The sequence below is a fragment of the Ahaetulla prasina genome, chromosome 7, assembly GCF_028640845.1.
Source record: "Ahaetulla prasina isolate Xishuangbanna chromosome 7, ASM2864084v1, whole genome shotgun sequence".
Classification (NCBI taxonomy): domain Eukaryota; kingdom Metazoa; phylum Chordata; class Lepidosauria; order Squamata; family Colubridae; genus Ahaetulla; species Ahaetulla prasina.
The window spans coordinates 90,643,993-90,788,171 of NC_080545.1; positions in this window are offsets into that span (position 1 = coordinate 90,643,993).

Consider the following 144,179-nt stretch of genomic DNA (forward strand, 5'->3'; position numbering starts at 1 on the left):
GAAGGAAAAGAACAAAAGGAAGGGAGGAGAAAAGGAAGGCCTCTGAGTGCTCCTTCCAAGAGTTCAAATCACAGTTGCTTACCATTTTTTATGAAATCATCCATTAACCTGATGGCTTAGTTCCATGTGTGTGAACACAGCTGCATGTTACTGCTGGAAACGTGGCTGCACTTAGCTCCCAAACTTCTCCACCGTCATGTATTCCTTCACTCAGAAGGCCATACAGATTAAAAAAACAACACATGCTTAAGGAATCAATCCTCCTCTCAACCATGGAGCTGCCTTTTGCCTACCTCGCAGGGACATTGGGGAGATAAAATGAAGAAAGGCAGGCTGGTTTGCATGCCAAACGCAATAAAGTAGGTACAAAAAAACCCCACCAACCACGATAAAAATGAATTCATGATGACTCATAAACGTTTATGGACTAACCCTTGACTGCCATCTGTTGCTCATTCCAATGTTTACAGCCCTGATACTGTTGCATTCGACAGAACACACTCTCTTGTCCTAGGAGAGATTCGCAAAGGGGTTAGACCCATTTGAGTTAATCTCAATCTTGAATTGATCTTGAGTTAACTCTAATCTTGAGTTAAACAGACAACGGCTGTTACGATGTTTCTCATTCATCCGGGAAGGAACTCCTTGGAACTGAACAGGGCTGACTTCTGAGTAAACCTATTTTGTGATTGTGGCTGTGTGATAAGACCACACCTGGAAGGCTGCATCCAGTTTTGGTCACCACATTACAAAAAAGTTGTTGAGACAATGTGCAGAGAAGAGCAACTAAGAGGATTAAAGGCCTAGAGACTAAAACCTATGAAGAACGGCTGCAGGAACCAACAATTCAAGGTGTTGGTTACCATCTTTAAAGCGCTCCATGGCTTAGGACCGGGTTATTTACGGGACCGCCTACTGCCACCAACAGCCTCCCATCGACCTGTGCGCTCTCACAGGGAGGGCCTCCTCGGGGTACCGTCGGTTAGACAATGTCGACTGGCGGTTCCCAGGGGGAGGGCCTTCTCTGTGGGGGCTCCTGCCCTCTGGAATGAGTTGCCTTCGGGGCTTCACCAACTCCCTGACCTCCGGACTTTCCGCCGCGAGCTGAAGACTCTTTTATTCCATCGAGCAGGGCTAGCGTAAAAATGCTGTTTTAATGGGGTTTTAGATTATTGTTTAGTTTTTAGGAAAATTTGGCCATAAGTTATATTAATTTTATCCTGTTTTTAACTTGTATAATAACGTGTTTTTAAATTGGCTGTTAACCGCCCTGAGTCCTTCGGGAGAAGGGCGGGATATAAATATGATTAATAAATAAATAAATAATAAAATGTCTAGTTTAATGAAAAGAAGGACTAGGGGAGACATGATAGCAATGTTCCAATATCTCAGGGGCTGCCACAAAGAAGAGGGAGTCAAACTATTCTCCAAAGCACCTGAGGGCAGGACAAGAAGCAATGTGTGGAAACTAATCAAGGAGAGAAGCAACTTAGAACTAAGGAGAAATTTCCTGACAGTGGGGACAATTAACCAATGGAAAAGCTTGCCTTCAGAAATCGTGGGTGCTCCATCACTAGAGGTTTTTAAGAAGAGACTGGACAGCCACCTGTCTGAAATTGTATAGGGTCTCCCAAAGGTGCTTTTTCAAGAGGCAACTGCAGCCAAGAAGGCTTCACACCCATTTGCACTATTCAAGTGACCCCGAGGACACAATTAAATCTCCAAGTGGCCTCAAGGGCTCTCTAAAAAGAATGCAGATGACCGACTGTCTGCAAGGAGTATAAATCCTTCCATCCCCCACCATCCAGTCAGAGCTGAAGAAACTTCATGGCTGAGAAGCAAAACGTCTTCAAAGAAAAACCAGAAAGTCCAGTTGCCTCTTGAAAAAGCACCTTTGGGACAACCATGATCTGGATGCCTGAGAATCTCCGTAGGCATAGGTATACTATTATTACTTATTATTATACTACTATTAATCTTCTCATCGTTCCCATCACCAATCTCTTTCCACTTATGACTGTATGACTGTAACTCTGTTGCTGGCTATCCTTAGGATTTATATTGATATATTGACCATCAATTGTGTTGTAAATGTTGTACCTTGACGAACGTATCTTTTCTTTTATGTACACTGAGAGCATATGCACCAAGACAAATTCCTTGTGTGTCCAATCACACTTGGCCAATAAAAAAATCTATTCTATTCTATTCTATTCTATTCTATTCTATTCTATTCTATTCTATTCTATTCTATAGGGTCTCCTGCTTGAGCATGGGGCTGAACTAGAAGATCTCCATGGTCCCTTCCAGCTGTACTCTGATTGCTTTGCTAATGTGAAAAGGATAGTGAAGAAGGCTGTATATATGTGTGAATGTCTATCTGAATAGGGACGCCGCCCGCCCCAAGACCCATTTCCCTGAGACGCAGTAGGGGACTGGCAGAAACCGAGAGCTTGGACCGCTAAGGGAGAACGCAGCTGTGCTTTGTTTATGCTGAAGCTACAATAAAAAAAAGGGGGGCAATAAAACTCGAGATGTCAGATCTCCACTTTACTTTATTTATGCTATTTCCTCTGAGCTCTGTCACCCGGCACATTAATCTCCACGGTTCCAACAAGAAGAGGACAGATTAAAATATCGCAGCTCAAAATAGGAGTCAAACGGAAGGAGATTCATCATCGCCCCTATTACCAAAAAAGAAAAAGAGAGAGAAAGAGAGAGAGAGAGAAAGAGAGAGAGAGAGCCAAAAGAAATATGTAAAATAGGAACGCCAAAGTTATCCTGGACTCATAATGTTCCTCCTTTGTGGTTTTGAGGAGGGGAATGGGGAGCGGGGTGAGGGGGTGAGGGGAAAAAATATGTGGCTTTCCTGGAGTCAATGATGAATTATGCAAATCGCAATTCCTTTAAATAACTGATTCATCACTTTTGGGATTTCCCTTTTTTTAAAGCTTCCTCAGAGGGAACGTGGGGATCAAACCACTCCCAACTCTTTTTATTTTAAAAGAAAAGGATAATAATGAAACCCCGTGCTGTATTTCCCTCAGCTGCAGTACTCCTTACTTATATAAGGAGGGGGGGGTCAGTGATACTACTGTGTTTCCCTGAAAATAAGACCTCCCCGGATAATAAGCCCAGTCAGGCTTTTGAGCGCATGCGCTAAAATAAGCCCTCCCTGAAAATAAGCCCTCCCTGAAAATATTTAAATGCATGCGCAGCCAATCCCCGCCATTTTCTCTGGCTAGGGTTAGGGAGAAAGAGCTGGAAATCTGGTAAGACGGCAAGAGGAGCTCCGTGTTGCTCCACACGCCCCAAAATAATAAGACCTCCCCGAAAATAAGGCCAAGCGCTTATTTCGGGGTTCAAAAAATATAAGATAGGGTCTTATTTTCAGGGAAACACGGTATCACTTTCCAACCTGCAGAGACAAAGAAATATTGATAAAACCCCATCATTCAGTACTGCAACATACGTGTTCTTTTTGTACTTTTAAAAGCATTTTTAAAATGCTTTTTTACAACCTATTCGGCTGAATAGATTGTAAAAAGTGCTTTTAAAAGTAAAAAAAAGGCTCTGACGATCACGTGGCTCAGTTGTGATTGTCAGAGCCTTTTGTTAACCTTTTAAAAGCATTTTTTAAAAGAAGCGGCAAGCGGGCAAGCGAGCAAGCGGGCGATTGGGTGGGCATGGGTGGGGGGGCAGGGATTTTTGCTACCGGTTCTTCGAACCACCTGCCGCCATCGCTACCGGATCGGTAGCAATCCGGTCCGAACTAGAAGCATTTCACCCCTGATGTCACCCCTAATCCTTCTCTTTGTTATACCAGGCATATTTAGTTCCCTCATCTCTCGGCATTGGATGAAGAGAGGACATCTTTCTCCTTCTGTCCTGGCCACTTTTTACCGAGGCATGATTGAGAGTGTTTTAACAAACCACATTCCTGCTTGGTTTGGTGGCAGCAGCACCTCAGATAGAAAGTCCCTACAGAGAGTGGTAAGGACAGCTGAGAAGATTCTACGAAGCTTGCATCCTTTTATTCAGGATACTGCTTAGAAGCGCTATGTGCTTAGAGCTCAAAGCATTGTTAGAGATCCCACACGCCCACTTCACGGTCTGTTTTTGTTGCTCCCCTCTGGGAGGAGGTTTCAAAGTATTTCTAGCAGGACTAGAAATACTTTTAGGGTTGTTAACTTCATCTGATTGGCCAGAGACTGAGTTGAATTTGTTTAAACACACCTCCTCTTCCTGTTTAGCTCCAGTTTATTAACGAAGAAGCGGTATTGGAGAAGACGAACTCAATGACTTATAGTCATGGGGGATTTCAACTTGCCATCAGTTGGCTTGTCATCGACGGCAGCTCGGGAGTTCCAGGCTTCCATGACGGCCTTGGACCTGATTCGAGTAAATGATGGCCCTACGCACATGGGGGGAGGCATGCTGGATCTGATTTATATCTCTGGACAGTGGTTAAATGATCTGGTATTAGATGATTTAGTAACAGAACCAATGTCATGGTCGGATCATTTTCTCCTTTGCCTAGACTTCCGAACCGCCATTCACCACCGCAGGGAGACGGAACCTATACGGTGGTTCCGTCCCAGGCGCCTGATGGACCCTGAGAGGTTCCAGACGGAGCTTGGGCCATTCCCTGAGGATCTGGCCCACGGCACGACTGAGGAACTGGTCGTGGCCTGGGAGCAGGCCGCGGCCGGGCCCTGGACCGTGTCGCGCCTTTGCGGCCTCTGACCCGCGAGATCTCGTCCGCCCCTTGGTTCTCCGAGGCTGAGGGAGATGAAACGCCGGAGAAGACGCCTAGAGAGCACCTGGAGGTCCAGTCGCCCGGTTGATCGGACACTAGTTAGGACCTATTCTAGGACCTACCTAGTGGCAATGAGGGAAGCGAGGCGCCCTACGCCCACCCTCATTGCGCCGGCAGATAACCGCCCGGCCGCCCTGTTTGGGTGACCCGCCTCCTACATCAGGAGGTGCGGGATGACCCTTTGCAGGGACGAGCCGAGGAGTTTAGTGGTTATCTATACGATAAAATCGCTCAGCTGAGGGATGGTCTGGACCGAATTTGGGATGATCCAAGCGAGGGAGAGGAGGCACGTCTTGTTGAGCACATTTGGGATGAGTTTGACCCTGTGGCTCCCGAGGACGTGGACAGGTTGTTGGGGAGGCTTCACGCCACTACATGTTTACTGGACCTGGCTGGTACTGGCCACTCAGGCGGTGACACGAGGCTGGCTCCAGAGGATTATCAACGCTTCTTTGTTGGACGGGGTTTTCCCTGCCGCCTTGAAAGAGGCGGTGGTGAGACCCCTCCTTAAGAAGCCCTCTTTGGACCCAGCTATTTTGTCTAATTATCGTCCAGTCTCCAACCTTCGCTTTGTTGCGAAGGTTGTAGAGAGTGCCGTGGCGCAACAGCTGCCCCAACACCTGGATGAAGATGTCTATCTGGACCCGTTTCAGTCCGGCTTCCGACCTGGATACAGCACGGAGACAGCTTTGGTCGCATTGGTGGATGATCTCTGGAGGGCCACGGACAGGGGATATTCCTCTGCCCTGGTCCTATTAGACCTCTCAGCGGCGTTCGATACCATCGATCATGGTATCCTGCTGCGCCGGTTGGGGGGATTGGGAGTGGGAGGCACTGTATATCGGTGGTTCTCCTCCTATCTCTCCGACCGGTCGCAGACGGTGTTGACAGGGGGGCAGAGGTGGGCGCGAGGGGCCTCACTTGTGGGGTCCCACAGGGTCGATTCTCTCGCCTGCTGTTCAACATCTACATGAAGCCGCAGGGTGAGATCAACAGTGGTGTCGGGGTGAGATACCAGCAGTACGCAGACGACACCCAGCTGTACTTTTCCACCCCGGACCACCCCAATGAAGTTGTTGAAGTGCTGTCCCGGTGTTTGGAAGCTGTACGGGTCTGGATGGGGAGAAACAGGCTCAAGCTTAATCCTCCAAGACGGAGTGGCTGTGGATGCCGGCACCCGATTCAGTCAGCTGCAGCCGCTGGCTGTTGGAGGCGAGTTACTGGCCCCAAAGGATAGGGTGCGCAACTTGTCCTCCTGGATGATCGGCTGTCGCTTGAAGACCATTTGACGGCCGCTCCAGGAGGGCCTCCTCAGTACCGTCGGTTAGACAATGTCGACTGGCGGTTCCCAGGGGGAGGGCCTTCTCTGTGGGGGCTCCTGCCCTCTGGAATGAGTTGCCTTCGGGGCTTCACCAACTCCCTGACCTCCGGACTTTCCGCCGCGAGCTGAAGACTCTTTTATTCCATCGAGCAGGGCTAGCGTAAAAATGCTGTTTTAATGGGATTTTAGATTGTTATTTAGTTTTTAGGAAAATTTGGCCATAAGTTATATTAATTTTATCCTGTTTTCAACTTGTATAATAACGTGTTTTAAATTGGCTGTTAACCGCCCTGAGTCCTTCGGGAGAAGGGCGGGATATAAATATGATTAATAAATAAATAAATAATAAAATGTCTAGTTTAATGAAAAGAAGGACTAGGGGAGACATGATAGCAGTGTTCCAATATCTCAGGGGCTGCCACAAAGAAGAGGGAGTCAAACTATTCTCCAAAGCACCTGAGGGCAGGACAAGAAGCAATGGGTGGAAACTAATCAAGGAGAGAAGCAACTTAGAACTAAGGAGAAATTTCCTGACAGTGGGGACAATTAACCAATGGAAAAGCTTGCCTTCAGAAATCGTGGGTGCTCCATCACTAGAGGTTTTTAAGAAGAGACTGGACAGCCACCTGTCTGAAATTGTATAGGGTCTCCCAAAGGTACTTTTTCAAGAGGCAACTGCAGCCAAGAAGGCTTCACACCCATTTGCACTATTCAAGTGACCCCGAGGACACAATTAAATCTCCAAGTGGCCTCAAGGGCTCTCTAAAAAGAATGCAAATGACCGACTGTCTGCAAGGAGTATAAATCCTTCCATCCCCCACCATCCGGTCAGAGCTGAAGAAACTTCCTGGCTGAGAAGCAAAACGTCTTCAAAGAAAAACCAGAAAGTCCAGTTGCCTCTTGAAAAAGCACCTTTGGGACAACCATGATCTGGATGCCTGAGAATCTCCGTAGGCATAGGTATACTATTATTACTTATTATTATACTACTATTAATCTTCTCATCGTTCCCATCACCAATCTCTTTCCACTTATGACTGTATGACTGTAACTTTGTTGCTGGCAATCCTTAGGATTTATATTGATATATTGACCATCAATTGTGTTGTAAATGTTGTACCTTGATGAACGTATCTTTTCTTTTATGTACACTGAGAGCATATGCACCAAGACAAATTCCTTGTGTGTCCAATCACACTTGGCCAATAAAAAATTCCCATTCTATTCTATTCTATTCTATTCTATTCTATTCTATTCTATTCTATTCTATTCTATTCTATTCTATAGGGTCTCCTGCTTGAGCATGGGGCTGAACTAGAAGATCTCCATGGTCCCTTCCAGCTCTACTCTGATTGCTTTGCTAATGTGAAAAGGATAGTGAAGAAGGCTGTATATATGTGTGAATGTCTATCTGAATAGGGACGCCCCCCCCCCCCAAGACCCATTTCCCTGAGACGCAGTAGGGGACTGGCAGAAACCGAGAGCTTGGACCGCTAAGAAGCCCTCTTTGGACCCAGCTATTTTGGGTAATTATCGCCCAGTTCCAACCTTCGCTTTGTTGCGAAGGTTGTAGAGAGTGCCGTGGCGCGACAGCTGCCCCAACACCTGGATGAAGATGTCTATCTAGACCTGCTCCAGTCCGGCTTCCGACCCGGATACAGCACGGAGACAGCTTTGGTCGCATTGGTGGATGATCTCTGGAGGGCCAGGGACAGGGATATTCCTCTGCCCTGGTCCTATTAGACCTCTCAGCGGCTCGATACCATCGATCATGGTATCCTGCTGCGCCGGTTGGGGGATTGGGAGTGGAGGCACCGATATCGGTGGTTCTCCTCCTATCTCTCCGACCGGTCGCAGACGGTGTTGACAGGGGGCAGAGGTCGACCGCGAGGGGCCTCACTTGTGGGGTCCCACAGGGTCGATTCTCTCGCCTGCTGTTCAACATCTACATGAAGCCGCTGGGTGAGATCATCAGTGGTTTCGGGTGAGATACCAGCAGTACGCTGACGACACCCAGCTGTACTTTTCCACCCCGGACCACCCCAATGAAGTTGTTGAAGTGCTGTCCCGGTGTTTGGAAGCTGTACGGGTCTGGATGGGGAGAAACAGGCTCAAGCTTAATCCTCCAAGACGGAGTGGCTGTGGATGCCGGCACCCGATTCAGTCAGCTGCAGCCGCTGGCTGTTGGAGGCGAGTTACTGGCCCCAAAGGATAGGGTGCGCAACTTGGGTGTCCTCCTGGATGATCGGCTGTCGCTTGAAGACCATTTGACGGCCGCTCCAGGAGGGCCTTCCACCAGGTTCGCCTGGTTCGGCAGTTGCGCCTTCCTTGATCGGGATGCCCCCAAGACCCATTTCCCTGAGACGCAGTAGGGGACTGGCAGAAACCGAGAGCTTGGACCGCTAAGGGAGAAAGCAGCTGTGCTTTGTTTATGCTGAAGCTACAATAAAAAAAGGGGGGGCAATAAAACTCGAGATGTCAGATCTCCACTTTACTTTATTTATGCTATTTCCTCTGAGCTCTGTCACCCGGCACATTAATCTCCACGGTTCCAACAAGAAGAGGACAGATTAAAATATCGCAGCTCAAAATAGGAGTCAAACGGAAGGAGATTCATCATCGCCCCTATTACCAAAAAAGAAAAAGAGAGAGAAAGAGAGAGAGAGAGAGCCAAAAGAAATATGTAAAATAGGAACGCCAAAGTTATCCTGGACTCATAATGTTCCTCCTTTGTGGTTTTGAGGAGGGGAATGGGGAACGGGGTGAGGGGGGTGAAGGGAAAAAATATGTGGCTTTCCTGGAGTCAATGATGAATTATGCAAATCGCAATTCCTTTAAATAACTGATTCATCACTTTTGGGATTTCCCTTTTTTTAAAGCTTCCTCAGAGGGACCGTGGGGATCAAACCACTCCCAACTCTTTTTATTTTAAAAGAAAAGGATAATAATGAAACCCCGTGCTGTATTTCCCTCAGCTGCAGTACTCCTTATTTATATAAGGAGGGGGGGGGTCAGTGATACTACTGTGTTTCCCTGAAAATAAGACCTCCCCGGATAATAAGCCCAGTCAGGCTTTTGAGCACATGCGCTAAAATAAGCCCTCCCTGAAAATAAGCCCTCCCTGAAAATATTTAAATGCATGCGCAGCCAATCCCCGCCATTTTCTCTGGCTAGGGTTAGGGAGAAAGAGCTGGAAATCTGGTAAGACGGCAAGAGGAGCTCCGTGTTGCTCTCCACACGCCCCAAAATAATAAGACCTCCCCGAAAATAAGGCCAAGCGCTTATTTCGGGGTTCAAAAAATATAAGACAGGGTCTTATTTTCAGGGAAACATGGTATCACTTTCCAACCTGCAGAGATAAAGAAATATTGATAAAACCCCATCATTCAGTACTGCAACATATTCTATAGGGCAGCTTAACTAAATAAAAAAAAAAATACAGATAATCCTGTACAGGGAGTCCTTGATTTACGAACACAATTGGAACCAGAATTTTCATTGCTAAGTTGTTAATTGAGTTGCATTGGATTTTTGTGACCAGCTGGATATACATCGGCTCAGTATCTGGTGAGTTTCCTTCCATTACTTCTTGTCTTGCCCTCAGGTGCTTGTTCCCCTCTTCTCTGTAACTGTTCCTCAAGTACTGGAAGACTATTATCATGTCACCCAGTGGTGAAATCTGAGCCAGTTTACTACTGTTTCACTGGCTGTACATGTGCGCTGTGCATGCACAGTGTGTACCACACACCAAATGTGAGGTGCGCACACCAAAGGAGGCCCAGGGTAAGTAGAACAGCGTGGGGGCGGGGGGGATCAGCTGTGGCACGTGTTCTTTTTTTTTGTACTTTTAAAAGCATTTTTTAAATGCTTTTTTACAACCTATTCGGCTGAATAGATTGTAAAAAGTGCTTTTAAAAGTAAAAAAAAGGCTCTGACGATCGCGTGGCTCAGTTGTGATTGTCAGAGCCTTTTGTTAACCTTTTAAAAGCATTTTTTAAAAGAAGCGGCAAGCAGGCAAGCGGGCAAGCGGGCGATTGGGTGGGCATGGGGGGGCAGGGATTTTTGCTACCGGTTCTTCAGACCACCCGCCGCCATCGCTACCGGATCGGTAGCAATCCGGTCCGAACTAGGAGCATTTCACCCCTGATGTCACCCCTAATCCTTCTCTTTGTTATACCAGGCATATTTAGTTCCCTCATCTCTCGGCATTGGATGAAGAGAGGACATCTTTCTCCTTCTGTCCTGGCCACTTTTTACTGAGGCATGATTGAGAGTGTTTTAACAAACCGCATCCCTGCTTGGTTTGGTGGCAGCAGCACCTCAGATAGAAAGTCCCTGCAGAGAGTGGTAAGGACAGCTGAGAAGATTCTATGAAGCTTGCATCCTGTTATTCAGGATACTGCTTAGAAGCGCTATGTGCGTAGAGCTCAAAGCATTGTTAGAGACCCCACATGCCCACTTCACGGTCTGTTTTTGTTGCTCCCCTCTGGGAGGAGGTTTCAAAGTATTTCTAGCAAGACTACCAGATTCTGTAGCAGCTTTGTTCCTTATGCCATCCGTCTGGTAAACATCCAAGATTCGTTTTTTACATGTATACATCTGAACTAGTGTCATATAATATATGTGGGTATATGCATAATTTTGTATTTATTTATTTAGTCATATTTATGTAGTGTATATTGGAGGTGGAGACCCTCTGAGAGCTGTATGCAATGAAATTTCATTCTAATGTATGCCGATTAGTGTACATTCAAAGTGACAACAAACTTTTTCTATCGTATGGTTTAGCCTCCAGATCCTTTCCTGAATCCTGATTGAAATCAAATGTTTGATTTCTAAATTGTTCGACCCAGTTATGAATCCAAGACTCTAGAAACATATTTTGAAAGTGGAAATAATTAATGCGAGTTCTGTAGACTTGTTGGTATCTCTTAATAGTTTTGGCAGGCATCGTATCAGAGCTTCTTAACTTTCAGCTGTCATGTACTAGCAATACATTTCATCTGTCAAAATCTGTCAAAAACACATAACAGAACGTAAATAGTTGAGTTTCAGAAAACATTCAATATTTGTACACGTCAGTTGGGTGTACATGTTCATTATCAAACAGGACTGGTGGAAAGAAAATTGATACAGAGGACAAAAATAATGTAATTTGGAACTATTGGAATCTAACTAAGATAATAAGCTGGGCAAGACGTCAGATCCATTCCGCCCATTAATAATAATTTTACGTGCATCTCTTTCAACCTGCTACTTTTGCATTAGAAACTGCATGCTTACAAACCCTGGTTAAAAACTGAATTATAGTTCTCTTCTCTTCCATAAAAGTCTCCTGCATGATGAGTCCCTGGTTGAATGTAATCAGGGAGAACATGGATGATTGAGAATCTCTGTAGAGAATCTATGACTTTTAGCTATACTATTTGGGATGAACAACCTTTGAATGGTGTGGGAGTAGGAATGGATTTCCAGGGGGAAAAAAATTGCAGACTACAGGAACTAGGAGCGCTACTCAGGTGACCCAGAGGATATAAATAAACATCCTGTTGTGTCTTGCCCGCTCCCCCTGCCGCAGCCGGGCCCCTCTTATCTCCTGCCGGACGCTGATAGTTCGGAAGAATGTCCTGACGTGCCTTCAGCCCCCAGTCCTGGCACCATGCCCAGGCAAACGGAGCAACTAAACCCCTCCCCCACAGCATGTGAGCCTGAAGAATGTGAAGCCAGTCATGAGCTCAGATTACCAACAGCTGGAGGCTGGAGAGATCCTCACTTCCGAAGAATTGAGAGGCGACGTCAGCAAAAGGAAGGGAGGGGCAGGCCTGGATAAGTGCTGAGTCATGGAGCCACACCCCATGGCCTATATAAAGGATCTGCTTTCTGGCATTCTCTGAGTCAGGCAAAGTCTAACTTGGATTGCTGAAGTCACTTCCTGATCTCCTGCCTGCCTTGAGAACTCTGATAGGACTTTGGCAGAGCTGCAGAGGCACGCTTGATACGGACTTCCCCGACCCGGCCGTCAGCGGAGGAGTGGGACATGACACCTCGAAGTGCTTCAGGGACCCTCTAAAAGGGTGCAAATGACCAGCTGTCTGCAAGGAGTATAAATCCTTCCATTCCCCACTATCCTGTCAGAGCTGAAGAAGCTTCTTGGATGAGAAGCGAAATGTCTTCAAAGAAAAAAAACCCAAGAAAGTCCATGGGACAACCATGACCTGGATGACTGAGAATCTCTACAGGCTTTTATAATCAGGGAGAGTTACTCATTTTCCATATAGCTAGGACACAATCTGTTCTAGAATTTTCTTCATTTTGCTTTAATTTAGCAAGTAGGAGAAGCCAAGCAATGGAAGACTATCTTGAATTTCCAACCAAAAATATATCTTCTTCCACTTCCCTGTTTTGGAGAAGATTACTTCCATGCACGCTGTATGGTGTGTTTTTCCTCAAAGTCTCTCTTAGTCTAAGTTCAACTTGGTCAACTTAAAGGCTTAAAGTCTAGCTCAGTGGTAGTCAACCTGGTCCCTACTGCCCACTAGTGGGCGGTTCCAGCTTTCATGGTGGCCGGTAAGGGTTTTGTCCGATACTGAAGCACTTTCCTTTTTTTTAATTTAATTGACTTTTTAAAAAATTTCATAGCATTATTTAAAAACATTTTCATTAGGTTTTCATAAATTTCCCCGTGACAATTTAAATTTCTGAAAATATGCTATTTGTATTGCCCGCGCATAAGTTTAGTTCATGTTACATAAGTGAAACTAAACGGCGCTATAGTGCGACCGTAAACAAAAGAGCCTCTTCCCAGGAATAGCTCGCACATCTCTCCCCATGCCACCTTGCTGTAACAGACAAGCAGAGCTGGTAGCTGGTGCCCCGCCCCCAAACCCAATCCACGATGCGCGAGAGGCATGCACAGACAACGATACACAACACATTACTGTGGAACTAGTGAGCGGTTAGAAAATTTTACTACTAACAGAGATACAAAAGTGGGCGGTAGATATAAAAAGGTTGACTACCCCGGTCTAGCTGATGGCCTATTGCTAACGTAAGAACAAAATGCAGCATTGGTAACTATCAGCTCCCTTAGTACAGATAGTCCTCGACTTGCGACAGTTCATTTGGTGACTATTTCAAAGTTACATCGGTGCTGAAAATAGTGACATGACCGTTTTTCACATTTACTACCGTTGCAGCATCTTGTGACCGTATGATCAAAATTCACACTTGGCAATTGACTCATATTTAGCACAGTTGTACTATCCCGGGGTCATGTGATCACCTTTTGTGACTTTCTGACAAGCAGAGTCAATGAGGAAGCCAAATTCACTTAACAACCATATTACTAACTTGTCAGAAGCCAGCTGGAAAGGTCACAAATGACCAGCACATGACCCTGGGAGACATTCCATTTGCCAAGCACCTGAATTACTTTGTGTTTGCCATTTTCAAATGATGGTGTGCGGCATTTAGAAAGGAATAGCTGCAGAGATGGTATTCAGCCGGTTCGGACCAATTTGGCCGAACCGGTAGTGGAAATTGCAGGTGAGTTCGTCCACCCACCCCAGCTCTATACCATCCTATTTAGACATGTTTTTTAGGTCGGGCACATGTGCGGAAGGCAGGCAAGCAAGCTAAGCGCATGTGCGGAAGGCCGTGCGCATGTGTGGACGCGATGTGTGTGCGCGCACATTTGCAAACTGGTAGGGAAAGTTAGTGAATACCATCCCTGGATAACTACTTTGAAATTGTTTATGCACGTGTGATGTATCTATATATAAATTATACGTAATAGTTGCAATTATCTACCCATAATTAAAAGGCTGATGCTAATGGCTTATCAGTGGTGGGATTCAAATAATTGAACAACCGGTTCTCTGCCCAAATGATTTCTTCCAACAACCCGTTCACCAAACTGTTCCGAAAGTTAACAACCGGTTCTCCCGAAGTGGTGCAAACTGGCTGAATCCCACCATTGCTTATGTTGGTTTTTACTCTATATTGCATATAATCTGGGAAAAATTATATATAAATTAAAAGTGGCCTCAAAACTTTTGAAATGAATATAACTGATGCACTTTTCTGTACAAAGGCAAAATACAAACCACTGAAATAGCAAAACAGGAAACAAACAAATAACTATGATCTGACTTTGTATAATAGAGGAATAATACATTTTAAGGATACTCGGAATCTTTTATATTGGGTACCAGAGTGTCCAACTTTGGCAACTTAAGACTTGTGGACTTCAACTCCCCAGAATTCCTATGCTAGCTGGGGAATTCTGGGAGTTGAAATCCATATCTTTTAAAATTGGCAAAGTTGAGAAAAACTATTACAGAACATTGAGCTATTCTATCAGATTTTATAGTGGTTTTTCCCCCCCAGGTTGGTTCCTGAAAATGCCATCATTTGACCTTCATGTGATCCATGAGGATATTTTTTTAAAATTCTTGTTTGAAGTCTTTGTAATATGCTAGCCAACATATTTAAGTAATTAAATAAACTTGATAGTTAAGCAAACCAAAGTGTGGGTTTTAGGATATTTACAGCAGCCCAACAGAGTGCAGTATTATTTTTTTCCCCAACATATTTTGAGATAAAGCGTAGGGGATGATTAAGTTGCTAGAGGTTATTTTGGATACTTCAGAATTCAGAAGGGACTGAATTCAAGATCAGGAAGCCAAATTAAAGGGTTATCAGCAAAAGACTGGCCAATCAATATTCAATGGAGAACCTAATAGATCCACTGAGTCATAGATGTCACTATCAGTCCTTATTGTTAGTGATATTTAGTTGCAATCTCTTTTCTGCAATTTAAATTATTATTCCACATCCTAGAATCAGACTGGCTTGAAGAAATACTGGATAAGACAAGACAATTGTGTTATGTTATTTATGCTAGCCCAAAAAGCCAATGCAGTCCTGGGCTGCATTAACAGAGGGATAGAATCAAGATCATGTGAAGTGTTAGTACCACTTTATAAGGCCTTGGTAAGACCACACTTGGAATACTGTATCCAGTTTTAGTTGCCACGATATAAAAAAAGATGTTGAGACTTTAGAAAGAAGGCAGAGAAGACCAACGAAGATGATTAGGGGCCTGGAGGCTAAAATATATGAAAAATGATTGCAGGAACTGGGTATGTCTAGTTTCATGAAAAGAAAGACTAGAAATGACATGATAGATACTGGTCCAATATCTCAGGGGCTGCCACAAAGAAGAGGGAGCCAAGCTATTTTCCACAGGACCTGAAGGCAGAACAAGAAGCAATGGATGGACACTAATCAAGGAAAGAAGCAACTTAGAACTAAGGAGAAATTTCCTCACAGTTAGAACAATTAATCAGTGGAACAACTTGCCTGCAGAAGTTGTGGGTGCTTCAACACTGGAGGTTTTTAAAAAGAGATTGGGCAGCCACTTGTCTGAAATGGTATGGGCTGGGGTCTCCTGCTTGAGCGGGGGTTGGACTAGAAGATCTCCCCGGTCCCTTCCAACTCTGTTCTTCTGTTCTTCAATGGACGCTGCAGAAATCACCACAATGTAATTTATATTGAAGAAAATAGATATCCCAATTAAAATTAATTGTCTAGTAGTGTAACATATGCAGCATGTTATAAACTCAACTCCTGGTGATTACATGTATTTATTCATGTTTTCTTGGAAACGGTCCTGAACTGGCTCACAATTGCCATTACAGAGAGGTTTTTTTAGATTTAAGATTTTTTTTTTTTGTTGGCACCTCATCCTGATACTAATCCTAATATTAACTAGGTCTAACTAAGCCTGCAGTTTCTCTCCCCGCCCCCCCTCCCCCCCCTCACAAGATCAGCCTTGTGGCTAGACGCTGCCCCCTGCTGGGACATCACAAGTAGAAACAGGTACAACTATCAATGAAATCCTCTTAATTGAGTAATCAGAGACTGAGTTATGCATGGGAAACCCCTCCATGTTGACTGGCTCCTCCCCCCCAAAAAAATCCTAGAGTTGCAGAAAGAATTGTTTAGGAATGTTGTGTGTGTGCATGTGTGTATGTGTGTGTTTGTGTAGTGGGACCTGATGAGAGAAGGTGAGGGTTTGGAAAGGAAATCTTTGATTCGAGGGTAAAGTGCATAGATGGATATATGCTCACAGACTGAAATAAGAAACGTGTTGTGGTCCGTCAGCAGCCTACGGAGCTGGCAACGAAATCGGAGAGCGATGAGGCTGAGGTGGGGCCAGGGCCATCGGGAAGTGAGGTGCGGACTTCAGAGCCTCCAGAGACTGATAGTAGTGAGGCAGAGGAACAGGAGGAGCCTGTTCCTAATGCGCGCATGAGAAGAGCTGCCAGAAGGCAAGAGCAGCTCAAGCAGAGAGGGCAACTAGGGAGTAGGGCCAAGAGATGACTGGCCCCTCCCATAAGGCTTAAAACAGACCAGCAACGGCATTTGAGCTTTGCCAGAAAACAACATTGGTAGCTTCGTCTTCTGCTTCATCTTCTGCTTCGTCTATGTCTTGCCTTTATTTTTTTGACTTCTGAACGTTTGCCAAGAAAGGCCTTTGACAGTTTGCCTAATTGGACCAAGGTTTGCGATAGGACTGAGGAATTTGTGTTGGGAGGAATTTGTTTTAATTTGAATTGAACAACGCTGGGAATGAAGTAATTCCCAGCTGTTCAAATAAAGTTTGTTTTTTCACGGACTAAGTTTATTACTACCTACTTGGGTCTGGGTCACGACAAAATAATGGATGGAAATTTATGAAGAAGAGAAGCATCTTAGAACTAAGGAATTTCTTGACAGTGAGAACAATTAACCAGTGGAACAGCTTGCCTTCAGAACTTGCGCATGCTTATTTCATTGAACCATTTTCTGGAATGGTATGGGGTCTTCTGGTTGAGCAGAGGGGTTGGACTAGAACACCTCCAAGGTCTGTTCTGTATTCTGTATAAAGATGCAGCTGCTTTAAAGAGCTTTTGGCAGATGCTACACTCTTACCACAGTGAGTAGGTTATGAAGTGCTGGTTGCATATTCTAGCTCTGTGATGGCGAAGCTATGGCACGTGTGACACAGGTGGCACACAGAGCCATCTCTGCGGACATGTGAGCCTTTTGCCCTAGGTCACCTCCACCGCGCATGCATGTGCGCAGGCCAGATGATTTTCAGTTGGCTCCGCCCACACTGCCCCTCCAAATGGCCTGTTTTGGATGTCAGGTAAGTACAGCGCTTGTGCGGAGGCTCCAGGAGCCTCCAAATGGCCTGTTTTGGATGTCAGGTAAGTACAGCGCTTGTGCGGAGGCTCTGGGAGAGTGAAAAATGGGCCTCCAGGAAGTCCAGAAATGGCCTGTTTCCGGCATACGGAGGGCCTCCAGTGGTCCTGGGGAGGCCATTTTTGCCCTCCCTAGGCTCCAGGAAAGCCTCCAGAGCCTGGGGAGGGCAAAAAATGGGCCTAATGGACCTACCAAAATTCCGAAAATGGGCCATTTCCAGCCTCTGGGGGGCCAGAGGAAGCCATTTTTGCCCTCCCCAGACTCCAGGAAAGCTTCCAGAGCCTGAGGAGAGCGAAAAACAGGCCTACTGGAAGTCCGGAAATGGGCCATTTCCGGCCTCCAGAGGTTTTAGGGAGGCCTGCTAGGCCCAAAGCAGATCACAGGTGTGTGTGTCATGTGCTCATGAATGGGGGGAACATGCGCAGGGAGTGAGGCAGCGCAGGGGAGTCATTGCATTATGGGTGTGGGCACATGCACACACAACCCCCCCCCGATCCCCGCTTTTGGCACGCGACGGCAAAAAGGTTTGCCATCACTGCTCTAGCTATTCCTGGCTACCAATTTGTAGCTCAAGTGAAATTTTGAGATGTTTCTGGAGGGTTTTGTCAAACTAGAAAGAAGCCTATTCAATCCAGCTGGCCAAATTTTTGAGGTAGAAATCTTTCATATATAAACAGTCCTCAACTTACAACAGTTCACTTAGGGACCGTTCAAAGTTACAACGGCACTAAAAAAAAGTGACTTATGACGGTATTTCACACTCACAACCGTTGCAGCCTCCCCATGGTCACGTGATCAAAATTCAGACACTTGGCAACTGACTCATATTTATGACGGTTGCAGTGTCCCAAGGTCATGTGATCCACTTTTGCAACCTTTGGAAAATTGGACAAGCAAAGTCAATAGGGAAGCCAGATTCACTCAACAACTCTTACTTTTTTTTTGTTTGTTTACATTTATATCCCGCCCTTCTCCGAAGACTCAGGGCGGCTTACAGTGTGTAAGGCAATAGTCTCATTCTATTTGTATATTTACAAAGTCAACTTATTGCCCCCCCAACAATCTGGGTCCTCATTTTACCTACCTTATAAAGGATGGAAGGCTGAGTCAACCTTGGGCCTGGTGGGACTAGAACCTGCAGTAGTTGCAGGCAGCTGTGTTTTAATAACAGGCTTCTTACAGCCTGAGCCACACCGCGGCCCTAACTAACTTGTTACTAACTTAACAACTGCAGTGATTCACTTAAAAATTGTAACAAGAAAGGTCATAAAATGGGGCAAAACTCACTTAACAGATGTTTCACTTAGCAAAAGAAAATTTGGGCTCAATTGGTTGTAAGTTGAGGACTAGCTGCAGTTAAGAACCATCCTCTAAAGATGAAAATTCACTTTATTTAGGAATAAAGTGTAACTCCCTTCTTTTATTGCAGCTAAATATATGCTAATTATGGTCATATGTATGTATTAATTTGAAAAAAATATAGTAGAAACTAATTCCTTCTTTGTAATCATCAGAGAATTCATGTCTTCTTATTTGTGGCCACGAAGTCACATTAGTCTTCAACGTTCCCCTGTATTTATATCTCTAGGTTTCATACAGTATTCAACATTTACCTAATAAGGGCCTGTTGACACAATGAAGATCCTGTGGTAATTAACCCAAAGCTAAGATTACAACTTCTAAAGCTAGAAACAAGAGATTTTAGCTCATTTCGTTATAGTTATTCTTATTTTTGTGAGATTCAGAAATGGAACAGAAAGCTAGGAATAGGCAGAAGTTAATTATTCTGTATTTCACAATTTTCTTTAGTCAAAAGCTAGCCATGTAATACGTAAGTGTGATAAGCAGGGGGTGAAATGTAAAATTTGTTACTATCGGTTCTGTGGGCGTGGCTTGGTGGGGGGGGGTAATGTGACTGGGTGGGCATGGCCAACTCTTTTTTTTTAACTTTTAAAAGCATTTTTTCTACAACCTCTTTGGCTGGAGAGGTTGTAAAAAATGCTTTTAAAAGCCTCTGATGATCAGGCAGCTGGGATCGCCAGAGGAGCCTTTTAAAAGCATTTTTTCTACAACCTCTTTGGCTGAAAGGTGCTTTTAAAAAAATGCTTTTAAAGAGTTCTCACGATCCCAGCTGAGATCATCAGAGACTTTTTTTTTTATTTTTAAAAGCATTTTTTCGGCCAAAGAAAAAATGCTTTTAAAAGTAAAAAAACCTAAACCTCCTATGATCGCGTGGCTCAGCTGGGCATGGTGGGGGGGGCAGGAATTTTTGCTATCGGTCCTCCCAACCACCCACTGCCATCGCTACCGGATCGGGCAATCCGGTCCGAACTGGGAGCATTTCACCCCTGGTGATAAGGGTTCATAAATTCCTTTTTTTAGTGCCATTGTCACTAAATGAACTGTTGCAAATGATCCATCTTATTATGGTGGATTAAATAGAGTTCATTATTACGGTGGGCCAAAGGTGGACTATTAAAGTATCAAAGCACAGAACATATTCTGCATTAAAGTTGAAACAAACCTTCCTCCATGGAGGGCATAAATTAGTCATCAAACTCATATTTGTGAAATGGCTTCTTCTTCTTTTTTTGGATTTGTCAAGCATGTGTAAGATAACAGATATAAGTATAAACATGATTATGAATACATGAAATGGATACAAATAAAAGGAAACATTAGGACGGGGATGGTAGGAATGTTGGTGCGCTTATGCACGCCCCTTACAGACCTCTTAGGAATGGGGTGAGGTCAACAGTAGGCAATCTAAGGTTAAAGTTTTGGGATGAAACCACAGAGTCAGGTAGTGCATTCCAGGCATTGACCACTCTGTTGCTGAAGTCGTATTTTCTGCAGTCGAGTTTGGAGTGTTTTACCTTAAGATTTTATCTATTGTGTGCTCGTGTATTGTTGCGGTTGAAGCTGAAGTAGTCATTGACAGGTAGGATGTCGGCATAATTCTAAATTGTCTAAGCCCAAAATTTCAAGCCTGGTGGCATAAGGTATTCAGCAGAGGAGTGGAGGACTCTTATCATGAAATATCTCTGGACTCACTCAGTTGTATTAATATGTAGTGCGGGTTCCAGACAGATGAGCTGTATTCAAGAATTGGTCTAGCAAAGGTTTTGTATGCTCTAGTTAGCAGTACAAAATTACCAGAGAAGAAGCTACGCAAGATTAGTTTAACAACTCTTAATGCCTTTTTGGCAATGTTGTTACAGTGGGCTCTGGCACTTAGATCATTAGAGATGACTACTCCAAGGTACTTGACAGAATTTTGGGATTGCACGGATTACGGATGAGGTTAATCTCAATCTAGGGCAGGGGTCTCCAACCTTGGTCCCTTTAAGATTTATGGACTTCAACTCCCAGCTGGCTGAGGAACTCTGGGAGTTGAAGTCCACAAGTCTTAAAGGGACCAAGGTTGGAGACCCCTGATCTAGGGAGTGAATCCCAGCTCTGGGGAGAAGATTTCTGAGTAATGCATCCTCTTTCTTTGAGACTGTGAATCTCAAGGATGTTTTCAAGAGAAGTGGGATTTGTTGACGGTTCTTCCTGGGTTGGGTGCAGGAGCATCGTCTCTGCTTCAAAATATGGCACTGAGAACAATCAGACAAGCAACGTTAGATTGGTTGCAAGCTTATACTGAATAGACAAGGGAGAGCGAGGGAAGAAAAAGACAAAGGGACAAGATGAAAGATAATTATTGCTTTCAAGCTTGACTGTGGTGACTCCTTAATTGCTTCTGTAAAGCACAGCTCTACACCACACAACTGATTAAAGCAGCCCCTACATCCATCTTGCGTTGTCAGTGTTCCCCTCCTAAGCTTGTTTGCAGCCAGCGGAGACTGTATCTCTATAGCTTTTTGTAGACCGAAGTTTAACCTAAACGTGAAATATCCCTGCAGATCACTCTGAGGCATCCAGTATTTTATTTGTATTGATAAGTATTGCATGAAGAGTTTAAAGAAGAAAATTAAAAAAAAATAGGTCTAGCAAATGTTGGAAATGTAATTAAAAAAAATGGGCACATTTTTTATCATATGCGGTGGACTTGTGTCAAGCAAAAAAAAAAAAATTGGACAAACAAGTGGTTAGAAAAGATGATAGGGGAAACATGTAGATTTTAAACCTGAGTTGTTTTTATTAGGTATAATATTAGAAAAAATGTAACAAGAAAAGTATGTGTTTAAAATTACATGTCTTAACAGCAGCGAGGATTATTTTCGCACAATACTGGAAAAATGAAGATACATACGTAGAAATAATACTAGATTGTACAGAAATGGATAGATTGACATTGAAAATTAAGCCGAAAGAGGATGCAGAATATTATCAAACATGGAATGTATTTTACCAATTTTTTTGGGGAAAAAAGGTGGAGATTAAGAATGCAATTGGTATTGTTAAGCAAATTAAATACCCAGACAACACGATGTTTATAAAGCACTAAGAATTGTATTTAATAGCAAATCAATTTTAAAAAAGAGTTTAAAGAAGAAAGCAGCGCAACTCAAACTGATTGCCAACTCTGAACCGAACCTGGCTGAAGCCATCTTTTGCTGCTTCATAGTTGCTTCATAGTTGCCACACACACTTTGGGGGAAAGGGGGACTGGATAGACCATCTACAGACACAACAACGAGCCTTTCCATGGGAACCAAGGTCATCCCAACAGGTGGCAGTTGAATGAGGAGCGGACTGACCGAGGAGCCCACTGACTGTTTTAATTGGACGATGTGACTTGGTACAATTGTGGAGGGAAATGGTTACTCTTTTAATTATGCTATTTGCGCGGGAAACTTCAGAGTTGGTTTTCCCTAGCTGTGCCAATACGATGTATCCAATAAACGTGTTCTTTGAGGGATCTGCCTGCCTCGGAGTTCTGATTTCTTTGGATGCATTACTCAGAATGCTAACACGGATCCGAGTTTCAGCAGGATGCCAAATAGGTGTCTCTCTCCCTCACTCTTAGATCTAGGAGAATCTTTTAGAGGTAGTCCTCGACTAGCGGCCATTTTTTACATGACCGTTGCAGCATCCCCATGGTCATGTGATCAAAATTCAGACTCTTGGCAACTGACTCATATTCATGACGGTCGCAGTGTCCTGGGGTCACATGATCACCTCTTGCGACCTTTGTTGACAAGCAAAGTCAACTTACCACCACAATTGAGGCCAAAATTTATATTGCTAAGTGAAGAATTTGTTAAGTGAATTGTGCCCCATCTTACGACTTCCCTTGCCATGTTGGTTAAGTGAATCACTACGGTTGTTAAATTAGTCACACAGTTGTTAAGTGAATCTGGTTTCTTCATTAAAATTGCTCGTCAGAAGGTTGCAAAAAGGGGTTCGCTTGATCCCCCCCCGGGGGCACTGCAACCGTCATAAATGTGTTGTCAAGCCTCCCAATGTAAATCACATGACCATGGGGATGCTGCAATGGTCATAAGTGTGAACAATGGCCATAAGTTGCTTTTTCAGAGGCGTTGCAACTTTGAACGGTCACTAAGGGAACTGTTGTAAGTTGAGGACAACCTATAATAGAGTTTGTCCTGTCGGCAGGAAGAGTAAAGGAGAGAGTCCCACAATAAACAATGCTGAGCATTCTGGGAAATTAAAAGGATTCATACGACAGCTTTGAGTGCAAGACACACACAAGAGAGAGGACAATTCAACACACTGAGACTCTGTAACTGAGATTGTGATAGATTGTTTGCTTTCAGAGCCCAAACAATTCAGTGGGGGAAGACACAAGAGTATTTTCTATTTGGAAGTTAGATGGAGAGATGGTGGAAATCTTAAGGACGAATTAAACAAAGCAGCCCATGAAGACTTGATTGCTGGCATTCAGTTGCTGGCACAGAACAATGGATTTAAATGACAAGATTCTGACAAATGTTTGGGGAACAAATCCAAACCTTAAGAGCGGTTTAAGAGAGAGGAAGTCAGTACCTGAAGTGGTGATGGGCTTCCTTTCATTGCAGGTGTTCATACATAATCGAGGTAACTACCTGGCTGGGAGGTTTTCATTTGGATTTCCGCATCAAGAAGGGGTTGGATTGGCTAGCTTCATAACCTGCTTACTGACTACAGTCTACTGTCTGAAGACAAGAGGCTTATTGAGAGTGCTGTTAGCTTCTTATGAGAAAAATGCTTTAATGACCACACACAAAGAAGAGGGAGTCAAGCTATTCTCCAAAGCCCGTGCGGGCAGGACAAGAAGCAATGGGTGGAAACTAATCAAGGAAAGAAGCAACTTAGAAATAAGGAGAAATTTCCTGACACTTAGAACAATTAGCCAGTCGAACAACTTGCCTCCAGAAGTTGTGAATTCTCAACACTGGAAATTTTTAAGAAGAGATTGGACAACCATTTGTCTGAAATGTATAGAGTTTCCTGCCTAAGCAGGGGGTTGGTCTAGAAGACCTCCAAGGTCCCTTCCAGGTCCTATTCTTTTATTTTCTATTCTATTCTATTCTATGCTGTGCTGTTCTGTGCTGTGCTGTGCTATGCTAGGTTATGCTATGCTATGTTATGCTACGCTACGCTACTCTACTCTATTCTATTCTACTCTTCTCTACTCTACTTTCTACACGAAGCTACTCTACGCTATTCTATTCTATTCTATTCTATTCTACGCTACTCTATTCTATTCTACTCTACTCTATTCTACTCTACACTACGCTATTCTACTCTACTCTACTCTACTCTATTCTACTTGTATACGTGTGTTTATGCACAGGTGTTAATGCTCTTCCTCCTCTAGCAAGTTTTGTGAACCTTTGACCAAATGGACAAATAGAAGTAACTTTGTCTAACTTTAAAAACCCCGAGGCTTTCAAACAGCAGGTCTCCATGAAACAGCTCTCCCCTTGGAAAGATGGATCAGCTGAACATGAGAATGCTGTGTTATTCTGCAGGTTTGGGCTGTAATTTTGTGACGGGAATGAAACAGCTCTCTAGTATCTATATTTGGCAGAAGAGATGAATGGAGACATCAGGACTCCAATGTTTAAGCCTGACAACCTGTCAGCATTATCTCCGCTGAGAAGGAGAAAGAAATACACAGGAAACAGGGAAACAAAAGAGCTAAAGTGTATGAAGAAAATATCTACGAGATATTTCATCTTAATACCTGTTTTCCCGAAAATAAGACCCTGTTTTATATATATTTTTTGAGCCCCGAAATAAGCGCTTGGCCTTATTTTCGGGGAGGTCTTATTATTTTGGGGCACATGGAGCAAAATGGGACTCCTCTTGCCCTCTGTTGTGTCTCGTCCAATCTCACCTTCTTATCTGCTTCCGAACACGGAGGAATGTTCTAGTATGCCTCCCGGCCCCAGCCCTGGCTCCATGCCCAGACAGGCTGAAGAAGAAGAGATGCCTCCAGCCCCCAGCCCTGGCTCCATGCCCAGACAGGCTGAAGAAGAAGAAATACCTCCAGCCCCCAGCCCTGGCTCCACGCCCAGACAGGCTGAAGAAGAAGAAATACCTCCAGCCCCCAGCTCTGGCTCCATGCCCAGGCAAACGGAGCAACTAGACCCCTCCCCCTCCTCCACAGCATGTGAGCCTGAGGGAGGTCAATTACCAACAGCTGCCGACTGGAGTGACCCCCGCGTCAGAAGACTTGATAGGCGGAGGCAACAGAAGGAAGGGAGGGGCAGGCCTGGATAAGTGCTGAGTCATGGAGCCACACCCCATGGCCTATATAAAGGATCTGCTTTCTGGCATTCTCTGAGTCAGGCAAAGTCTAAACATATCTTGCTGAAGTCACTTTCTGGTCTCCTGCCTGCCCTGAGGACTTTGCTAGGACTTTGGCAGAGCTGCAGAGGCACACCTGATTCGGATTTCCCTGACCCGGCCGTCAGCGGAGGAGTGGGACACGATACCCTCTTACCTGATTTCCAGCTCTTTCTCCCTAACCCTAACCAGAGGAAATGGCAGGGACCGGCTGTGCCATTTTTGGGGAGGGCTTATTTTTGGGGTTGGGGGGGGGGGTATTTTAGCGCATGCGCTCAAAAGTCCGATTGGAATTACTATCAGGGGATGTCTTATTTTCAGGAAAACATGGTATCAAAGCAGGAAGTATGAGAACACACTAGAACTTACTTCTGAGCAGACACAGGGTTCCCCAAACTCTCCAGTTTATCAATCCCTTCATGAAATTTCAGATCATTCATTGTCCCCCAAATATTTATATACGAAAATAACTTAATATGTACTACTTTAACTAATAGCATTAAGGACTGTTAGTTGATACAGGGATAAAAATGCTAAATCCAGTCTAAACATCTAGCTAACCATGTGATGAACCATAATAATAATAATGGCGATCCCAATGTTTATTGTCAACCAATAAATTAAAAAATGTTGGCTGGTACTTAGAAAAATCTAAAATCTAATTTCCACCTGTCAGTTGAAAAAGGTGACACTGCTAGGATCCTCAAATATACTATACTGATACATTAAAACCTCCTAGGTTCTTAGGAAGATGCACATAAGGGCCAACACCAGTTAAAAGATCTTGTGATTATAATTGCAGATTTTGGTGTATATAATAGCAGAGACAAATCAAGGCAGTCTCACTGGTGGCTTGACCATCCAATCCATCCCAACTTCAGGACTAGGGACAGAGACTTCCCCCAAAAGATTAATTGACCCCAATTGATCCTTCCATAATTTATCAACCACCTATGGAGCTTCAGACATTTACTGACCCCCTTTTCACTCCCGTGGATATGGATCACACTGGGGAAATCTGAAGTAGACATTTAGGGATAATGGAAGGTTCTATATATGCAGACAAAATACTAGTGCATCAGATTTGATACCCCAGAACTGGCATCCTATTGTTAAAGATAAGATAACATAACATAATGTTTATTGTCTTTTTTTTACTGTGAGCACACTGGTCTACATTAAAAATAAAATTCTGTGATGCACTCAAAAGAAAGTATATTGAAAGTATATAATGTATGAGCCACGGTGGCGCAGTGGTTAGAGTGCAGTGCTGCAGGCTACTTCTACTGACTGCCAGCTGTCTGTAATTTGGCAGTTCAAATCTCACCAGGCTCAAGGTTGACTCAGCCTTCCATCCTTCTGAGGTCGGTAAAACGAGGACCCAGATTGTTGGGGGCGATATGCTGATTCTGTAAAACCACTTAGAGAGGGCTGTAAAGCACTGTAGAGTGGTATATAAGTCTAAGTGCTATTGCTATTGCTAAATCTACTATACACATACATAACACACACACACACAGACACTCAAACACACACTGGAAAAAGGAAGCTTGAGAATTCACAAAGTTGATTCTATATGGAACAAAACTGTGAGTGAATCTAGATGTTCTGTTTCAGATACCATATAGCCTTCTCCCAGAAGGTAACAAGGAAAACAGGTCATGAAGAGGTCATGTAGCATCCCAGACAATACTACAGGCCCTGCTCAAACATTGCTTATATGCCATGTCCTGGATAGAAGGAAGTGAACTACCAATAATCTTTTCTGCTGTCCTCACCACTCTCCGCACCGCCTTTCTGTCTGAAGCAGAAATGCTTCCAAGCCAGACAGTAATGCAATATGACAGGATGCTCTCTGCAGAAAGTGGTAAGGACAGGGGAAGGAAGATGTACTACTTTAACTAATAGCATTAAGGACTGTTAGTTGATACAGGGATAAAATGCTAAATCCAGTCTAAACGTCTAGTTAACCATGTGATGAACCATAATAATAATGGCGATCCCAATGTTTATTGTCAACCAATAAATTAAAAAATGTTGGCTGGTACTTAGAAAAATCTAAAATCTAATTTCCACCTGTCAGTTGAAAAAGGTGACACTGCTAGGATCCTCAAATATACTATACTGATACATTAAAACCTCCTAGGTTCTTAGGAAGATGCACATAAGGGCCAACACCAGTTAAAAGATCTTGTGATTATAATTGCAGATTTTGGTGTATATAATAGCAGAGACAAATCAAGGCAGTCTCACTGGTGGCTTGACCATCCAATCCATCCCAACTTCAGGACTAGGGACAGAGACTTCCCCCAAAAGATTAATTGACCCCAATTGATCCTTCCATCATTTATCAACCACCTATGGAGCTTCAGACATTTACTGACCCCCTTTTCACTCCCGTGGATATGGATCACACTGGGGAAATCTGAAGTAGACATTTAGGGATAATGGAAGGTTCTATATATGCAGACAAAATACTAGTGCATCAGATTTGATACCCCAGAACTGGCATCCTATTGTTAAAGATAAGATAACATAACATAATTTTTATTGTCTTTTTTTTACTGTGAGCACACTGGTCTACATTAAAAATAAAATTCTGTGATGCACTCAGAAGAAAGTATATTGAAAGTATATAATGTATGAGCCACGGTGGCGCAGTGGTTAGAGTGCAGTACTGCAGGCTACTTCTGCTGATTGCCAGCTGTCTGCAATTTGGCAGTTCAAATCTCACCAGGCTCAAGGTTGACTCAGCCTTCCATCCTTCTGAGGTCGGTAAAACGAGGACCCAGATTGTTGGGGGCGATATGCTGATTCTGTAAAACCACTTAGAGAGGGCTGTAAAGCACTGTAGAGTGGTATATAAGTCTAAGTGCTATTGCTAAATCTACTATACACATACATAACACACACACACACACAGACACTCAAACACACACTGGAAAAAGGAAGCTTGAGAATTCACAAAGTTGATTCTATATGGAACAAAACTGTGACTGAATCTAGATGTTCTGTTTCAGATACCATGTAGCCTTCTCCCAGAAGGTAACAAGGAAAACAGGTCATGAAGAGGTCATGTAGCATCCCAGACAATACTACAGGCCCTGCTCAAACATTGCTTATATGCCATGTCCTGGATAGAAGGAAGTGAACTACCAATAAACTTTTCTGCTGTCCTCACCACTCTCCGCACCGCCTTTCTGTCTGAAGCAGAAATGCTTCCAAGCCAGACAGTAATGCAATATGACAGGATGCTCTCTGCAGAAAGTGGTAAGGACAGGGGAAGGAAGATGTACTGTACTTTTCTCATGTAATGCAGAAAATGCAGGCGCTGCCACACCAGCTTCACCAGTGTCTCACTGCTGAGCAACCAAGCTAGCCTACACGTTAGCTGCACACCCAGAAACTTGATGCTGCTAACCACCTCCACAGGTGGTTAGCATCCTCCTATTTTCCTTCAAATGTTCCTCATTGTAATATCTGTTCTGCCAACCAGCAAGTATGGATTATGGATTTGTATCAGCGAAAATTTAGAAGAATTGGGGGAGCGTTTGAGAAAAGTTCTGGGCATTTTCCGGTCAGCCGGTCTAAAGGTTAAAGTGAACAAATGCCAAATAGGGGTAGAATCCGTAGAGTTCTTGGGCTACAGAATAGACAAGGAAGGAATCCACCCCACTGAGAGCAAGGTCAAGGCAATAAGAAAGGCTCCAGCGCCCAAAAACAAAACAGAGCTACAGGCATTCCTGGGTCTAGTGAATTTTTACGCGGTCTTTTTGAAAAATAAGGCAACCGTTGCCGAGCCGCTACATAAGTTACTGGGAAAGAATACTGCTTGGTCTTGGGGAAAGACGGAAGCTAGGGCTTTCGAAGCAGTAAAAAACCTACTCTCGAGCGATAGCTTACTGATTCAGTATCATAGCACAATGCCATTGGTATTAGTTTGCGATGCTTCCCCTTACGGGGTGGGGGCTGTGCTCAGCCACAGGCTTCCAAATGGCACAGAAGCCCCAATAGCCTTCTACTCCAGAACGATGTCCTCGACAGAGAGGAACTATAGTCAGTTGGATAAGGAAGCTCTAGCTATAGTGTCAGGGTAAAAAGTTTCACGAATCGTTTTGGTAGAGACTTTGAAATTGTTACAGACCATAGACCACTGTTACGGTTACTGGCTGGCGACCGCCCAACGCCTGTGGCACTTTCGCCCCGATTGACCCGATGGACTATCTTTTTGGCTGCCTACTCCTACAAACTGCGGCATCGACCAGGAAAAGAGTTGGGGCATGCGGACGCATTAAGCAGATGCCCACTACCAGGGGCGATCGAGACCCCACCGGGACGCCCATACTGTTAATTGACTCTCTGGACTCTGGCCCAGTCACGCCTAAGGAGGTGGCTCGGGCGCCATACCGGACATTATTTTGAGAACTGTACTTGGTTGGGTACAAGAGGGTGGCTGCGCTGAGCGTTTTAAAGAGTTTGTAAAGAAACGTGGGAACTTTCGGCTCAAGGGGTGCCTGCTATGGGGGATCGAGTGGTGATCCCAGAGAAATTGAGGAAAAGGGTGTTGGATCTCCACGAGGGTCACCCAGGGATCGTAAGGATGAAGGGTCTAGCGAGAAGCTATGTGTGGTGGCCCTTAATGGACTCGGAAATTGCTGAAAGGGTAGGGAAATGCCAGGCCTGCCAGAGTCCAGACCGCTACCCCAACGGCCCCGGTTCGAATGGGAGAGACCCCAAGGGCCCTGGTCTAGAATCCACATTGATTTTGCCGGCCCTTCCACGGCCAAACCTTCCTGGTAGTAGTCGATGCCTACTCCAAATGGCTGGAAATCATTCTCATGAGATCCATGACAGCCGAGGCCGTGATCTCAGTCCCACGGCACCTATTTGTAACCCATGGGTTGCCCGACACACTAGTTTCCGATAACGCCCGCAATTCACGGCAACCCAGTTTGAGGAGTACTTGGCAGAAGAGGGCATCCGACATGCCCTCTCGGCGCCTTTCCACCCTGCGACGAATGGCCTTGCAGAGCGTTCGTCCGAGCGCAAAAGAGGCATTGTCCAGAATCAAGCCAGGCGACTGGCAAACAAAATCGATGTTTTCCTGGCCGTCCAACACAGAACCCCTGTGTCACAACCGCAGAAGCCCAGCAGAATTATTAATGGGCCGAAAGCTCAGGTGCCCACTAGACCGTTTAAATCCAAACTATACACCGGAGGATTACAAGGGGGGACTTGAAAAAACAAGAGGGATGGAAATAGGCGACCAAGTGTGGGCACACAACTATGGTGAAGGCCCAATCTGGGTAGCAGGACAAATCCTAAACATAACAGGTCCAAAATCATACTTGGTGGAGTTAAAAGACGGCCGAGTATGGAGGCGCCACATAGACCAAATACGAAAACGCATAGCCGAACAATCCGAATTAGACGAAACAGGCCCTGACTATACAATGTTTGAATCCACAGCTGACTCAAACCCGGGAAAATCGCAGGACTTATCTGAGTTCCCGGAGGTCCAGCGACGCCAACAGGTTCCATTAGAAAACAGCAGGGACGACTCTGCAAATAATCCAGGGCCGGATGGCCTAGAGGAGGAGCTGAGAGGAGCAAACAGCCCCTCCGGTCAGCTCGACCCACTCCCAGGGAATGAACTGCGCAGGTCCGACAGAGTCAGGAGACGCCCAGTCTATTTGCGTGACTACGTTGAAAAATAACATGTAAATATCATGTAAATAGGGGTAAAGTGTTTTCTGGGAGGGAAGGAGTGTAATGTATCTTTAAATATTTTGGCGGGAAACAAGCACGTTGCTGATTGGTTGAAGCCGCCGGTTAGACTGTATATAAGGAGAGGTTTTTCCCCAGCCCGGTTGCTGGGTTCACCATATATTAAAGAGCTGTTGTCACTACCCTGGTCTCCAGCCTCGTTACTTCCCGAATTTAACATCATCTATATATTATCTATATCTATCTACTTCCACATCTACGCACAGTATACATGCACACATGCATACATATAGACATGTGTGCGGCGGTTTGTGTGTCGGTATATGTTTTAAGATACAAGGTATTTATTTGTGTCAGTTTGAGAAAAGCCGGAATTTTTGTCCCATTTTTTTTGTCGTTATCTCTAATAAATAGATGCCAGAGAAAGCTATCTCTGTAGTTACAGATCTGGAAAGTGTTGAAGGGGTTAAGTTATTATTTTGGCATCCCATTCAGTCACATAGAATAGCAGAATGGTTGGTGGTTGTTTTTTTTCTTCCCTTTTCTAAAAGGCACGTGGAGGTGGAAAAATATCCAACAAAGTATATACTCTCTGTGGATAATAAAGCTTGCCCACTTTTTCACAGATGTCAGTTCTGGCAATGTTCCACTGAAAATTTTGGAAAGCATGTCAGCTATCCAGATTATTTTAGTATCTGTTGAAGAATGTGTTTGGCAGGCGTTCCAGCAGGAAAAATCGGAAGCGGATCTGAAAACATTAATACCATTTTAGTACAACTGTTAAAGATGATTGGCCTTTCGAAATATGGTGCCTCAGAACAAAATCTGTGTAAAGTAGAAGGGGGGAGGGGGGAAATCCAACCCTTGATCCTTAAAATGCAAATATAGCCATACTATATGGCTACTACATGGCACAGGACCGGGATATCTTTGGGACCGCCTTCTGCTACCACATGCCTCCCACCGACCAGTATGCTCCCATAGAGAGGGTCTCCTCAGAGTGCCGTCCGCCAAACAGTGTCGGCTGGCGACCCCCAGGGGGAGAGCCTTCTCTGTGGGGGCACCTACCCTCTGGAACGAGCTTCCCCCAGGACTTCGACAACTTCCTGACCTCCGGACTTTTCGCCGCGAGCTGAAGACGTACCTATTCTTCCGAGCAGGACTGGCTTGATAGGAGTTTTTAATTCGTTTTTAAATGGGGTTGTTTTATATTATGTATTTTATATTTAAATTTAGGCCACATTGAATAAGTTTTTTTAAATAGTTTTTACTGTAATATATTGTATTGTTTTTACTTGGCTGTTCACCGCCCTGAGTCCTTCGGGAGAAGGGTGGTATAAAAATTAAATAATAATAATAATAATAATAATAATAATAATAATAATAATAATAATAATAATAATAATAGTTGTTATTATTATTATTATTATTATTATTATTATTATTATTATTATTATTATTATTATTATTATTATTATTTCCAGAGGCTATAGGGAACCGGAAGGCAATTTATACATGGACATCCATGCTTTCTCCAACACTGTGGAGTAATTTGAATTTTTTAAAAAAATAATAACATAAATTCTAGGCTTACCTTAAGCACGAAATCGGGCTGGATGGCTTTCGGCCAGTCACCAGGAGACTGTGAGTTTTAGTCCTGCTTTAGGCCTGAAAAAGCTAGTTGGGTGACTTTGGGCCACCCACCTCACAGGGTTGTTGTGGAGAAAATAGGAGCAGGAAGGAGTATTGTGTGTAGTCACCACTTTAATTTATTTAACAAAAATAATAATGGAGTATAAATAAATAAACCATAAAGGTAAAGTCTACTCTGAATTGAATTCGAATTGTGGTGTTGTCTAGTTTTTTGAGAACGAGCGGGAAGGGGTTTGCCATTGACTCCTCCTGTTTTTTTATTTTTTAAAAAATCCTAGTTTTGTTTATGACTCATATAAGGAGCGACCATATCCAACTTTTCTGAATTTTTCAAGATCATCCAAATTTAACCAGACCAAAAAATTATTGTCTAAATTTTTTTTTTTTAAAATCGATGTATTTGGAAAATGCGAGCAATACATACAAACTGACAAAAGAGGATGCTCTTTAATAATGGGAAGAAAAATATGGATGCAAATCTCATCATGCAGGTTTCAAAATAAAAAGGAAACAATTGTATACTTGTACTTTTAATAGAAAAAAAACTTTCTTTTTAGCGGGTGGATAGAGACTTCAGATCATGCTCTCTGTCTGTCTGCATCTATCTATATCTATCTATCTATCTATCTATCTATCTATCTATCTATCTATCTATCTATCTATCTATCTATCTATCATCTATCTATCTATCTATCTATCTATCTATCTATCTATCTATCTATCTATCTATCTATCTATCTATCTATCTATCTATCTATCCCCACAGTAGCACAGTGGTTAAGAGTGCAGTACTACAGGCTTCTTCTGCTGCCTGCTGGCTGCCTGCAATTTGGCAGATCGAATCTCACCAGGCTCAAGGTTGGCTCAGCCTTCCATCCTTCCGAGGTGGGTAAAATGAGGATCCAGATTATTGGGGGTGATATGCTGACTCTGTAAACCGCTTAGAGAGATTTGTAAAACACTGTAAATGGTATATAAGTCTAAGTGTTATTGCTATTGCTATAACCTATCTCTCTCTCTCTCTCTCTCTCTCTCTCTCTCTCTCTCTCTCTCTCTCTCTCTCTCTCTCTCTCTATCTATCTATCTCTATCTATCTATCTACCTACCTACCTACCTATCTATCCTTTATCATCTATCTCACATCATGATCCATCTGATCCAGATGGCCAAGTATGAAACCAAGTATAACACCAAATGTAACCTTTCAATGCTAAGAGAACCATCAAAGATGTCAGCTTTGCTCAAGCATGAGCTTTGTGTATTTCAGAATTCACCTTGAGGGATAATTGAAGTCAGCACACAATTTTGGGGGGGGAAGCACTATTTTTTTGAGAATTATCAGTAGAACCCATAATAAAACATTGCCGGACTCTGCTCCATCTGTTCTCCTCCCAAGACCAATCTGACTGTGGTGGCAGTTGTCATGCTCGCTTCTCATGTGGCTTTTGGAAGTTCCCTTCAGTTATTTCTGAACAGTTTTTGTACTTCTTCACGGTCTTGGTTTGGGAGGGAATCAAGCTTCTGATTACTTCCTCTTATGCATGGGTGATGTCAGATAAACAATAGGCCTTCGCTGGCGATGAAATTAGGGGAAAAAATATATATTATATTTATCTCTCCAACACGTTCTTTGCAAAGCAGCCAGATAGGCAAGCTAGGCGATCATAACAGCCCCCCAAAATACATTGAATACAAAATAAAAATGGAGGAAATTGAGCTGGAAAAGTGGAGTTTGCGGAGTTCCGGCAAACTCTCGACATTAATATGCATAGATGCAAATATAGAAATAATTGCAATTTAAATTGTGAGTGTTTATTCTGGTGGCAATTCTGTAATGGCTAAATGCTACGTGATGAATAATACTTGACTTGAAAAAGAAATAATGCATCTGTGCCCTTCTATCTGCCAGTTCAATCTGCAATAAAAGTGCTAATTGGGGAGAGACGATGTGGAGGCCGCTGCTTGCTCCCATTTCATTGTGGTGGTCGTGGTTGTTGTTGTTGTTGTTGCTATTCTGGGTCAAAGTTCTGCAAAATGGCTTAGGTGTACCGGCTTATATGGATTTACATTGTTTAGTTCAGTAACCGAAACAAGTTATTATTTAGTGTATTAGTGTAGTAGTAATATTAATGGTTGGGCCATTAATCATAACTCAGATTTGTGCTTCAGACCGCATTGTAAAAAGTGTCTGTAAGAACAGCAAGCGTGGGTTATTTTTCTAGAAATTAGATGTTTGCTTGGAAGGCACCTCCAGAAATCTACCCAATAAACTAATGAATTAATCTATATCTACATATGGGGTAAACCTATACCTAATGCCTGAATGATTACAGTCCACAATTTTGGATTGTATGGGAAATATAGTGCAGGAAATAGAAAGAAAATAGAAAACTAGAAAGAGTGCAGAGAAGAGCAACAAAGATGATTAGGGGACTGGAGGCTAAAACATATGAAGAACGGTTGCAGGAACTCGGTATGTCTAGTTTAATAAAAAGAAGGACTAGGGGGGACATGATAGCAGCCTTCCAATATCTCAGGGGCTGCCACAGAGAAGAGGGAGCCAAGCTATTCTCCAAAGCACCTGAGGGTAAAACAAGAAGCAATGGGTGGAAACTAATCAAGGAAAGAAGCAACTTAGAACTAAGGAGAAATTTCCTGACAGTTAGAACAATTAGTAAGTGGAACGACTTGCCTGCAGAAGTTGTGAATGCTCCAACACTGGACATTTTTAAGAAAATGTTGGATAACCATCTGACTGAGATGGTGTAGGGTTTCCTGCCTGGGCAGGGGGTTGGACTAGAAGGCCTCCAAGGTCCCTTCCAACTCTGTTGTTATATTATATATTAAATATAGTGTGGGAGGGCCATGCATGCAAAACAGACTGTTTTGAGGTTGCTAAAGGACAGAGACAATGTTCCCTATTTACTTATTTATGCGTATACAGAAAATATACTGAGAAGAACTTGTTTAGAGGAAGATGTGGTGGTTTTTTTTTTAAATGGGAGGATGAAACATCAATAGCAATAGTACTTATTTATTTATTTTATTTATTTATTTATTTTTCATATTTATATACCGCCCTATCTCCCTAAGGACTCAGGGCGGTTCACAGGCAGTTAAAATACATATAAATACAGATTAAAACGACAATTAAAAAACTTATTCTATAGCCAAATCATTAAAACCAGTATAAATAGTAAAAAACCCTTAAAACCAGTTACTTTAAAATCTAATCCAGTCCCGCGCAGATGAATAAGTGTGTTTTAAGCTCGCGACGAAAGGTTCGGAGGTCCGGAAGTTGACGAAGTCCTGGAGGGAGTTCGTTCCAGAGGGTGGGAGCCCCCACAGAGAAGGCCCTTCCCCTGGGTGTCGCCAGACGGCACTGCCTAGCTGACGGCACCCTGAGGAGTCCCTCTCTGTGAGAGCGCACGGGTCGGTGAGAGGTATTTGGTAGCAGTAGGCGGTCCCGTAAATAGCCCGGCCCTATGCCATGGAGCGCTTTAAAGATTGTCACCAGCACCTTGAAGCGCACCCGGAAGGCCACAGGTAGCCAGTGCAGTCTGTGCAGGATAGGTGTCACACGGGAGCCACGAGGGGCTCCCTCTATCACCCGCGCAGCCGCATTCTGGACTAACTGAAGCCTCCGGATGCCCCTCAATGGGAGCCCCATGTAGAGAGCATTGCAGTAATCCAGGCGAGACGTCACGAGGGCGTGAGTGACCGTGCATAAGGCATCCCGGTCTAGAAAGGGGCGCAACTGGCGCACCAGGCGAACCTGGTGGAAAGCTCTCCTGGAGACGGCCGTCAAATGGTCTTCAAAAGACAGCCGTTCATCCAGGAGAACGCCCAGATTGCGCACCCTCTCCATCGGGGCCAGTGACTCGCCCCCAACAGTCAGCCGAGGACTCAGCTGACTGTACCGGGATGCCTTAGACTTATATACCACTTCATAGTGCTTTTAACAGTCCTCTCTAAGCAGTTTACAGAGCCAGCATATTGCCCCCAACACTCCAGATCCTTATTTTACCAACCTCGGGAGGATGGAAGACTGAGTCAACTTTGAGCAGGTCAGGATCGAACTGCTGGCAGTGAGCAGTGAGTTAGCCTGCAATACTGCATTCTAACCACTGCGCCGCCACGGCTCTTAGTGCAACAGCCTGCACTGGGCTGATGACACTACTCTGATCGTTGACAATGTAAATGATCTGCAAACTCTAGTACAGAAAATCAAGTAGACTAATAATAATAGGTTAATTAAATATGAAGATAATCAAATTCATGACAATAGATAGAGCAATCTGACTTTAAACTGACATTGGTAGCGTTCAGCATTTCAGAATGAGAATAAATGGTTAAAGAACCAATAGTCAACGTTGCAGATAAGCACTTGGTAAGATTAGAATGGGCCAACTTGCCACGGCCAACTCCCCATGGCCAACTTGGCCATGGGGCAGTTCAACAAATTGAAAAGTTAAATTAATTTTAACAGAACTGTGGCCAATAATAATAAAATAAAGTCAATCCAGAGATACAAGAGTTACAATAATTTCAACGAAAACGTGGTCGCCTATAATAAAAGTAAGGAAATGATGAATACGGCATTGAACTGTCCTAGGAGTTTTTCCTAGACCAGGGGTCTTCAACTTTGGTAACTTTAAGACTTGTGGACTACAACTCCCAGAATTCCTCAGCCAACTGGAATTAAATAGATAATTTAATGCACTGATTTTGAATGTAATAAATATTGTTTATGGGTACTGAGTTTTCGCATTGTAACACATCTACATATATGGTACTCCTAAATCACGACATCAGTTATTTATACATTGGAAACTATAAAACAAGAAAGGGAGGGAATTGAAGAAAAAAAGCAGATATAAAATATTTAAAAATCCTTCCTTCCTTCCTTCCTTCCTTCCTTCCTTCCTTCCTTCCTTCCTTCCAATAGGTAGCATGAAGTTTTAATCAACATGTATAACTAATGGTATTTTAATAAACAATATCTATTACCGGTTATGCAGAAGTAGAATCAGTTTTAAATCACCATGTAAATGAAAAAAAACCCCTCTAACACCTTTCAAGGATGTAAATTGACAATTAACAAACAATAGAATTTTTGAGCCTTCCTTGTAGAGGTGCTAATAGATAATCAGACAGATGTTTTTTTTTAAAAAAAATAAAAAAATAAACAAAACTCTCAATTCAGTCTCTTGTTAAGTTTGTTATTTAAAAAATAATTGGGTGAAAGTGACAAAACAAAGAGGACATGCCTCAAAGGATAATAAATCAGGAAAGAAACCCTAATGCACGGTTAGTCAATATTAAAGCGTAGCATATCAGTTCTTAGGAATTTGGAGGAAGAATGGTGTAGGATAACATGAAGAAATGTAAAGTTCTTCGTTTGGATAGGAAGAATGAAAGGCATTAAATGAACCCATTCCTACGGGGTGGCTTTTTTGCTAAAATCAGGAACTAAATGCTAGTTTCCAGCAAAATGTCAAAAGTCACAATCTGATGGGTCACTGCAAACATCCATAAAAAGGAACTGGTTATTGAGAGCACAAAATGCAGCCGTGTGAGTATTGTGTGTGTGTGTTGGATTTTCAAATCTGGGTCATAATTCCCTTTTTCAGCATCCATTGTAATTTTGATCCGTCACTAAGTAATCGGTTTTAAGTTGACAACTTATCTGTAGAGTCCAGATCATGGGACGCGTCTGCTCCATTCTACACTGCCAAAGTCAAGTCTATACTGTGCCCTGTTCTTGAAACTGTACTTTAAAAGGGCAATCTAGAACAGGGTCTCCAAACTTGGCAACTTTAAGACTTGTGGACTTCAACTCCCAGGAGTTCCTTTGCTGGCTGAGGAACTCTGGGAGTTGAAGTCCACAAGTCTTAAAAGTTGCCAAGTTTGGAGACCCCTGATTTAGTATAAGTTCAGAGAAAGCTACCTAGATAGTGAGAGGTCTGAAAATCAAGTGTTATGGAGAACAGTTAAAGGATCTGGATATCTTTCGTCTATTGACCGAGGGGTGATATGATAGCAGTCTTCAAATATCTGAAGGACTATAATATAAAAGAGGGAGATGATTTATTATCTATTTCCTAAAATGCAGGTGGAGAACCACTGGATTAAAACTATAAGGAAGGAGGCTCATACTAGATTCAAGAGAAAGTTCTTGACTATAAGCTATCAGTCAGTGGAACCAGATGCCACTTGAAGCGGCAAGTTCTCCTTTTTCTGGTGGACTTGAATTAGGGATTGGATGGTCTTTGCTAAGAGATGCTCTAGTGGCTGAGCGTCCCTCAATGAAATCGGGTTTGACACTCTTCCTCTATAATTAGCAGGACCAGAGATGTTGGGAGACACAACAAGGTTTTCCGCTCTAGTATTCTCAGTGATATTACAATAGAAATGTTAAGGAGCCTCTCTGTAGAAGGATAGGCAGCACCTGCAGGTGGAGTCAAGAGAGGAAGCAGCCTGCAGTGGTTACGTCTCCACAAATGGTCAAAGTCCAACCTCTCTTGAATTCCATTAATTTCTTATCTAGTGCCAGATTAGTGCAGACCATTAGCTGAATGGATTCTTATGTGTAGCAAGAGAAATAAATCGGCTTAAATAGAACATAACATGTGCCCCTGATTCTTCACGCCTGGCAATCTCTGGGATCATATGCCATTTTCTCAAACTCTTTTTTTTTGTTTGTTTGTCCTGATTCTGTGACAAGCTTATGCATTTTGCCAATGTAGCGTAACCCAGGTGTAGGTTCACCCAAGGGATAATGGCAAAGAGCAGATAAATCTGTGGTCCTAAATACTTAGCCAGGTGTTCTCCAATTTGATTATTTTATTTAAATATAGTAATATTGTGATAAGGAGTGGATTGTGTGGATGGAATGTAGACAGGAGGTGGATCTGTGTCAGGGAGGAGGTGCATTAAAAAGGTAAAGGTTCCCCTTGCACATACATGCTAGTCGTTGCCGACTCTAGGGGGCAGTGCTCATCTCCGTTTCAAAGCCAAAGAGCCAGCGCTGTCTGAAGATGTCTCCGTGGTCATGTGGCTGGCATGACTCAACGCCAAAAGCGCACGGAACGCTGTTACCTTCCCACCAAAGGTGGTCCCTATTTTTTCTACTTGCATTTTTTAAGTGCTTTCGAAACTGCTAGGTTGGCAGAAGCTGGGACAAGTAACGGGAGCTCACCCTGTTATACGGCACCACTAGGGATTCGAACTGCTGAGCTGCCGACCTTTCGATCAAAAAGCTCAACGTCCTAGCCCCTGAGCCACCACGTCCCAATGGAGGTGCATTACACAGGGGTAAAAGGCAACTCAGGCCAGATGAGAGGGTGAAGGCAATCCCTCCTTAATACCTTGTTTCCCTGAAAATAAGACGTGGTCTTATTTTCTTTTGGGCTCTGAAATAAGCACTAGGGCTTATTTTCAGGGAATGTCTTCTTTTAAGGCCCGCCACTGCGAGGCAGGACGGTGGTGGAGCTGCCCCATGCGCCCCACACCAGCTTACCTCAGGGCGCTCGCAATCAAGCCATCCAAGCCCCAATACCTGCCTCACCTCATGCTGTTACTGGAAGAAGTGGACCGGTGGCCACGTGGCCTCCTGCTTTAAATGGCTGCTGGTGCTGCAAGGCAGTTGTTTGGTCATGGATGGCTTGGCTGTGGGTGCCCTGAGGTAAACCAGTATGCTCTTGGGACAGCTCCATGCCCCCTTGCCTCACCTCATCTCATGTCGGCGGCACCGCGAGCATCCAGACGGAATGGGCGGGCGGCTGCACAGGGCTTATTTTGTGGGTAGGGCTTATATTGGGATCACAGGCAGAAAACATGTTAGGGCTTATTTTCAGGTTAAGTCTTATTTTCAGAGAAACACGGTAGTTCATGGAGTATATTCTCTGATAGCCATCTGCTTTGAAAGTGGTCAGTTCCTGAAAATTTTGTGCCCACAAAATTTTCAGGAGCCAATATTGTTGGAAACCTGGGAAAAAATTTGGGTTAGAAATGTTAAATTTACGCAGGCACAGAATTTCAGGGAAATTTTTTACAAAATGTTTTATAGATGGCATTTAGATCCTAAGAAATTATCGTGTATGTATCCAGATATGCAAGCAAAACGTTGGAGATGTAATTGTGATGATGCTACATATTTTCATATTTGGTGGACTTGCAAGAACATTAAGGCTTTTTGGATAAGAATTTGGTGGATTATACAAAATGTTTTGAAAAAGAAGATAAAGTTCCTACCGCAACTTTTTTTACTGGGAATTATCACGGACTGTACAGTAATTGAGATTAAATTGATTTTAAATTTAGTAACAGTGGCAAGACTACTGATAGTATTGGAAGAAAAAAGAATTACCTACAATAGAAGAATGGATATTGAACGTTGCTAACTTGGCTGAGATGGCAAAAATCTCAACCTTTTTGAAAGACAATACACAAGAAAGATACTTAAATGAATGGAAAAAATGGATTGACTATATCCAAAAGAGATATCAGACTAAGATATATCAGACTGCCTTTGAATGATTAGGATGTATTATTTTTGATTCCTTTGAGGGAGGTTAGGATTTGATGAGAATTGCAGGAGTATAACTGAGTTAGGAGGGAAAATTTTTAGCATATGCTTATTTTATTTTTAAACTATACCTTGTGTTTGTTCCGGGAAGTCGGGGGGGGAGGGGGAAGGGTTTTTTGAAGGGTGGAGGGACGGGGGCTTGAGGGGTGGAGGGGGGAAAGTGGGGGGAAAAGCTTTTTTTTGTAAAAACTTTTTCAATTAAAAAAAAAAAGTGGTCAGTTCCAAGTGTCTCAGGCTCAGATTAATGACCTTTATTAAGAATGGTAATGTAAGAAGACAAGAATGCTCGTGAGGACTTTACTTTCAAGCTAAAAGCATATTATGTTGGCGTAGAGGATGAGAAGGTTCTCGTTCTTCTCTTGCAGGGGTGTCAAACTCAAGGCCTGGAGGCCAGATCTGGCCCGTGAGATGGTTAGATCTGGCCCGTGGGGTTGCCCTGGAAACAGCAAAGGACAACTCCGCCCAGCACCCCTAGCCACCCCACCCTCACACGAGCGACATCGAGCTGGCCATGCCCTATATCCCCTCCCCCTCCTCCAAGGACAACCACAATGCTGATATGGCCCTCAATGAAATCGAGTTTGACACCCCTATTCTCTTGCATCTTTTTAATTTATTTATTTATTTATTTATTTATTTATTTATTTATTTATTTTGTCACAACATCATATAAAAGGATTTTATAATATATAAACATATATATGAGTAAATATTAGGAGGTATAAGCATCTATATATATATAGGAAGAAGAAAAGAAAAACAATAGGACAGGAACGGTAGGCACATTTGTGCGCTTATGCAAGCCCCTTATGGTCCTCTTAGGAATGGGGTGAGGTCAATAGTAGAAAGTTTTTGGTTAAAGCTTTTAGGATTATGGGAAGAGACCACAAAGTTAGGTAAAGTATTCCAAGCACTGATGATTCTGTTACAGAAGTCATATTTTCTGCAATCTAGATTAAAGCGGTTAACATTAAATTTAAATCTATTGGTTGCTCTAGTATTATTGCAATTAAAGCTGAAGTAGTCTTTAACAGGAAGGACATTATAATAGATAATTCTATGAGTTAAACTTAGGTCTTGTCGAAGGCGACGGAGTTCCAAGTTTTCTAAGCCTAGGATTTCAAGTCTGGTGGGATGAGGTATTTTGTTGTTTTCAGAGGAATAGAGAACTCTTCTTGTGAAATATTTCTGGACTCGTTCAATTGTATTGATGTCAGAGATGTGGTGAGGGTTCCAAACAGGCGAGCTGTATTCTAGAATTGGTCTAGCAAATGTTTTGTATGCTCTGGTTAGTAGTGTAGTGTTTTTGGAAAAGAAGCTACGCAAGATTAGGTTTACAACTCTTAGAGCCTTTTTTGCTATGTAGTTGCAGTGGGCTTTGGCACTTAGATCATTTGACATGAAAACTCCGAGGTCTTTAAAGTGGAGCTCAATGGGGGTATTTGGCCGGTTCTATCCGGTTTGCACGAACTGGTAGCGGTGGCTGCATCTGGCTCCGCCCACCCACCCAGGTCCATTTTTGATGCTCTGCGTGTGCGCAAAAAGCTCTGAGAACACACACGCGCTCACGTTTGTGAATCGGTAGCGAAGGTAAGTGAATACCAGTCACTTGGTGGAGCTACCTCGTCCCTTTTAAGAAGAAGGGGAGGTTGCCTGTTGGTTGTTTTGGTAAAACTACTGAATGTTTTCTCCATCTGAGATCAGCTCTCACAAGAGTGCTGTATTCAGTTAGTACTAAGCAACACAATGCCCTGTAGATGTTTTTGACTTCAGTTCCTACGGTCCCTTGTCAGTTCGCCATGCTGGTTGAGAGTATTAAATACTGAAATAAGAAACAGAATAACAGAAAAAGAGAGTTGAAAGGGACCTTGGAGGTCTTCTAGTCCAGCCCCCTGCTCAAGCAGGAGACCCTATGACATTTCAGATAAGTGGTTATCCAATTTCTTTTTAAAAATCTCCAGGGATGGAGCAGCCACAACTTCTGGAGGCAAGTTGTTCCACTGATTAATTGTTCTAAACTGCCAGGAAATTTCTCCTTAGTTCTAGGTTGCTTCTCTCCTTGATTAGTTTCCATCCATTGCTTCCTGTGCTGCCTTCAGGTGGTTTGGAAAATAGTTCGACCCCCTCTTCTCTGTGGCAGCCCCTTAGATATTGGACACTGCTATCATGTCATCCCTCGTCCTCTTTTTCATTAAACTAGACCTACCCAATTCTTGCAACTGTTCTTTGTATGTTTTAACCTCTGTTGTTCGTCTCTGCACTCTTTCTAGAATCTCAACAAATAAAGGATTGGATGAAATGGACCATTCCTCTGATCTTGCCTAGGCAGTTCTTGTCTTCTTTTCATTCTTCCCTGTGTATCAGATGAAATATTATTGTCCTCTGCCTGTCTTAATCTCCTTCAGAAATTTTTGATAGACAGCTCACATTCTGATCCCTTAACAAAGGATTAAAGGTAAAGGTTCCCCCATATATGCATGCTAGTTGTTTCTGGCGGAAGGGGTGATGCTCATCTCTGTTTCAAAGCCGAAGAGCCAGCGCTGTCCGAAGACGTGTCTGTGATCATGTGGCCGGCATGACTCAATGCCAAAGGCACACAGAATGCTATTACCTTCCCACCAAAGGTGGTCCCTATTTTTCTACTTGCATTTCTTACGTGCTTTCGAACTGCTAGGTTGGCAGAAGCTGGGACAAGTAACGGGAGCTCACCCCGTTACACGGCACTAGAGATTTTTTTTTTATTTGCATTTATATCCTGCCCTTCTCCGAAGACTCAGGGCGGCTTATGCTATGTTAGCAATAGTGTTGAACCGCTGAACTGCCGACCTTTCGATCGACAAGCTCACTGTCTTAGTCACTGAGCCACCATGTCCCTTATAAAGAAAATATTAGGTGATGCCTAAATGTTGTCCTGGGGCTCCCTGGTAAGAACATCAATATATTGTTTTTCCTCCTACTGGTAGCAACTGTTGTTGTGAGGGTGCTCCCTGAGCTTCGCTGTTGTCTTGCAGACATTTAATTACCCAACTAGGTAATATCATCAGTGCTAGAAGGGAGTAGGGTTTGCTTTCTGTTTATATACAAGTGGCTTGCCTTGTCAGTATTGGTAGGAGTATTCTTGGTGATTCCTTGATTAGGATTGATTGTTTATTGTTTGCTTGAATTGGTAGTTTCTTGACAGAGGTATTGTTTACTTCTTGGTCTATATTAACTTTGCTGTTAATCTCTGTTTATCTGTGTGTTAATTGATGGAATTGAGGTGTTTTGGTCTTTTTGTTTCCTTTTTAATTTTTAATTGTCTCTTTTGAGCGCAAACTCTACTCCCTTCTAGCACTGATGATATTATCTAGTTGGGTAATGAAATGTTTGCAGCAACCAAATTCAGGGAGCACTTAAGGCTCCGTAGTTCAAACACCAGCTCCAAATATTCTCTTCTATTGCTAATGTTGCTATTTCAGCTCAGCTGGAGGGGATGAAGGCCGAGAGATGCTTGGAGAGGATTTCAAAAAATTCTCTGAGGGTTCCCCCCCCCCCAGCATATGACCATGATTGACAAATGGGGAAACAAATCCATTTGCTTCAGCTCTGAGAGTTAAACTTAAAAGAAAATAAAACCCGTAGCCATTATCTTGCAGCAGCCAACGGGGAGCGAGTCAATTGTCTTGGAAATCAATCATGGAAATGCAGCCGAATCTGCATTATCAATTATATGTCAGAAGTTTCGCTTCCTTTCCCTTATGCATGGCATGTAAAATCACCTAAATACTGTATTTAGGCGATCCGTGGCAGATCTGTCAGTCTATTGTAGGGTTATTTCAGATGATAATAACTCTCTCAAAAGCTGGAGTCAGAAATAAGCAGAAAGAAGACACTTTTATCTTTTATAGTCTTTTAACACTTAAGGTGGCCTATTTTGTTGATTCTTCAATTTGGAAGGATGGGAGTCATAGTTTACCTAGCTCAAAAATGCAAGGTTTGCGCGGGAGGCTATTTTTTAAAGAAATAAGAAAGCTAGGGAAAAGTGGGTGGGTGGGTGGGGGGAGAGAGATACCTGACAGAAATCTGACATTTGAATTCTTTTTTTTTTTTTTTTTTGCAATGGAAGCAAGAAACCTTCAGCAACTTCTAAAACCAGATTTCTTTTGAACTTCTGCTGACAGAAGACATTGAAGTTGGGGACTAATAGGGAAAGAATTAACAATGTAGATCATTGTGTTCTTGTCTGTTGACCTATATTCAGCTTCGCCCCCAAACTATTTTTTTGTGCAAGGTTTGAAGGCCTAAATAAATAAATAAAGTTGCCTTTGATCTCTGGGATTTTACCTTCAAGGCAAAAATCTTGACCACTTGAACGAATAACTGTAGCAGGAGATGTTACAATAAGATCAACCTGCATGTTGCTAGCAAAGCAATCCTAACCAGATTTTTCACATAGGTGTCATCTTAAATTTCGCCTTCATATTTTGGGGCATATTTTGGGATTGTTTAAAGGAATTTCTTCTCTGCCAGCAATAATTCTGTTTTTAAAATAGTAAACATTACTCTTAGAAAGATGAGAACAAATGCAGATTAAGAAATAAAATAAAAAGAAAAACTAAAGGAGGAAGAAAAACTAGGAATATAGTAGAGAGGGGAAAAAAATAGAACTTTTCCCCCTTCGTCACACAACACATACAGTGGTACCTTGGTATTCAACTGCTTTGAAACTCATCAAATTTACTACTCAACACATTTTGACATGGACATTTTGTCAAATGTTGGTATTCATTTGTTTGGTACTCAACGCACAAGCTAGAACTTGTCAGTGTCGGCTGCATTCTGACTCACTACATTATTCCTTATGGGAAAAAATTTTTGGTACTCATTGTCTTTGGTACTCATCGCACCTTTCAGAACCAACTAAAAATGAGTACTGAGGTGCCACTGTATAAACAGTTAAACCTTGTCTTAAATGCAACCATTAATTTATTCTTCCCAATCTCATCTTTTATCTGTTATCAAATCCTTAAAGTCTAGTCATCCTTAAAGTCCTAATCAGTAAACGTTACCAGGGATAGCATTTTTATTTTAACCTTGATCAAATAAACCAACTTTATATTCCTTTCTTTTACTTTTAACAGTCTTGATCTCTAATGAGTGTGTGGTGTAGAGCCCTTGTGGGTGAACACAAGTCCTCTCCTTGTCCAGAGAGGAATTCTGAGCTGGTCTGCTCCCTGTCTCTTCCTTCTACTGAAATTGTTGACTCCACTTTTAGCAGATTTTAGCCATTTTTTCCCTGGAAGTTCTCTGCAAACAGTAATTCTCCAGCAGTTTCTCTCTGAGGGAGAACTTGCTCATAACAATACTATCTATTTTGCTCCCTATTTTAGGCAACAGGACAGTGAGAAATCTGTTTATTGCACATTAGTTGCCTCTAGAGTTATTTCCAAGGATTTGGGGCAGAAGAGTAGATAAGGGGCTCATCAGTAAAAAGAGGTGATGAAGAATATTTAGAGAAAATTCTGCAGAGTTATCTTTCAGGAGGATGACTTGAAGAACAAGATTACCTCAACACATTTTCTTAGAGGAAAAAAATATCCTGTTGAGAAATTTCAGATAGATTTTAACATATTTCCCTGCTGTTGTCCCAAAGCTGCTTTTCAAAAGTAGAATAGAATAACAGAGTTGGAAGGGACCTTGGAGGTCTTCTAGTCCAACCCCCTGCTTAGGCAGGAAACCCTACACCTCTTCAGATAAATGGTTATCCAATCTCTTCTTAAAAACCTCCAGTGATGGAGCAGCCACAACTTCTGGAGGTAAGCTGTTCCACTGATTAATTTTTCTAACTGTCAGGAAATTTCTCCTTAGTTCTAGGTTGCTTCTCTCCTTGATTAGTTTCCACCCATTGCTTCTTGTCCTACCCTCAGGTGTTTTGGAGAATAGCTTGACTCCCTCTTTTTTGTGGTAGCCCCTGAGATACTGGAACACTGCTATCATGTCTCCCCTAGTCCTTCTTTTCAATAAACTAGACATACCCAGTTCCTGCAACCATTCTTTGTATGTTTTAGCCTCCAGTCCTCTAATCATCATTGTTGCTCTTCTCTGCACTCATTCTAGAGTCTGCACCTCTTTTTTGGTCCAGTTGCCTTTTGGAACTGGACAATCATGACCTGGATGGTTGAGAATCACCATAGACTCTTTCCCTGCTATTGTTTATTGTTGCAATGTTGGGCTATTCAGTTTGCATCTCTTCCTTTCCGCGTGGTACCTGTATGACTCACCATGGCCTCATAATTGTAAGCGGAGACTCTGGAAATTCTAAAGACATTTCGAGTTAGCTTTGGAAACATCTGTGAGAGCGGAGACATTCAAACAATTTACATTCTCTCTCTTTAGCATATTTTCCAGTGCATTCGGGGAAGCTTAGACTGACCTTGGGAGAACTTCGTATTTTTCCATCAAATGCACATTGGAACAAAACATTATTAAGTATCCCTAAAGATTTACACTGTCAGGAATTGAACAGCTGTTTTATCCAGTTTATGCCCAACCTTATTATACTTTTTATAATTATATTAGCAGAAAGATGTAGCATTAGATCTCTCTTTTCAACTCAGCATTTACTGCCTGGGTTTACTAATTAGGATGCATTTAGCTAGCACCATTACTATGTGTGATACTTTGCAGAGTTGTCTAAGCTAGAGGTCCCCAATCCCTGGTCCATGGACCAGCACCAGTCGACAGTGTGGGAAGCCCCCCCCCACTCCTGCATCCTAGAAGAATGAAATATTTTGGGAAATATTAAAAAAAAGGCAGAATATTATATTTCCCCAAAAGGAGAAATGAAAAAAAAATTCTTAAGGGATGCAGAAACCAGCCCCAGTCTCCCTGCCCCCAAGCAGAAACTGAGGGGGCCAGCTTTTAGAAATGCAGATTTGGTAATCCATTCAAGCCAGGATATTTTGAAACTACTTGGCAGAATGATAGGATTAGAAAAGCAGCCCCTTGCCCAAGATCTAACACAGAATGAAAGCGGGGTGAAATGCTCCCAGTTCGGACCGGATCGCCTGATCCAATAGCGATGGCGTTGGGTGGTTCGAAGAATTGGTAGGAAAAATCCCTGCCCCACCCACCCATGCCCAGCTGAGCCGCACAATCGTCAGAGGTTTTTTTTTGTTACTTTTAAAAGCATTTTTTCTTCGGCCGAAAAAAATGCTTTTAAAAGTTAAAAAAAAGCTGAAGAGGTTGTAAAAAAATATTTTTAAAGGGTTCTAATGAACAGGCAACTCAGCTGGGATTGTCAGAGCCTTGTAAAAGCATTTTTTACAATCTCTTCGGCTGAAGAGGTTGTAGAAAAAATGCTTTTAAAAGTAAAAAAAAAGAAGTTGGGCCACCCAGTCACATTACACCCCCCCCCACCAAGCCATGCCCACAGAACCAGTAATAACAAATTTTATATTTTCACCACTGAACGAAAGCCATTAGTCAGTATAGGAACTGGCCAACACCTTTTCAGAAGACAAGCCCCTTCATTGCACCACCCCCAGAGCAGTTCAACCCTCAAAGTCACATGAACCTATCAAGATCCATCCACTCATTCAACCATTTTGTCAGCTGCCCAGCATCACATGCACTTCGGTAGTGGGTTTCTCTGTTTGTTGCTACCGGTTTGCCATGCATGCGCTTTGCTCACACGTGTGTCTTCCATGCATGCGCCCGGCCTCAAAATCGTGCGCCGATATAGGACGACATAGAGCTGGGGTGGGTGGGCAAAGCCTACCCGTGATGTCTGCTACCAGTTCACCTGAACCAGTAAGAACCGGCTGAATACCACCTCTGAGGTGATTGGTGGTTCTACTTCATCAATAAAGAGAACCTTTCTTTCCAGTCAGCCTCCAGCCTCCATTTTGTCTCCAGTGCCTTTCTCTCGGATTAGAACTGGACCTGGGTATTTCCTCAAACAATAGTATGCCAGAAACTGGGCCACACAAACAAGTGAAACCCCATCCATGGGATGCAGGAAGCATGCGAAACCACACCCCCTCTGGTCCACGGAAAAACCTGTCTTCATGGAACCAGTCCCTGATGCCCAAAAGATTGGGGGCCAAAGGTCTAAGCCAGGGTAGTCAACCTTTTTATACCTACCTCCCACTTTTGTATCTCTGTTAGTAGTAAAATTTTCTAACCGCCCACCGGTTCCACAGTAATGTGCCGTGTATCGTTGTCTGCGCATGCCTCTCACGCATCGTGGATTGGGTTGGTGGGGGCTCCGGCTACCAGCTCTGCTTGTCTGTTACAGGTGGGTGGTGTGTGGGGAGATGCACGAGCTATTCTGGGACGAGGCTCTTTTGTTTGAGGTCACAGTATAGCGCCATTTAGTTTTACTTACGTAACGTGAACTAAACTTATGCGTGGGAGATACAAGTCGTACATTTTCAGAAATTTAAATTGTCATGGGGAATTTTATGAAAACCTAATGAAAATGTTTTTAAACAATGCTATGAATTTTTTTAAAAAAAAGTCAATTAAATAAAAAAAAGGAAAGTGCTTCAGTATTGGACAAAACCCCTACCGCCCACCATGGCGGTAAAACAGGACAACCCCCCCAACTGTCTCACTTAGCAACAGGAATTTTGGACTCAATTGTGGTCGTACGTTGAGGACTAGCTGTAGTACTTTCCACGTATATGCTGTTTTAGTATTTATTCAACCTGTACATATTTTCAACTTTGGTGCCTGGTTTAATACCTAATTTTTATCCTTTCAAGATTATCTCAGAGGTTCCTTTTCTTCAAATAAGTGTACAGTGATTTCATTTTTCTTTCTCTTTCCCTTGAATCTTTCTTTTATTTTTATTTTTTTCTCCTTTTCTCTCTTGGAAGTTTCATGCCATTTACCTTTGCATTAGCATTTCCTATTGATTCGCATCCCCCCCCCAAAAAAAAACACCAAAAAAAAACACCAACCTCTGTTTATTGAGCTCTTTTGTTTGTCTTTTCAAGAGCTGAAACAAAAGCCACCCAACCTTGTGAGAGACACATTTGCATGCGGGGAGCATTGCCCAAGGAAAAAGTAATTGCTAATGCATATTTATGTGGCACAAATTTGCCATTTGTTTATGCATAAAATTATCAATAGTGCAGGGCGGCCCAGCCGTAGAAAATGGTGACCTTTTTAGCTTAATAAATAGAAATCAGCTGTTATTGTGAAGAGATCAGCCATTTATACTGTGTTGTGGGATGTTGCTGAAAAGAATGCAGATTGGGGCTGGCAATATCATTAAAAGGAAGGCCACTGACCCCTTTGGCGCAGTCTATTATATTTTTATCTAATCGGGGATAAATGACTCAGGTTGGGAAACAGATTGCAAGCCACCCTCTACTCATACCCGTGGCGGTTTCTGAATAGAAAACAAACTTATTACTAACATGTTAGGAGCCAATGTGATATAGTGGTAAAACTAGTGGACTGGCACTGGGCAGAACCAATTTCTACTCACCTTTCAACCACAGAAATTCAATTGGTGTCTTAGAACCACTCGTGGTCTCCTAACCCAAGTATCAATGTACTATAATAAAGTACAAATAGAATAGAATAGAATAGAATAGAATAGAATAGAATAGAATAGAATAGAATAGAATAGAATAGAATAGAATAGAACTTTTTATTGTCCAAGTGTGATTGGACACCTAAGGAATTTGTCTTGGGGTGTATGCTCTCAGTGTACATAAAAGAAAAGCTACATTCGTCAAGAATCATAAGGTACAACACTTAATGATAGTCATAGGGTACAAATAAGCAATCAGGAAACAATATCAATATAAATAGAATAGAATAGAATTTTTATGGCCAAGTGTGATTGGACACACAAGGAATTTGTCTTGGTGCATATTCTCTCAGTGTACATAAAAGAAAAGATACGTTCATCAAGGTACAACATTTACAACACAATTGATGATCAATATATCAATATAAATCATAAGGATTGCCAGCAACAAGTTATAGTCATACAGTCATAAGTGGAAAGAGATTGGCGATGGGAACTATGAAACAATTAATAGTAGTGCAGATTCAGTAAATAGTCTGACAGTGTTGATGGAATTATTTGTTTAGCAGAGTGATGGCCTTCGGGAAAAAACTGTTCTTGTGTCTAGTTGTCCTGGTGTGCAGTTTTCTATAGCATCGTTTTGAGGGTAGGAGTTGAAACAGTTTATGTCCAGGATGCGATTGTAAGGATACAAGCAAATTGTATCAAATGGCAGATACAGGTATCCTTACAAATTGTAAGGATACAAGCAACAAAGTTACACTCATACATAGAGTAGAGTGGAGCAGAGCAGAGCAGAGCAGAACAGAACAGAACAGAACAGAACAGAACAGAACAGAATAAGAGAGTTGGAAGGGCCCTTGGAGATCTTCCAGCCCAATCTCCTGTTTAGGCAGGAAACCCTACACCACTTCAGACAAATGGTTATCCAACATCTTCTTAAAAACTTCCAGTGTTGGAGCATTCACAACTTCCAGAGGCAAGTTGTTCCACTGATTAATTGTTTTAACTGTCATTTAATGGGCTCCATCCCACTCTGGGTTCTCCAGACCCCCTGGTAGAATCACATCTTACGAAAGAGTGTTAGAGTGGGGGCCAGTTTAATTTCCAGAGGGATGATGTTCCAGAGGGAGGGAGCCACCATGGAGAAGGTCCCGCCAGATGTATCTCCTTAGGGGATGGGACCAACAACATTCCTTCCCTCACCACTGTAGTAGGTTAGGTAGATGTGACAGGCATACTGAAGGGGTTGGACTTAGAGTGGGAAACCCAGTTTCTGGTCTCTCTTAGCCACAGAAGCTCACTCAGTGAGTTTGGATCAGTCCGTCTTTCTCATACAACTCAATTCACAAGAATTTTGGTGAAAAGTAAGAGGAAGAACCACTTTTTATTGCCTTGAGCTTTTGAATGAAAGGCAGGCTATAGAATGAATGAATGAATGAATGAATCAATCAATCAATCAATCAATCATCGTATCATTGCAGGGTAATATCTGCTTTGATTATGGATATGCTATGTAAACAGATTCAAAAGTATATATTTAAATTTGTGAGGCAGGAGAAAAGGCCAAGAGTTAAATATAATTTTTTTTACAAGATGAAAAGGAAAAAAAAAAAGAAGGATTGGGTTTACTTGACCCAAAATTGCATTATGTAGCTTCTGGCTTGCTTTGGATGAAACAATGGGAGGTTTGGGTGGCATGGATACTTGTGGTAGGATAAAGTCAAGGTTGATGCAGATATAAAGGGATGTGGTGGCGCAGTGGCTGAGCTTGTCGATTGAAAGGTTGGCAGTTCAGATGTTTGAATCCCTAGTGCTGTGTAACGGGGTGAGCGCCTGTTACTTGTCCCAGCTTCTGCCAACCTAGCAGTTCAAAAGCACGTAAAACATGCAAGAAGAAAAATAGGGGCCATTTTGGTGGGAAGGTAACAGCGTTCTGTGCACCTTTGGCGTTTAGTCATGCCGGCCACATGACCATGGACAGCACTGGCTCTTCGGCTTTGAAACGGAGATGAGCACCGCCTCCTAGGGTCTGGAACGGCTAGCACATATGTGCAAGGGGAACCTTTACCTATACCTTTAATGCAGATATCAAAAAAATCATTATGTTCCATGTAGAGAATATAGAATAGGCACAAACCAGGACTATGCCGAAAAACACCTTTATGGCTATCCGCACACAGCATTTTACAAGGCAAAAAAATAATAGGCAAAGATAAATGGTTAATGTATCATGAGATACTAGAACTGTGAGAAATTGCTATCTTGGGGTCTCCTCGTGAGAAGCAACCATCTGGAGCACAAGTAGGTGATCTCCTATTCTCTCCTTAACTGGGCAGATTCCTTGAGACTGGTCTGCTTGCTGGTTCAATGACTTTTGGTCACTGCGGCAACATCATGTCTATTCATTGAGAGAATTCTCAATCTCAAAAGTCTATTCATTCATTCATCCTCCCACTTATGACTGTATGACTGTAACTTGTTGCCGTATCCTTAAGATTTATATTGATTGTTTCCTAGTATGATTCAATTGCTTATTTGTACCCTATGACTATCATTAAGTGTTGTACCTTATGATTCTTAAGAAATGTATCTTTTCTTTTTAACTACACTGAGAGCATATGCACCAAAGACAAATTCCTTGTGTGTCCAATCACACTTGGCCAATAAAGAATTAGATCTATCTATCTATCTATCTATCTATCTATCTATCTATCTATCTATCTATCTATCTATCTATGCTAACATATTATTATTCTTCGTACCAAAGGAGCTTTTTCAAGAGGCAACTGGACTTTCTGGTTTTTCTTTGAAGATGTTTCGCTTCTCATCCAAGAAGCTTCTTCAGCTCCTATTACTGTTGTTCACTCAGAAGTCCAAGCCTGTGATTTCCTGGTGATCTGCCATCCAAGTACTAAACAGTTCCAAGAGTTTTTTGAGATCCACCAAGATCACTTAGATACTGTCATCGGTTGTGACAAAAGTATCATGCAGTAAAAATAAAAACAAATTGGCAAGCACAGCCTTGTTCCTTTCACACATTCGCTAATTTGTGGTACAGCGTGTTGTGGGAAACCCATCTATTGTCTTAGCATTTGCAAATATCGGGGTATCACATTTCAACCATAATATGTTATATTTGAATGCAGCACACTACTGCAATGAGACGTTGTGTTTCGTAATCTTGATTTTTAGAATGAAACAAGTTGTATGAGGCTAGTTATTGAATTATCACGCATTTGGGGATATAGCTAAAATGTGCCAGACATTCTAGTTCATGTTTTATATGAAGCGTATTAATCACTTCTCAAATGATTATTGCCTTATGCACGGTCACTCACGCTCTGGTCACTTCTCGTTTGGACTATTGCAATGCTCTCTACATGGGGCTGCCCTTGAGGTGCATTCAGAGGCTGCAGTTAGTCCAGAATGCGGCTGCGCGAGGAGTAACGGGAGCCACTCGTTGCTCCCACGTAACACCACTGCTACGCAGTCTGCACTGGTTTCCTGTAGTCTTTTGGGTGCGCTTCAAGATTTTGGTTACCACCTTTAAAGCGCTCCATGGCTTAGGACCTGGGTACTTACGGGACCACCTGCTGTTACCTTATGCCTCCTACCGACCCGTACGCTCACACAGAGAGGGTCTTCTCAGGGTGCCGTCCGCCAAACAATGTCGGCTGGCGGCCCCCAGGGGAAGGGCCTTCTCTGTTGGAGCTCCTACGCTCTGGAACGAACTTCCCCCTGGCCTACGCCAAGTGCCTGATCTTCGGACCTTTCGCCGTGAGCTAAAAACATACTTATTTATTCAAGCGGGACTGGCTTAATAGTTTTATTAAATTTTAATTGGGGTTTATCGTTTTAGGGTTTTTAAATTTTTAAATCTTTAAATTTTTAAATTTTTAATGTCGGCCTTTTGTAATATGCTCTGTTTTAAATTTTTGTTTTTAATTGTATATATATTGAGTTTTTATCTTTTTGGCTGTACACCGCCCTGAGTCCTTCGGGAGAAGGGCGGTATAAAAATCTAAATAAATAAATAAATAAAATAAATAAATACTTTGCAAAATAACTGTAAGTCAAGTTTCCTTCAAATTCAAATTACAGTTGTTTCCTTGTGATAATTGAGAACTAATTGTGCATTTTCTTGACGGCATCGCAATTTCCATTGTCTTCTTCTGGGTTGGATTTGAATTTTCTAGTGTACCCTACAGGTGTAGCATTCTGTGCTAGCCTCACATGCAAGTATTGGAGATCTGACATAGCTTTAAAACTCAGACAAGATCAGCCAGGTGGTGCCACTGTTGAAGCACAAGGCTAAATAGTACTGTATAAAAATAAGAAAAGAGTGGCTACTATATCTGGGGAATGAGCTATTCCATATTCCAACAGCTTGCCTCCAGAAGTAGTGGATGCTCCATCACTGGAGGATTTTAAGAAGACATTGGACAACCATTTGTCTGAAATGGTATGCAGTCTCTGTTGTAGTCCGCCAACAGCCCGCGGAGCTAGCAGCAGAGTCGGACAATGAGGAGGCTGGGGAGGACAATGGGCCAGTCCTGGAGTCAGAGAAAGGCCCGGACGAGGGCTCTGCGTCAGAGGCAGAATTGGGGCCAGGGCCATCTGGGAGCAATGTGCGGACTCCGGAGCCTTCAGAGGCAAACAGCAGAGAGGCAGAGGAACAGGAGAAGCCTGTTCCTAGTGCACTCATGTGAAGAGCTGCCAGAAGGCAAGAGCAGCTGAAGCAAAAAGGATGACTTGGAAGTAAGGCCAAGAGATGATTGGCCCCTCCCATAAGGCTTAAAAGAGCAGCAACGGCTCTTGGGCTCTTTGTAGGAAAGCAACATTGCTACATTTGTTTCTAGTCGGCATCTCTTGTTTCTGAACTTCGTGGGGCTTTGCCAAGAAAAGCCTTTGGCAGGATGCCAAAGAAGACAAAGGTTTGTGATAAGGCCAAAGGGCTTTTTCTGAAGGACTTCGTTTTGAAATTAATTTGGACTAAGCTGTGAATGAAGTAATTCCCAGCTGTTATAATAAAATTAGGGTTGTTTAAGACTAAGTGTGTCTTTTATGCCTAAGTGAGCTAGGTCACAACAGTCTCCTGCTTGAGCAAGGAGTTGGCCTAGAAGACCTTCAAGGTCTCTTCCAACTCTGTTATTCTGTTCCAATTCTGTTCTGTTCAATCACAAACTAGAGCATTATATTTGATTGTTCAAGAGGTTCCATGGAAAGAAATTCCTGGACAAGAATTCAGATGGGGAGAAACACCATGGATAGCTCCAAGGAAGGAAAACTTTGAGTAGAACGATGCTATTTTTGTGATAAGGCCTGGGAATAAAGATATAGGAGAGAGCAGCAGAAATAATCTGGATCCAGGTCTGATTCAAGATTTATTTATTCTCTCCACCTATAAAAATAAAACTTATAAATTGACACATCTTTAAGAGAAGTGTCCTGCCTGCCCTTCTGACTAGGTATGAATTTCTTTTTCTACGTAACCATTAAATGATATGTCCTTACTTATACTGGACCCAGGTTAATATTAGGCCTCCCAAAGGACTAGTCAGCACAGATAGAAAGTTGGCTATAAACCAATGCAAAATAAAATTGATTGATTGATTGATTTTTCACATTTCTGAAACATCCATGTCCCTCTCAGAGACACACTTCTATATCTACCTATCTCCATCTCCATCTATATCATCTCCATCTCTATCTACATCCTACAACATCTTGAGTCTCCAAAGACCTATGCAAGGGTCCTTTTTGTAGACTTTAGTTCAGCATTCAATACCATCATTCCAGACATTCTTCTAACTAAGCTAAACCAGCTACAGGTACCGGAACAGACTTGTAAGTGGATCACAAGCTTCCTAACAAACAGGAAGCAGCAGGTGAAGCTAAGCAAGATCACATCAAATACCTGTACAATTAGCACAGGGGCCCCCCAAGGCTGTGTGCTCTCCCCACTTCTCTTCTCTCTGTATACCAATGACTGCATCTCCAATGATCCATTTGTTAAGCTACTGAAGTTCGCAGATGACACAACAGTGATTGGTCTCATTCGAGACAATGACGAATCCGCATATAGACGAGAGGTCGAACGACTAGCCTTGTGGTGCAACCAAAACAATCTGGAACTGAACACACTCAAAACCGTAGAAATGGTGGTAGATTTAGGAAAACCCTTCCATACTTCCACCTCTCACAATACTTGACAACACAGTATCAACAGTAGAAACCTTCAAATTTCTGGGTTCTATCATATCGCAAGATCTCAAATGGACAGCTAACATCAAAAACATCATTAAAAAAGGACAACAAAGAATGTTCTTTCTGCGCCAACTCAGTAAGCTCAAACTGCCCAAGGAGCTGCTGATCCAGTTCTACAGAGGAATTATTGAGTCTGTCATTTGCACCTCTATAACTGTCTGGTTCGGTTCTGCAACCCAACAAGAAAAACACAGACTTCAGAGGATAATTAGAACTGCAGAAAAAATAATTGCTACCAACTTGCCTTCCATTGAGGACCTGTATACTGCACGAATCAAGAAGAGAGCCGTGAAAATATTTGCAGATCCCTCGCATCCTGGACATAAACTGTTTCAACTCCTACCCTCAAAACGACGCTATAGAGCACTGCACACCAGAACAACTAGACACAAGAACAGTTTTTTTCCCGAAGGCCATCACTCTGCTAAACAAATAATTCCCTCAACACTGTCAGACTATTTACTGAATCTGCACTACTATTAATCGTCTCATAGTTCCCATCACCAAGCTCTTTCCACTTATGACTGTATGACTATAACTTGTTGCTGGCAATCCTTATGATTTATATTGATATATTGATCATCAATTGTGTTGTAAATGTTGTACCTTGATGAACGTATCTTTTCTTTTATGTACACTGAGAGCATATGCATCAAGACAAATTCCTTGTGTGTCCAATCACACTTGGCCAATAAAATTCTATTCTATTCTATTCTATCTACCCTTTAAATATGCAATATAAATAAAATATTATTGAATGTTTTCCTGTTATTTAAACTCTTTATAAATAGAAATCTAGCAGAACAAATTAGCCATACACTGAATTTAAAACCCTGCTATATTTCTCTGTCGAAAAAAATCAGATTTGATTAACTGGAGACATTTAAAATAGTATCCCTCTTCAGTCTGTCTGTCTGTCTGTCTGTCTATCATATCTTTCTCCCTCTCTGTCTCTCTCCCTCTCCTTCTCTCTCTCGCTCCCTCTCTATCTATCTATCTATCTATCTATCTATCTATCTATCTATCTATCTATCTATCTATCTATCTATCATCCATCCATCCATCCATCTAGCTATCTAGCTATCTAGCTATTTATCATCTATCTCTCTATCTCTATCTCTACCTCTCTATCTCTATCATCTATCTATCTGTCTATCTGTCTGTCTATCTATCTATCTATCTATCTATCTATCTATCTATCTATCTATCTATCTATCTATCTATCTATCTATCATCTATCTCTCTATCTCTGCCTCTATCATCCATCCATCCATCCATCCATCCATCCATCTCTCTCTCTCTCTCTATTTATCATCTCTCTCTCCCTCTCCCTCTTCCCCCCTCTCTCTCTCACACACATCATCTATCTATCAAATTTATAACCCAACCATGTCCTTCAGAGATGACTCTAGGCCAGTGTTGGCGAACCTTTTCGGCACTGAATGCTGAAATGGGAGTGTGTGTGTGTGTGTGTGTGTGTGTGTGTGTGTGTGCGTGCGTGTGCTGGAAACAGAAGAGCCACCACCCAGTGCACATGCACATGCTGGGAAGATCATCTTCCGGTTTCTGGTGGATGCATGTGCACTGGGCGGCTGCTCTTCCGATTACCAGCACTCCCGCGCATGTGAAGACCAGCTGGCCAGTGCGCCGGAGCCTAGAAGAGCAATGGGCGACAGCTCACTTGCCCGGAGAGATGGCTCTGCATGCCACTCCCAGCACACATGACATAGGTTCGCCATCGCGGGTCTAGGCAGTGTTCAAATACAATATTAAAAAACATAGAAACTGAATATAAAACCCCTCTTCTCATGTCAAGTTCATGTTTGCATAATCTATTCTACATTCAGCACACTTCATTTAGTCTTTCTATCTAACATACGGGTAGTCCTCGACCTGTACCAGGGGTCTCCAACCTTGGCAACTTTAAGACTTGTGGACTTCAACTCCCAGAATCCTTCAGCCAGCAAAGCGAGAGAGATGAGATGATAAATAAGAGAGCAAAGCTGGCTGAAGAATTCTGGGAGTTGAAGTCCGCAAGTCTTAAAGTTGCCAAGGTTGGAGACCCCTGTCCTGTACGACCACAATGGAGCCCAGCATTTATGTGGTTAAGGGAGAGCTTGTTAAACGAGTTTTGCTCCATTTTGTGACATTTCTTGCCACGATTATTAGATGAATCACTGCAGTTGATAAAGTTAGTAACCTGGTTGTTCAGTGACTCTGGGTTCCCCATTGACTTTGCTTGCCGGAAGGTCTCAAAAAGTGATCATGAATGTGAACCAGTGGCCGAGCGTCTGAATTTTGTTCACATGATCCTGGGGATGCTGCAAAGGTTGTAACTGTGGAAAAAAGGTCATAAGTTACTCTCTTCAGTGCCCTTGTAACTTTGAATGTTCACTAAATGAACTGTTGTAAGTGGAGTATTACCTATATTACAGAAAATACTAACTTGCGGTTGTATGATTCAAACTCTTAGTATTTTGAAGGAGATTGTGTCCCCTTACTTTGGATGTTCACACTGAACTATGGCAAGAAGATATTTGAATATTATTATTATTATTATTTTATTATTTATTTGATTTTTATACCGCCCTTCTCCCGAAGGACTCAGGGCGGTGTACAGGCAACAATAAAATACAAAACACCACAATATACAATTTAAAATATGAATTAAAAAACTTATTATAATTAGCCTAGAACCTTAAAATTTATAAAACCAAACCCCATTTAAAATTAGTAGAAAATTTAAAATCGATAAAATTTATGTAATTTAAAATTTAAAATATATATATATATTTATCATATAATATATATATATATCATAATATATATATATCATATAATATATATATATCATAATATATCATCACACATGAGAGCTTTCTGAGTTACCTTTAATACTTACCTACAATTAATCAGTGTTTATATTTAGCTGGATTTTTACACACTTTCAGCCATCTCTGGGTCACCAACTGAGACCACAATGTGCCTAGCTAAAATATTTCTGTAACCTGCAGAACTGTTTTGAAATAATTAAAGGTCACAGAGAAATGGCTGACTTGGAGCTTGACTCAAAGGCCTTTGGTGTAAGAGAGGTCACCAGTCTTTGGAAATGAGCCTCTCCGTGTTTGTTTTACGATACGACAATTGTCAAAATTGAATGATGTTCAAAAGAGATGAACTTGAATTCTGCGGGTGAATATTTTCTCTCAACAAGTGAAAGTGTTTAATCCATGAGCATCGGCTTTCAGCCTTGATAATTACAGTTTAGAAATAATCATGCTTATTAAAAAAAAATAAAAATATTCCAAGCCTTTTCAGAATCAATCTGGCCATCTGTCAGTCCGTCCATTTGTCTGTCTGTCTGTCTGTCTGCCTTCCTGCCTGCCTAGTTAGGTAACTAGTTAGATGGTTATCATCTGTTGTTGTTGTTGTTGTTAGTTGTGAAGTCATGTCCGACCCCATTGCGACCCCATGGACAACGTTCCTCCAGGCCTTCCTATCCTCTACCATCCTCTGGAGTCCATTTAAGTTCACACCTATTGCTTCAGTGACTCCATCCAGCCACCTCATTATCTGTCGTCCCATTCTTCTTTTGTCCTCAATCTTTCCCAGCATTAGGCTCTTCTCCAGGGAGTCGTTCCTTCTCATTAGGTGGCCAAAGTATTTCAGTTTCATCTTCAGGATCTGGCCTTCTAAAGAGCAGTCAGGGTTGATCTCCTCTAGGACTGACCAGTTTGATCGCCTTGCAGTCCAAGGGACTCTCAGGAGTCTTCTCCAGCACCAGAGTTCAAAGGCCTCAATTCTTTGGCGCTCAGCCTTTCTTATGGTCCAACTTTCACAACCATACATTGCAACAGGGAAAGCCATCGCCTTGACTATACGACTGTATTTTGTTGGCAGGGTGATGTCTAGATTTGCTAGTTAACATCTAGCTATCTGTTATTAATGTAAATATAAGCAGTTAGTGAATGCCAAGATTGAACAGCCATTTAATCTCAGATAACATGACAGCAAATACTTCATGTGATTTCCACTAGTTATGATTGCATTTTCCATGAAACACTTTTCTAAATAGTTGACTTCCAGATCTGTTGGGCTTTTAAGTCTATGCCTGGACTAGATTTCCCCAAAAGACAGGCAATTTATCAAGAGATAAGTGTGCCACTCTATGAATCCCTTTGCTCTCCTTCAAACATGAACTCAGGAGGCAAGACTCTAGAAAGAATGCAGAGAAGAGCAACAGAGATGATTAGGGGACTGGAGGCTAAAACATATGAAGAACGGTTGCAGGAACTGGTTATGTCCAGTTTGATGAAAAGAAGGATTAGGGGAGACATGATAGCAGCCTTCCAATATCTCAGGGGCTGCTCCAAAGCACCTGAGGGTAGAAAAAGAAGCAATGGGTGGAAACTAATCAAGGAGAGAAGCAACTTAGAACTAAGGAGAAATTTCCTGACAGTTAGAACAATTAATCAGTGGAACAACTTGCCTCTGGAAGTTGCGAATGCTCCAACACTGGATGTTTTTAAGAAGATTTTGGACAACCATTTGTCTCAAGTGGTGTAAGGTTTCCTGCCTAAGCAGGGGGTTGGACTAGAAGACCTCCAAAGTCCCATTCTATTCTATTCTATTCTATTCTATCCTATCCTATCCTATCCTATCCTATCCTATCCTATCCTATCCTATCCTATCCCAGAGGTAAAATCTGTCTATATGACAGTAGGATAAGGATTTTGAAGAACTTCATTAATACCACCTAGGTGAGAAGATTGGAGCATGTGAATTAGCATTCTCAGAAACGTAAGTTTCCAATCAAGCAGCTCTGCCCAAGATTGGGGGGGAAAAGAGACTAAAAAAAAAAGGTTCTTGGATGGCCACCACCAACCAAAATGAAGCACTGAATTTCCTGGGAAGGCCAGACTTATCTTTGATCTTCATCCTTGCTTTTAAAATGAAAAGGTCAACTCAGAATTGCTGAGAACATAATGGAGGTAGATCCTTTGTTTCGTGCGATCTTGCTTTGAGCTGGATCATCTTTAATCTTCTTTTCCAGTAAATAGAATAGGAAGACACTTATATTAGCTGGCCTTGTAGAAAGTCCAATTCATTGCAATCTAGGTAAAAACTAGGTTTTCACCGTTAAATGTGCCGACAGTAAACAACGGCCACTTGCAAGGGTGAATTTGGAAACAGATGATAGCTTTAGGCTTTCTCTGAAGTTATTTGAGGGTAGTTGAATTCGGGAGCTGCAGAGGAAGGAAAGACGGTCATTGAAAAAATTATGACAAATTCTTTGATGGTCCTTAAGTCGTAGTCAGCTAAGAGCAAGCTCTCAAATCGCCAGACGGGGAAAGGCATTGGCCGTTTAATCCCAGGGCTGCTGTTAACCAATCTAATCTAACATAATAAAGAGTCCCAAACTGTCACTGCAGAAGCTTCTGCACAATTAGATTGCAAATCTTTTCGAGCTGGAGAACTTTTGCCTGAGGTGAAGTTTTCCGTGCCACATAAATTTGAAGACGTGAACTACTTAGCTACATGGCTAATGCTTTCTTTCGTTTCCATGTTTCATGTTATCTCTGGATGGATGGGGGTACTTTCTTTGAGCAGAAAGGATGGAAAAGGAAATTATTGACTTTTTTATTATTATTTTATGATTTTTTTAGTATAATAATTACATAATTTGTGGAAAGTGGGTTGACTGGGTCAAATCTTTTTTTAAACAATGCTCATAATAATAATAAAAATAAGTATATGTAATACCTAATCTTCTAACTTCAAACTATTGAGATTGTGTTGAGGGATTTCTTCTGAGTCTAGAAATTGGGACCCGGGACATGGAATTATGCCACTCCCTCCCTGCTTTTCTTTGCAACAGGGTACAGGTGGTCCTTAACTTACGACCGCAGTGGAGTCCCAGATTTCTGTTGCTAAGTGAGACTAGTCAGCTTTGTTGCCACTTTCTTACCACAGTTGTTAAATCAATCACTGCAGTTGTTAAGTCAGTAACATGGTTGTTAAGTAAATCTGGCTTCCCCATTGACTTTGCTTGTCAGAAGGTCGCAAAAGTGGATCATGTGACCCCGGGACACTGCAACCGTCATAAATAATGAGTCAGTTGCCAAGTGGATGAAGTTTGAGCACGTGACCATGGGGAAGCTGCAAGGGTCATAAGTGTGAAAAACGGTCACAAGTCACTTTTTTCGGTGCTGTTGTTGTTAAGTAGTAACGCGGTTGATAAGTGACTTTGCTTGCAGGAAACTGGCAAAATGTAATCACATGACCTTGGGATACTGAAATATGAAGCAGTTGTCAAGCATCTATTTCTGGGAGCCCATTTTCAGTGCATGGGATTTATTGAATTGTTCCTAGGATTTATTATACAGCCTCCCCATACAAGGGATGCATTCTGGGCCACTTAGAAGAAAACATCAAAGATAAACAGCAACAATTAACAGCCTTCATAAGCCATAATAGGCAAATTGGCTCACATTCATAGCTTTTTTGGCGCCAGTTCTCAGGTGAGTAGCCATTTTGAAAGGACTTTCCAAAAGGTCAGCAGAATCAGGTCCAAGTGAACATTGGGACGAGGGAAGAGATCGTTTCCAATGACAGGCACCACGAGTGAAAAAAGCACATCACACAGTTCAGTTGTGTGGGAACTCAAAATGTGGTCTCCTGGTAGAACAGTGGTCAGCTGTCCATAGAGAGTAGTGATCACACAAATATGTGTGTAAGAGTATAGCAGTGTTTCTCAGCCACTTGAAGAGGTGTGGATTTCAACTCCCAGAATTCCCCCAGCCAGCTATGGAGTCGAAGTCCACATATCTTCCAGTGAGGTTGAGAAACACTGAAATAGAATAGAATAACAGAGTTGGAAGGGACCTGGGTGGTCTTCTAGTCCAACCCCCTGCTTAGGCAGGAAACCCTACACCACTTCAGACAAATGGTTATCCAACTTCCAGTGTTGGAGCATTTACAACTTCTAGAGGCAAGTTGTTCCACTGATTAATTGTTCTAACTGTCAGGAAATTTCTCCTTAGTTCTAAGTTGCTTCTCTTCTTGATTAGTTTCCACCCATTGCTTCTTGTCCTACCCTCAGGTGCTTTGGAGAACAGCCCGACTCCCTCTTCTTTGTGGCAACCCCTGAGATATTGGAACATGCTACCATATCTCCCCTAGTTCTTCTTTTCATCAGACTAGACCAGTTCCTGCAACCATTCTTCATATGTTTTAGCCTCCAGTCGTCTAATCATCTTTGTTGCTCTTCTCTGCACTCTTTCTAGAGTCTCCACATCCTTTTTACATCGTGGTGACCAAAACTGGATGCAGTTATTCCACGTTTGGCCTTAACCAATGCATTATAAAGTGGTATTAACACTTTCCGTGATCTTGATTCTATCCCTCTGTTTATGCAGCCTAGAACTGTGTTGACTTTTTTAGCAGCTGCTGCACACGGCTGGCTCATATCTAAATGGTTGTCCACTAGGACTCCAAGATCCCTCTCACAGTTACTACTATTGAGCCAGGTACCACTGTACCTGTGCATTTTGGGGTTTTTTTGCCTACATGTAGAACCTTACTTTTTTCACCATTGAATTTCATTTTGTTAGATAGCGCCCACTGTTCAAGTCTGTCAAGATCCTTCTGTATCTTAAGCCTATCTTCTTCTATCATTAGTGTGGGTAGCAGGTATACAGCCAGTGATATATTTGATGATCACTTAGAAATCTCATCACATGGCTAATGCAAGGAAATAAAAGGACTTAAGTATTCTTGATAGGACAGAAGAACATAGGCAAAAGTAGAGAGAGAAGGGGGAAAAAATGAATTAAGATCTTATGTTCCCAGCTCAGAACAATGCATTCTCATTTTCACTCGTGTAAACTTGGTTAACAATTTCTCGATTCAACGTTGAGAGCTGAATTTTTCATCTTTGAACTATTTTATTTCTCAACAGCAAAGAATGCTGCCTTTGTGTAGGGACCCTAACAACAACAACAACAACAATCCCTTTCATTATTAAGTCCTCAAGACTGCATGCAAGGCAGAAATAATTCAACTATTATTTCTGGTGTAAAAGGTTTGCGAACAGCATCATTTCCCTAGAAGCTTTTTTTTTTCCCAGTCTAATAACTTCCTGGAATAATGACTTCAAATGGTTTTTGAGAAAAGAAATGTTGTCCCATATTAGGCAGGAAGGAAGTCTAATTTTGATTGGCTGTCAAGTCACTGCTTGGTTAAACTATAACTGCCTATGGAGTAGAAATAGCCATTTCTGTTAAATGGTAATAATCACAATAATAATTCAAGAGATTCTGAACATTTTTAGTTTTCAGTGAAGCGGCTTGCCTTCAGAAGTTATGATTGCTCCACCACTGGAGGTTTTTTAAGAAGAGATTATTGGGCAGCCATTTGTCTGGAATGGTACAAGTAGTCCTCGACTTACAACAGTTCACTTAGTGACTGTTCAAAGTTACAACAGCACTGAAAAAAGTGCCATATGGCGGTTTTTCACAGTTATGGCTGTTCCCCATGGTCCCGTGATCAAAATTCAAATTATTATTTTTTAATTTACATTTATATCCCGCCCTTCTCCAAAGACTCAGGGCGGCTTACATTGTGTAAGGCAATAGTCTCATTCTATTTGTATATTTATATACAAAGTCAACTTATTGCCCCCAACAATCTGGGTCCTCATTTTACCTACCTTATAAAGGATGGAAGGCTGAGTCAACCTTGGGCCTGGTGGGACTCGAGCCTGCAGTAATTGCAGGCAGCTGTGTTTAATAACAGGCTATCTTACAGCTTGAGCCACACTGCGGTCCCTGCTTGGGAACTGGTTTTGTGACTTTCTGAAAAGCAAAGTCAATGGGGAAGCCCAGATTCACTTAACAACTGGGCTGTTAACTTATCAAATGTAGCGATTCACTTAACAACTGAGGCAAGAAAGGTCATAAAATGGGGCCAAACCCACTTAACAAATGTTTGACTTAACAACATAAATTTTGGGCTCAAACGTTTGAGCAGGGGGTTGGACTAGAAGACCTCCAAGGTCCCTCCCAACTCTCTTATTCTGTTACTCATAGTAATTTAATTACTTTTACGAGGGCCCTTTAACTAGCTTTTAATTCTATTATGGGAGTATGTTTTGAATGGGATGTTCCAGTATCTTGGTCTTCAGAAAAATGTTTTTTTAAAATAAATAAATAAACTAAAAAGCAGAAGCAGCAGATTGAAAAGCAAAGGGTTTGCTTTTCTTCGTTAGATACAATATTGGGAATTTTGCAGACTTGAAATCTGAAGTGCTACCAATCTTCCATTATCCTCAGGATCAGGACTAATATTTCAGATTCTGAAATATGACATTCATTCATTTATTTATTTATTTATTTTATTAAATTTCTATATTCTACATTCCTTTGAAGACACATTTTCTACATTCATTTGAAGACACATTTTCCTACCTGCAATTCTCTTAGCAAATATACTATTTGCTTTAACCAATCCTTGCTGGCTAAGTTCACACAACACACTAAACTGTTAGTCCAGGTTAGCGAAACCCAGTTACTGGGTTCACATGATAACACGCTTTTTTCCAAATCAGTGAATTATGAGATGGCCTGGCCGGTTTGCCTGGCTAATACATGTTAAAAGAGGGACTAGATTCCTACCAAATGGGAATTGTGGTTTCCATGTTAGCCTCCTCCGTCACGTTGGGTGGGCTTAGCTCGCTCGCGCAGAACATTTGAGCGATATTCTGCCTTTTCAAACTACTCAGAATTAATAACTTGAAAAGGATCAGGTTCTCATTAAAGGACCACAGGGATAAATTGTCGCCAGTATTGTTTTTCATTATGGTATTTGCATATTCAACAGTGGGACTCCCCCTAACCCCCCCCTTCTCTTTTCGGAGAACAAGAATGCAAATCTCACAAGAACCGAAAGTGTGTCTCAATTTGTCACCCTCCAAGATTGCAGGGGGAGGGGGGAAAGCCCAAACATTGCACTAAGAGCCTTGAAATCAATGCTTAATTTAGTTATTTTTTTCCAAGACTCCAAAGCATGCTGTAGAGGTAAACTCCTTGGTCCAAATTCAGGGATTAACAGATTAACAGAGTTGGAAGGGACTTTATAGGTCATCTAGTCCAACCCCCCACCCCCACCCCGCTTAAGCAGGAGACCCTACACCATTTCTGACAAATGGCAGTCCAATATTTTCTTGAAAGTCTCAAGTGATGAAGCTCCCACAACTTCTGAAGGCAACTTCTGTTCCATTGCTTGATTGTTCTCACTGTCAGAAAATTTATTCTTATTTCCAGGTTGAATCTCTCCTTGTTCAGTTTCCATTCATTATTCCTTGTCTGGCCTTCCGGTGCTTTGAGAAATAGCTTGACCCCTTCCTCTCTGTGGCAGCCCCTCAAAAATTAGAATACTGCTATCATGTCTCCCCGGTCCTTCTGTTCGCTAGACTAGCCATGCCCACTTCCTGCAACCGTCCTTCATATGTTTTAGTCTCCAATCCCCTAATCATGCTAGTTAACATAATAACAGAATTGGACGGGACCTTGGAGGTCTTCTAGTCCAATCCCCTGCCCAGGCAGGAAACTCTACACCATTTGCTCTCGTTTACTAGTTGCTCTCCTCTGCACTTTTTCTAGAGTCTCAATATCTTTTTTATAGTGTGGTGACCAAAACTGGATATAGTACTCTAGGTGTGGTCTTACTAGGGCTTTATAGAGTGCTATTAGTGCAATTGATCTTGATTCTATCCCCCTGTTAATGCAATTTAGGATTGTGTTGGTTTTTTTGGCTGCCACTGCACACTGCTGGCTCATATTTAGTTGGTTGTCTACTAAGACTCCTAGATTCCCTCTCACAGCCACTGCTATTAAGCCTGGTTTTACCCACTCTATATGTGTCCTTTTGGTTTTTTTTGTCTAAGTCTAGGACTTTACTTTTCTCATAGCATCTCATAGTGAGGAAATAAGGCAGATCTCAAGGAGCTTTTTACCAGGTTCGCCTGGTCCGCCAGTTGCGCCCCTTTCTTGACCGGGATGCCTTATGCACGGTCACTCATGCTCTCGTCACTTCTCGTCTGGATTATTGCAATGCTCTCTACATGGGGCTACCCCTGAAGTGCACTCGGAGACTCCAGTTAGTCCAGAATGTAGCTGCACGGGTGATTGAGGGAGCATCATGTTGCTCCCGGGTAACACCTCTCCTGCGCAGTCTGCACTGGCTACCTGTGGTCTTTTGGGTGCGCTTCAAGGTGCTGGTTACCACCTTTAAAGCGCTCCATGGCTTAGGGCCCGGGTACTTACAGGACCGCCTGCTGTTACCTCATGGCTCCCACCGACCCGTACGCTCACACAGAGAGGGTCTTCTCAGGGTGCAGTCCACCAAGCAATGTCTGCTGGCGGCCCCCAGGGGAAGGGCCTTCTCTGTTGGAGCACCTACCCTCTGGAACGAACTTCCCCCTGGTTTACGCCAATTACCCGACCTTCGGACCTTTTGCCGGGAATTGAAAACCTATCTATTTATCCAAGCGGGACTGGCCTGAATTTTAAATTTTTAAATTTTTAAATTTTTTTAATTTTAATAATTTATTGGGTATTTTAATATGGTCAATTTGACGGTTTTAATTTCAGCCTTTATTGAATAATTTTTAATTGTTATTTTAAGTTTGTATATTTAACTGTTTTAATGTAGGCTGTACACCACCCTGAGTCCTTCGGGAGAAGGGCGGTATAAAAGTTTAAATAAAATAAATAAAAATAAAAATAAATAAATAAATAAATAACTGCAAAAATAATTTAGGTTTCAGGCAGCTCCCCCAAACGACTTGGTCAAAAACGAATTTCCTATTTTAAACTGGTTATATAAGTTATTCTCTAGCACATATTTCTCTTTAGGCAGAGCTGGGGCAGGAAAAAAAACAACACAGCACAGAAGTTTCCTTTTTTTCTGATCTCAAATAATGGCTGAGAAAGTCATTTCTCAGGGGTCAACCTTTACAAATATGGAATCTGTCCCTTCAGGTGAAATTAACATCTCAATAACGTGTATTTAAGGAAAAAACAAACAAACAAATAAACAAATAAACATGGGATCCTCGATGTTGTTCGACCTCAAAATCAAAGTGCCGGATTATTATTGTTTTTTTACCCAACTTTCATTTAATTCGCAGCTTGCTCTTCTATTAGAGAAGAAAGAGGAGAACTGAGATGGTGGTGGGAGAGAATATTTATCTTCTAATTTCTCTTCCCCGACCCCACCCCCGCCCTTCCTTGGGTTTTTTTTCCTTCCCTTTCATGAGCTGACCAAGGAGATAAAATCTGGGTACTTTAATTACCATTCTGAGCCAACTGCCTGGCCTTTGATATGGAAATCCCATTTTAACTCCAGATCTGCTGTTTCTGCCTTTTGTGGTCCAGCTTGAATTTTAAGCAGCCATTGCAAACACCTGAGAGGGAGAGCCAGTGAGAATATCGGGGGGCCCTGAGCAACTCCGGGCTTGTGTGATGATGGGAATCTTCTTCTTTAGGGAGAAAACAGGAGCTTTGGGAATGGACCTTTCCTACCTCCGTGATGGATTGACACCTTCTGTACCCCCATGTTGAAACAACCCCCCCCCCACTCCGCTCTCGAGTTTCTTATGGGCCTCGGCTTAGATTGAATCAGCTAAAGAATAGATAAGAGCTGTCATGTAACAGTTACCCTGTTATTGTCGTCTGTCTGCTTCCCGACTCCCAGCTCTGCTATAATTATTAATGGCACTTGTCAACTATCATTAATTGCTCTTTCGCATCCCTGTCTTCGGGTAATTAGACAGAACAGCCTCGTTGCTGGTATTGTTTGGAGCGGCCCTTGAGAAAAGCCTGATGGGCTTTGTTCAGAAAGCCGACAATCGCTAATTTTAAATTTTAAATTTAAAATATCACCTTTCTGAGGGAGAAAGAAAGGGCCCGGTCTATTGTCAGGCTGGTTCTTTTGAATGAAGGAAGGAGTCCTCTAGAGTTCTGTTATCGGGCTATAACTCTTGAAGAGCTGGCATTCCCAGGCCGTAAAATGATAAAATAGAACATAAAACAAATTGCCACAAGCAAGCCAACACTTCAAACAGTTATCCTGGAGAGGTTCACAAATCCTTCTTTAAAAAGTGCTTGGCGAGAAAGCAGATTATGTTGCCTTAAAAAAAAGAAAGCAAGCCTCGATGTACGACCGCAATGGAGGGCCAATTTTTTTTGCTATGAAGTGAGATAGTTCCTCCGTGAATTTTGCCCCCGTTTCATGAAACTTTCTTGACGGCATTGTTAAGTGAATTGCTGCCGTTATATAGCTGTGTTGGAAGAAATATCCATCTGGGTTCAGTTCCAAGTGGGGACAAAGACACTGGAAACATGGAGACTGCTTGGAAAGGTGGTTTAATGGTGGTCAGGTTCACATGGCTTGAGTTCCTGAACAGAAAAGGGCTGAGATCCTGTGTGCTCCTGGCTTTATGCTTTTTCTGAGCTTTGAACTTTCTGGGGCACAGGAAGAGTATCCTGATTGGTTGTCAAACTCCCAGGTGGTCTAGGGGTCTTAGCTAACATTGTAGGTTGTCCCTCAAGCTTGCCTGAGCCTTGCCATGTGGTGAGTTTCAGTTGCTAAATGGGTTCTATTATGATGCAGATGATGGCCCATTAACAAAGGTGGGGTGGAAGTTGCAGGAGCTGCTTTGTCTTTAAAACATGTTTCTCCATTTCTCATCCAGGGAAATATATTCTGCCTTTTAAGTTATTCTCTAGCACATATTTCTCTTTAGGCAGAGCTGGGGCAGGAAAAACAACAACACAGCACAGAAGTTTCCTTTTTTTCTGATCTCAAATAATGGCTGAGAAAGTCGATCGGGGTCAACCTTTACAAATACGGAATCTGTCCCTTCAGGTGAAATTAACATCTCAATAACGTGTATTTAAGGAAAAAACAAACAAACAAATAAACATATAAACATGGGATCCTCGATGTTGTTCGACCTCAAAATCAAAGTGCCGGATTATTATTGTTTTTTTACCCAACTTTCATTTAATTCGCAGCTTGCTCTTCTATTAGAGAAGAAAGAGGAGAACTGAGATGGTGGTGGTGAGAGAATATTTCTCTTCTAATTTCTCTTCCCCGACCCCACCCCCGCCCTTCCTTGGGGTTTTTTTTCTTCCCTTTCATGAGCTGACCAAGGAGATAAAATCTGGGTACTTTAATTACCATTCTGAGCCAACTGCCTGGCCTTTGATATGGAAATCCCATTTTAACTCCAGATCTGCTGTTTCTGCCTTTTGTGGTCCAGCTTGAATTTTAAGCAGCCATTGCAAACACCTGAGAGGGAGAACCAGTGAGAATATCGGGGGGCCCTGAGCAACTCCGGGCTTGTGTGATGATGGGAATCTTCTTCTTTAGGGAGAAAACAGGAGCTTTGGGAATGGACCTTTCCTACCTCCGTGATGGATTGACACCTTCTGTACCCCCATGTCGAAACAACACCCCCCCCACTCCGCTCTTGAGTTTCTTATGGGCCTCGGCTTAGATTGAATCAGCTAAAGAATAGATAAGAGCTGTCATGTAACAGTTACCCTGTTATTGTCGTCTGTCTGCTTCCCGACTCCCAGCTCTGCTATAATTATTAATGGCACTTGTCAACTATCATTAATTGCTCTTTCGCATCCCTGTCTTCGGGTAATTAGACAGAACAGCCTCGTTGCTGGTATTGTTTGGAGCGGCCCTTGAGAAAAGCCTGATGGGCTTTGTTCAGAAAGCTGACAATCGCTAATGGAAATACCTTGAAATATCACCTTTCTGAGGGAGAAAGAAAGGGCCCGGTCTATTGTCAGGCTGGTTCTTTTGAATGAAGGAAGGAGTCCTCTAGAGTTCTGTTATCGGGCTATAACTCTTGAAGAGCTGGCATTCCCAGGCCGTAAAATGATAAAATAGAACATAAAACAAATTGCCACAAGCAAGCCAACACTTCAAACAGTTATCCTGGAGAGGTTCACAAATCCTTCTTTAAAAAGTGCTTGGCGAGAAAGCAGATTATGTTGCCTTAAAAAAAAAGAAAGCAGGCCTCGATGTACGACCGCAATGGAGGGCCAGTTTTTTTCCCCCATGAAGCGAGATAGTTCCTCCGTGAATTTTGCCCCCGTTTCATGAAACTTTCTTGACGGCATTGTTAAGTGAATTGCTGCCGTTATATAGCTGGTAACGGGGTTGTTTCCGTGAATCTGGCTTCCCCATTGACTTTGCTTGTCAGAGCTGAAGAAGCTTCTTGGGATGGGAAGCAAAACGTCTTCGAAGAAAAACAAGAAAGTCAAGTTGCTTCTTGAAAAAAAAAAAAAGCATTTTTGGGACAACCATGACCTAGATGACTGACAATCTCCACAGACATTGTCAGAAAGTTGCCAACGACCCTGGGACACCTCAACCGTCACGTGTCAATTGCCAAACAGCTGAATTATGATCACATGACCCTGGGAATGCTGCGACGGTTGTAAGTGTGGAAAAGGTCGTAGGTCACTTTTTTCATGCCGTTGTAACTTCAGACGGTCACTAAGGGAACCGTTGTAAGTCGAGGATTACCTGTACTCAATTTTGGAACTGGTGAGTGAACGGGTGGGAGAGAAGGTTCAAATTCCAATGGTTTTAGCCTCTTAGCTCCTTCCAAATTGATGGGATCGTAGAAGAATTTCATGCCAGATGTGGCTTGGAAGTTATAAGCTGCCACAAGATGCAGAAGATGGAAGCAATCCATGCTCCATATTTCTGTTTTCTAGATGGTTCTGTTGTGTCTTGTCCGATCTCACCACAGCCGGGGCCTTCTTATCTGCTTCCGAACACGGAGGAATGTCCTAGTATGCCTCCCAGCCCCAGCCCTGGCTCCATGCCCAGACAGGCTGAAGAGGAGGAAGTATCTCCAGCCCCCAGCTCTGGCTCCATGCCCAGGCAAACGGAGCAACTAGACCCCTCCCCCTCCTCCACAGCATGTGAGCCTGAGGGAGGTCAATTACCAACAGCTGCAGACTGGAGTGACCCTCGCGTCAGAAGACTTGAAAGACGGAGGCAACAGAAGGAAGGGAGGGGCAGGCCTGGATAAGTGCTGAGTCATGGAGCCACACCCCATGGCCTATATAAAGGATCTGCTTTCTGGCATTCTCTGACTCAGGCAAAGTCTAAACATATCTTGCTGAAATCACTTTCTGGTCTCCTGCCTGCTCTGAGGACTTTGCTAGGACTTTGGGCAGAGCTGCAGAGGCAAGCCTGATTCGGATTTCCCTGACCCGGCCGTCAGCGGAGGAGTGGGACACGACACAGGCTCACACTGTTCTTCTGCCTCACTGATGTCAGATTCCAGAGGTTCCGGAGGCAGCACATAACTACCAGATGGCCCTGGCACGCTCTCTGCCTCCGATGCAGAGCCTTCATCCGAGCCTTCCCCAGACTCCAGGACTGGCCCAGGTTCCTCCCCAACCTCCTCACGGTCTGAATCTGCTGCCAGCTCTGCTGGCTGTTGGTGGGCCACAACAGTAGCAAGGTTCAGTGCTGTGATTTGATGGGCAGGAGAACCAATGATTTCGTCATAATAGCTCGACTTGAGGGCCTTAGGGCTATGGCCAATTTTACCCCCTTTTTATTTTTACCTAGACTCAGAAACCAGTATTACTCCACTCACTATTTTTCCTTTCCCATCAAACTCTGGGAACTATGGTACTCTGGGAACAAAAATACGCAACCCTACCCTAGAAATTCACATTTGAATGTAAAATAATACGTTGTGAAAGGTTTGAACTTTCATGGCATCCGACAAAATGCACGTTTATTAATCTTCTTAACTATCCTTTCTGGTGAAATGGTTTTTAATCTACCAAAGCCAAATCTTATTCCAACAATGATAGTTAGGTTACCTTTGCCTGAGGCTACAATTAGCTACAAAAGGAAGATGGAGGACAGGCTTAACAATTGTGTGCATGTTGCACATTAAAATCTAGTTGCATGGATTGTGAAGTTCGTATACTGTTCTGGCCTCATATCCCTAAATGTTGAGGTGTGTAAAAGGTATTTGTACTTTTACTAAAAAGTAAGTCCGCACTTGGAATACTGCGTTCAGTTTTGGTCGCCACAATGTAAAAGAGATGTGGAGACTCTAGAAAGAGTGCAGAGAAGAGCAACAAAGATGATTAGGGGGCTGGAGGATAATATAAAGAACGGTTGCAGGAACTGAGTATGTCTAGTTTAATGAAAAGAAGGACTAGGGGAGACATGATAGCAGTGTTCCAATATCTCAGGGGCTGCCACAAAGAAGAGGGAGTCAAGCTATTCTCCAAAGCATCTGAGGGCAGGACAAGAAGCAACAAATGGAAACTAATGAAGGAGAGAAGCAACTTAGAACTGAGGAGAAATTTCCTGACAGTGGGAACAATTAATCAGTGGAACAACTTGCCTCCAGAAGTTGTGAATGCTCCACCACTAGAAGTTTTTAAGAAGAAATTGGATAACCATTTATCTGAAGTGGTGTAGGGTTTCCTGCCTAATCAGGGGGTTGGACTAGAAGACCTCCAAGGTCCCTTCCAATGCTGTTATTCTATTGTTCTATTCTATTTCTCTTGTTAATGGTTAAGTCCAGAGGGATTTATTCAGCATCTTGGCTGTCACAAAAAGTTTGGGAAAGAACCTGCATGCATTTTTAAGAAACAGTGCTAAAACTGAAGTCTTGATGTGATAATGGCCAATATCCTTTTTTTCTGCTGAGTTTTATCCATTGGATAAACGTGGAAACCTGTCACCACTTGGACAGAGAGGTGAGAGGGTGGGCTTAAAAAGTCATGAGTGAATAGGGGAAAAAAATTGAAAAGTGCTACCATAACGCTGGTGAAGCCTGCAATTTAAGAATGAGGGAGAAAACCAGAAGCTTCTTCCATCCCGGGAAATAATTTTAGTAGATAGCCTTTGGTACCATTGTTAATTGGGGTGCCCAGTAGATAGAAGCACTTAACTGACTTGGGTGATCTTGAAAAAAAATTTAAGTAGGCTCAACCTTGGCCATTTTAAGGGCATGGCTGGCTGGGGAATTCTGGGAATTGCATCAAAGTCCACACTTCTTAAAAAGTAGCCAAGGTTGAGAAATACTGGTATAGAGTATCCTGCTTGGAAAAAGGAATTGAACTAGAAGATCTCCAAGGTTCCTTCCAACTCTGGTATTCTATTAAGTGTTTGATGGCCCCAAAGTTTTGAAAACTAATAGCCCTAGAGAGACATCTCCTCCTTGAATTTATCTGGTTTCCTTTTAAAGCCACCCATAGTGACCATCAGGATGTTGTGTTGTCATGAATTCCACAGGTTAATTATTCTCAGTGTGACCACTCTGGCATAGTATGAAGAGGTCATACTACATTAGGTAGTATAGAATAGAATAGAATAGAATTTATTGGCCAAGTGTGATTGGACACACAAGGAATTTGTTTTGGTGCATATGCTCTCAGTGTACATAAAAGAAAAGATACGTTCATCAAGGTACAACATTTACAACACAAATGATGGTCATAGGTTGCAATTTAACCCTTAATGATAGCAACAAAAAGTTACAGTCATACAGTCATAAGTGGAAAGAGATTGGTGATGGAAACGATGAGAAGATTAATAGTAGAGTAGATTTAGTAAATAGTTTGACAGTGTTGAGGGAATTATTTGTTTAGCAGAGTGATGGCCTTCGGGAAAAAACTGTTCTTGTGTCTAGTTGTTCTGGTGTGCAATGCTCTATAGCGTCGTTTTGATGGTAGGAGTTGAAACAGTTTGTGTCCAGGATGTGAGGGATCTGTAAATATTTTCACGACCCTCTTCTTGATACATATCATATCTTCTTGATATGTACTACATACATACAGCCCATGGGTAATTCATTGCCTTTTTCCTGCCCAAAGGTTTGTTTCGCCTGCCTATTAGAATGAGTAGTTTCCTTAAAAGCATCTTCTGTTAGCGACTTCTGTTTATTATAACCAGGTAGTCATGGTTCAAGGTTGACTATCCTGTAAAAAATGGCTAATCCGGGCCATTCTTAACTGATGTCATGCACAGTAGCTCCTTACAAAATAATCTTGCATTAGAGGCTTTTTCTTCTACTTCTACCAATTCAATTCACAACTTCTACCAGAATGCTCCAACACTGGAAGTTTTTAAGCAGAGATTTGGATAACCACTTGTCTGAAATGGTGTATATTTATTTATTTATTTATTTTTATTTATTTATTTCGATTTTTATACCGCCCTTCTCCCGAAGGACTCAGGGCGGTGTACAGCCAAGTAAAATTCAATATATAAACATTAAGAGAAAATTAAAAAGCATATTATAATGTGGCCAAAATTTTAAAACAAATTTAAATCTTAAAATATAAATAACCCCAATAAAATTTCAGTCCAGTCCCGCTTGAATAAATAGGTGCGTTTTCAGCTCACGGCGAAAGGTCCGAAGATCAGGCATTTGACGTAAGCCAGGGGGAAGTTCATTCCAAAGCGTAGGAGCTCCTAAAGAGAAGGCCCTTCCCCTGGGGGCCGCCAACCGACATTGCTTGGCGGACGGCACCCGGAGAAGGCCCTCTCTGTGTGAGCGTACGGGTCGGTGGGAGGCATAAGGTAACATATAGGGTTTCCTGCCTAAGTAGGAGGTTGGACTAGTTCAGGGGTCTCCAACCTTGTCAACTTTAAGACCCATGGACTTCAACTCCCAGAATTCCTCAGCCAGCTTTGCGTTGCTGAAGAATTCTATGAGTTGAAATCCACAGGTCTTAAAGTTGCCGAGGTTGAAGACCCCAGGACTAGAAGACCTCCGAAGTGCCTTCTGACTCTGTTATTCTGTTCTGTTCTACTTAGATGCGTCTTTGGGATTGGAGTCATTTATTAAATAATATCCACACAAGCAAAGGCTGTAATTTGGACTTTTAGCCATTCCTCTTTCAGAGGTAGGTGTGTGTGTGTGTGTGTGTATGTGTTTGTGTGAAGCAAACCCAAGATGCCTCCATGTTAAATTGCAGCCTGGAACCTGCCCGGTAAGAGACAAGGAGAAGTTTTTGCTACGGTGGTCGATCTGGAAATAGCTGTCTGGCAGAGACAGCTTTATAAGGAGCAACTGGGAAATGGCTCTCTGAAGATGCCAGTGCCTTGAACCAATATTGTTGCTGTTTTCCTAGGCGACAGAGAGAGAAATCTATGGTGGTTCTTTGGGGGCATTTAGGAGTTAGGGTAGTGGCTGCATATGCTGCTGTCACTTATTCTTCCATCATGCCAGCTCTGGGCCTGCAAGGACTCTTTGCGCACGCCGTGGGGAGCCTTGGCTGTTAACTCTTCCTGCCACTGCTCTTTTTTTTCTTCTTCCCCCAGTCCTGTCATCACTGAAAACAAGCATCTCATTCAGGGAGGCAGCAGGGGGCAGCAGCTGGCAGTGGCATGAAGGCAGCGGAACTGGAACCAGCCTAATTTATGCCTGGCTGGCTTTCCCCCAGAGCTTCATGAATATCATCATCTTGCCGGTTGTAATGTTGCTCCTTTCTTGGAGCCAAACAAAACTTGGATACTGGCTGGGATGAAACTAGAGATTAGCAAGCAGGCACAGAGCCACGGGGAGGGGGGGAGGGCAGGGTTGAGGGAGGGTGTCAGTCCAATAGAGGTTCACATCAGCATCCAGATGCTGAAGCTTACGCCCCCCGCAGGCCCTTTTTACGGTTGGTGCCCGTCCAAGTTGTGTTCCCACTGCTGGGAGGTCTAGAACTGGCAATCTCATGGCCATCTCTCTTTGGGGACTCCATCAACAATCAAGCTGCCAGCTGCGCCAACTCGATGTGCTCACTAGTGGTGGGGCTTTGGAATTAAGAGAGGAACATCAGTCATGGTCTATCCCAGTGGTAGTCATCCTAGTCCCTACCGCCCACTAGTGGGTGTTTCAGCTTTCATGGTGGGCGGTAAGGGTTTTGTCCAATACTGAAGCACTTTCCTTTCTTTTCTAATTAATTGACTTATTTAAAAAATTTCATAGCATTATTTAAAAACATTTTCATTAGGTTTTCATAAAATTCCCCATGACAATTTAAATTTCTGAAAATATACGATTTGTATCGCCCGCGTATAAGTGTAGTTCACGTTACGTAAGTGAAAATAAATGGCACTATAGTGCGACCGCAAACAAAAGAGCCTCGTCCCAGAATAGCTCGCGGATCTCCCCCCACACCACCCAGCTGTAACAGACAAGCAGAGCTGGTAGCCGGCGCCCCACCCCAAACCCAATCCACAATGCGCGAGAGGCATGTGCAGACAACGATACACGGCGCATTACTGTGGAACTGTAGGCGGTTAGAAATTTTTACTACTAACAGAGATACAAAAGTGGGAGGTAGGTATAAAAAGGTTGACTACTCCTGGTCTATCCAATTCTCTAGGGAAAAGATGTAATTTAATTTAACAGTGAAGTCGAGCAATGATCAATGACCAAATTTCCACAATGGACCATCCATTGAGTTAGTTAGAAATGTGGTCATTGCTTGACTTTGCTGTCTGGGAAGTTCCTGGAAGATCACTTATGGGGGTCCACCACCCTCATCCCAGGGATGAAATGCTCCTGGTGCCTGATCCGGTAGTGATGGCGGCGGGTGGTTCAGAGAACCGGTAGCAAAAATCCCTGCTCCCCCCTGTCCCAGCTGAGCTGTGTGATCGTCAGAGCCTTTTTTTTTTTTACTTTTAAAAGCATTTTTTCTTCGGCCGAAAAAATGTTTTTAAAAGTTTAAAAAAAAGCCTCTGATGATCGTGCGGCACAGTTGGGATCATCAGAACCCTTTAATAGCTTTTTTTTCCTCTGGCGATCCCAGCTGAGTTGCCTGATCATCACAGGCTTTTAAAAGCATTTTTTTACAACCTCTTCGGCTGAAGAGCTTGTAGACAAAATGCTTTTAAAAGTAAAAAAAGAAAGTTGGCCACGCCCACCTATTCACATTACCCTCCCCCACCAAGCCACGCCCACAGAACCAGTAGGAACAAATTTTACATTTCATCCCTGCCTCATCCACTCCAGACCTGCATCAGAACCAAATTAAGGACGAGCAGGAGTTGCCAGCCTTTGTTATTATTGCGCTATGTGATGTGCAATCTTAAGAGTACATGAAGTCTTCTGATATATTTTTTTTATGAAAAAGCCAAAATCGCATAAAATTTTGCAGGACATTTTTGCACAAGAGCTTAGAAGGTTTGGTTTTGCCTGGTCCTATAGGACAGGAAACTCGATTTCATTGAGGGCCGCATCAGGGTTGTGTTTGACTGTGGGGGCTGGGTTGGGTATGGCCAGGGTGGGCATAGCCGGCTCGACATCACTCGTGTCGGAGGCGCCTGTGGTGGCCCGAGCTCTCTGCCAGTGAAAACAGGCTCCTGAGCTCCGTTTCTGGCTGCGCCAGCATCCTGCAACCCTCTGCTAGCGAAAACAGAGCTCAAGGGGCCGCGCATGGGCTGGTCCTTTACTTTCTATAGCAGGAGTGTCAAACTCATGGCCCATGGGCCTTGTGTCTGACACCCCTGCTGTAGGAGATCGTGCAAGCAAATCTCCTGATATTTAGCAACAATGAGATTTTAGGGGATTTTTTAATATAAACACAGTGGCTGGGTATTCCTGAAAAAGCCTTAGAAGATTGTTAACCCCTATAATAATAATAATAATAATAATAATAATAATAATAATAATAATAATAATAATAATAATAATAATAATAATAATAATAATAATAATTCTTCTTCTTCTTATTATTATTATTATTATTATTATTATTATTATTATTATTACAGAGTTGGAAGGGACCTTGGAGATCTTCTAGTCCAATCCCCTGCCCAGGTAGGAAACCCTACATCACTTCAGACAAATGGTTATCCAACACCTTCTTAAAAACTTCCAGTGTTGGAGCATTCACAGCTTCTGGAGGCAAGTTGTTCCACTGATTAATTGTTCTCACTGTCAGGAAATTTCTCCTTAGTTCTAAGTTGCTTCACTCCTTGATTAGTTTCCATCCATTGCTTCTTCTTTTTTTTATTTGCATTTATATCCCGCCCTTCTCCGAAGACTCAGGGCGGCTTACACTATGTCAAGCAATAGTCTTCATCCATTTGTATATTATATACAAAGTCAACTTATTGCCCCCAACAATCTGGGTCCTCATTTTACCTACCTTATAAAGGATGGAAGGCTGAGTCAACCTTGGGCCTGGTGGGACTTGAACCTGCAATAATTGCAAGCAGCTGCTGTTAATAACAGACTGCATTAGCCTGTTGAGCCACCAGAGGCCCTTCTTGTCCTGCCCTCAGGTGCTTTGGAGAATAGTTTGACTCCCTCTTCTTTGTGGCAACCCCTGAGATATGGAACACTGCTATCATGTCTCCCCTAGTCCTTCTTTTCATTAAACTAGACATACCCAGTTCCTGCAGCTGTTTTTTCCAGATGGCATTTTTCTTCTGAAGTTCGGGCCTTGAAATTTTTATAGATTACGTGATTCCCAACAGGAGAAATAGTCTAATGTTCATATTTTGGCTTGTTTTGCCCACAACTTCACTTGTCAGTCAGCAACTCCCATGGAGCTGGAGATAATGAATTTTTTAATCAGATCTGCAATATCTACAATGCTTGGAAGATCTGGAATTGGCCCAAGAGAATAGACTCTTGGGTCAGGTCTACAAAAATCCAGAAGACCCTTCCATGTTAGCAAAGAATTATAGTTTTCTATAGCTCAGGGGTCTCCAACCTTTCGGACCTCAGGGACCACTAAATTCATAATTTTAAATCCCGAGGACCACTGATATGAATTTTTTAAAAAGATAAATAGTATTTAGTGCAATATAAAAAATGCAAATAATTTTTCTGCGGACCACCAAAAATTTCTCGCGGACCACCACTCGTCCACGGACCACTGGTTGGTGACCACTGCTATAGCTTGTTGCAGCTGTACTAGTGGTCAACCCGATTACTGCAGCCCAGATCTAGAGCACTAGGACATTTTCTTTACATTTCTCCAGGGAAAAGAAAAGAAACATCTCAAAAAACCAAAAGTCCCAATAGCAAGTTTTTCTTTCACAAGAAGGCATCTGGTACTAGTTTCTCAACTTTAGAAACTTTAAGATGTATGGACTTCAACTCCCAGAATTCTGGCTGGCAGAGGAATGCTGGGAGTCCACAACCTTCACTTTTCGAGGGCACAATCGGGCACAATCCCGTCCTATATTGCCGCACACCTGTGCAGAAGGCGCAAGAAAGCGAATTGCTGTGTTTTGTGACACCGCGATCATGCACAGATGGTGCACGTGCTCACATTTCCGATGCTGGGCGAACCGGTTGTTACAGTATGTGACACCCACCTCTGACTGTAGGGCAGCAACCCCCAAGCTTTTGGGCACCAGGGACTGGTTCCATGGAAAGAGCTTTTTCCATGGCCCAGAGGGAGCATGCTTGCACATGCTGCCTGCATCCCATGGATGGAGCTTTTCTTTTTTGGCTGCCCAGTGCTGGTCCACGGCCTGCAGGTTGGGGTCCCCTGCTGTAGGGTGTCTACTCTTGGGGCTGAATGGAATTGTGTCGAAGTTGGACAGCATTGGAAAGAGCTAAAAACAGGACACTCGCACACATAAGACCAGACCTGTCAAACTGGCGGCCTGTGGGCCAGATGCGTCACGTGCAGGCCACGCCCATCCCAGCTCCGCAAAGGCAAAAAGGTCACGATACGTCACGATACGTCACGTGACACCCATGCACTAGACCAAGGGCGTCAAACTTGCAGTGTCACGTTGTCGTCATGTGATGTATCACAACTTCCCCCCCTTTGCTAAACTGTGGTGGGCGTGGCCAGTAAGTGATGCATCCGGCCCACGGGCCGCGAATTTGACACCCTTGCATTAGACTCTTGGGCAACACAGTAGGAACTTTTCTTGGAAACAAATTTTGGCAGAAGCGGGTGGTAGTGGTTGTGTTTCATTAAATTAAAAGAGGACTGATTTGGAAAAGGCAAAAGAAGTTTTCTTCGTGATATTTAGGTGGCCCTGACTGAGTTCTGCTCAGTCCCTTTTCTTGAAGAATAAATGACCCATGACAGGCAAATACACTCAGGGCCTTTTCCTTAAAAGATTCCTAAATAAGTAATAGAATTCCTGGAGGGAGAAGGTAAGGGAAGGATTGAAATTTTTTTGGTCATTGAATATTGTGGATGGGGACAGAAGATAAAAGTTTAGTACAGGCAGTCCTCAACTTACGACCGCAATTAGGATCAGAATTTCTGTGGCTTAAGTAAGATGGCTATGATATGAGTTGCGCCTGATATCACAGCACTTTTTTTTTTTGCCACAGTCGTTAAGGAAATCATGCGGTCTTTAAGTGAATCCAGCATCCCTCCCATTGACTATGCTGGTCAGAAATTGTCTGGGAAAGCCACAAATAACAATCCCATAATGCAGGACGCTGCAACCAATGTAAATACATGCTGGATGCTGAGTGCCTAAATTTTGATCACGTGACTGTGGGGAATGCTCTGCAACAAGTGGGAGAGGCAGATATGGCGGAAGCGAGGGGTCATACCAAGTTTCGGGAGCGCGTGCTCGATGTCTGAAAGCGATCACGCGCTCCGACCCCTTGGACTTCTCCCGTTCCCCGGATGGTCAGGATCCTCAGAGCCCGGGCCTTCGGTTGATGTTGTGCAATGCTCGGTCCGTGGTGAACAAAGCCCCCCTTGTTTGTGATCTTATTCAGGGGGTTCCATGGACCTTATAGGCATTACGGAGACCTGGTTGGGCACGGAAGGGGTGTGCCCTCGTGGAGATGTGCCCGCCGGTTTCCGTGCATTCCATCAACCGAGGGCCAGGGTAGGGGTGGTGGGGTGGCGGTTGTGATTAGAGAGAGTCTAGAGCCGAGGGAGACCACTGTGCCTCAGATTGCCGGGTGCGAATCCTCTTGTGAGATGGGGTCATAGGTGTCAGATGGGTTTGCTGATCGCACCTGGCTCCTTGCTACGTGACAGCTGCCCTGCCCGAGCTCCTGGAGGTGCTGGCCGGGTGGTAGTTGAGACCCCAGACTTTTAGTCATGGGGACTTTAACTTGCCATCTTCCGCCCGCCATCGACAGCGGCTCGGGAGTTCACGGCTTCCATGACGGCCTTGGACCTGACCCAGGTAATTGATGGCCCTACTCACATTGGGGTGGCACTCTGGACCTGATTTTTCTCTGGTCAGTGGTTGAGAGATCTGGACTTAAAGGAAATAGTCACTGAACCTTTGTCATGGTCAGATCACTCTCTTCGCCTGGACTTTCTGACCGCCATTCACCACCGCAGGGGGACGGAGCCGATACGCTTGGTTCCGGCCCCAGGCGCCTGATGGACCCGGATGGGTTCCGGACGGAGCTTGGGCCATTTCCTGAGGGTCTGGCTCACGGCTCGGCCGAGGAACTTGTTGCGGCCTGGGAACGGGCCGCGCGGGGCCTTAGACCGAGTCGTGCCTTTGCGGCCTCTGACCCGGCGCAGGGCCCAACCGCCCTTGGTTCTCCGAGGAGCTGAGGGGATGAAGCCGGAGAAGACGCCTAGAGAGTTCCTGGAGGTCTAGCCGCTCGAAGCTGATCGACACTAGTGAAGTCCTATACTAGGACTTACCTAGTGGCATTGAGGGAAGCGAGGCGTAGCTACGCCTCCTCATTGCATCGGCAGATAACCGCCCGGCCGCCCTGTTTCGCGTGACTCGCTCCCTCCTTCATCAGGGGGAGCGGGATGACCCGTTGCAGGGATGGGCTGAGGAGTTTAACGGTTATCTATACGATAAAATCGCTCAGCTTCCGGATGGTCTGGACCAAGATTGCGGTGATGCGGGTGAGACGCCGAGGGTGGTCTTGGCGACATTATTTGGGATGAGTTTGACCCTGTGGCTCCGAGGACATGGACAGGTTGCTGGGTAGGTTGAATGCCACCACGTGTTTACTGGACCCGTGCCCCTCCTGGCTGGTGCTGGCCACCGGAGGTGACACGAGGCTGGCTCCAGGCGATTACGATCGCTTCTTTGGTGGAGGGTGTCTTCCGCCGCCTTGAAAGAGGCGGTGGTGAGGCCCTCCTTAAGAAGCCTTCCTGGACCCGGCTGTTTTAGGTAATTATCGTCTGTCTCCAACCTTCGCTGCGGCGAAGGTTGTAGAGAGTATGGTGGCATATCAGCTTCCCTTGCACCTGGATGAAACTGTCTATCTAGACCTGCTCCAGTCCGGTTTCCACCCGGTTACAGCACGGAGACGGCTTTGGTCGCAGATGATCTCTGGAGGGCCAGGGATAGGGGTTGTTCCTCTGCCCTGGTCCTATTAGACCTCTCAGCGGCTTTCGATACCATCGACCATGGTATCCTGCTGCGCCGGGTTGGGGGATTGGGAGTGGAGGCACCGTTTATCGGTGGTTCTCCTCCTATCTCTCCGACCGGTCGCAGTCGGTGTTGACAGGGGGCAGAGGTCGCCCCGAGGCGCCTCACTTGTGGGTGCCGCAGGGTCGATTCTCTCGCCTTCTGTTTAACATCTACATGAAACCGCTGGGTGAGATCATCAGTGGTTTCGTGAAGTATCAGCTGTATGCGGATGATACTCAGCTGTATTTTTCTACACCGAACCACCCCAACGGTTATCAAGTGCTGTCCCGTGTCTGGAGGCCGACGGGTCTGGATGGGGAGAAACAGGCTCAAGCTCAATCCCGCCAAGACAGAGTGGCTGTGGATGCCGCATCCCGGTACAGTCAGCTAACCGGCTGAACATCGGTGGCGAGTCATTGGCCCCGATGGAGAGGGTCCGCAACTTAGGCGCCCTCCTGGATGAACGGCTGTCTCTAGAAGAGCATTTGACGGCCGCTCCAGGAGAGCGTTCTACCAGGTTCGCCTGGTACGCCAGTTGCGCCTTTCTGGACCGGGATGCCCTATCCACGGTTACTCACGCACTCGTGACGCCTCGCCTGGATTACTGCAATGCTCTCACATGGGGCTCCCTTGAGGGCATCCGGAGGCTACAGTTAGTCCAGAATGCAGCTGCTGGTGATAGATGGAGCCCTCGTGGCTCCCATATGACACCTATCCTGCGCAGACTGCACTGGCTTCCTGTGGCCTTCCGGTGCGCTTCAAGGTTTTGGTGACCACCTTTAAAGCGCCCATGGCATTGGGCCGGGTTATTTACGGGACCGCCTACTGCGACCGAATACCTCCCACCGTCCCCTGCGCCTCACAGAGAGGGTCTCCTCAGGGTGCCGCCAGCGAGGCAATGTCGTCTGGCGACGCCCAGGAAGGGCCTTCTCTGTGGGGCTCCCACCTCTGGAACGATCTACCCCGGACTTCGCCAGCTGACCTTCGGACCTTCCGCTGGCTTAAAACATACTTATTTAATTGTGCAGGACTGAGCTAGATTTTAAATTTTGGGTTTTAAATTGGGTTTTATTTCTATTTTTAATTGGACGGGCTTTAGAATAAGTTTTTTAAATGTTTTATATTGTATTTATATTGTATTTATCTGTTTTTAGTGCCTGTAAACCGCCCTGAGTCCCTTGGGAGATAGGGCGGTATATAAATACGATTAAATAAATAAATAAATAAATAAATAAACAGTCGCAAGTCCGAGGACTGATCATAAGTCCCCCTTTTTCAGTGCCGTTGTACAGTGGCTAAATAAATGGTTGTGAATGTAAGGACTATGTGCACTTGTTCTCATCGTGTCCTGCAGGAATATCATGATACAGACCTCCGAAGTGATTCATATTCACATGTCATAATGTCATGAGCTATAACGCTGATTTTCTGTCCACAATGCAAGGAAGATCTTTCTCTTGACCTAATGTAACCAAGAGGCCAGTAACAAACAGTGAGGACTCCAGAGCGGTGACACCCGGGCACACTATTATCACGCAGAGGCTTTTGATACCGCTGCGTCAGTCATGTTCTTTGCATGATGTTGTCCTCGTACAAGTGTGATCTTTTGTCCTGCCTGAGCCGCCAGGGTCGGAGGTGTCTTCAGAGTGACAAGTGGCCCCAAATGTATGGAGGAGCTCGCGATGCAAATGCCAGAGGCTGACATCTGACGTTGAGACACGGGCTACCACCGTGGGCATCCCAAGGTCATCACTTCTTCTCATCCAATTCCCAGGGATCCCTAAAACCGATCGAGTGGCATGAAAGCAACATGGACAATTTCTTGAAAGTTATCAGTCTCTGGAATGTGCCGGACAACTTCCCGTCATTCCAAAAAATGCATAAAACAGGTTTATTTTCCTGGTTACCTCTCTGTTAAGGTAACATTTCAAGGCCAATTGTCATATCCCACTCAGTGGTGAAATCCAATTCTTTTTACTGCCGGTTCTGTGGGCGTGGCTTGGTGGGCATGGTGTGGCTTGGTGGACGTGGCAGGGGAAGGATTCTGCAAAATCCCCATTCCCTCCCCACTCCAGGGGAAGGATTCTGCAAAATCCCCATTCCCTCCCCACTCCAGGGGAAGGATACTGCAAAATCCCCATTCCCACCCCACTCGGAGGTCAGCCAGAGGTGGTATTTGCTGGTTCTCCGAACTACTCAAAATTTCCGCTACCGGTTCTCCAGAACCTGTCAGAACCTGCTGGTCCCACTGCCATAAGGAAGGTGCTTTATACAGGTGGTCCTTGACTTAAATCATTTGTTTAGTGACCATTTCAAGTTACTGTAGCACTGAAAAAGTGACTTAGGGCTGTTTTTCACACTTACAACTGTTGCAACATCCTCCTGGTTACATGATCAGAAGTCAGGAGCTTGACAACTGGCATGTACTTATGCCTGTTGCACTATTCCGGGTTGATGTCATCATCATTTTTTTTTTGTTTACATTTATATCCCGCCCTTCTCCGAAGACTCAGGGCGGCTTACAGTGTATAAGGCAATAGTCTTTTATAACCTTCCCAGCTGCCTTACGACCAGTGAGGTCAATGTGGGAAGCCAGAGTTGTTAAACAGCTTGCCTTCAGAAGTTGTGGGAGCTTCATCACTGGAAGCTTTCAAGAAGAGACTGGACAGCCATCTGTCAGAAATGGTATAGAGCAGGGGTCCCCAAACTTGGCAGCTTTAAGACTTGTGGACTTCAACTCCCAGCTATGCTGGCTGGAGAATTCTGGGAGTTGGAGTCCACAACTCTTAAAGCTGTCAAGTTTGAAGACCTCTGGTATAGGGTCTCTTGTTTGAGCAGGGAGTTGGACTAGATTGTTCTGTCCCCTCCCGGCCTCAACCACGTGAGCTGGCTAAACGAGCCAGTAATTGAGTTCACGGCTGCTATCAGTCCTGGCAGGGAATCTGCAGCTGCCTGCCAAAGTCTCCCTTATCTTGGGGTTGCCAGGCAACCAGGAAGTCGGCAATCCAGGCCGAATGTTCAGCTCAATTCTCCACGAGTCAAAGAGTTCAGCTCACTTTTCCACGAGTCAATTTTTGCTCGTCACGGAGCAGAAGAGCAGCCAGGGCTGCTTTTATACTCTGTGGGGTGTGGCTCCATGACTCAGCACTCTCTAGGCCTGCCCCACCCCTTCCTTTGTTGTAGCCGCCTCTCGTATCTCCGAAACCTGGGATCCAGCCAGGCCTGATTGCCATCAGCCGGGTCTGAAGGTATGGCCTGGGGGGGGTGGAAGAGTCGGGGACGGAGGCCTCGTTATCTCCTCCACCTGGCCTGCCTCTGGCTCCTGGAGCTGAGCCAGGGAAGCCGGTGCTCCAGAGGTAAGTCCTGATGGCCTTTCCCCCTCACTTTCTGAGTCACTTTCTGGCAGGGGGCCTGGCTCGGGGGGCGCAGACACAACATAGATGAACTACAAGGACCCTACCAACTGTTTATTCTATTCTATTCTATTCTATTCTATTCTATTCTATTCTATTCTATTCTATTCTATTCTATTCTATTCTATTCTATTCTATTCTATTCCATTCCATTCCATTCCATTCCATTCCATTCTTTTAATTCTATTCATTAACAACTGCACAATTCACTTTACAACTGCAGTGATTCGCTTAACAGCTGTGTCAAAAAAACCTCATGAAATGGAGCACAACTCACTGAATGACTGTCTTTCTTAGCAATGGACATTTTGGGCTCAGTTGTGGTCATAAGTCGAGGACCACCTGTATTTTGAAATCTTATTCATTGAGGGTCGGAGGGAATTGGGTATGTCTAGTTTAATGAAAAGAAGGACTAGGAGTGACATGATACTGTCTTCTAATATTTGAGGAGCTGCCACAGCGAAGAGGCGGGGAGGTCAACCTATTCTCCAAAGCACCTGAAGGCAGGACTAGAAGCAATGGATGGAAACTAATCAAGGAGAGAAGCAACCTAGAACTAAGGAGGAATTTCCTGACAGTGAGAACAATCAATCAGTTGAAAAGCTGGCCTCCAGACATTGTGGATGCTTCATCGCTGAAGGTTTTTAAGGCACTTAAAAGGCACATGTCTGAAATGGCATCGGGTCTCCTGTTTCGAGCAGCGGGTTGGACTAGAAGACCTCCAAGGCCCCTTCCAACTCTGTTATTCTGTTATGCAGATGGCAATTTGTCTCTGCAAGGAAAAAAAAAACTTGGCAGACGAGGAGGGGGCTTCTCTTCTCTCCTCCCCACGTCCCTCCCCAAGAATGCTTCCTATTTTATTTTATTTTATTTTATTTCTTTTTTCTTTTTGTCTCAATCTCTTTGCTCCCTTCTCCCCAAGTCATCCTGGCTCTCGGCCTCTTCATTCTTCCTCGGTATAAATACCCTGCTGACAACACAATGCTTTCGGGCATGCTCTCTGTGTAGGTCCCTGGCAGCAATAAATTAATTACAGATAGACAGGATCCATCAGAGAGAGAGAGAGAGAGAAAAACACCCCGCCAAGCTTCTCTCCCTTCCCTCCCTCCCTCTCTCTCTCTCCCCCCCTCCCCTGCCAACCCTTGTCCTGGCTCTTTCTTTACCCTTGGTGGGTAAACCGCTAATCCCTTTGTTCCCTGTGCTGCACCATTTCATTTTCTGCCCTCATTGTCTCCATTGTTGTGGGAACAGGAGGCGCCCGGGCCAGGAGCAGCCAAGGTCTCGGCTAATGACGGGAAGTCTTTAAAGTTTGCTGCTGCGTTTCATCTTCTCGGTGGGAGTTTTAGGACGCATCCTGCGTTTGATCCCCACCGCGCAACTTTGCTTCTAGTTAATTAACAGATCCCCCATTACAGCCCTCATCTGCAAGCACATGGGAGGCCTATCAGGCGGGTAATTCAAGGCCAGTTTGAGTGATGGCAGGAATTAGAGAGATCACTTGTTTCGGGGGGTTAATGTACGGGAAGAAAGCCTTCCCCCTTTTTGCTAATTGAAATGTTGTCGTCTTCGACTGCACCCATTTGGAGCCTATTATTTTCTTTTCTTTCTTTCTCTCTCTCTCTCTCTCTCCCCTCCTCTCTGTGTCGCTTGTGATAAGGGGTTGGGTTGGGGGGAAGAAAGGCTTGTTCCCAGGCCAAGATGTTTAGATACGCAAGCACTTTTATTTACATATTGATATTTTTTATTAATCGGTCAGTCCTAGAGGAGATCAACCCTGACTGCTCTTTAGAAGGTCAGGTCCTGAAGAGGAAACTCAAATACTTTTGCCATCTAATGAGAAGGAAGGACTCACTGGAGAAGAGCCTAATGCTGGGAAAGATGGAGGGCAAAAGAAGAAGGGGACGACAAAGAACGAGGTGGCTGGATGGAGTCACTGAGGCAATCCGCGTGATCTTAAATGGACTCCAGAGGATGGTAGAGGACAGGAAGGCCTGGAGGAACGTTGTCCATGGGGTCACGATGGGTCGGACACGACTTCACAACTAACAACAACAACATTTTTATTTATTTATTTAGTTTGTCAAAGATGTACAAAATAGCAGGTATAAGTATAAACATGGACACGAGCACAGGAAATAAATGGGGAGAGTTAGGACAGGGAAGGTAGGCACGCTGATGCGCTTATGCATGCCCCCCCTTTACGGACCTCTTAGGAATGGGGTGAGGTCCACGGTAGACAGTTTAAGGTTGAAGCTGTAGGGCTTTGAGGATGTAACAACAGAGTCGGGTAGAGCATTCCAGGCATTGACCACTCTGTTGCTGAAGTCGTTATTTTCTGCAGTTGAGTTTGGAGCGGTTTACCTTGAGTTTGTATCGATTGTTTGCCCATGTATTATTGAGGTTGAGCCGAAGTAGTGGTTGACAAGTAGGACGTTGTAGCAGATAATTTTGTGTACTACGCTTAGGTCAGACCGTAGGCGGCATAGTTCCAGATTGTCCAAGCCCAAAATTTCGAGCCTGGTGGCATAAGGGATTCTGTTGTGAGTAGAGGAGTGGAGTACTCTTCTCGTAAAATATCTCTGGACCCGCTCAGTTATATTAATGTCCGATATACAGTGTGGATTCCAGGCAGATGAGCTGTATTCAAGAATTGGTCTGGCAAAGGTTTTGTATGCCCTAGTTTGCAGTACAATGTTACTGGAGAAGAAACTTCACGTTGTTGTTGTTGTTCCTCTTGCTCATTTGGCAAGCGCTATCTACGGATGGACACGGATGGCGCAAAATTAGGGGTCAGATTAGAAGAGCAGTTAAGCTCTGAGGACAAAAGGTAGCATGGGGCAGACACGGCTCCCTGAATGGATGTGATCTGATATGGCAACCATTCATGGCTCTTTGTATTACAATTCTAAGAGAAGATCTTTGGTCCTGTGCCTACCTCTTCATCTCCAAGATTGCTGATCCTTTTACCTTTCCTTTATTAATATCTTCCCTCCACCCTCACCGACCCCTAACCCTTTTCCCATTCTTCTGAAGACTAGCTTGGATGATTCTTCAATCAATCCATAAATTTATGTGCTGTCTCGGAACAATAAAACATAACCGGTTCAGAATTTAAAATGCAAAAAGAAAAACAGTACACCAATCGGGGGAAAATGAAAATACAGAATCACCAAAAGAAAAAAAGACCCACCCAGCTTTGAGAGAATTAATAACTAGAAGAGACTATCGCCCAATTTCTGCAAGCCATATCTATTTCAAGACACTTGCAACCCCTTGTGGGGGTTTGTCCAAAGTAGGTTTGGCAGAAAATTGTGATTTCTTGATGGAAAAGAAAACTAAACTTTCTGATAATTGCACTTATATGTGAAAAATGCCATGGATGGTCCCATGAGCATATGTCAGGCACAAAGAATCAGGACCACACATTAACTTCCAGTTAACCTGATTTATTGCTCATGCCTTGACACAAGAATCTAGTCAACTAATGGTCAGCACTAAATTGGCACCAGATAAGAGTTAAAGGAATTCAGGATTTAGACAGCTTGTGGGAATGTCATGACTCCAGGCTGTTGGGTCTCTTGACTCTGCTCCCAGGCTCTGCCTGTCCTTCTCCCACAAGATATGGGATATTTATTTACTTATTAAATCTATATGCTGTCCATTTCATTCTGCAAAGCGGCTTTAATCTATCTGTCTGTCTCTCTCTGTCTGTCTGTCTGTCTGTCTGTCTCTCTGTCTCTATCTATCTATCTATCTATCTATCTATCTATCTATCTATCTATCTATCTATCTATCATCTACCTACCTACCTACCTACCTACCTACCTACCTACCTACCTACCTGTGTTTTCCTGAAAATAAGCCTTCCCCGAAAATATTTAAACACATGAGCAGCCGGTCCCCACCATTTCCTCTGGTTAAGGTTAGGGAATCAGAGCTGGAAGTCAGGTAAGATGGCAAGAGGAGCCCCATCTTGCTCCATGCGCCCCAAAATAATAATACCTCCCCAAAAATAAGTCCAAGCACTTATTTCAGGGTTCAAAAAAAATATAAGACAGGGTCTTATTTTTGGGAAAACACAGTATCTATCTATTGCCTCTCTGTCTATTTGTCTGTCTGTCTGTCTGTCTGTCTGTCTGTCTGTCTGTCTATCTGTCTATCTATCTATCTATCTATCTATCTATCTATCTATCTATCTATCTATCTATCTATCTATCTATCTATCATCCATCTACCTATCATATATCTATCTTCTATAGCCACCCATCTCAATCAATAACTCTGGACGGATTACAATTGAAAAATATAGAACAATTAAAACAATAAAAACATTTTAAATCAAACGAAAAATTAACAAAACAATAAATATACATCACAGCTGAGACATTTGACTTTAGATGTGTAAGAAGCAGATAAAATTGTTGTACGAAAAATCAGTATATTTAGCTATAGTCTCCATAGTAAGTAGTGCTCCAATTCAAACCAAGATCCTTGTGCGATATATCCAGGATATTATAGCAGTAGCCAGGAATTGTGCATGGAAAACCTGCAATGCAGCAGAATAAGGATAGATGATTTGGGTCACGTCATTTGGTAAATTTTGTAAACCCAAATCCTCTGTTTGAGTTCAGTTAAGGCTTTGTCCAGCCACAATCTCACTCCTTTGCCTGGAGTGAGACTGCCACAATATGTTAGATCAGAATCAGATTGTCTCCTCAGATGTAGATGATTCTCTAGTTCTATTAAAATTAGAAACAATGAAAAGAGATGTCCAAGTTTTAAGGAGTTTGCATAAGGTGGAATTGCTGCAAGGGTCAAAAATGGCTTTTCCCTTCTAGCTAAAAAATAAGATAAAAGCATTGGGTTGGAGCTTGACACAATCATACCAGACTCAACATACAAAATCTGTAAGAATTAAGTTCCGGGTAGTCCTTGATTTATGACCACAAATTGAGCCCAAAATGTACATTGCTAAGCAAGAGATTTGTTAAGTGAGTTTTGCTCCTTGTTTACAATTTTCTTTCTTGCCACGTTTGTTAAGTGAATATCCGCAGTTGTTAAGTTAGTTAACATGGTTGTTAAGTGAATCTGGCTTCCCCTTTGCTTATCAGGAGGTCGCAAAAGCGGATCACATGACCCGTGAACACTGCAACTGTCATAAAGAGGAAGCAATCTGAATGTAGATTGCATGACCACAGGGATGCTGCTATGGTCGTAAGTGTGACAAATGGTTCATAACTCGCTTTTTTTCAATGCCTTTGTAACTTTGAACAGTCACTAAACAAACTGTTGTAAGTCCAGGGCTACTTGTATTGAAAAGGCATTGCCTCTTTCCCACCTGAGAATTGTGTCTTTTTTTTGTTTTTGTTTACATTTATACCCCGCCCTTCTCCGAAGACTCAGGGCGGCTTACAATGTATAAGGCAATAGTCTCATTCTATTTGTATATTTTTTTTTACAAAGTCAACTTATTGCCCCCCCAACAATCTGGGTCCTCATTTTACCTACCTTATAAAGGATGGAAGGCTGAGTCAACCTTGGGCCGGGCTCGAACCTGCAGTAATTGCAGGCTCTGTGTTCTAATAACAGGCTTCTCTATTGCCTGAGCTATCCCGGCCCCTAAAGGCAGCATCCTGCGGGAGAACAACCTTGCGCTGACTTTGTATCTCTGGGTTACTTGCCATTTCCCTCTCCCCTCATTTCCCCCCCCCAACCCCACCCACCAGCAATGACCCCCTTTAACTAATGAATTAGGATTGCAATTGCAATTCTCAGTTCGACACTTGGCACTGTGAAAGAAACCAGGGCTATTTAGCTCCGCAGTTAAATGGTCCGCCACATTAACCCCCTGGCACGTTAAGCTATTAGGTTGTTTCACTGTTGTTAAAGTTACATTTGTTAGGAGGAGTCACTGCCCTTCTTAGAAATGGGGAAGGCCCTATGGAGGGTCATATGCGCCGTGTCCTGGATCTGTAGGTGAACCGCTGTTTCTTGGAACAGGAGCAACTTTCTGTGTGGAAGTTTCCAGTTGGAGTGCCATCAGCTGAACCAAGATGATAGTGATTCTCTCTCTCTCTCTCTCTCTCTCTCTCTCTCTCTCTCTCTCTCTCATCTATCTATCTATCTATCTATCTATCACATTTATCTATTTATCGATCGATCGATCTATCAGATCTATCAGTCCATAGCTTGGTTAGGCCTTCCTTCAGGTCACTGAAGTTTTCATACTTCCTTCAAAAAAATAGCTTTCATGCCATTTTAGGGTGATGGCCTTGGTCAAAAAGGATGGGAGCCTCTCATCTATCCAACTATCCATCCATTGATTCATCCATCCATCCATCCATCCATCCATCCATCCATCCATCCATCCATCCACATACCTGTCTATCTGTTTGTCTGTCTGTCTGTCTGTCTGTCTGTCTGTCTGTCTGTCTGTATCTATCTATCTATCTATCTATCTATCTATCTATCTATCTATCTATCTATCTATCTATCTATCTATCTATCTACCTACCTACCTACCTATCTATCTACCTTCCTACCTATCTATCTATCATCTATCTATCTATCTATCTATCTATCTATCTATCTATCTATCTATCATCTATCTATCCATCCATCCATCCATCTATCTATCTATCTATTATCTATTTATCTATCTATCTATCATCCTTCTATCTATCTATCTATTATCTATTTATCTATCTATCTATCTATCTATCTATCTATCTATCTATCTATCTATCTATCTATCTATCATCTATCAGATCTATCAGTCCATGGCTTGGTTAGGCCTCCTTTCAGATCACGGAAGTTTTTGAACTTCCTTCAAAAAATAGCTTTCATGCCACGTTGATTTTAGGGCGATGGCCTTGGCCAAGTGCCTCAAAGGACGGGGGCCTCTTGTCTCCTTTCATTTTTCCCATTGCCCATGCTCAGCTGTTCCAAGAGACAGAAGAAGGTTAAGCTATGCAGAGCTTCCGTCTCTTTTGTCTGCCATTCACTGGAAGAGCGCCAGCCATCAGCACGAAAGAAGAAGAGGTCCAAAAGGACTTGGAGTTTCAGTTGGCTGCAGGAGGGCTCTGACTAGATATCGCTAAACTTATACCAGTGGTTAATCAGGTTAATTTGGAGATACGTGGGAGGAATAAAAGGGAAGCAATGCAGAGCAAATGCAAATAGGTCAGCCTGCGGTAGTTTTCAGACCTTTGCAATCTGAGCATCCATTCGGATTCGATTTTTATCATTTTGCCACATTTTTTAAATTTTATTTGTTAAGAACGTATTAGGTAATATATATAAGCATGAATTGAATACATAAAATAGATACGAACAGAGGAAACATTAGGACAGGGATGGCAGGCATGCTGGTGCTCTTATGCATATCCCTTACAGACCTCTTAGGAATGGGGTGAGTTCAACAGTAGACAGTCTTAGGTTAAAATTTTCGGGGTTTGGGGAAGAAACCACAGAGTCAGGTAGTGCATTCCAGGCATTCACCACTCTGTTGCTGAAGTCGTATTTTCTGCAATCGAGGTTGGAGCAGTTCACTTTAAGTTTGTATCTGTTGTATGCCTGTGTATTGTTGTGGTTGAAGCTGAAGTAGTCATTGACAGGTAGGACATTTTAGCGGATAATTTTATGAGTTATGCTTAGGTCATACCGAAGGCGATGTAGTTCTAAGTTTTCTAAGCCTAGAATTTCAAGTCTGGTGGCATTATTATTATTATTATTATTATTTATTATATTTGTATACCGCCCATCTCCCGAAAGACTCAGGGCGGTTCACAGACAAAAAACAACAGAAAACATATAATAGATAAAAAACAGCTAAAGAATAGATAGTTAAATTCAATTGATGCTCTAACTTTTAAATACAAATTTAAAACCTCATTTAAACCCCTTTTTTTAAAAATCCAATTTAAAACTACATTCAGGCTAGTCCTGCTCTTCGAAACAGCAACGTCTTCAGCTCGCGGCAGAAGGACTTGAGATCGGGGAGTTGACGAAGCCACAGAGGGAGCTCATTCCAGAGGGTAGGGGCCCCCACAGAGAAGGCCCTCCCCCTAGAGGTCGCCAGCCGACATTGTTTAGCTGACGGTATCCGGAGGAGGCCCTCTCTGTGAGAGCGCACTGGTCGGTGAGAGGCTAATGGTGGCAGTAGGCGGTCCCGTAAATATCCCGGCCCTAGGCCATGGAGCGTTTTAAAGGTGATGACAAGTACCTTAAAGTGAACCCGGAAGACCACTGGGAGCCAGTGCAGATTACGCAGGAGGGTGTTACATGGGAGCCAAAAGGTGCTCCTCTATCACCAGCGCAGCCGCATTCTGGACCAGTTGGAGTCTCCGGGCACACTTCAAGGGAGCCCCATGTAGAGAGCATTACAGTAGTCCAGGCGGGATGTAACAAGGGCATGAGCGACCGTGCATAAGGAAGCCCGATCCAGAAAGGCGTAACTGGCGATCAGGCGAACTTGATGAAAGGCTCCCCTGGTGACGGCTATCATATGATCTTCTAAAGACAGCCGTGCATCCAGGAGGACGCCCAGATTACGAGCCCTTTCCGTGGGGGCCAATAGTTCGCCCCCAATGGTCAGTGATGGAATTAGCTGACTGTACCGGGCCGCCGGCATCCACAGCCACTCGGTCTTGGTGGGATTGAGTCTGAGTCTGTTCCTCCCCATCCAGACCCGTACGGCCTCCAGGCACTGGGACATCACTTCAACAGCCTCGTTGGGGTGGTTAGGGTGGAAATATAGAGCTGAGTATCATCAGCGTATAGATGACAACTCACCCCAAGACCACGGATGATCTCACCCAGCGGCTTCATATAGATGTTGAACAGAAGAGGCGAGAGAACCGACCCTTGCGGCACCCCACATAAGAGGCGCCTTGGGGTCGATCTCTGTCCCCCCGTCAACACCGTCTGCGACCGGTCGGAGAGGTAGGAGGAGAACCACCGATGAACAGTGCCCCTCACTCCAAGTCCCTCGAGTCGGCGCAGCAGGATACCATGATCGATGGTATCAAAAGCCGCTGAGAGATCTAATAGGACCAAGACAGAGGAACAACCTCTGTCCCGAGCCCTCAAGAGATCATCAACCAGCGCGACCAAGGCTGTTTCAGTGCTGTGACCAGGCCGGAAACCGGACTGGAATGGATCAAGATAGACAGTTTCATCCAGGTACTGGGGCAACTGTCGTGCAACCACACTCTCGACAACCTTTGCCAAAAAGCGAAGGTTGGAGACCGGACGATAATTTGCTAAACTAGCTGGGTCAAGGGAAGGCTTCTTGAGGAGGGGCCTCACCACCGCCTCTTTCAAGGCGGCAGGGAAAACACCCTCCATCAAAGAAGCGTTCACGATTTTCTGAGTTAGCCTCGTGTCACCTCCCGGGTGGCCAATACCAACCAGGAGGGACACGGGTCCAATAAACATGTGGTCGCATTCAATCTCCCCATTAACCTGTCCATGTCCTCAGGGATCACAGGATCAAACTCATCCCAGATAATAACATCAAGACCTGCCTCCCCACCCCGTCCGGATCCACCCAGTCTGTGTCCAACCCTTCCCGAATCTGAGTGATTTTATCAAACAGATATTGTCCAAATTCCTCAGCTCGACCCTTTAAGGGATCTCTACCGCTCCCTGATGGAGGAGCGAGCGGGTCACCCTAAACAGGGCGGCTGGGCGATTATCTGCTGATGCAATGAGGTTGGAAAAATACTCCCGTTTGCCAGCCTCATCGCCACAAGATAGGTCTGAATTTGAGACCCAACTAGTGTCCGTCAGATTCGGATCGGCTGGCCCTCCAGATACTCTCTAGGCGTCTTTTCCGGCGCTTCATCTCCCTCAGCCCCTCGGAGTACCAAGGGGCTAAACGAGATCGGCACTGGGTCAGAGGCCGCAAAGGCACAACCCGATCTAGAGCGCCAGCCACCGCCCGATCCCAGGCGGCAACCAGAGCTCCAGCCGAGTCGTGGGCTAAATCCTCAGGGAATAGCCCAAGCTCCGTCTGGAACCTTTCAGGGTCCATCAGGCGCCTGGGACGGAACCAGCGAGTCGGTTCCGTCTCCCTGCGGCGGGGGTCGGCGGTTCGAAAGTCTAGCTGAAGGAGCGAATGATCTGACCATGACAAGGGTCTAATAACTAATAAGGTATTTTGTTGCGAGCAGAGGAGTGGAGGACTCTTCTTGTGAAATATTTCTGGACATGTTCAATTGCATTAATGTCTGATATGCAGTGCGGGTTCCAGACAGATGAGCTGTATTTGAGAATTGGTCTAGCAAATGTTTTGTATGCTCTGTTTAGTAGTAGTGTGATATTACCGGAGAAGAATCTACGCAAGATTAGGTTTACAACCCTTAATACTTTTTTAGCGATGTTGTTACAGTGGGCTTTGGCACTTAGATCATTTGATATGAGTACTCCAAGGTCCTTGACAGAGTGAGGGTCATCTACAAGGTCGTGTCCGCTCAGCTTGTATTATGTGTTCTGATTCTTTTTAAGTTTTCTTAAAGCGCAAATTGACTTTCATTGCCTTTTTTTAGAAGGACTAGAAACCCCATTCAACCAAAGGAAGAAAAAGACTGGCGGAATGCAGGAGTCTGTACCAGGCTTTTGTATAGGTATTGGTTTCTTTAGAGATAGTCCTCGATTTACAACAGTTCATTTAGCAACCGAAGTTACAATAGCAGTGAAAAAAAGGGACTTACGGCCGTTTTTCACACCTACGGCTGTTTTAGCATCCCTGTGGTCGCCTGATCAAAGGACTTGGCAACTGACTCATATTTATGACGGTTGCCGTGTCCTGGGGTCATGTGATCCCCTTTTGCAACCGTCTGACAAGCAAAGTCAATGGGGAAGCCGGGTTCACTTAACAACCATGTTACTAACTACAGTGATTCACTTAAAGAACTGTGGCAAGAAAGGTTGTAAAATGGCGCTAAATTCACGTCACAACTTGCTTAGCTGAGCAAAGGAAATTATGGGCTCAAATGGTGGTTTGTAAGTCAAGGACTACCTATATAGCTTTTTGAGGGAGCCCCAGATCCAGGTACTTAGTGAAGTTTTTTAAGCCTTGTGAAAGGGCTGAATAGAATAGAATAGAGCTGGAAGGGACCTTGGAGGTCTTCTAGTCTAGCCCCTTGCTCAAGCAGGAGAACCTATACTATTTCAGATAAGTGACTGTCCAGTCTCTTCTTAAAAACCTCCAGTGATGGAGCGCCCATGATTTCTGGAGGGAAGCTGTTCCACTGGTTAATTGTCCTCATTGTTAGGAAGTTTCTCCTCAATTCCAGGTTGCTTCTCTCCTTGATTAGTCTCCAACCATTGTTTCTTGTCCCGCCCTCCAGTGATTTATAGAATAATGTGCCCCCCCTTCTTTGTGGCAGCCCCTCAAATATTGGAATAATGCTATCATGTCTCCCCTAATTCTTCTTTTCCTTAGACGAGCCAAACCCAAATCCTGCAGCCGTTCTTCATATGTTTTAGTCTCTGGGCCTTTGATCATCTTAGTTGCTCTTCTCTGAACTTTTTCCAAAGTCTCAAAATCTTTTTTCTAGTACGGTGACCAAAATTGGCTGCAGTATTCCAGGTGTGGTCTTACTAGGGTTTTGTAAAGCGGTACTAATACTTCATGTGATCTTGAATCTATGCCTCTGTTTATACAACCCAGGATGATATTAGCTTTTTTTGGTGGCTGCTGCACATTGTTGGCTCATATTCAAGTTGTCATCCACTAGGACTCCAAGGTCTCTCACAGTTACTGTTTCTGAGCCAGGTCTTGCCTAATCCGTACTTAATACCATGGATTTTTTCCTGCCTAAGTGTTATGACCCAGGTCCAAGTAGGTAGTAGTAGATGCAATCAGTTCAAAAACAAACAGACTTTATTAGAACAGCTAAGAATTAACTCATTCTCAGTGTAGTCCAAACTAAATCGAAGCAAATTCTTCATAACACAGTTCTTCAGTCTTATTTTCATGCTTATGCTTATATACACTGTTGGGACAAATAAATTCCTAAGAGGACTCTAAGGGGCGTGCATAAGAGCACAAATGTGCCTACCGTTCCTGTCCAAATGTTTCTTCATATATATATATATATATGTTTTCTGAGGTTTTCGCGGGTGTTTGTATGTAGGTCTTTGGTTATTCAGGTTTTCTCCCGCGTAAAATTGGAAGTGTCTTGGCGACGTTTCGACGAAGTCTCATTCATCATCTTCAGGCTTCAGCTTCAGGCTAGCAATGCGTGATCGCAGCTGTTAGGAAGAAACAGCTGCGATCACACATTGTAAAGCACGCCGAAGCTGAAGATGACGAATGAGACGAAACGTCGCCAAGACACTTCCAATTTTACACGGGAGAAAACCCGAACAACCAAAGACCTATATATATATATATATATATATATATATATATATATATATATATATATATATATATATATATATAGGAAGAAACATTTGGACCTGAACGGTAGGCACATTTGTGTAAAAATAAAATATTTAATTAAGGGGCGTGCATAAGAGCACCAGCGTGCCTACCATTCCTGTCTTAATGTTCCCTTTGGTTGTATTCAATTTGTGTGGTTATTTCATGCTTATACTTATATATATAGTTGTGTTTGACAATATAAATAAATAAAATAAATAAAATAAAATATCACCAACCTTGGTCTAATTAGGCAAACTGCCAAAGGCTTTTCTTGGCAAAAGTTCAAAAGCAGAAGATGCTGACAAGAAATAAATGCAGCAAGACAAGGAGCGAGGCTATCAATGTTGTTTTCAGGCAAAGAGCCCAAACGCCGTTGCTGGTCTTTTAAGCCTTATGGGAGGGGCCAATCATCTCTTGGCCCTACTCCCAAGTCGTCCTCTTTGCTTGAGCTGCTCTTGCCTTCTGGCAGCTCTTCTCATGCGTGCATTAGGAGCAGACTCCTCCTGTTTCTCTGCCTCACTACTGTCCACCTCTGGAGGTTCCGGAGTCTGCACCTCACTCCCCAATGGCTCTGGCCTCACCTCAGCCTCTGACACAGAGCCCTCATCCGGGCCTTTCCCCAGCCTCCAGGACTGGCCCATGTTCTTCCTCAGCCTCATCGCTATCCGACTCTGTTGCCAGCTCCGCAGGCTGCTGGCAGACCACAACACTAAGGTTCAAACTTTGCTTTTCTCCACATTAAAATTCATTTAGTTGGATAGTTGGGCCCTTCTGATCCCCTAGTGGAGAATATGCCATAAGGCAGGGGCCACAGCAGAGACGGTCTGGATCACGGGTGGGCTTCAAAAATTGGTGGCCTAGTCCTATTAGACGAACAACAGTGGATTAGCAGATCTTGTGGGTGATCTCTGACCCCTTGAACTTTAGGCAAGGCTTGATTCTGGATCAGGAGGAATCATATTCCTTAAAAAAAGGGAAGCTGCAGCCCGTGCCTCTTGGAACATGGGGAGAAAGATGCATTTCGCTTGACAAATTCCTTCTAAAGGAAGCCTCGGCTGTCAGTAATCAAAATCGCTTTGGTTATGCATGGAAGCATTACAAGCCCCGTCCACTAATTTAGAGAAGCAGCTCCAGCAAAGCAGCCTTGCCCTGTCGTTAGGCGATCTTGCAAGTTCTATTTGTCATCATCGCTTGCCGGTCTTAATCTAAGTGTATCGCTGGTGCAAATTAATGCTAATTTGTTTTGACACTCTGTTACGACAATATGGAACTAACACTGCTCCTTAACGTATCCTCTTGCAAGCGTACTCTTTCCCCCCCCCCCAGATCACATCCCCTGTTAAAGGCATCCTCTGGACTTATCCATTGAGGACTTGCTGCTGAAAGGGGTGGCTAGGTCTAGTGTTAAAACACCTGAAAGAACACCAGAGATCATGCGTTCGAGTTCCACCTTCGGCATGAAAGCTAGCTGAGTGACTTTGGCCCAGTCTCTCTCTCTCTCCCCCTCCCACCCTCTCCCTTCTTCTCTTTCCCTCTCCCTCCCTCTCTCCCTCTCCCTCTCCCTCTCTCTCTCCCTCTCTCCCTTTCCCTCTTTCTCCCCCTCTCCCTCCCTCCCTGTCCCTCTCCCTCCCTCTCTCTCTGTCTCCTTTCCCTCTCCCTCTCCCTCCCTCTCTTTCTCTCCCTCTCCCCCCCTCTCCCCAAAACTCAATTCACAGAGTGGTGGTTGTGGGGAAGATAAAGGAGGAATTGGGTATGTTCACTGCTTTGAGTTATTTGTAAAAATAATAAAGGTGGGATAAAAATAAATAAAAAGGTTGTAATGTGACGAGCAGAGTGGTTATTGTACTGTACTGTCCTCTACCGACAAATTTGATACAGATATCTAAGGTTATCCTCCACCCCAAAAGTTATGAAATAGCTGAGCAAAAATATCCGATATCTAAGGAGTTACCACAAAGAAGATGGAGCGAAGCTATTCTCCAAAGCACCTGAGGGCAGGACAAGAAGCAATGGGTGGAAACTAATCAAGCAACTCAGAACTAAGGAGAAATTTCCTGACAGTTCGAACAATTAATCAGTGGAACAACCTGCCTCCAGAAGTTGCAAATGCTCCAACACAGAAGGTTACTGCAAAATCCCCATTTCCTCCTGATCAGCTGGGACCCGGGAGGCAGAGAATAGATGGGGACGGGGCCAGTCAGAATTTTTACTAACGGTTCTCCAAACTACTCAAAATTTCCGCTACCAGTTCTCTAGAACTGGTCAGAACCTGCTGAAACCCACCTCTGCCTTGGAGGTCTTCCAGTCCAACCCCCTGCTCAAATCTGTACCATTTCACTGTCCAGTCCTCTTCTTGAAAAACTCCAGAGATGGAGCACCTACAACTTCTTGGGAGGCAGACTTTCCATTTCTGTTCTCTCAATGCCGAGAGGGCGGGACTAATGAAAGTGTCAAAAAGTCACATTTAATCCCACTTGTGCTTACTCCAAAGCACCGGACCTTTATTGAACTTGGATAAACACATGCTTAATTTAATTTTTCCATGCGTTGTTTTTTTTATTATTATTATTAAGCTGCCGTACTGAGTGTAATCAGGTGGCTATTGTATAATTTAAACTCCGGTTGATTTTTATTTAATAATAATAGCTTACATTTTTTATGGTATTTGCATCCTCAAAGGATCTCCTCAGCACTTTGCCAACTTAACAATCAAAGACGTAGAAAGTAAAACACTGATTATAATTAACACTAAGTGGGCCACTGCTTCATCCTAGCTGCTCTTTCTATTTAAATACAAACCCCGCAAAGAGCCCATTGCATTTCCTGAATGGAGAATTTTCTTTATGGAGAGAGAGGAGTTGAAACAATTCTATTCACCTAAAAGCAACAAAAAGATTCCCCTTTTAAATGACTGGGCATGTTGGAAATATTGTTTATTTATATTTCTTCCCTTAGAACAGTGATGTTCTTTCTGCCGTCGCATGCCAAAAGTTGGGGGAGCATGGGGAGGGGGGTCATGCACACGTGTGGCCACAACTATAATTCAATGCGCCCCATTCCCTTCGTGCTGCGTGCATGACCCCCCCACACACACACAATGGCACAGTGGGCCCGGTAGGCCTGTTTTTCACCCTCTCCAGGCTCTAGAGGTTTCCTTGGAGTCTGGGGAGGGTGAAAATAACCTTCCCACCCACCCGGAGGCCCTTCGGAGGCCAGAAGCAACCTGTTTTCAGACTTCCGGTGGGCCCAGAAGGCCCGAAAATCAGCTGCCCGGTGCACGCATGTGCACCAGAGCTAAGCTAGGGCAACACTCACGTGCCCACCAATATGGCTCCGCGTTCGCCATCATGGCCTTAGATTATCTTGGATGTTCCTTCTCAGGGGCAACCTCCAAATTCACTTCTCAGTTTCATGTTATAATACAGGGATAAAGAAAGCTTGATCAAGACTATTGGATAAGTTGAAGGAGCTAACCTTGCTCTGGTGCCCTCAAGGTGTGCTTTGTAGGTGTGCTTTGAAGTACAGGTAGTCCTTGTTTTACAACAGTTTGTTTAGTGACCGTTCGAAGTTACAACTGGACTTAAAACAAAAAAAAAGGACTTATGACCAAAGGTGGGATTCACATAATTTACCTACCGGTTCGCCCAGCACCCAAAATGTGAGCGAGCATATGCGTGCATGCGCCCGGCCTTCCGCACATGCGCTTTTCTCTCTCTCGCACCTTTTGTGCATGCACTGGCCTCAGAAACGTGCCTAAATAGGACATCATAGAGCTGGGGCGGGTGGCCGGGCCCACCTGCGATTTCTACTACTGGTTCGCCCGAACCGGCCGAATACCACCTCTGCTTATGACTGTTTTCATACTTACAAGGGTTGCAGCATCCTTATGGTTATGTGAGGGTTGAACTGGGAGTTCCTTGGTGCTCTCTGATTCTTTTGGTGAAGACGTTTCATTACCCAACTCGGAGACATCATCAGTGCTAGAAGGGCACAGAGTTTGCTCTCTTTTTGTATATTATTGGCTTGGCCTGACACACAGTTGGTGGGAATATTCTTGGTCCTTTCTTGATTAGACTGTTGTTTGCTGTTAGATTCTTTGTCTGAGTTGTTAGTTCCTTAATTCTTGCATTGTTTACTTTTTGACTGTTAGTCTAATATTAATAGAGGGACACGGTGGCTCAGTGGCTAAGACGCCGAGCTTGTCGATTGAAAGGTCGGCAGTTCAGCGATTGGAATCCCTAGTGCCGTGTAATGGGGTGAGCTCTCGTTACTTGTCCCAGCTTCTGCCAACCTAGCAGTTCGAAAGCACATAAAAAATGCAAGTAGAAAAATAGGGACCACCTTTGGTGGGAAGGTAACAGCGTTCCATGCACCTTTGGTGTTTAGTCATGCCGGCCACATGACCATGGAGACGTCTTCGGACAGCGCTGAATCTTCGGCTTTGAAACGGAGATGAGCACCACCCCCTAGAATCGGGAACGACTAGCACATATGTGCGAGGGGAACTTTTACCTTTACCTTACTAATATTAATCTTGGTGTTCATCGCTGCTAATCCAACTTGCAGCTCTATTGGCTTGCAAGATGGTTTCTAAATTCACTTAATAGTGGGAGCATGTTTGGTCTTTGATTATTCTGGAAACATGCTAATAAAACATTCTGGAAATAAAAGCTATTGTTCTTACTATTAACTGGGAAAGCCAGATATAACGTAGGTGTCTCTAAGGCCTATAACCGAGTCTACGCTCTCTCTTTTGCCCTACAAACCAATACGAGTTTCTTACTTTTTAAACGTTTTAAAGTTCAGACACCGTTCACATGAAAAATGCACGTTTCATGGAACGGTTGATGTGTCTTTGGATGTGAACCTCTTATCAGCTAGAAGAGCCAGAAACAAGAGATTTATTCATGTAGACCGTATGCAATGGGCTCACTGCCTTCCCCCCCCCCACATTTTCCATCGTTTGCTGATTCCTTTAGTGCATATGAAATTAAATGGGAAGCTGTTGTATCGTAAATCAAATATTAACTACTAGCAACAGTTTCTTTCCAAGAAGGTTCTCTGGATTCCAGATAGCCTTGCTGTTATTCTTGGAAAATTAAAATGGAAGGAGACTATAGACTTGTGTTCAGAAATACGCTCCCTTGCTTAGAGCAAAAGGCAAGAGGGAAATTGAAGGAACTGCAATGTTCTTGAGAAGTGGTAGGAACCGATTTCATATGAAGAACCAAAGGGGATGAAGGGAGCCAGTTGTGGAGAAGGTTCAATCTTCCTATGTACCCCACTATGTCATTCGAAGAGACAAGCAGTCCTTAACTTTCAGCCACAATCTGGGCCAGAATTTCCATTGCTAAGCAAATAAATTAGTGAGTCATGCCAAGTGAGTTTGCAATCTTTTTTGCCATGGTTGTTAAACGAATTGTTGAGGTTTATTCTGAAATTCAACGGTGATAATAGTAAGGTTCTACATTTAGGCAAGAAAAACAAAATGCACAGGTACAGTGTAAGTGGTACCTGGCTCAATAGTAGTACCTGTGAGAGGGATCTTGGAGTCCTAGTGGGCAACCATTTAAATATGAGCCAGCAGTGTTGCAGCAGCTGCCCAAAAAGCCAACACAGTTCTAGGCTGCATAAACAGAGGGATAGAATCAAGATCATGTGAAGTGTTAATGCCACTTTATAATGCCTTGGTAAGGCCACACTTGGAATACTGCATCCAGTTTCAGTCTCCATGATGTAAAAAAGATGCTAAGACTCTAGAAAGAGTGCAGAGAAGAGCAACCAAGATGTTGGATAACCATTTGTCTGAGATGGTGTAGGGTTTCCTGCCTGGGCAGGGGATTGGACTAGAAGGCCTCCAAGGTCCCTTCCAACTCTGTTGTTATTATTATTATGAGGGGGATGGAGGCTAAAACATATAATAATAATAATAATAATAATAATAATAATAATAATAATAATAATAATAATAATAATAATAATAATAATAATAATAATAATAATAATAATAATAATAATAATTTAATTTTTATACCGCCCTTCTCCCGAAGGACTCAGGGCGGTGAACAGGCAGATAAAACAATACAATACATCAATAAAAACACTATTTAAAAAACTTATTCCAAAAGCCTAAATTTAAAATACAATACAAAATATAAAATAAACCCCAATAAAATCCATGTTTAAAAACCCTATTAAGCCAGTCCTGCTCGGAAGAATAGATATGTTTTAAGCTCGCGGCGAAAGGTCCGGAGGTCAGGAAGTTGTCGAAGTCCTGGGGGAAGCTCATTCCAGAGGGTAGGTGCCCCCACAGAGAAGGCTCTCCCCCTGGGGGTCGCCAGCCTACATTGTTTGGCTGACGGCACCCCGAGGAGGCCCTCTCTATGGGAGCGTACCGGCCGGTGGGAGGCATGTGGTAACAGAAGGCGGTCCCGAAGATATCCCGGTCATTGAAGAATGGTTGCAGGAACTGGGTATGTCTAGTTTAATGAATACTGAAATACTTTGGCCACCTAATGAGAAAGAAGGACTCACTGGAGAAGAGCCTAATGCTGGGAAAGATTGAGGGCAAAAGAAGAAGGGGACGACAGAGAACGAGGTGGCTGGATGGAGTCACTGAAGCAGTAGGCATGAGTTTAAATGGACTCCAGAGGATGGTAGAGGACAGGAAGGCCTGGAGGAATGCTGTCTATGGGATCGCGATGGGTCGGACACGACTTTGCAACTAACAACAACAAAAGTTTAATGAAAAGAAGGACTAGGGGAGACATGATAGCAGTGTTCCAATAACAACAAAGAAGAGGGAGTCAAACTATTCTCCAACGCACCTGAGGGCAGGACAAGAAGCAATGGGTGGAAACTAATCAAGGAGAGAAGCAACTTAGAACTAAGGAGAAATTTCCTGACAGAACAATTAATCAGTGGAACAATTTGCCTCCAGAGGGTGTGAATGCTCCAACACTGGAAGTTTTTAAGAAGATGTTGGATAACCATTTGCCTGAAGTGGTGTAGGGTTTCCTGCCTAAGCAGGGGGGCTGGACTAGAAGACCTCCAAGGTCCCTCTCAACTCTGTTATTCTATTTGTAACATGAGGGCTGCCCTACTTAATCTCAACTAAGTCCCATTTAGTCCAGCATAGTTGTTAAACGAATCCAGCTTTGTCTATTTATTCTGCTTGTCGGAAGCTGAGTGGGAAGGTCTCAAATGGCAATCATGTGAACCCAGGATGCTGCCTCTGTCATAAATGTCATAAAGCACCCAAATTTTGATCATGTGATTGCGGGAATCCCGCGAAGTTGTAAATCTCTTTTTTTCAATGCCCTTGTAATGTTGCACTGTGGCCAGGGGTGGGCTTCAAAAATTTTAGCAAGGGGTTCTCTGCCCGGTTGCTGGGTGGGCGTGGCCATGGTGGGCGTGGCCTAGTCAGCCTCCTGCACCACAGCGGGGGAGCGTTTTTGCCCTCCCTGGGCTCCAGAGGCCTTCCTCAAGCCTCCAGGAGGGCAAAAATGGCCTCCCCAGGCACTGGAGGCCCTCTGGATGCCAGAAATGAGGCTCTGCGCATGCGCAAGATGGCGCAGCATTGAAGATTCGGTCTTGGTGTTCTGGAAGGCCCTCCGAGGATGGTAACATGTAAACCGCCCGTTTAGCCGTCTGCTGTCTCCGACCCAGATTGCCATCTAGTAGGCAGCTGTGGGAGAGGGCATTTTTGACCCCACGGCTGCTGAGAACGGAGCCGGGTAAGCAGACGGTGGAATTCCGGTGGCCATGTTTTTTGCGGGCCTCGGAGCGGGGCGATGACTTGCGTTTCTTTTCGGCCATTTTTTTCGGCCAATGTTCCAACCGGCCTGGCAGTTGGCGCCGGGTTTTGATATCCCCTGGCTGGCCTGCCTCCGATTTTACTTCATCTTATTCCATCTCAACGTCGGGCTGTGCTTTGCCATCCGGACTTAGGTTTTTACCCTGGCCTGGATGAGAGAAACAGAGCAACAGAAGCATTTTCATCTGCTTCCGGCCAGTCGTTTGTGGCTTACTCCCTGCTGCCAGACTGCGATCATGGCGCCCTGCATAGCCTCCTGCCTCCTGGAGAGGTTCAACCTGCTGGACAGGTTTGGCCTCTCGGAAGGAGAGGTTTGGAGAGACCTGGCCTCCGAACCGGGTGAGGATGTACTAGGGGGTGCTGGAGTTGGAGGGGCCCCCGGACTGTGCCTTCTGACCTGGGTTTGGAGGTGGTGGTTGGAGGACAGTGGGAAGGCGACAGAGGTACTATGGAATCATCTGCCCGTTGTCCCCCATCGATGGTTTATCATCTCTTCTGGCCAATTTGGGATTCTTGGCCGTTGGTGGTCCTCGGGCCTTTTAGAAGAGGCAGTAGCTTCGATGGGGGACGGAGGCCGACATTGTCTACGATCGGGACATTTTCCCCACTCCCTATGCCAGGATGCTTGCTTCAGACTTCCTACAGACTATCATCTGGACTGTACTGTGTTTAATATTCTTGTCTGCCCTTATTGGGACTACCAGCATTCTGGACTATTCTGGACTATTGCTTTGAGTCATCTTTTTAGGCCTGCCTTTTTATCCAAGTTTTATCATCATCTGGAACTATCATCTAATTGTCATCATCTTTGCCACTCGGAGATGGACCATCCTTTTCGCCAACATGATCTTCTATTGTTATGCGCTATTCCTCTCATGAACTCTTGCAACTGCGAGGTGCCCCCGCCTCGCAGGAACGGCCCGCCTTGTTACCAAGGGCCGGCCTCAATGACGGGTCCTAGGACCCACAGAGGTGGCATGCGAAAAGAAAGAGCCTTTGGGGTTTTTTAGATAGGGCATTTTTAAGGAGTGGGAGGGTTAGGGCGGGTGTTGGGGGTAGCCCGTCGGGAGGGAAACCAGTTCCTGCACGTGCTCGTGGCGATTATTTAACGGGTTCAGAGGTTATGGGGGGGGAATGTGTTCCTTTTTGTGAGGGTGGTTCTATTTGCACGGTAAGTGGGAGGGGCAGATATGGTGGAAGGGGGGATCGTATCGGTTTAGGGGGACACGCGCTCGATGTTTGCAGGCACACTGGACCTGATTTTTATCTCTGGTCAGTGGTTGAAGGATCTGGACTTGAGAGATGTAGTCACAGAACCTTTGTCATGGTCAGATCACTCTCTCCTTCGCCTGGACTTTCTGACCGCTACTCAACACCGCAGGGAGACGGAACCGCTACGTTGGTTCCGTCCCAGGCGCCTGATGGACCCGGAGAGGTTCCGGACGGAGCTTGGGCCATTTCCTGAGGGTCTGGCTCACGGCACGGCAGAGGAACTAGCCGCAGCCTGGGAACGGGCTGCGACTGGGGCTTTAGACCGTGTCGTGCCTTTGCGGCCTCTGACCGCAAATCCCAACCGGCTCCTTGGTTCTCCGAGGAGCTGAGGGGGATGAAACGCCGGAGAAGACGCCTAGAGAGTTCCTGGAGGTCTAGCCATTCAGAGGCTGATCGGACACTAGTTAGGTCCTATACTAGGACCTACCTAGTGGCACTGAGGGAAGCGGCGTTGCTCGCCTCCTCCCTCATTGTGTCGGCAGATAACCGCCCAGCCGCCCTGTTTCGGGTGACCCGTTCCCTCCTTCACCAGGGGGAGCGGGATGACCCGTTGCAGGGGCGTGCTGAGGAGTTTAACGGTTATCTATACGATAAAATCGTTCAGCTTCGGGACGGTCTGGACCAAAATTGCGGCGATTCAGATGGGCGTCTGAGGGTGGTCTTGGTGATATTGTCTGGGATGAGTTTGACCCTGTGGCTCCCGAGGACATGGACAGGTTGTTGGGTAGGTTGAATGCCACCACGTGTTTACTGGACCCGTGCCCCTCCTGTTTGGTGCTGGCCACTCAGGAGGTGACACGAGGCTGGCTCAGGCGATTCTGAGTGCTTCCTTGTTGGAGGAGTCTTCCGCCGCCTTGAAAGAGGCGGTGGTGAGGCCCTCCTCAAGAAGCCTTCCTGGACCCGGCTGTTTTAGGTAATTATCGTCCGGTCTCCAACCCGCTCGCGAAGGTTGTAGAGAGTATGGTGGCATATCAGTTTCCCCTGCACCTGGATGAAACTGTCTATCTAGACCCGTTCAGTCCGGTTTCCGCCCGGTTACAGCACTGAGATGGCTTTGGTCGCGTTGGTGGATGATCTCTGGAGGGCCAGGATAGGGGTTGTTCCTCTGCCCTGGTCCTATTAGACCTCTCAGCGGCTTTTGATACCATCGACCATGGTATCCTGCTGCGCGGTTGGAGGATTGGGAGTGGGAGGCACCGTTTATCGGTGGTTCTCCTCCTATCTCTCCGACCGTCGCAGACGGTGTTGACAGGGGGCAGAGGTCGCCCCGAGGCGCCTCACTTGTGGGTGCCGCGGGGTCGATTCTCGCCCCTTCTGTTCAACATCTATGTAAACCGCTGGGTGAGATCATCAGTGGCTTGGTGTGAGGTACCAGCTGTGCGCTGATGACACCCAGCTGTACTTTTCACACGGGCCACCCCAACGAAGCTATCGAAGTGCTGTCCCGGTGTTTGGAAGCCGTACGGGTCTGGATGGGGAGAAACAGGCTCAAGCTCAATCCCTCCAAGACAGAGTGGCTGTGGATGCCGGCATCCCGGTACAGTCAGCTGAGTCCACGGCTGACTGTTGGGGGCGAGTCATTGGCCCCGATGGAGAGGGTGCGCAACTTAGGCGTCCTCCTGGATGAACGGCTGTCTTTTGAAGATCATTTGGCGGCCGTCTCCAGGAGAGCTTTCCACCAGGTTCTCCTGGTGCACCACTTGCGCCCCTTTCTAGACCGGGATGCCTTATGCACGGTCACTCACGCCCTCGTGACGTCTCGTCTGGATTACTGCAATGCTCTCTACATGGGGCTCCCCTTGAGGGGCATCCGGAGGCTTCAGTTAGTCCAGAACACGGCTGCGCGGGAGATAGAGGGAGCCCCTCGTGGCTCCCGTGTGACACCTATCCTGCGCAGACTGCACTGGCTACCTGTGGCCTTCGGGTGCGCTTCAAGGTTTTGGTGACCATCTTTAAAGCGCTCCATGGCATAGGGCTGGGCTACTTACTGGACCGCCTTCTGCTACCGAATACCTCTCACCGACCCGTGCGCTCTCACAGAGAGGGACTCCTCAGGGTGCCGTCAGCTAGGCAGTGCCGTCTGGCGACACCCAGGGGAAGGGCCTTCTCTGTGGGGGCTCCCACCCTCTGGAACGAACTTCCCCCAGGACTCCGTCAACTTCCGGACCTCCGAACCTTCCGTCGCGAGCTTAAAACACACTTATTCATCTGCGTAGGACTGGATTAGTTTTTAAATTTATATTGGTTTTAAATGGTTTTTATTATTTATATTGCTTTTTAATTCGGCTTTGTAGAGTAAGTTTTTTAACTGTGGTTTTAGTCTGTATTTATATGTCTTTTACTTGCCTGTGAACCGCCCTGAGTCCCTCGGGAGATAGGGCGGTATATAAATGTGATTAATAAATAAATAAATAAATAAATAAATAGAAACAGGCCCATTTCCTGCCTTCTTGTAGGCCTGTTTTTCACCCTCCCCAAGCCTCCGTATGCGCCCTTCACATACCTGCATCCAAAACAGGCCGCATGGAGACTCTTGGGAGGGGAGGGGAGGGGTGGGCGAGGCCAGCCAAGAGTGGGATTTGGGGCTTCTCCGAACTGCACGGAATCTTAGCTAGAGGTTCTCCCGAACCCCTGCAAACTCCTGTGAACCCCCAGCAGCCCACCCCCTGACTGTGGCTAAATGAACAGTTGTAACTCAAGGACTACCTTGCGTGGAATATATTGAAATGATCTCATGGAAACCTGTATGGAGTATTTTCGCACTCCGCCTCCCGCCGTGGGTTTAGCGTACAGCATGCGAAGTAATACTGTCTTTTTTTTAGAATTTAAACGTGCAACGTGTTTGATGAAGCAGAAGGAGAATACAAGTGATGCTGGATGACAAGAACGGCAACAATGCATTTGATAAAGCACCTTTTTAAGAAAAGAAAAGGAGTTGTTCTCCTCTTTGTTTCCCAGCGTGAGAGTGTTGAAAAGAAGCTGCTAGTTTCACACTGTCATCCACAAAACTCATGATGTGCCTACAAGCAAAGTGTAAAGAAAGTCTCGATTGTTCACCCAGGGAGGGGAAAAAAAGCACAGCTCTTGGTCTGAGATACAAATGGTTGGGGTTTAACTCTTTGATGATCAAAATCATGCTGCTCCGTCTTTCAATCTCTTCATCTGCCATCTTCACTGAACTGGGTGTTTTTTTTTTTTAATGTCTTATGTATTTCTGTCCTGCCTTTATTATAGGTATAAATAACTCAAGGCGGCGAACATATCTAATATTCCCCCTTTCTCCTTTTTTCTCCATAAGACTAATACCGTGAAAAGGGTTGGGCTGAGAGAGTGATTGACTCAAAGTCACCCAGCCAGCTTTTCATGCCTAAGGTAGGACTAGAACTCACGGTCTCCTGGTAATTGGTCCAAAGTCACCCAGCCAGCTTTCCTACCTAAGGCAGGACTAGAACTTATGGTCTCTTCTGTTGATTGGTCCAAGGTTGCCTGGCCAACTTTCATGTCTAAAATTGGACTAGAACTCGCTGTCTCCTTATGATTGGCTCAGAATCACCCAGCCAGCTTTCATGCCTAAAATGGGACTATAACTCACAGTCTCCTGATCATTGGCCCAGAATCACCCAGCCAGCTTTCATCCCTAAGGTAGGACTAGAACTCACTGTCTCCTTATGATTGGCCCAGAGTCACCCAGCCAGCTTTCATCCCTAAGGCAGGACTATAACTCACAGTCTCCTGATCATTGGCCCAGATTCACCTAATTTCATGCCTAAAATGGGACTAGAACTCACTGTCTCCTTATGATTGGCCCAGAGTCACCCAGCCAGCTTTCATCCCTATGGTAGGATTATAACTCACAGTCTCCTGATCATTGGCCCAGAATCACCCAATTTCATGCCTAAAATTGGACTAGAACTCACTGTCTCCTTATGATTGGCCCAGAGTCACCCAGCCAGCTTTCATCCCTATGGTAGGATTATAACTCACAGTCTCCTGATCATTGGCCCAGAATCACCCAATTTCATGCCTAAAATTGGACTAGAACTCACTGTCTCTTTATGATTGGCTCAGAATCACCCAGCCAGCTTTCATGCCTAAAATGGGACTAGAACTCACAGTCTCCTGATCATTGGCCCAGAATCACCCAGCCAACTTTCGCGTCTAAGATGGAACTAGAACTCACAGTCTCCTGGTTTCTAGGCGAGCATTTCAACTGCTCGATTGAAATGGTTCTGTTCTAAAATAATAATTATTTTGTTCATTTGTCTTTTTTTATTCCACTGCACTAGGCATGACACTTTGACATTCCAGAAAGACTGGCTGCGTTTAGCTAGATCAGGCTAAAATTGTTTCAGGGTATTCTCTGAACTAACCCATTTCCACTATGGAGCCATTGTATTTTGTTCGTCAAGTTTAGTGTTTTATGTAAATTTGGGGATTATCTTCATAAGGAAGAGTCTGGATGATTGCTAAGAATGGCACTTTAAAGCACCTGATTATTTATGCCTCTCTTGATTAATTTTCAGGATGGTATGCTTTCCCATTAATTAGATTAAATGGAATTGCTCCAAAGAAGTGACCATAAATAGAATGCTGGAGTTGGGAGGGGCCATTGAGATCATCAAGTCTAATCTCCTACTCAGAACAGGAATCTAAATTAAAAGTTCCCTGAATGATGGTTGTCTAGTCTGTAATGAAGGATCCTATCTTTCTTCGTCATTTGCATTGTCAACATCCTCTTATTGTTAAAAAGTTTAGTTCTAATCTTCTGGTTAGAAAAGGCTAGCATCAGAAGGCGTTCTATTTTAAAAGCTTGCATTGTTAAAGGTTTTACGTGAGACAAAAAATAGGGTTGTGTTAAAAAAAAACAGGGTTGTGACTCTATCTCTCTGTGTATATCTTAAGTATTACATGAATTAGAGGAAAAGACATGGACTAACTCTATGAGATTTTGTGGGCATAAAGTGTTAGGAATTTTAAATGGAACAATAGAAGAAAGGCTACCTTTGAACATTTCCTCACTTAATGTCTATTCTATGGAGATTCTCAGTCATCTAGGTCAGCGGTCACCAACTGGTGGTCCATGGACCACTGGTGGTCTGCGAGAAAATTTTGGTGGTCCACAGAAAAATTATTTGCATTTTATCTTGCCCTAAATCAGGGGTCCTCAAACTATGGCTCCTGGGGCAGATATGTGCAATGAATGTTTGTGTTGCTGCAGAGAGTCTCCCCCTTTGGGGTCTTTTTGTGCGGGTCGGAGGGGGGCAGAAATTCCGACTTGGGGTCTGCTTCAGACTCCTGGTGCGGGGCTTTGGGCGAAGGCTGGAGGAAGCGCCCCTGCTGGCAAAGAGCCGGAGGGCCTTGTTCCAGTGGGTCTGCCTCGCGGCCTGGAACTGGCTGACCATCTCGGCTCCCTGGCCTTGCTCTCCTGCGAGTCTTCCCTCTGTTTGGAAAGCCTATGCTCCTAGTCCTGAGTGAGGTGCTTCTGTTGAGCCTCCTTCTTGGTCAGATCCAATTTGAACTGAGCTGTTTTGCCAACTCTTTCTCAGGTTGGCTTCTTAGCTCCAAAAACTTAGCTTCCTGTTGGAGCCCTGAGAAGCCCAGGAAGGCAGGCAGGTGAGAAGGGGCTGGGAGGAGAGGGGCGACTAGAAGCTAGCGAGGCGCCCCTTGACGTGAGTGACATCAAGTTGGCCACGCCCAGCCAGTCACATGCCCACCCAGTCACATGACCATCTAGCCACGCCCACCCAGCCAGTCATTAGGCAGATCATATTAGTGGTCCGTGGACTTTAAAGTGGTCCCTGAGGTCCGAAAGGTTGGGGACCCCGATCCAGGTCATGGTTGTCTCAAAGGTACTTTTCCAAGGGGCAAATGGGCTTTCTTGTTTTTCTTTGAAGACTTCTTCAAGCTTCTCGGATGAAAAGTGAAACATCTTCAAAGAAAAACAAGAAAATCCACTTGCCTCCTGAGAAAGCACCTCTGGAATTGCCTCACTTAGGTAAATAAAACAGCAAGGTTTTTGAAAAATCTATACACCTTTTCATCTCACCTCTTTTTGACCCAAGGTGGATAGGACTTCTGCATTCTGAAAAGTCTAATATTTGACTCACTTAGTTGTATGATAGTCTGCTCCAGGTGAATTGATCTGGTTAGTTGTTGGTTAGGTGAAAAGTGTGTTATGGAATCAGGGCGATTGGTCCCCAGCGTTCAGTTACATCTTTGATTCAAGGAGATCGAATGGATTAGGAAATCTCAAAGAAAAAGAAAAAAAAGAAAGCGAACCCTTTGACTGCTCATAAGATGAGATTAAAAATAGAGCAGAACCAAATGTTAATGAATTGCAATGTTCATGTTGAAATTTGCACGCTCTGTGTGGGAGCAGTCTTTTCGGCAAATGATCTGAAATTTAAGTTTTCTTCTCCACCAAGGACTGGAAAATAATTACACATCAGGCAGTTCCACAGCTTCTGAAGGGGTGATGCTTACACTTCCAGGGAATAGTATTTAGAATGGAATAGAACAGAACAACAGAGTTGGAAGGGACCTTGGAGGTCTTCTAGTCCAACCCCCTGCTTAGGCAGAAAACCCTACACCACTTCAGACAAATGGTTATCCAACATCTTCTTAAAAATTTCCAGCGTTGGAGCATTCACAACTTCTGCAGGCAAGTTGTTCCACTGGTTAATTGTTCTAACTGTCAGGAAATTTCTCCTTAGTTCTAAGTTGCTTCTCTCCTTGATTAATTTCCACCCATTGCTTCTTGTTCTACCCTCAGGTGCTTTGGAGAATAGTTTGACTCCCTCTTCTTTGTGGCAACCCCTGAGATATTGGAACACTGCTATCATGTCTCCCCATGTCCTTCTTTTCATTAAACTAGATATACCCAGTTCCTGCCCCACTGAAGCCCCAGAAATAAGGTTGGAATTATAGATTTGGAAACAAGGCAATTACTTAACTTCCTGGAAATCCCAACCGTGTTTTTTCAGGAGGCAACTGGATGTTCTTGTTCGATCTTTTGAAGACGTTTCGCTTCTCAGCCAAGAAGCTTCTTCAGCTCTGACAGGATAGTGGGGAATGGAAGGATTTATATTCCTTGCAGAGAGCTGGTTATTTGCACCCTCTTAGAGGGTCGTTGAAGCACTTGGAGGTTTATCTGTGACCTCAGGGTCACCTGAGTGGTGCTTCTGGTTCCTGTAACCTGCAATTTTTTTTCCTGGAAATCCATTCTTGTTCCCAGAGCATTAAAAAGGGAGTTCATCCCAAATCAATTTGTGACCCTGAGGACACAGATAACCTCCAAGTGCTTCAACAACCCTCTAAAAGGGTCAAATCACCAGCTGTCTGCAAGGAATATAAATCCTTCCATTCCCCACTATCCTGTCAGAGCTGAAGAAGCTTCTTGGCTGAGAAGTGAAACGTCTTCAAAAGAAAAAACCGGAAGGTCCAGTTACCTCCTGAAAAAGCACCTTTGAGACAACCATGACCTGGATGACTGAGAATCTCTACAAACTACCTGGAAACTTAAAAACAATTCTTTAGGTCTCTGGAGAGGATTAATCTATTTCAGAAACTTCAAGACAGCGCTGTTGAAGGGGCATCTGAAAACATACTGTAACTGAAGCAAATGTTGTGGTATGTTAACTAAACCAAAAATGAAACTAAAAAGACAATTTGTACTGTACTCTGCCTTCGCAAACATGAGCAAGTTGTATGCTTCAGGAAGCGTAGCTCAGCAATATTCATCTTGTTAATAATCTTATATATTGAAGGAGCAATGTATTTATTTCTCCCTATTACCGTCTATGCAGGGGCGCAGTGGCTCAGAGGCTAAGACACTGAGCTTGTCGGTCGAAATGTTGGCAGTTCAGCGGTTCGACTCCCTAGTGCCGCGTAACAGAGTGAGCTCCCATTACTTGTCCCAGCTTCTGCCAACCTAGCAGTTCGAAAGCACGTAAAAAATGCAAGTAGAAAAATAGGGACCACCTTTGGTGGGAAGGGAACAGCATTCCGTGCGCTTTTGGCGTTTAGTCATGCCAGCCACATGACCACAAAGACGTTTTCGGACAGCGCTGAATCTTCGGCTTTGAAACAGAGATGAGCACCGCCCCCTGGAGTCAGGAACGACTAGCACATATGTGCGAGGGGAACCTTTACCTTTACCTTATTACCGTCTAAGATATTTTCCATCATGCTGTTTTATTTTATTTTTTCAGTGTCTCTTTAGATGATCGGTTTTAAAAGCTCTATTCAAGGCCTGGACAGTTCCATCGCGTTTAATTTTTGCTCTGTCTCTTAATTATTCCAGCTTTCTGTCTGTATGTTGTAAAATCAGTTTGCAGGGCATTTACAAAAATTCACTAAAATGTGCATGAAAATGTTTATGCATTTAAGCAGAGGTTTCCAAAAGCAATTTCCTCTTAGGTACTATACTTCTGAGTCAGAGGTGGGTTTCAGCCGGTTCTGAGCAGTTCTGGAGAACTGGTAGTGCAAATTTTGAGTAGTTCGAAGAACTGGTAAATACCACCTCTGACTGGCCCCACCCCCATCTATTCTCTGCCTCCCAAATCCCAGCTGATTGGGAGGAAATGGGGATTTTGCAGTAACCTTCCCCTGGAGTGGGGAGGGAATGTAGATTTTGCAGTATCCTCCCCCTTGAGTGGGGAGGAAATGGGGATTTTATAGTATCCTTCTCCTGCCATGCCCATCAAGCCACACCCACCAAGCCATGCCACACCCACCAAGCCACACCCACAGAACCAGTAATAAAAACTTTTGAAACTCACCACTGCTCTGAGTGCACATTTTCTTACTATACTGTTTTTTTTTTTTTTAAGTTAAAGACCATATTGCAAAATTCAGAAAATGTGGGTATTGGGATATCTGTCATTGCTTCCCAGTTCGAGGATTGGTTTGGGAAATGAGAATTATGTGACTTGACATTAAAATGTGGACCATTCCTTCAGACCTCGAGGAGGAGGAGGAGGAAGAGGAGGAGGAGGAGGAGGAGGAGGAGGAGGAGGAGGCAGCTCTTAATCGCGGTGATTGACAAGTCCATGTATCTGTACTGCAGTTGGAAAATGTTTTGTCTGATTTCTTTTCATTGGGTGAAAGCATATTCCGCTTTCTCTTTCTCCCCTCCTATTCCTCCTTCAGTGGTGGAAACAAATATAAAAGACAAGCGAAGTAGAACAATTGAGATGGATATTAAGCGATGACTCTCAAGCAGTAGGTCTATTGTAAGATGAAATGATTGGTTGCTTTTTAAAGGTGTACATTAGGAAAGTTCAAACTGAGATATTCTCTTTCTGAAAAGTTTAAACCCAGCCATTTGAAAGACCATCTTCACCTGGTCGGTCAAGAGGAGAATGAAGCAGATCTCCAAGGTAACGTGAAGGAATAGACAAGCTCCTTTAAAGCTGTTGCATAAGAAATTTTGTCTAGAATTAACATCTGAAATAGAACTTTGTTCTGCATGGCAGAATGTATCATTTGTTGGTTATGGGTATCTGAGGAAATATCTGAAAGGAAGACTTGTTCTTGGGTTTGTTGGTTTTGTTTTTTTTGCTTCCTAATTAATTAATCATAACTTTTAAAACAGAAAAGTTATTTTAGATTTGCTGAGTATAGGTCGTGGTAGCAGTGGTGAAATCTAAATTTCTTTCTTACCGGTTCTGTGGGCGTGGCTTGGTGGAGTCATGTGACTGGGTGGGCGTGGCTATATAACCTTGTGACTGAGGGATCAAAAAATCTAACAATGTCCTGTTGGAGCAGGGTTGGATTAGATGACCTCCAGATCCCTTCCAGCCCTGGATTAACATCCGAAGCTGCATCTAGTGCCAGGTTTGTAGTCCATCCATCCTTCCTTCTTTCCTTCCTTCCCTCCCTCCCTCGCTTCCTCCCTCTTTCTTTCTTTCTTTCTTTCTTTCTTTCTTTCTTTCTTTCTTTCTTTCTTTCTTTTTTCTCTCTCTCTCTCTTTCTCTCTTTCTCTCACTCAAAAACGAACCCCCTACCCCCTATTTTTTGCCTAGCAGGCTTCAGCTGGGATCATCAGAGCCTTTTTTTAACCCTTTAAAAGCATTTTTTACAACCTATTCGGCCGAAGAGGTTGTAAAAAAATTCTTTTAAAAGGTAAAAAAAAAAGGGCTCTGACGATCGCGTGGCTCAGCTGGGCATGGGGGAGGCAGGGATTTTTGCTACCGGTTTTTGGAACCACCTGCCACCATCGCTACTGGATCGGCTGATCCGATCTGAATCGGATTTCACCCCTGCATTGAATTGAATTTCACTGAATCGAATTTCACCCCTGCATTGTATACTAGATTAATTTTCTTCTACTTAATCTAGGAGCACGGTTTGGAAATCATCTCCAATGCAGGATCTGGCTTCTTTCAAATAAATACAATATTTTGAGTTGTGTATATTGCTATGATTGCACCGTTCATAGGATTTGTGACGGAGGTGAGGATGGGGAGCGTTGTACATTTTCTTTGAAATTCTTTTAAACATTAATGCGGATGGTTGTTGGAAACTGAAATCCGGTGTTTTGACTCTGCCAGCTTACTTTTCAACACGTTGACTTAACTAGGGATGAATCTGCGCCACATGTGATTTCTGGAAACATTGCCTGGATGTGCTTTTCATGCGCTACACAGGGGTATCAATGACTTTTTGATGGCAGGATGCAGCAACAGTAAAGTTTGCAGACAGATTGGTTGTCTCTGCAGCATTCGTATGAACTCACTGGCCTCGGGGAGGGAAATCTTTTCATAAAACAACGAAATAATGTGGGTGTGGATGGACAAAGCGACTCTCTGCTTTGTTCAGCAAGGCTTGTATTTGCCAGTTTGTCTGAGATACTGAAAGATTTCAATTAACCATGCACCCCTTCCTTTCTCAAGCCCCGGCATTCACTTGCCATTACTACCCTCCTGTTAAGTGCAAGGAACCAGGGCCATTTGTGAATAGCCTCAGTCAGTAACTTTATTGTTTAAAGGTAAAGGTAAAGGTTCTCCTCACACATACGTGCTAGTCGTTGCCGACTCTAGGGGGCGGTGCTCATCTCTCTTTCAAAGCCGAAGAGCCAGCGCTGTCCGAAGACATCTCCATGGTCATGTGGCCGACATGATTCCACGCCAAAGGCGCACGGAACGCTGTTACCTTCCCACCAAAGATGGTCCCTATTTTTTCTACTTGCATTTTTTTTTAATGTGCTTTCAAACTGCTAGGTTGGCAGAAGCCAGGACAAGTAACGGGAGCCCACCCCATTACACGGCAGCACTAGGGATTTGAACCGCCAAGTTGCCGACCTTTCGATCGACAAGCTCAACATCCTAGCCCCTGAGCCACCGCGTCCCTTAACTTTATTGTTTAGCACCTGCCTTACAAGAATCTCACTGGACTGCTTGTCTTCCCCTGAAACAACCAGATAAATCTTCATGGATGGGGGGGAGGTCTCATTTATGCCATCTGTGACTTCGTAATTAAGCTAAATCCTCGCTTGACCCTTCCCTCCATCTCAGCTGGAATTCCCCAACACTTCCACCCTTAATGGCATTTCCAGAAGCACTGGTCTTCTTTGTTACTTATTTTTATTTCATCTATTTATCATATTTAGAAACCATCCATCTCCCTATAGAAGGGAGCAAATTAATGCCTGAACAGTACTATATATGTTATATACCAGGGGTCTCCAACCTTGGTCCCTTTAAGACTTGTGGACTTCAACTCCCAGAGTTCCTCAGCCAGCTTTGCTGGCTGAGGGACTTTGGAAGTTGAAGTCCACAAGTCTTAAAGGGACCAAGGTTGAGACCCCTGGTATATACTGATTTTGATTGTTTCGTGATTGCTTATTTGTACCCTATGACTATCATTAAGTGTTGTATCATTAAGTGTTAAATTTCTACCCTATGACTATCATTAAGTGTTGTAAGTGTTGTACCTTGATGAAGGTATCTTTTCTTTTATGTACACTGAGAGCATATGCACCAAGACAAATTCCTTGTGTGTCCAATCACACTTGGCCAATAAAAAATTCTATTCTATTCTATTCTATTCTATTCTATTCTATTCTATTCTATTTTATATGTTGGCCACATATTAACCCTGCTCATTCGCATAATAGGGAGATACCATTGTGTGGAGGAGATGAAATTATATTTATTATAATTAATCAGTGGGACAACTTGCCTCCAGAAGTTGTGAATACTCCCACACTGGAGGTTTTTAAGAAGAGAACCATTTGTCAGAAATGGTATAGGTTTTCCTGCCTGAGAAGGAGGTTGGATTAGACCAGGGGTCTCCAACCTTGGCAACTTTAAGACTTGTGGACTTCAACTCCCAGAATCCCTCAGCCAGCTTTTCTGGCTGAGGAATTCTGGGTGTTGAAGTCCACAAGTCTTAAAGTTTCAAGGTTGAGACCCCTGTATATACTGATATTGATTGTTTCGTGATTGCTTATTTGTACCCTATGACTATCATTAAGTGTTGTATCATTAAGTGTTAAATTTCTACCCTATGACTATCATTAAGTGTTGTAAGTGTTGTACCTTGATGAAGGTATCTTTTCTTTTATGTACACTGAGAGCATATGCACCAAGACAAATTCCTTGTGTGTCCAATCACACTTGGCCAATAAAAAATTCTATTCTATTCTATTCTATTCTATTCTATTCTATTCTATTCTATTTTATATGTTGGCCACATATTAACCCTGCTCATTTGCATAATAGGGAGATACCATTGTGTGGAGGAGATGAAATTATATTTATTATAATTAATCAGTGGGACAACTTGCCTCCAGAAGTTGTGAATACTCCCACACTGGAGGTTTTTAAGAAGAGAACCATTTGTCTGAAATAGTATAGGTTTTCCTGCCTGAGAAGGAGGTTGGATTAGAACAGGGGTCTCCAACCTTGGCAACTTTAAGACTTGTGGACTTCAACTCCCAGAATCCCTCAGCCAGCTTTTCTGGCTGAGGAATTCTGGGTGTTGAAGTCCACAAGTCTTAAAGTTGCCAAGGTTGGAGACCCCTGTATTAGAAGACTTCCAAGCAGAAAGTTGGATTAGAAGAAGACTTTCAACTCTGTTAAACTGTTCTGTTCTGTTAATTACACCAAGCACGTGGTTATGTTTGCTTTAAGAAGCTATTGATGCTGTGGCTGAACTGATTTTGTGCTTTTGTAAGAGCATCACACATGCAAGTCTTAAGACATCCATTGTACTACTAAACGCTGTCCAGCGCTGCCAAAATGGAAACTAAAAGAAAAGAGGAAATAAATTTGAGTCTGCCATTCCACTGTGTTCTAAGGACAACAAACCGTCTACAGAAACAAGGAGCACAGAAAACATGTGAGGTGGACCAATTGAAAAACAACAACAACAGCTAAGCTGGGCTGCTCCTAAGTTGTGATGGGTACAATTTGTTCATTTCAGATTTAATGTTCTTTGTAATTCGTGGTATTCTTGTAGACATCTCCATATAGTTTTCAGAATGCATTTGCCATTGCTTTGATCTAAGATGCTTTCTCAGCATCCTGTTGGAATCCCAGTCCTAGGATTCCAGGGGGTGTCCCTTCAAGGCATCTGAATCAGGGCTGAAATCTAAAAATTTTCCCTACCGGTTCTGTGGGCGTGGCTTAATTGGTGGGTGTGGCTTGGTGGTCAGGTGACTGAATGGGCATGGCCAATAATAATAAATAATAAAAATAATAAAGTATACAAAATTTGGGAGCGCACCGGTCTCCTTTTTTTAAAAATAGAGGCACCGGTCTACCAATTACCTTTTTTGGGGAGGCACCGGTCTATCTTCTTTAAAAATAGAGGCACCGGTCTACTAATTGCCTTTTTTTGGGAGTGCGCCGGTCTACCTTCTTTAAAAATAGAGGCACCGGTCTACTAGCTGCCTACAGCGCTGATCAGCTGTAGTGAGGCCCTTTGAAGTCATTTAAGGCCATTTGCAGCTATATCACCACCGAGAGCTTCAGGGACAGAGAAGAGAAAAAGCAAGGTGTGGGCAGTGTGGAGGGCAGAGATTTTTGCTACTGGTTCTCCGAACTACCCACCCCCATCGCTACCGGATCGCGCGATCCAGTCCGAACCGGGAGCATTTTATCCCTGATCTGAAGGCAGGACAAGAAGCAATGGGTGGAAATTAATCAAGGAGAGAACCAACCTAGAAGTAAGGAGAAATTTCCTGACCGCCAGTACAATTAATCAGTGGAACAACTTGTCTCCAGAAATTATGGATGCTCCAACACTGGAGGTCTTTAAGAAGAGATTGGACAACCCGTTTGTCTGAAGTAATATAGATAGGGTCTCCTGCTTGAGCATGGGGTTCATCTAGAAGACCTCCAAGGTCCTTTCTAACTCTGTTATTCTTTTATTCTGCTAAAGGATAGACTTTTGACCATCCACCTCAAAGGCTGGTCTTTTGAAAACAAGACAATCTACCTTTAGGACATCTAAAAAGGCTAGATGTTCAGTATTGTTTGAGTTCTTTGTAGGTTGAGGTTTATTTACTTAGTCATTGTTTGCAGCGGTATCAGTGAGGTACAAGCAAAGTCTGAAAAGGGTACGCTCGGATGTATATAATTTTCATGTAAGCCTGTATACCTGCAATTTAGCTTCTAATTTGTTTCTTTGTAGTAATAAGCAGAGGACTGGTTTATTTTTCATGACATAAAAATTAGTTTTCTCTCCAGCAGTTTTAACCTACGTGGCAGAAAGTTTGTTTGTTTTTTTTCCTTTTTTTTTCCCCCACCAGGAAGACAAAGGATGAGTTCTTTCTTTTAAAAACGAAATGATTAAAGAGAACAATTTCCCTCAGATAAGATACACACTTCATTTCGCCATTTCTTTGCTTTCTTTTTGTCACGTGTACGTCAATTTCTGTCTCTCCTCCCTTCTGTCGACTCCATTTTAGAACGCTCGCCGTGGTTATAAATAAATGATGTATCAAATTCATGCATCGATTCTGTTGAATTTTCAAAAATGTATTTTTATTTTATCTGTCAGACAAAGTCACAGGCACAGTTTCCGACACAGAAGAATATCAAGCGTTTACCTCTCAGAATACTTTTGGATAAATATGTAATTATATGGCCTTTCCCCATTTACCGAGTTTTAAAATCGCGGTTCTGATGACATTTACTTCTCGATCTGAAGGTGGTGTTTTTCCCTTACTTTTCCCATCCACCCATCTTACATAAAATATTCTTTCTTGGCCATGAGTAATTGGACACACAAGAAATTTGTATCTGATGGATAAGTGTATATGCAAGCAACAAAGTGATAAATTATAAATCATAAGATACAATCAAATCATAAGATACAACCAACAAAGGGATGGTCATAAGATACCAATAGGAGGAAAGACGGGAAAGGATAATAGTAATACAGCCCTATTACATGGTTAGATAACTTTAGGCATAAGACAGTGCTGTGGGAATTAGGAATTTAGAAGAATGATGACACGGGGGAAGAAACTGCTTTGTATCTAGTTGTTTTGGCATGCAAGGCCCTATAACAACATCCTGAGGAGAGGAGTCGAAACATGCGTAGGCACAATGCGAACCGGTAGTAGAGGTAAGTAGAACCCACCCCTGGTCTGTAGATATTTTCTCAGTCCTCTTTCTGGCTCTTGCAGTATACAGTCCTCAGTGGAAGGCAGGCTGGTTGCTACTGTTTTTTTTTTTCCCAGTCCTAACTATCCGTTGAAGTCCGTACTACACTACACTACACTACTAACACTACACTACTAACCAGAGTACTACACTGCACTACACTACTAACCAGAACATATAAAACATTTGCTAGGCCAATTCTTGAATACAGCTCGCCTGTCTGGAACCCATACCACATTTCTGACATCAATTATTATTATTATTTATTATTTATTATTTTATTAGATTTATAAACCGCCCTTCTCCCGAAGGACTCAGGGTAAAGTAAAAAAGAAACAATGTACAATTAAAATAAAATTAAAAAGCTTATTATACAGTGTGGCCGAAATTAAAATAGTTAAAAATCTAAAAGACCCCAATTAAAACTAAAAAGAAATTTAAAATTTAAAACTAAACAATTTAAGAATACAATTGAACATGTCCAGAAATATTTTACAAGAAGAGTTCTCCACTCCTCTGAAAACAACAAAATATCTTATCCCACCAGACTTAAAATCCTGGGTTTAGAAAACTTAGAACTCCGCCACCTTCGACAAGACCTAAGTTTAACTCATAGAATCATCTCTTGTAATGTCCTTCCGGTTAAAGACTACTTCAGCTTCAATTGCAATAATACAAGAGCAGCCTATAGATTTAAACTTAATGTTAACCGCGTCAATCTAGATTGCAGAAAATATGACTTCTGTAACAGAATCATCAGTGCTTGGAACACATTACCTGCCTCTGTGGTCTCTTCTCATAATCCCAAAAGCTTTAACCAAAAACTTTCTACTATTGACCTCACCCCATTCCTAAGAGGTCTGTAAGGGGCATGCATAAGAGCACAAACGTGCCTACCGTTCCCTGTCCTATTGTTTTTTTTCTTATATATATATATATGTTTATACTTCCTTATATTTCCTCATATATATGTTTATATATTATATAATCATTTTGTGTGATGCTTGTGTATATTGTTGTGACAAAAATAAATAAATAAATAAATAAATAAATACTTGTCTTGTTTGATTGCTGTGCCAAACCTGACAGTGATAGAGGTACAAAGGACTGACTCAGTAATTCCTCTGTAGAACCGTATCAGCAGCTCCTTGGGCAGTCTGAGCTTTCTGAGTCAGCGCAGGAAGAACATTCTTTGTTGTGCCTTTTTAATGACGGTTCTATTGTTAGGTGTCCATTTCAGGTCCTGGGAGATTATAGAACCCAAAAACTTGAAGGTTTCTAATGCTGATATTTAATATTGTAAGAAGTGGTAGAATAGGAGGTCTTCTCCTAAAATCTACTATCATTTCTACAGTTTTAAGTGTGTTTAAATGTGTGTTAAGTAGAAATGATAGAAGATTGAGTAGATAGTAGACAGTTTTAAAAAATGTAAACCTTTGCAACCAGCCTGCCTTCCATTGGGGACCTGTCTACTGCACGAGCCAAAAAGAGGGCTCAGAAAATATCTACAGACCCTTCACATGTAGATTGTTCCAACTGCACCACATGGAAAACCCATTAATGAAGGAATGTACTGGCATAATTTCTTTTTTTCTTTGAATTTATATCCCGCCCTTCTCCGAAGACTCAGGGCGGCTTACACTATGTTAAGCAATAGTCTTCATCCATTTGTATATTATATACAAAGTCAACTTTTATTGCTCCCAACAATCTGGGTCCTCATTTTACCTACCTTATAAAGGATGGAAGGTTGAGTCAACCTTGGGCCTGGTGGGACTTGAACTTGCAGTAATTGCAAGCAGCTGTGTTAATAACAGACTGCATTAGTCTGTAGAGCCACCAGAGGCCCTAATTTTGATTGGTGGCCCTAAATAATGTGTCTCTGGAAGCCTCTGGTTGATCTATTCAGTGTCATAGAAAACAGAAAGCAGCCATGTTTACAGCTCTATGATTCAGCAATAGCTAAAGTGAAAGAAATAGGATCTCACTTGTTTCACAATAACTTAAAGCCATCCCATTTCTCTTCAATAGCTATCATAGGACATTAAGGTCTAAGTCAGTGATGGCAAACCTTTGATGTTACTGCGTGCCGTCCTGTGTGCCGGAAGTGGCATGCGAAACCATCCCGCGAGGTATGCGTGGCCCCGCTGGATTTTGTGTGGGCGGGAACACCAATACCCAGAAGATCAGTGGTCTGTCGCACATGTGCAAGCCGGCACCCGAACACCTGGATACCAGCATGGATGCGCACCTGCCGAACAGCTGGCCATCGTGCATGCACGCAACATCAACCTGGAAGTTCAGGTGCTGGCCTACGCATGTGTGACAAAACACTGCTCTTCCGGGCTCCTCTGCTCCTGCGCGCGCGACGGCCAGCTGACTGGCACGTGTGTGATTACAGGAATGTGGAATAGGAGCCAGCAAGGCCGTGTATTCTTTGCGGGATGGTTTTGCGTGCCGCTTCCGGCATGCGTGCCATAGGTTCGCCGACATGGTCTAAGTCATTAGTTCCATGCTCTTACTACGAGGAAGAGTTTTATAACCTTCAGTTAGAATCTGTCTTTTTGTCTCTGTTGGAGAGACACTAGCTGAGCCAGGTGGAGGAGTCAAGCAGAGAATTAGTCTGGAATCTTTAAATAATAATAATAATAATAATAATAATAATAATAATAATAATAATAATAATAATAATAATAATAATAATAATAATAATAATAATAACTATTATTATTATTATTTAATTTCTATACCGCCCTTCTCCCGAAGGACTCAGGGCGGTTTACAGCCAGATAAAAATACAATATACATATAACCCAAAAATTTAAAAACCTGTTAAAAAACTGATTCAATTTGGCCAAAATAAGACTTTAAAACAATAATAAAACTATAATAAACCCCTATTAAAATTACTATTACTTTAAGCCAGCCCTGCCAAAAATGTCTTCAACTCGTGATGGAAAGTCCGGAGGTCAGGGAGTTGTCTTATCTCAGGAGGCAGCTCATTCCAGAGGGCAGGTGCCCCCACAGGGAAGGCCCTCCCCCTGGGGGTCGCCAGTCAACATTGTTTGGCTGACGGCACCCTCAGGAGACCCTCTCTATGGGAGCGCACAGGTCGATGGGAGGCTATTGGTGGCAGCAGGCGGTCCTGTAAATAACCCGGTCCTATGCCATGGAGCGCTTTAAAGGTGGTAACCAACACCTTGAATTGCACCCGGAAGACCACAGGAAGCCAGTGCAGCTTGTGCAGGAGAGGTGTTATATGGGAGCCTCGAGTCGCTCCCTCTATTACCCGCGCAGCCGTGTTCTGGACCAACTGGAGCCTCCGGGTGCTCTTCAAGGGGAGCCCCATGTAGAGAACATTACAGTAGTCCAGGCGGGAAGTGATGAGGGCATAGGCACAAGAGAGCAAAGTCCAAGCCGCTTTGACTGCTGTTGAACTTTATCTAGTCTGGCCCAGGTGCAAATCACCAGGCAGAGAAGATTCCTTTGCTATAGGTGCGAGCAATAAAGTAGTTAATTAAATTCTTTACGGGTAGATCTGATTGTTTGTGTCTGGCGGTATTTGGAGTCAAGAAGATAATGTACAGATAGTCAGCTTACGACCAAAGTTGGGACCAGAATTTCTGCTGTAAGTTATTGGTTGTAGGTTGAGGCTCAAGATCAGGGGTGTTAAACTCACATCATCGTAGCGGTGTCATGTGACCTATTAGAACTTTTTCCCCCTTCGCTAAACCAGGCATGGGCGTGGCCAGCGCATGACACATCCAGCCCATGGGCTGGGAGTTTGACAGCCCTGCTCTAGATGATCAGATTCATGTTATGACTGTTTTTATGACAGTCATAAAGCAACCCACAGTAGTCATTAAGTAAATCACATGGTCGTTAAGCAAATCCATTCTTCTGAATGGGTTTTTTTGGGGGGGGGGTTAGAAACCGCCAAAAATTGTTGCAAATTGTGGTCAAGTAACTGGGATACTGTAACAGGATGTAAATACGAACCAAGCATTCAACATGCAAACATGTGCCGGGCGAAAGAGGGGCAGTTGTAGCCGGAAGGATGGATCATAAGTAGATTTTTAAAAGTGTCATAATTTTGAATGGTCGTTAAACAACCAGTTTTAAGTTGAGGACTACTAATATAGGAATGATATTGTATTTTGATCTTCTATTGAGGAGTGCTTTCTTTCAGTCTTCTCTCCGTATGCTGTAGTAAATTCATTCAATCTTTTGTCCTACGCTTACTGGATTATTTTCCAGTAAGCTTCTCTCTGAATTTGTCCAAATTTGCCTGCGATGATTTGGACAGGCTTGGATGCTGACAGACTTGAGAGGTAGCCAGGAAGTTCGGAAATTCAATAAATCAGTGAATAATTAGCCACTGGAATGACTTACTAAAAAGTAAGGACACACTTGGAATACTGCATTAAATTTTGGTCGCCATGATGTAAAAAAGATATGGAGACTTTAGAAAGAGTACAGAGAAGAGCAACAAAGATGATTAGGGGATTGGAGGCTAAAACATATAAAGAACGGTTGCAAGAACTGGGGTAAGTGACGGCCGTCGCCAGGAGAGCATTTTATCAGGTTCGCCTGACTCGCCAGTTGCGCCCCTTCCTTGACCGGGACTCCTTACACATGGTCACTCACACCCTCGTTACTTCCCACCTGGACTATTGCAATGCTCTCTACATGGGGCTCCCCTTGAAGAGCACCAGGAGGCTCCAGCTAGTTCAGAAGGCAGCTGCGCGGGTGATAGAGGGAGCACCACATTGCTCCCATATAACACCTATCCTGCGCGGCCTGCACTGGCTGCCGGTAGCCTTCTGGGTGCAATTCAAGGTGCTGGTTACCACCTTTAAAGCGCTCCATGGCTTAGGATCGGGTTATCTACGAGACCGCCTTCTGCCACCAATAGCCTCCCAACGACCTGTGCGCTCCCACAGCCTCCTCAGGGTGCCTTCGACTAAACAATGTCGGTTGGCGGCCCCAGGGGGAGGGCCTTCTCTGTGGCAGCACCGGCCCTATGGAACGAGCTGCCTCTGGGGTTACGCCAACTCCCCGACCCCCAGGCCTTCAAACGTGAACTGAAGACTCTATTATTTCATCATGCGGGACTAGCCTAAGAAAATATTTTATTGTAATTTTAAACGGGTTTTAAATCAGTCTTTGACCGTTTTAGTTGATTTGGCCATTAAATATTTGGTTTTAATTTGTTTTTAAATATTGTTATTTATATTTGTATTTTAATATGGCTGTAAACCGCCCTGAGTCCTTCGGGAGAAGGGCAGTATAGAAATTAAATTATAAATAAATAAATAAATAAATAAATAAATAAATAAATAAATAAATAAATAAATAAATAAATAAGTCTAGTTTAATGAAAAGAAATACTAAGGGGTGACCTGATAGCAGTGTTCCAATATCTCAGGGGCTGCCACAAAGAAGAGGGAGTCAAGCTATTCTCCAAAGCACCTGAGGGTAGAACAAGAAGCAGCGGGTGGAAACTAATCAAGGAGAGAAGCAACTTAGAACTAAGGAGTCATTTCCCAACAGTGAGAACAATTAATCATTGGAACAACTTGCCTCCAGAAGTTATGGGTGCTCCAACACTGGAGGTTTTTAAGAAGAGAGTGGACAAACAATTCAGAATTTTATATGATCTCCTGTTTGAACAGGGAGTTGGATTAAAAGACCTCCAAAGTGTGAATGTTCCAGAAGTTGTGAATGCTCCAACACTGGAAGTTTTTAAGAAGAGGTTGGATAACCATTTGTCTGAAGTGGTGTAGGGTTTCCTGCCTAAGCAGGGGGTTGGACTAGAAGACCTCCAAGGTCCCTTCCAACTCTGTTATTCTGTTCTGTTATTCTATTCTAAGATCACTTCTAACTCTGTTATTTTGTTCAGTTAGAAAAGCTATGCGGATCCTTGAAGCGCGGTGCTATAGTATGCACCAAAGCGTGTATGAAAGAGCATATGCACCAAGACAAATTCCTTGTGTGTCCAATCACACTTGGCCAATAAAATTCTATTCTATGAAATATTTCTTTTCGAATCATTAAAGCAGCCATGTCTTTTTCAAGGCTCACATGACTGTAAGCATGGCTGTATAAAAAAAGAGCGCTCTTCTGTAGCTGTTTTGTGAAGCACCTCTTTCAAAGGTTTCTGCACAGATCTAGGAGGTAAGTTTCTTCTTTTTCCAGATCTGAGGAAAAGAGCTTTCTGCTGTTGCAAAAAAAAAAAAAAAATACACGTGTGCCATTTTCCTCTTGTAGTTCCTGCTCAGCCCAGATCCAAAATATAGAATTACTACAAAAGACATTCAAGCAGGTTTGACCTTACCCAGGACTCAGCAATTGCTTCTTGAGAAAGGGAAAGAAAAAAGGTTTTTTTTCTAGAATCTAAGATTTGATTGTATTTGCCAGTGAGTCTCTCCGGTCCTTTCAGCTAATGCATACTTTATGTCCGTGTTGGCTTTCAATGTACTTGTGGTATAAATCATCATCTATACCCAGAATGATTAAAATTAGAAATAACATTTATGGGACGTGCTAGGCTAGAAACATCCACCTGTCTATTGTAAGTCTATTCCCCAAGATTTCTCATGTTAGGATACTGACTGAGATGGTGTAGGGTTTCCTGCCTGGGCAGGGGGTTGGACTAGAAGGCCTCCAAGGTCCCTTCCAACTCTGATGTTATGTTATGTTATGTTACTTGTCATTTAGGTCAACCAAGGCAAAGGGCAGATATATCCTGTTCTAATACTAAGGGGATATGTCACTTTTAATAGAATAGAATAGAATAGAATAGAATAGAATAGAATAGAATAGAATAGAATAGAATAGAATAGAATAGAATAGAATAGAATAGAATCATACAGAATATATTTGAATTTATGAGATGTGTTCTAGAGGGCATTCTCAAAAACTGCCCAGCAGTAATATCCTTTTTTTTTGGTAGATCAGTCAATCCATGCAACCATTCTTCATGCATTTTAGCCTCCAGTCCAGTGGTGGGATTCAGCCAGTTCGCACCACTTCGGGAGAACCGGTTGTTAACTTTCTGAACAGCTGAACTGCTTGTTGGAAGAAATCATTAGGGCAGAGAACCGGTTGTTAAATTATTAGAATCCCACCACTGCTCCAGTCCCATCACTCATTGCTTTCCACTTATGACTGTATGACTGTAACTTTGTTGCTTGTATCCTTACAATTCATATTGATATTCATTGTTTTCTGATTGCTTATTTTTACCCTATGACTATCATTAAGTGTTATACCTTAGAATTCTTGATCAACGTATCTTGTCTTTTTATGTACACTGAGAGCATATGCACCAAAGACAAATTCCTTCTGTGTCACACTTGGCCAATAAAGAATTCTATTCTATTCTATTCTATTCTATTCTATTCTATTCTATTCTATTCTATTCTATTCTATTCTATTCTATTCTATTCTATTCATCTTTGTTGCTCTTCTCTGCACTCTTTCCAGAATCTCAACTTCTTTTTTATAACATGGTGACCAAAACTAAAACCTTGACCAAAAGTGAAGGACTATATGCATTACTTATATAGAAATAGTCTTCCAGTTGGTTCTTTTGAATGATTTGGGACATGAGTTTTACTTTTTAAAAAGGAAGGAAGGAAGGAAGGAAGGAAGGAAGGAAGGAAGGAAGGAAGGAAGGAAGGAAGGAAGGAAGGAAGGAAGGAAGGAAGGAAGGAAGGAAGGAAGGAAGGAAGGAAGGAAGGAAGGAAGGAAGAGAAAGAAAGCATTTGCACCCTTACTGACAACACCAGCATCCCATAAGCCAGATCCTTTCTGACAACTGTCCACAATATGGACGGAGGTAGCTTTCGTAGTTGCATCCTGAGACTGAGCAGAATTTCAATGGGCTCAAAGGAGACAATCTTCCTCGCTAAACGTAGTCAGTGCGTGATTTCATTTTCTTCCAGACACGAGAGAAGAAAATGTTTTCCTATCGTACAAGAACTAGCAATATAATTTGCAAGTCATAAGGAGGCTTAGTACAAACAGAAGAGATTTCTGTATTTTACTTAAAAAAAAAGAAAAAGAAAGCATCTATTGTGAGTACAATTATAAGCTTTCTTGCTCAAAAGTGTTGATAACACTAGTCAAACGCACAGCAGATTCCTGCCTTTTAAATGTCTGGACCGGCTCCCAATATTAAGAACAAGAGTCAAACAGGAACCACTTCCCCTGTGGTAACATATGCCCTGCCATTAGCTGTCTGAAAGCAATTTTAATAAAATACATAGCCTGGCCGAGTTGGCCCGGCAAGATAAATAAGCAATGTGGAAAAGAAGCTTTTGTTTAAAAGTAATTATTTAAACTATGTATTACAGGTAATTTCCCCGCGACCAGTAAAAAGCCAAATGCTATCAGAATTTCAATAATGGTTTTTGTGTTGCTTCTCCAGATAATGCGATATTATCATTTCGCTCTGCTCAAGGTGGCTGTTTTATTTTCATTTGTGTCAAACGGAAGGCTAAATGGGGCCTAAACACATGTTTAAACATTGCTTGGGTATGAAAGCCGGAGAGGCAGTTTCGGTGACATTATTTTTATGATAATGTAATAGTCCTGGTTTCCTAAACACATTGTCTAGTGAACTTATGGGGAAAACAGCATTTTTCTTTTTTAAAAAAAAACACACAACGACAATCATCTTTTAATACCTTCGGTTTTCATAAAGGTATATTATATATTTTTATTTTGTAGTAAAATCCACTTACAAGGGACTTTTAAAGGATAGATTTATATACTGGGAGAGCAAAGGAGCTATTTTTCCTGTCACTTGTGTTCCTGGACCCTAAACAAATTATAGGTAGTTCTTGATTTACGACCATAATGGAGCTAGCCCAGTACATTGTAAGGGTTGTAATTTTGCAGCTTTTTTGCAGCGGTTGTTAAGCAGACACCATAGTTGTTAAACAAACCCATTGTTCACTCTGGACCAGTGGTGGGATTCAATTTTTTTTTACTACTGGTTCTATGGGTGTGGCTTGGTGGGTGTGACATGGCTTGGTGGGCGTGGCAGGGGAAGGATACTGTAAAATCTCCATTCCCTCCCCATTCCAGGGGATGGTTGCTGCAAAATCTCCATTTCCTCCCGATCAGCTGGGACTCGGGAGGCAGAGAATAGATGGGGGCAAGGCCAGTCAGAGGTGCTATTTATCGGTTTTCCGAACTACTCAAAATTTCCGCTACCGGTTCTCCAGAACTGGTCAGAACCTGCTGAATACCACCTCTGGTCTGGACTGTTTAGCACTAGCAATAGCACTTAGACTTATATACCGCTTCACAGAGCTTTACAGCCCTCTCTAAGCGGTTTACAGAGTCAGCCTATTGCCCCCAACAATCTGGGTTTACCGCTGAAAACTGTAAGTAAAGGCTGGTTTTTTTTTTGGCAAAAACGTTGCAAATTGCAGGTCATGTGACTGTGAGATGCTGCTGACAGCCCAAATGTGGTCACATGATCTGTTGTAACTTTGAGTGGTCGCTAAGCAACTGGTCGTAAGTCGAGCCTACCTGCGGTTTCTGTTCCAATTTAGGGTTACAGTTAGGCTTCTGTTCCTCAACATATGACCACAGTCGAGCCCCAGATTTTCATTGCTAAGCAAGACAATTGTTAAGTGAGTTTTGCCCCATTTTATGATCTTTCCTGCTGCTGTGACTCGTCCTCCCTCCTCTCCTCAGCCGGGCCCCTCCCGTCTCCAACCGGGCCTGTTATCAGACTCCGAGTCTGATAATGAAGATGAACGGCCTGTCATGCCTCCAGCCCCCGGCCCTGGCTCCATGCCCGGAGAGGATTCCAGGAGTGGGAGGACAAGCCCGATAAACTACACTCATACAGCGTGTGTTCCCTTGTCTCAGCCGTCAGAGCAGGAAGGCAGCCACGTGCTGGAATTACTCGGCCCTACTCCCTCTGACCCCTCCCTTTCCCAGAAGCTGCCAGCAGATCCAGCTGAAGACAATTCAGAGTGAGAGGACCCTCGCTTCTGGAGATCTGAGAGGAGAGACCAGCAGAAGGAGGGGTGGGGCAGGCCTGGATAAATGCTGAGTCATGGAGCCACACCCCACAGCCTATATAAAGGACCTGCTTTTGGCATTCCAACCTTGAGTCAAGCAAAGTCTTATCGAATTTGCTGATATTGGACTCTATCGCTGAAGTCACAACTTGGACTCCTGCCTGCTCTGATGAACCTCGAAGGAACTTGGCAAGCTGCAGAGGCTTCGTTGCCAAGTTTGTCACGGACTTCCTTGACTCGTTCGTCGGAGTGGGAGTGGGACACGACACCTGCGCAGTTCTTAAGTGAATCTTTGCAGCTGTTTAGTAAGGAGTTAGCAACACAGTTGTTAAGTGAATCTGGCTTCCTCATTGACTTTGTTTATCAATAGGTTGCAAAAGGTGATCATGTGACCCCGGAAGAGTGCAACCATCATAAATATAAACCAGTTGGCAAACATCCGAATTTTGATTATGTGACCATGGGAATGCCACAACGGTCATAAGTGTGGGAAAACGGTCAGAAGTCACTTTTCTCAGTGCTGTTGTCACTTGGAATGGTCACTAAATGAATGGTTGTAAGTGAAGGACAACTTGTAGAAGGAAAACCTTTTGTACTAAAGGATCACCCCCAATTTTACAACTTGTGGATCTTCCTTTGATTGGCCTTAACTTGTTTGAGGTGCAAAAATCTAGATGACCACTAGGGGGCAGCAAAGGCATACGGCGAATACTCACTCTTTGCTGACATCTACTGTCTCTCCAGAATTTTGTACTTCGTGAATGTGCAATTGATACGCACATTGATCCGCATTGATACGCACATATGAATCCACTCATGTGCACACGCCACCTGTTTTAATGATGGCAATTGTTAGCAACTAATGATACACACGCCAACTCGGTTGTTTATGGTGTTGACGGTGGAGGAATTGACTTTGAGCCCTTGATATCTAACTGACTTTACGTAATATTTAATTGTTGTTTTCACAATATCAAATAACATCAAAAACAATATATTAAAAAAGTGCGATGCCTCCCTTTTAGAGGGACTTTGAATATTCAACTACGTTGTGTGTGTGTGTGTGTGCTTGTGTGTTTGTGTGCTGCTTAGAAACCCCTTTGTGACTAATAGCTTAGCTGTTCCTTTGGGAGATATTGCCAATATGCATTGTATTAAACGTAATACGATCCTGCAGCACACATTAAGGCTTACACTGTTACTTACATTTAATTTGAGTGATTCATGGCTGCAAACCATGCAGTGGGAGAATACAAATGACCCGTTTAGTACAGTTTAGCGCTAAGCGTTATTTAGAGAATAAACAAAACGTTGCTTTCCCGAAGAAGACAGGACCAGAAGGTGGATCTAGAACAAACAACCTGCGTACAGGTGTTTTTCTCATTCTTCTCCATCTTCGGCGCTCCCCTCTTCTCTTTTATTGAGTCTGGATTAACTTCGAGAACACTTTCAGTGGCTGATCAGCAACTGGCATTTGGGGTGTTCAGCTCTTATTTGCAACCCTGAATACACTTAGCCCCATGACGCTGTCATTCAGCCATTGTGTCCGTAAGTGGCCAATTTCCTCGCAACCCCCATCCCAGTCAAGGACAGCTGAAAGGTCATGATTAAAACAGTGATTTGCCTTCAGTTTCACATAACAGTTAGTCACTGTTTTATGCCAAGTTGTCAAAACTCTATATTTTTGTGTGCGAAAGGAGAGGAAAATGATAACTTCCCGGGGCGAAAGAAACATTGGTCATGTTCCCCGTGGCATTGTTGAAAATTTATTTTAATTATTGTACTTGTCTCAGTTTGGGGCTGAGTGGGAGGCGGAAAGGAAAGGGATTAAATATGGCATTATGTTGCTAAAGTTTAAACAATTAATGGGGAGATTCCTCTTATTTTATTAATAACATTTGGGTTTGTTATTTCAACCATTTGCTTTATAAGTCGGGGATCGAGAATTCCCAGCTTACTTTGTTGACAAAAGCTATAACAATACTGGTGTTGTTGGAGTCATAGATGTTCAAAAAAGAATATCTGACAGTTCACCACATATAATGAAACTTTACAGGAAGTTGGATTTAAAATCTTCCTTGTTCAGCTTGGGATCCTTCCAAGGATTTCCAGCAATGGCTGGCTGGATGATAGATAAATAGATGATATAGATAGTTAGTTAGTTAGTTAGTTAGATAGATAGATAGATAGATAGATAGATAGATAGATAGATAGATAGATAGATAGATAGATAGATGAGATACATAATAGAAAGATCATAGATGTAGACAGATAGAAGACAGATAGATAAATAGAGAGAGAGAGAGATGATAGAAAGATAGAAGAAAGAAAGAAAGAAAGAAAGAAAGAAAGAAAGAAAGAGCGGAAGAAGCTTCTTGGATGAGAAGTGAAACATCTTCAAAGAAAAAAACCAGAAAGTCCAATTGCCTCTTGAAAAAAAGCTCCTTTGGGACAACTGTGCCAAGAAAGGTCAAAAAATGGGCCAAAATTCACTTAACAACTGTCTCACTTAGCAGCAGAAATTCTGGGTTTCAATTGTGGTCATAAGTCGAGGATTATTCCTATTCGTATAGAAGAATAGGAAAAGAACATTGCTGTCTATTTGCCATGCAGGGGAGGAAAATCTCTCCATTGCTTTCTTTGAGCTACCTGGTGTTCCATCTCCTGCCCAACCCCCCAAAATTCACCATTCCAATAACTCTTGTAGAGAGAAGGAGCCACTTAGTAGGAGACCAGGAAGTGCTTCTTTGTTAGGTCTGGGCCATAATTCTCTGAAAGCAAGCCAATAAGAGTTCTTATTGACTTGTGCTTTAAGCATTTATTTATAGTCCGCCGTCGCAGATTAAAAATCAATTAAGATCCACAAAAACAGCCCAACTTACATATTTGTCTTTTCTCTTTCTTTTCCTGCCCTCTTTTTTTTTCCTCTGAAAGATTCCCCTGCACCCCACCCCTAAAAGATTTTACATTAAATCTTGCAGCTGAGCATTATGGAGGATAATGAGGCAAATGCACTCAAACTCTTATGTATTTCCAATAGAACAGAATATACTGCGTGTAGCTCAGCGATGAACTATGGGAGTCCTGGGTGCTGTCTCTTAGCTTGCTGATGTTTCATTGCCTGATAGGTAATATTAGCAGTGCTGCCGGGGGTGGGTGGGCTCCTGGGGATTTGTAGGGGTTCGGGAGAACCTCTAGCTAAAGTTCTGTGCAGTTTGGAGAATCCCCAAATCCCACTCCTGGCTGGCCCTGCCCCGCCCACCCCACCTTTCCCAGGAGTCCTCACGCAGCCTGTTTTGGATGCAGGTAAGTGCAGGGCGTGCACGGAGGCTCGGGGAGGGCAAAAAATGGGCCTACTGGAATTTCGAGAAGGCAGGAAATGGGCCCATTTCCGGCCTCCAGAGGGCCTCCGGAGCCTGGGAGGCTGTTTTCGCCCTCCCGGAGTCTCAAGGAAAGTCTCCAGAGCCCACGGAAGGCAAAAACTTCCCCCCGACCCGTGGTGCAGGAGGCCAACTAGCCACACTAACCATGTCATGCCCACCCAGCAGCCAGGCAGAGAACCCCTTGCTAAAACTTTTGAAGCCCACCTCTGAGTGCTGCTGAGTGTGGGGTTTGCTCCTGTTTATATTACAGGAGCTTGTCCTCCCAGTTTTGGATCCAGTATGGTTTTCTCCTTGGTAGTTCCCTGATTAGGGTATAGTTTTCTGCTTGATCTTTTATATATGGTGTTAGTCGCAATTACATTTAAATAACATTTAACACAGCACAGTACTTCAGCAAAAATGGTTCGGTTTGAGATTGGCATACGTGGGACTGTTTGGGGTAGATTATAGGGGTGATACCGAAATATAATTTTTATCATATTTTATTTATCTATATAAATACATATAGACTGTATGACTGTCACTTTGTTGCTTGTATCCTTACGATTTATATTGCTATTGATTGTTTCCTAGTATGATCTGATTGCTTATTTTTACCCTATGACTATCATTGAGTGTTGTACCTTATGATCCTTGACAAATGTATCTTGTCTTTTTATGTACACTGAGAGCCTATGCACCAAAGACAAATTCCTTGTGTGTCCAATCACACTTGGCCAATAAAGAATTTTATTTATCCTATCCTATCCTATCCTATCCTATCCTATCCTATCCTATCCTATCCTATCCTATCCTACCCTACCCTACCCTACCCTACCCTACCCTATCCTATCCTGTCCTATCCTATCCTATTGAAGAAAGAGGGAGAGAGGGAGGGAGAAGGAGGGAGGGAGAGACTTGTATATTGAGTGTCATGGTTTGTGAATTTCTTTCCTTCTTTTCCATGGCAGAATACCACCAAAATTTTGATCTGTTGTGTCAGGAACCTTTCTCTTTCTTCCTTCTCCTTCTCCTTCTCCTTCTCCTTCTCCTGTATGGCTGAACAAGGCATAAACACAACCGTTTTACGAGCTCCCCCTCTTTCTCCTGCCCATATCTGAACTCCAGTTTTGTCCTTTTTTCCCCAGACTGAATTGAATGTGCTGCTCTCTGAACTTCTTGCTTGTCTCTCCCCTGAATTCAATAATGTTCTACATTCACGTGGATTATTAACAGCTTCTTCCTTGATTGCTTTGTGTGGCTTGAGCTTCAGATAATCTTTGGGCTGCCTTCCCCATAAATTGTCGGCGGCTTCTTATTTGATTGCAGCGAATATCATTTAAGACATTGTATTGATTGGCTATTAATTATAGTTTCACGGGTGGGTTTCTGGATGACAAAAGCCTGCTTAACAACCTATTGTGCTGGGGGTGCCAACCAAATTGGTGTAGCAGATGGGCAGTTCGTAACATTACTCTCTTTTAGCTCCTGTTCTTCTCTGTCCCTTGCAAAGGGCCAAATAAATTAATAAATACTGATCTATTTCAGTGATGAATGAGTAAAATAATATAAGTGAAACACTTGGGATCTCTGGGGGGAAAAAAGCTTATCAGCAGTCCTTGGCTTACAACCATTCTTCTAGCGACTATTATAGGGGCAATGAAAAAAACGACTTACAGTTGTTCCTCCCACTTACAAGTGTTGCAGCATCTCTATTGTCACATACTCAGAATTTGGCCCCTTGGCAACTGGTATGCATTGATGGTGTTTGCAGTAGTTGCAAAGTCCTATGTTCACCATTTGATCACCATTTGCAAATAAAATATGGACCAGATTTTCTCTTTCTAAGCAAGGTGGTTGTTAAGGGAGTCACATCTGGTTTTTTTTAATACCACTATATCAGGGGTCTCCAACCTTGGCAACTTGAAGACTTGTGGACTTCAACTTCAAGTTGTCAAGCTTGGAGACCCCTGCACTATATACAGTTAATACCACTTTATAATGCCTTGGTAAGGCCACAACTTGAAAAACTGCACGCAGTTTTGGTCACCACGATGTAAAAAAGATGTGGAGACTCTAGAAAGAGTGCAGAGAAGAGCAACAAAGATGATGAGGGGACTGGAGGCTAAAACATATGAAGAACGGTTGCAGGAACTGGGTATGTCTGGTCTAATGAAAAGAAGGACTAGGGGAGACATGATAGCAGAGTTCCAACATTTGAGGGACTGTCACAAAAAATAGGGGGTCATCCCCCACCTCAAAAGTTATTAATTATCTGAGCAAAAATATCCAATATCTCAGGGGCTGCCCCAAAGAAGAGGGAGTCACACTATTCTCCACAGCACCTGAAGGCAGGACAAGAAGCAATGGATGGAAACTAATCAAGGAGAGAAGCAACTTAGAACTAAGGAGAAATTTCCTGACAGTTAGAACAATTAATCAGTGGAACAACTTGCCTCCAGAAGTTGTGAATTCTCCAACACTAGAAGTTTTAAAGAAGAGATTGGACAAAAGTTTTCCTGAGATGCTATAGGGTTTCCTGCCTAAGCAGAGGGTTGGACTAGAAGACCTCCAAGGTCTCTTTCTAACTCTGTTATTCTGTTCTGTTCCGTTCCGTTCCATTCCATTATTTTTTTACCTGTTTTGCCACTATTGCTAACATAGTGTAAGCCGCCCTGAGTCTTCAGAGAAAAAAAGAAAAAGAAATAGAAAACAAAAGAAGTCCTTTCCAGGAGACATTTTGTGTCTCTGGTTTTTCCCTCTCCTGGTTTTAATTTTGCTAATTCAAATCCCGGGGGGCTCTGCATCTGTTTCCTCTAATATTCAAGATAAATCATGATTACAGAGAAACCAACTTGTGAACGGGCGCTTTCAACTTTTCCCATTTTCCTTTTCCCTTGGCCAGAGTCACCCAGAGAAATCATCATTCGGGCAACTAATATGTCTAAGTATTCCCCCGAAAGAAACCGGTGATATATTGGAGCTGTTGAAACGTCTCCACAAATCATTTTGCTTTACAGCTTTGATCCTGAAATATGTGAAATGATGCCTGATTTATGTCACTGATCCTTCTTTTAGATAGTGAAGTGTTCTTGCTTAATGTTATTAAATAAGTTCAAAGCTCCGCAGCCCAGCCGATTTGAAAAATGGTTTTTCCGGCAAGCTATACTCGGTGTGTTCTGTTCGTTTTTAGGCAGCCTTGCTACTTTTGACACACTCTTTCGCATGATTTTTCTCATCAGCTCGATGGACGCGCTCTTTAATGTTGCCGTTTTGTGGGTAATGCTTTATAAATCTTCTACAGATCTCTGCTATTCCAAATATGTACAAGAACAGAATAGTTGGCCAGAGGTGGCGGGGGGGGGGGGGAAGGGGGGTGCAAGTCCAAATCTAAATTTGCAATGTTTTCAAATGAATAATGCCACCCAAATCTTGTCTATGGAGATTCTTGGTCATCCAAGTCATGGTTGTCCCGAAGGAGCTTTTTCAAGAGGCAACTTCTCATTGAGGAGCTGGAGCTGGTGTTTTCTGAAGGATATTTTCTGCCCTGTGTCCATTAGGGCAGGCTGTGCTGTCTGCATCTCAAACCAGAAAGTCCAGTTGCCTCTTCAGAAACCACCTTTGGGGCCAATCAAATCTTCTTCTTGTTTCCCAAGAGCAGGGGACTGCAAACTTGGCTCTTTTAAGACTTGTGGACTTCAACTCCCAGAGCAAAGCTGGCTGAGGAACTCTGGGAGTTAACATAACATAACATAACATCAGAGTTGGAAGGGACCTTGGAGGCCTTCTAGTCCAACCTCCTGCCCAGGCAGGAAACCCTACACCATCTCAGTCAGATGGTTATCCAACATTTTCTTAAAAATTTCCAGTGTTGGAGCATTCACAACTTCTGAAGGCAAGTCGTTCCACCTATTAATTGTTCTAACTGTCAGGAAATTTCTCCTTAGTTCTAAGTTGCTTCTTTCTTTGATCAGTTTCCACCCATTGCTTCTTGTTCTACCCTCAGGTGCTTTGGAGAACAGCCCGACTCCCTCTTCTTTGTGGCAGCCCCTGAGATATTGGAACACAGCTATCATGTCTCCCCTAGTCCTTCTTTTGTTAAACTAGACATACCCAGTTCCAGCAACCGTTCTTCATATGTTTTAGCCCCCAGTCCCCTAATCATCTTTGTTGCTCTTCTCTGCACTCTTTCTAGAGTCTCAACATCTTTTTTACATCGTGGCGACCAAAACTGGATGCAATATTCCAAGTGTGGCCTTACCAAGGCATTATAAAGTGGTACTAACACTTCACGTGATCTTGATTCTATCCCTCTGTTTATGCAGCCCAGAACTGTGTTGGCTTTTTTAACAGCTTCTGCACACTGCTGGCTCATATCTAAATGGTTATCCACTAGGACTCCAAGATCCCTCTCACAGGTACTACTATTGAGCAAGGTACCACATATACTGGTACTGGTGCAACACAGTATCAACAGTAGAAACCTTCAAATTTCTGGGTTCTATCATATCGCAAGATCTCAAATGGACAGCTAACGTCAAAAACATCATTAAAAAAGGACAACAAAGAATGTTCTTTCTGCGCCAACTCAGTAAGCTCAAACTGCCCAAGGAGCTGCTGATCCAATTCTACAGAGGAATTATTGAGTCTGTCATTTGCACCTCTATAACTGTCTGGTTTGGTTCTGCAACCCAACAAGAAAAACACAGACTTCAGAGGATAATTAGAACTGCAGAAAAAATAATTGCTACCAACTTGCCTGCCATTGAGGACCTGTATACTGCACGAATCAAGAAGAGGGCCGTGAAAATATTTGCAGATCCCTCGCATCCAGGACATAAACTGTTTCAACTCCTACCCTCAAAACGACGCTATAGAGCACTGAACACCAGAACAACTAGACACAAGAACAGTTTTTTCCCGAAGGCCATCACTCTGCTAAACAAATAATTCCCTCAACACTGTCAGACTATTTACTGAATCTGCACTATTATTAATCGTTTCATAGTTCCCATCACCGATCTCTTTCCACTTATGACTGTATGACTATAACTTGTTGCTGGCAATCCTTATGATTTATATTGATATATTGATCATCAATTGTGTTGTAAATGTTGTACCTTGATGAACGTATCTTTTCTTTTATGTACACTGAGAGCATATGCACCAAGACAAATTCCTTGTGTGTCCAATCACACTTGGCCAATAAAATTCTATTCTATTCTATTCTATTTTGTTTTTTTGGCCTAAATGTAGAACCTTACTTTTTTCACTGTTGAATTTCATTTTGTTAGATAGCGCCCAATGTTCAAGTCTGTCAAGATCTTTCTGTAACTTGAGCCTATCTTCTGGAGTGTTGGCTATTCCTGCCAGCTTGGTGTCATCTGCAAATTTGATGAGTTCCCCATCTATTTTTTATTTATTTATTTATTATTTTGATTTTTATACCGCCCTTCTCCCAAAGGACTCAGGGCGGTGTACAGGCAAAAATAAAACAGGCAATACAATGTACAATTTAAAATACAAATTAAAAAACTTATTTTATAATTAGCCTAAAGTTTAAAATATATAATAAACTAAAACCCCATTTAAAATTATTAATAAAAAATTTAAAATCGATAAAATTTAAGCCAGCCCCGCGCGAATGAAAATGAATGAAAAGATGTGTCTTTAGTTCGCGACGGAAGGTCCGAAGGTCAGGTATTTGGCGTAAACCCGGGGGAAGCTCGTTCCAGAGTGTGGGAGCCCCCACAGAGAAGGACCTTCCCCTGGGGGCCGCCAGCCGACATTGTTTGGCGGACGGCACCCTGAGAAGTCCCTCTCTGTGAGAGCGTACGGGTCGGTGGGAGGCATGCGGTAACAGCAGGTGGTCCCGTAAGTACCCAGGCCCTAAGCCATGGAGCGCTTTAAAGGTCGTAA